A 144,179-nucleotide genomic window follows, 5' to 3' on the forward strand; every position below is an offset into this window, starting at 1 on the left:
GTAGCTATTTTGCCTTTATTGGCAGATCACTTGCTGCAACTGAAAAGATTCGATGTACGGTGGTCCTCAGATAGTCTCTTCGTCTTGATGTAGGAATTTTCTGTTTTAATACCTTCGTTTAACTACAGTCTTCTTTGCCCTCTCCCTCTCTTTAGTTCCACCATGTCCTCTAACACGTCCCTCATAATACAGTTCCTCCTCAGCCATGTCCCAACCAGTTCCTCTTCCTTCTCTTAATTACATCTAAAATTCTTTTCTCCCCTACTGCTATTATTTCTAACACCTCATTCGTTTTTCGTTCAACCCAGCTAATTCTCTCGTTTTTTCCTCCATGCCCTCATTTCGAAAACCTCCAATTTTTCATCGCTTTTGCGTAATGTTCATGTTTCTGCCCCATAGGATGCATATTGGAATCAGTAAAACTAAATCTCATTAATTATTTGGAAGTTTGTTCAATACTAAGATTAGCTAATCGTAGTTAAAAAGAAAAAAAAATCTTGTGCCTTTAGGGTGTAAATATAATTTTGCAATTCATGGTTTTAGGGGTAGCTTCCCCAGTTTGGGAGTTAGTGCAGTATTGGACCTGTTAATAATAATAATAATAATAATTATATATATACACTAACAGATCCAATACTCCACTGATATATATAAAAAGATTACGGAACGTTGTGATTTATCTTACAAGTAGTGAAGCATGGGTACCCGTTAAAAAAAATTCGACGCCTTTGTTGTACACTATCATCATACTTACGGGAAGGTAAACTATATTACATTTAGAAACATAAGGGGGCTCAGTGGTAGAGCGTTCACCTCTGGTGGTTGGGGTCTTGGGTTCAAACCCTGCTCCCGCCAAGTGAACCTTGTGGTGGACAAACACCGTGTGCGTGGGTTTTCTAGGGGTTCTCCCGTTTCCTCCCACTTTCTTCATTCCACCATTTCATTCATCTCTCATCATCACCGTCTCCTTTAGCCTAACCGGCATAACCGTGGGACGTAAAACTCAAAAATTTCATTTCAATTTTTTCATTTAGAAACATACATTGTATTTCCGTCACCATTGGCGCATTGTAGAATTTATTATCCTTTATATCCAGAGTAAAATTAACCTATGAAAAGCATAAGATTTCTTCAAAGCAAGACCAAGACCAAGGTTTCCAGTGCAAGACCAAGACCAAGACTGGATTTGCACCAAGACCACCCCGGTCTTGGTCTTGGTCTTGCATTTGCTCATCACTACTCAAGATAGTAGTACTTTGCTTTCTTTCTTGTTAAATAACATTATGTATAATTCTTGGTGAGCTTAGCCAGATTATGTGACACTTAGCTACTTTCTGAAGTTACTTGTTGGAAACATTGTCCACGGTGCTAACTGATGCATACAGCACTTGTTGCTTCCAACCAATGTTGCCAGATTGGGCTACAAGTAGCGGATTGGGCGATTCTTAAAGTGACTTCGCTACCAAATATCAATTTGGGCGGCACGCTACTTTTTAGGCTACTTTTAATTATCTGCAGGCTATAATTCTTATGAATACGCTACTTTTTTATTTTTATATATGAAATCACGAATTATTAGTTTTATATAATAAAATAAAATTTGTTTGTTGAGTATTCTATTCACAACGAATAACAGCTTTGCTAAAACTAAGATGTTCAATACTAGTTCAATTCTTGTTTTAGTACTTTTTAACCTCCAGATCTGACAACATTAAACTTTTGTTGAGTTTACGCTGTTATGGTATCACTGACCGTACTGCTCTCTGAGTTAAGAGTCTTCATCGCGACGAAATTAAAATACCGCTAATTTTACAGTAATTATGTGATATCTTCAAATAGATAGAAGACAATCGAAATGTGGAACAAGAGCGCCCTATTATTTTACATGAGAAACCGTTATCACGAATCACTTATCTGCTTTCGATTTCGAGCCATTTTGAAAATCGGCATTTATTTTCGCGTTTCTAAACAGCTGAAAACGGAAAGCTACTAGATGACTTGTGATAACGGTACCTCACGCAAAATAATATTGTCAAGGGCGCTCTTGTTCCATATTTCAATTATCTTTTATCTATTTGAAGATATCACATAATTACTGTAAAATTAGCGGTATTTTAATTTCGCCGGGATGAAGACTCTTAAGGCCTCAGTTATGCCGAGCTGTGTAAACATGAACATTGGAAATTTAATTTTGATACTGTATTGTCCATATTAACATAATGCGTAAATGGATTTACAGTAAATCTTCGAACCTTCATGGTTTCCAGATAAAGAATTTAGCAACTAAGCAAAGAAGTAAGGAATAACAGTGAACAAACATACTGTAATCGTTGTAAAATATATTTCAGAGCCCACAAAACTGACTTCAGCAAACATGTCCCCTTGAAAATCAGAAACGTCGCCCATTTTATACTACACACTGCCTGCCCAGTTCATCCGCACACTGCAGTTCTACTGCAATGATGTAGCATGGAGTTTGCCTTAACACACCACCGCCAATGATCCGAAATTGCGGTCGCCGCATGACCACTGTCAACCCACACATCTGACATCTGACATCTGACATTTTTATATTTGGGCTACAAATAGTTCAAATTCGGTATACTTTTGGTGCACAACCTCGCTACTTTTTAATCTTCAGATCTTGCAACACTGCGTTCCGACAATCAATAGACAGACAGCAGAAGAAAAGTGAGTGAAGTCTGGCTCAATCATACTCTGGAACAATTTCGGAGGTAAGTGTAATGTAATAATAGCTTTTGCATAGCTTTGATTTGATTTCAGTGTTCCTTTGCGCAGCGAGATGTGGATCTACAGCTTAATGTCGAATCCGAACCACATGAGTTTCTGCTGCGTAATAATAGCATATGGTACTTTGTTGCTCGAGGCTTACTTGAATCGATTTAAAGATTTCCTCAGGGGCGGATCCAGGGGGGGGGCGATCGGGGCCATCACCCCTGCCCCCAGAAGAGGAAACTTTCTTAATTTATATATAAACTAGCAGCGTTCACCCCGCTTCGCTGCGGTCACCCCGGAACGCAATAAACTTTGTTACTTAGATAATTTTTACTTTTTCGCTTTCAAGTGATATGATAAAAACCATAGAAGATTGCATTAAATGTTAACATTATATCGCCTGTCATTTATGTTAACCCGCCCCGCTTCGCTGCGGTCACCCGGGAAGTTTTCGCTTTCAAGTGATATGATAAAAACCATAGTAGATTGCAGTAAATGTTAACATTATATCGCCTGTCATTTATGTTAACCCGCCGAGTGACACGGTCATGCGGGTTGCATATAAATACGTTTATTTTTACCTATGATGAACTAACAAAGGATTTGTACGTTATGGACACTTGAATGGTCAATTATCTCAAGACACTGGTAATTAAAAATTAAAGTGATATGATAAAAACCATCTAGGGTCCAAATCCTAATAACCCCCCCAAAATAAAAGAAATTGGTTCAGCCGTATTAGCGTGATGAGGTAACAAAGGATTTGTGCGTTCTCTTTTATATATATAGATAAAAGCCATCACAGAGTTTGGAGCTCTTAAAAGTAACTCTAAGTAACAGTATTACAAACCCTCCTCCCCCAGAAGTTCGTCCTGGATCCACCCCTGGATTTCCTAGCTAAGTTAATTAAATACAAGTGAAGTGTTGTTATGTAAGAAAAAAAAAACTTGAATTAACCAGTGGTCGAAGTGAATCGGTGTGCGGTGGTATGCCATACCGTCTCTGGATTTTCCGTGAAGAAGGCATAGCACCTCTGTTTTTTCAGTGATCAAGACATACTGTCATTAGAGCGTAGATGCTAAATAGCTTTAATAAATCCGTTTTTATACACAGAAATTGACGAATAGCTTTGCACATGAAAAGATTTTATTTCTTATCTATATTATAAAATTGATAGTGACTATGTTTGTGACTCTTAATCTCTTGAACCGCCCGACCGATTTTAATCAAGTTTTCAACGCAGATGCGGTTCTGCCCTGGGAGTGTTTTAAGCTATTTACTTTGACGGTAGAACTTAGGGGAGGGTTAGGAGGGCGATATATATATATATAAAAAAATAAAACAATAACTCTTGAACCACCCGACCGATCTTGATCTAATTTTCAATGTGGATGAGGATCGAGACTGGCATGATTTTTATCATTTCACTTCGACGGAGAAACGTAGGGGGGGGGTTGGAGGGGAAAATATACAAAAATTAATGAATATAAAAATGGAAGTGACTATGTTCGTGAATTAATTACTTTTGAACCACCCAATCAATCTAAATACAATTTTCAACATATATGAAATTCAAACCTGGGAAGTTTTTTTATCATTTCATTTTGACAGTAGATCTTAGGGGAGGGAGAGAGGAGGAGGGGAAATATATGAAAATGAATAAAACTTAACTCTTGAACCAACAGACCGATCTCGATCAAACTTTCAATATAGAAGGTTCGGGCCTGGAATGTTTCCTTCACTTCAATTTTACAGTGCAACGAAAGGGGGGGGGAGGGGGGAGATATATGTCAAAAAAGTAAAAATAAAAGTGACTGTCTTTGTGACTTCATCACGTTTAAACCACCCGACCGATCTTAACCAAATTTTCAACATAGAGAAGGTTCAAACATGAGGTGGTTTTCATCATATTACTTTAACGGTAGATCTTACGGGAGGGGGGAGGAAGGGGCAAAAATCTATTAAAATAAATAAAACTTAATAACTCTTGAACCACCAGACCGATCTCGATCAAACTTTCAACATAGATAAGGTTTGGACCTGGAATGTTTTCTTCATTTCACTTTTACAGTGCAACGAACGGGAGGGGGAGGAGGAGATATAAGTAAAAAGAAAAATTAAAAGTGACTGTCTTTGTGACTTCATTACCCTTAAACCACCCGACCGATCTTTTACAAATATCAACATAGATGAGGTTTGAACCTGAGGTGGTTTTTATCATATCACTTTAACGGTAGAACTTAGGGGAGGGGGAAGGGGAGGGGAGAAAACTATAAAAATAAATAAAACTTAATAACTCTTGAACCACCAGACCTATCTTGATCAAACTTTCAACATAGATAAGGTTCGGGCCTAGGATATTTTCGTTATTTCATTTTACGGTGTAACATACGGGAGAGGGAGGGGGAGATATATGTAAAAAGAATAAAAATAAAAGTTACTGTCCTTTGACTTCATCACACTTTAACCACAGGATCGATCTTAATAAAATTTTCAATATGGATGAAGTTCGGACCTGGGGTGTTTTTATCATATTACTTTGACGGTAGAACTTATGGTAGGGGAAGGGGAGGGGAAAGATATATAAAAATAAATAAAACTTAATTACTCTTGAACCACCCAACCGATCTCTATCAAATTTTCAACATAGATGACGTTCATGCGTGGGATAATCTTTATCATTTAACATTGACGGCGCAACGTAGGGGAGTAGGAAGAGGAGGAAGCGGAGATATATATGTAAAAAATAAAAAAAAAAAAATAAAAATGAAAGTGATTGTCTATGTGACTGTACTCTTGAATCACCTGACCAATCTCGATCAAATTTTCAACATAGATGAGGTTTGGGCCTGGGATGATGTTCATCTATTCACTTTGACGATAGAACTTACGGGAGGAGATAGGAGGGGGAAATGTATAAAAAATAAAATTTAATAGCTCTTGAACCACCGGACCGATCTCCGTTCGAACATGAGATGATTTTTGTCATATCACTTTGACGATGTAACTTAAAGGAGGAGAAAAACATTTACAAATGATCGAAAGTAACCGATATTAGTGTCGAATGTATAGTTTATGTGGTCGCTAAGATAAACAGTGACAGTTCTGATGCTATTTAAATTTAAATTAAGCTCGGCAAAAATTGTGGGAGTGGGATATATTGCCGTGACCCGCAACATGGGAAGGAGAGGGGATATATAAAAATCATCGAAAATGACCAATATCAAAAAGAGCGCTTTAGTAATAGTAAAAAGTGACTGACTAACGAAACATATTACTGTTTTTTTTCTTAATTTAACCCAGCGAAGCGGGTAATTAATGCTAGTGTAGAAATAATTTCTAAGTTGACAAAACCGACATTTTTGTTATCTTTTTCCTACCTTTTGTTTATAAAATGAGGTGTCTTCAAAGAAGTTGATCTATTACAATTTGATTTGCCATATTGAATTGTTTCTTTCTTATGTATGATGTGTCTTCTTGTCTTAATACATATAAATGTCGTGTTTTGAGCATGGGCTGATCTTCCGGGGGTTTGGAATATCCCTTAGTCGCGTGGGGATCCGGCAGGTTACTCGCAGGAAATTTTTAATATAAAAACTCGGTTTTTGGACATTTTCGTGAATAATTCTCCATAATGCAAACTAAGGGGATATTTTTCATTGTATATTTTCAGAGAGTTTTTGGCGGGGAATCAAAGTCTCTCCATGTCCCTCTCGTAACTACAGAGAAACTATCCAATGGCTTTGAGTCAGTATGTAAACCGAAATAAAATTTTTTAGGCAACATACCCTCGCTGCATCTCAGCATTTAGACAGACGGTATGTCGAGTGAAAATCGAAACAAAACATACCGCCTCTGCTTTTTTTCCACTTCGAACACTAGAATTAACATATGATCTTCTGTTACAATTCACCTCGTATGCTGTTGTTAGGTGGTAATGACCTGAGTAACATGGCAAGAAATAAAAATATAACTTAGGTTTACATGGATTTACGTTGTTTCATATACCGGTACGTAAACGACTTCTGACTCCTGCCTAAACGTTTGTCTTTTTTGTTTCTTTCAAAAACGCATGAATTGCTGCCACTTCTGTTGTAAGTTTTATCTTACATTTTGCCATCTATATTCCTCTTCCTTTTAATTCAGTAAAACAGGAGTTCGAGGCAAGATGGCGTCAGTGGACTATTTCGAACTAGCATTTCGTGCAATTGTTTTATTTAATACAAGTGATATTTTAGATTCATTTTCCTTTGTACTCAATTTTTATCATGTGTAGACATAGGTGGTGTCAGGCCAGTAGCCAACCGAAAAATGTAGGGGGGCCCGGCTGAAGTTAGGGGGGGCGATCCAACCATATTATAGTTCAACACCATATTATAGTTAATTTGCAAGCCTACCGTGAACATTTTGGGGGGGTGTCCCCCTAGACACCCACTGGATACGGGCCTACGTGGTGTCAACGTATTTATTATCTGCAACTTAATTACATTGTAACATACGGTATATCATTTAGGATAGGTGGATTCGGGTTACCAGTTGTACCGTGCCGTGACTAATATTTTGTGCAATATAATATAATAGAATTTTTCAGTTTTGGGACAGTAATAGTGCAATAACTAACTCGAGTACTGTAATATTAAAACCACAGAATGGTCAATGAATAAATCAATGAAAGCAGTAGACAGGGCAATGACACAAAATATGACGCCGAATATTTTAGTGGATGTGTCGAGAAAAAAAATAGTTGAAACCAATAGTGATACAGATTTTACCCGGGAAGATCTTTTAGTGCTGCTAAAACACCGACAATCCACTTGGAGCACGATCTAACGAATGTCCGGGGGTGAATCTTCCTCCCGTACTAACCCCGAAATCATGACTTGATTGTAACATTGGTGCAGATTTGGAATACGACTGCCATTATAACATTACTGCATATAATCTGCCTTTTTGTTGGTTTAATTAAGTTGTTGCGTCCGTTTACACCAACGATGCTATGTAACACGTGGAACTACAGTTTTTAGGAGGATTTCGAACTATCGAGGTGCGTTTATTTTTATTATTATTATTATTATTAATGTTCTTCCATTGGGAAACGAAGCTGAGAACATTGCATCAGTGGCACAAGCTTAAATCACATTAGATCAAAATAGAAAGAGCTGTATCCTGCATTTTGAATAGATCGACTCTACTTTCAAAAATTGCATTTTATATATATGTGACGTTTTATTCACTCTAAATCTAAGAATAACAACTTGAGATTTCTGCAGCAAGTAATACTCCATATGTGCGCCTAAGTGCATATAATATTTTTAGTGTGCGCATAATCAAATGCAAGATGTATTGAAAAATGTAAATCAGTGAAGTTCAAAGGGCGCACTTAAAGCAATGAAATAAGATAGATACTTGGAACAACATTTGTTCTTATGTGCGTCATATTTGCCCTCATGTGCGCTCAGTATCATTTTCTGTGCGCACATACTAACACATGAAAACGATGATAAAAGTGCACTCCATCAGGGAAGCGCCTAATGATATTTGAATTACGACTTCATATTTAGTTGTCAAGTAGAATTCTATATGCGCGCTTAAGTGCACATAAAATTTTCTGTGTGCGCACAAAATGACGCAATATATATGGTAATTCAAATGCACTTCAGTGTAGTTCAAGGCTCGCACTTAAATCAATAAGATAAAAACTGTGAATAAGATGAAACACCATTTGTTTCTGGAGCGTCATATGTGCCTTTATGTGTGCGCATTATCAACTTATGTGCGCACAATATTAACCCATGGAAAACGACTAAAGTGTGTACAATGTAACGCTTGAGTGCGACATTCAAATGTAGCCTGCTTACTTATGTACCAACTAATATTCCATACGTGCGCATATCGGAAGGAAGAAAACACACCTACAAAGATATTCAGAAAATTCATGACACGCGTAGCAAGTTGAGAGTTGTAGAGCAAGAAGTAATTGCTTGATGTATGCATCATTATATAAGTTTGTAACTAAAACATATTGCATTGAACAGTCACCTACATATTAGTTGTGGGTTAGATATAAGAAGTAGTGTGTCTAACTCAGAACTACTTATCGAGCCGACGGTAACTAAAGTGTAACTGAATTGAATAGCTTGCTTTACAGGAACCTTGTTGGGTGGTAATTTGTCTTGAAATTAATGCCTTGAAGGTGATTGATGAAAGTGTATTGATCGATACATAACATTCAAGATACAGGAAAGGAATGCAAAGTTTTACATTATAGAGAATCGCGTGTAAAATAGTAAAAAGTGTCAATTTAAATTCAACTAAAAATAACTTGCAACTACTGTATATTCAATAGTGCATAGAACGTATGCCATTTATCTTTGCTTTTACGCAATAATATGAGGATATTGAGTAATGAAATGTAAAGTTGGTTGAATTTCTGGAATAAAGTTGTATGATTCCAAAATAGTAATAATTATACAGATTTCTAGTTCTGTGAAGTCTTTAACATCATCATGCCGCACATGAAATAATAATGAAGCACCATAGTTATAGTATCTTCAGGATTACTGTTAAATATACTATATATTAATAATAAATTTACAGTTATTTCAGAGAAACTTCTAGGCATTTACGAATTACCTTTAAGATACAACTTTCACCTTTAACGTGCAAATTGAACATTGCAATACCTGATAATATCTTAATTACTTTGGTAGTTATTCTTAATGATCATGTAGTGTTTCTTTCGACTTATTGCTAACCTAAAATATATACAGGGTGATGGGTTATTGCATGCAAAAAATTTGATTGTGAGTAGCTCAGCTTTAAATGAACTACTTATAGACCTTGGAAACGTATTTTATATTTAACTTAATAATAGTGAAAGGTACAACACTCTCTAGTAAAAACACTGTACAAGAAGAAACGTTTCAATACTATAACAGTATCTTCATCAGACGTAATCACAGTTATAAAAATATACAAAACTTAACACCTATATATACAGTCGTGGAAGATAACCTAAACTACTGCCAGCCAACCACTTATTACTTTCCATAAATATATGCATTTTGTGTCCTGTCACTAGCTAATCACTTTTCATTTCAAATTAATAAGTTTGAGTCTTACCATCACTTATTCTTGTTATTCAAATAAACAATCCTTTCACCTGTCAGTCATTTCAGAAAAATATAAAGAAAAAATTGGAAATGAAAAGTGGTTGGCTGGTGTCAGGACACAAAATGCACATTTTTATGGAAAGTGATGCCTGATTGGCTGGCAGTAGTTGAGGTTATCTTCCACGACTGTATATATAGGTGTTAAGTTTTTGTATATTTTTATAAATGTGTTTACATCTGATGAAGATACTGTTATAGTATTGAAACATTACTTCTTACACAGTATTTTTCTAGAAAGTGTTGTACCTTTTCATTATTATTGAGTTAAATACGAGTAGCTCAGGTTGAAGCAAGAAAATGCTTCGTTGAAGAAAATTAGAAACGTGCATAATTTCAGACGTAGAGACGCTCAGAGATATTGCAGAATCATCTCAAATTATAATTGGAGAAATAATTACGTAATCAATGTCAGCTTAGCAAATCACATTTGAAGTATGACCCAATACATCTATTTGAGAGGTATGAAATATAAGTTTCATTGTAAGGGAATTCAGATAGTTTAATTGAGGAAGGATAGAAATTCGTACGACGTTTCAGTTTTTAATTATAAACGTTGGTTAAGCAAAAACAAGGAATACTACTTCGACTGTGATTTCCCCAACCGATACTAATCACGTCATTTTGGGATAAATGACGTCATTTGTGACATTGTCGCCGTAACGTTGGTGATATGTCATTTTGAAGCTCCTGGGCTACCCACACTCAAATTTTTGCACGCGTTAATATTTCACCTAGTATTATTTTTTAAAACTATACTTTAAAGGAAAATACAGTAGCAAATTATATTGGTTATTTGCAAACGTTACACGATAAAAAGAAATTTATCATATTGCGTAAACAATTGCATGAACGTTAACTTCCTTGTTTTCATTTACACACTTTTTATTGTCCCTTAAATCATCATATAACTCCCATGTATTACTCAGACGGTGACAGTATGCTACATAGTGACCCACACCAACTGCACCTCCAATGAACACTACAGCTCCTCGTAAATAAAACACCTAATTCTCCAATGATAATGACTTCGGAATACGGTTAAGTCTAGTGCTATATTGTAGCTCCTTCACAAGATCTGAACCATCGACAAGTTCAATAAGTATATGAGGAGCGTATTTTCAAAACTCGATAGAGCACAAAACATCATTTTTACAGGAATTGCATTTTTATTATTATTGTACATAACCTTTCATTTAAGAAACGTAATTGTAGGTAATAGTAGTTTTTAACCTGGGACAAGTACAGACAACGTGAATCTCCTAGAAAATACAAATATTTGTCATAGAATTGGCTACGTAAAAAGTGCAGGTTTTTTCAAAACTTGATAGAGTACATGGACAGGAATTTGCTACTAGTATTATTGTTTTATAGTGTTATATTGTTATATTACTATTGTAATTTTAGTTTTATATTGCCATGATATATTATTTATTTAGTTTTGATTAGTATTTTGTTTTATTGAGTTAGTTTTGTGTACACTATAAAGGGTTACTTCTACATAGTTACACGAATGAAAAAGTAATAGACATTATGGAAAATTTCAAAAAGTAACACCAGGATGTAAGAATACAAAGCGTTTACAATAATTAATAATGAAACATACATTTACGTTGTAGTTAGCAGTCTCTGAGAGCATCTTCATAAAATCCTCTTGCTTCTTCCGGCATTTCGAAAAAGTGTAAGAGTTCCTTTACGTCCTTCTTCTTCTCCTCACTGGACACCATGTTCATTTTCTGTAGGCATGAGGATCCTAGCATTTCTCTGTGGCATGTTTTAGTTCCTGATCTGAAAACAGAAACCTCCACAGGTAACCCAATGTAAGTGTACTACACACTTACACTATCAGTACATTCTTACTGTAGGACATGACATGTTGCATTACTATGTGAAATGGCCACTTTGCTTTCAGAATCTTCCGAGAAATTTCCTTCAGTGTTTTAATTTGCCAGTTCCTGTTAAGAACTTTGTTCAGGAACTTTGACAACTCCAGGAGATTGTAGGATTCGGTAGTAGTCAGCTATGTGCTGTAGTTTTGAGAAATTGCTGTGCATGAGCTCTATCTAGTTTTGACAAAACGCTCATGATTCAGCATACTATACACACGATACATATCGAGATTTGCCAATTCTGATTTCACAGCTCGATTGGTAGCATAAAAAGCATACCTATCCCATATATACCTCCGATTCTCAAAATTTGTGCTCTATCGAGTTTTTTAAAAAAACGCTCGTCATATGATAGCCAGCAAGAGAAGCCTTAGAACATTTAGTGCCGTTGCAAAATCCTGATGGTTAGAGGGAAGCAAACTGGGCCCCATCTTTTTTCGCTTGATTCTTGTAGTATGTGACGAGACAAACACGATGGTACCAAAATTATCGAAATTGCACCACGGGAACATGGGTAATTTGGGTAATTTTGGAGTTTTATATGTAAAATGAAGGGGAGGAAGCAAACTGGGCCCCATCTTCTATCGCTTGATTCTTGTAGCATGTAACAAGACAAATACGATGATACCAAAATTATCGAAATTGCACCACTGGAACATGGGTAATTTGGGTAATTTTTGAGTTTTATATGTAAAATGAAGGGGAGGGAACAAAGTGGGCCCCGTCGTTTTTCGCTTGATTCTTGTAGTATGTGACGAGACAAAGACGATGGTACCAAAATTATCGAAATTGCACCATGAGAATATGGGTAATTTGGGCAATTTTGGAGTTATGTATGTAAAATGAAAGGGAGGGAGCAAACTGGGCCCTGTCTTTTATCGCTTGATTCTTGTAGTATTTGACGAGAGAAACACGATGATTCAGATTATAGAATACAGAATATTGGTAACAAAACAGGTGTCATCATTATCACAATATCATTGTAACTGTCTACTCCTAATTTATTCTTAAGTTCTATAAGCTCGTAATTTATTCCAATGCATTACTCATCAACAAAAACTTCACAATGTCGTCGAAATCTTTCGTTTAAAATTAATTTCTTTACAAACTAAAATGGAGTTCACGAATCTGAAATAGTTTGTGTTAATAGAAACATTGCATTTCGTGAAAGTGAATGAGGAGAACACTGAAGTGCGAAAAGAATTGGCATGTCTACCTAGTAAGATTGAGATCTTCCTCTTGCCTGAATGACTGGGTGGCTCTTCTCGGCAAGGATTTTGTCAGCTGTCAAGAGAGCTACTAACGATGCTAGATACACCTAATGAATGGTAAGTAACGAAGGGCTTTAGTTTGAGAGTAATCTATCCTATACGGGAATAGACTATTAGATTCCACATATTCTCAGAGAAGTTCGAATGGATTAGTGATTACTCTTGTGGACAAGTGCTCTCGAACGCTCTTACGTTAATTATAATTTACGCTTTCGTGTTGTAAGGGAATAAGAGGAGTGCATCTTCACCCAGAATATTTTGTGTAGAATAGGGAGAAAAGGTCTTTTCCGCTATCGCAAGATTTTTATTGTTTGTCGCAATAATCGATGTGAACAATTATGGAAAACCGGCTCAGGACCACAAACCGGGACTGTCGTCCCAAATAGCTTCTGGAAGGAGACTTCTTAATTCCTCGTGCAAAGGCTTAAGAGAACCGACAAGAATAGGCGCCTAATGTCCAAATCCATAAGTTCGCGTTGTGGGAACTTTTAGTACCCAAGCAACTGCTTGGCGAACGAACATGGGTGGGCTGCTTACTAACCCGCATTAGCAGACAACGTGTGAGTCAGTATCTGCACCCTTCCTTTCTTTACACGTGATTGTACAAGTAAGGACCCAGCCTCAGACTACCTCATTGCCCGGAGGACGAAACGCAGCTGACAACAGCAGTGAGTCAGGGGATCAAAATGCCCGGATTTTGATTGTAGAGTACCAGGACACCGATGCGGCAACTCTAAAGGACCTATACGTGGCGAGTCTGAACTGTCAGTCACTAGCAGAAGAAAACAAATTAGAAGAATTGCAGAATGAATTCAAGAGGATAAAGTGGGACATTATAGGACTATTAGAAATGTGTTGGAAGAATGAAGAACAGTTCGAACTACGTCAGGGCACACGTTCTACTATAAAGGAACAGAAAATGGAAAACCGACAGGCGTTCATTTTATAATTAATAAAGACATGAAGACACGAATCACAGAAATTGAAGGAATTTCAGATAGAATCGCACGAGTAGTAATAAAGATAAACAAGCGAAACACTATGGAAGTTACACAGGTATATGATCCAAGAACGTCACATCCGGGAAAGAAGCTCGATGATCTATACGATGAGATGCAGAATATTTTGGATAGTAGCAATCGCATTACAAAGTTGTGATTGGAGACCTCAATGTGAAAGTAGGAACTAAGCAGAGCAGTGACACGAAAGTGGGAAACTTTGGATTTGGCAAACGAAACAAGAGAGAAGTTAGTGGAATTTTCAGAAGGCAACAGACTGTTCGTTTCCAATGCATTTTTCAAGATGCTCCAGAGGAAGTGGGTATGGAAAGGCCCAAATGGAACTAAAAACGAAATAGACTACGTATTATGGAATAACAGAGAAATTCTGCAAGACTTGTCTGTTCTGAACACTTTCAAAATCTTACGGACGTGACTGTAACACGAAATAAGAAGGAAATTATAAAAATGTTTGAAAGTTTTTACAGAGAATTATACTACTCCGAAGAAGTACTAGGAAATAAATATTTAGAAGGAAACAGTGTAGATGTTTCAGGCGTAATGAAAGAAGTGAATAAGGGATTAAGAACGGAAAGTCACAAGGAGAAGATCGCCTCACAGCAGAAATGTTGAAATGGGGAGGTGAAAAGGTGAAGGAGGAACTTGCCAAATTATTCTCAATGCACCTGAGGAAGAGAGATATACCAACAAGTTGAGATAATGCTGTTATCATTTTGTTGTTCAAGAAAGGGGACAAAGAACGCGTCGAAAAGTACAGGTCAATTAGTTTACTGTCAGATCTATACAATATGTTCACCAAAGTCATTTTAAATCGTATAGAACAAGACTTAGATTTTAATCAGGGAAGGGAACAAGCCGGATTTCGTCGTAGATTTAGCACAATAGGCCACATATAGACATTAAATGAAGTTATGGAAGGGACTAATGAATATGAGCTTGCACTATGACTGGGATTATAGATTTTGAAAAAGCTTTCAATTTCCTTGGCAGCAGTACTTAAATCACTTGAACATCAGGACATCGAAAGTGCATACATCAAGCTACTGCGAAACATTTAGTCGACTGCTACATCTGTCATTAGACTACATGAAGAAAGCGAAAAATTTAGTTGAAAAGAGTGTAAGACAAGGAGATTCAATTTCTCCAAAACTGTTTTTTGCGGTCCTGGAGCAAGTGTTCCAAAATTTTTAACTGGGATGAAGCTGGAATAAAAAAATTAAATATCTTAATCAGCTATGATTTGCTGATGATATAATCCTGTTTGCTTCAAGTGCAGAACTAGAAACCAGAATGGGAGAGCTGTGTAATGAGAGTTCGAAAATTGGCCTTGAAGGAAATAAAGATTAACAGAGAGACAATTGGCATAGGTGATGAATATGCTTATACATAGGGCAGCTCAAATCTTCGAATGACAAGTTAAGTGATGAAATAAATTCAAGGTGTAAAATGGCATTGAACTCGTTTGGAAGACTACACTTTATTTTTAAAAACTAATTACAAATGTGTCTCAAGCGTAAAGTTTATAATCAACGTGTCTTACCCGTCACGGCTGTGAAGCTTGGACGTTGAATGCACAAACGATTCAAAGATTAAGAGTTACGCAAAGAGCAATGGAGAGATGCATGCTCGGAATAACCAGGAGACACAGGAAAACTAATGAATGGATTCGCGCAGAAACGAATATAGAGGATGTAATCAAGACTGCGAAGAAGACGAAGTGGAGATGGACCGGTCACGTAGCTAGACGAACAAATGGCAGATGGACTAAAAATGTACCACATAGGATTCCTAGGGAAAAGAAACGACCGAGACGATGTCGAAACACGAGATGGGTAGACGAAATCAAGCGTTTTTCAGGAGCTACATGGATGAGGATAGCAGGAGACCGAGACTTGTGGAAAAAAAAGTGGGAAACCTTTATCCAGCAGGGGATAAAAAACGACTGAAGATTATATATAGCGGCCCAAAAGTAGGTATAGAGTCGTAGTATTGCCATAACTTCTTGTTTGTAACTTCTTTTCTCTTTGTCTTTTTGGATATCTTCGATAGTTCTGTCGTAATGTGTGTCGCAGCCTTTTCGGTAGGTTTGAAGAACATAGAAATGTTCAATGAAGACATTTCGAACATTTGCGCGCCTGAAGATTGTAATTAAGATTTAGATGCCACTGCTTCACGCACGCGTGCGATGTTCTCGGGTGTACGGACTGTTTTCTTACGTGAGTGTGTTTTGTCATCTATATTACTACTTGTGCACAACTGTGTAAGCCACCTACGTATTGTTTTCCCTGATGGTACTTTTCCTCTTCCTTGCTGGTCACCAAATACACGTATGAATACTCGCTGCACGACCACGATTGACTTACGCGTTATAAATTCTTCTACACAAAACATGTAACCAACCATGTAACCAGAAACTATGTAACAACGCTGGTCTAAGATCTGTATTGCTATTTATATAAAGTATTACAAGTTCCCATCATTTGAACAAATTGTTATTAGTAGTAATATTTTTTATTTATTTTATCTTCCATTTCCTTTTTGATGTTTCTCTTTCTTCGACAAGCAAACATAGCTGAAACAACTATTTTCATAAAGAAAGTAAAAGATTATAACGAAGATAATAAATAAGTAGCTAAGATAATAATAAAATCTATATGATTACTGTATTGTTGACAAATAACAACAATTAAAATACAAGTAATTTTATTCTTGAAACTTAATAGTTACACAAAACCACAAATTAACTGCAAGATTTCAACAAAAATATCGATCTAATAGTTTCTTGATCCAGGTTGCTATTCAGGCACTACCTCTGTCTACATGTATTGGAAATCTATGGCTACAGCACATTCTCTTAATCGCAGAATGAACAAATCATCTTGATGGAAAATTTTCATGATCTCGTCATTACAAGTAATTTGTTTCCAGTAGATAGAAAGACCAGGATCCAGCCAACCAGGTACAACCACTAATAAAAAACTGCAAATCAGGATAAAATTGAAATATACACCCATCCAGTCGCATCTATTTATGGTAATGTTTTAAACTCATCTTTGGTTCCAGATCTGCTCACGCAACACAATTTCAGGAAACTTCTGTGCATCGCCTCTACTGGATCAGATCAAAGTATATAACTATCAGATGCACTAGCTGGGTTAACCATAATGTATCCAGAACAACTTGTATACAAAATCGGAATTTCAAAACTTGTAACCATGGATTTTTTGAAGGTCCACAATAAATCCTTAGAGACTAATCACAATAGGCCATCTTGGCTAAGATCTGCTTATGCAGCTCACAAGAAAATGTCATTGACAGGCAAAATTTCAAGATTTCCATCTCGTAGTTGAATTGCAGTACGAGTACCAATCCAATCGAGTACCAATTCCAAATCCTTCATGACGACACACATATCTTCGGCAGTCAATGTTTGTCATAATCTGTGAAGTCATTTGTAGAGTTGTCTCATCCGGGGTTGTCACACTGCAGATGATGTGTGCCGGCAGCCAGCTGATTACTCCGTAGTTCGTACTAAAATTTCAGTCCGAAGACTAGACGCCAAATGGGAATTCTGCATAGTTCCTCAGCCCAATCGGGGAGAAAGATATGCAACTTCAAAATATTGGAGTATCCGTAGTATGACTCCGCTCTGCGACGAAACACTAAGGGTACCACACTATTTTTTATATGGAACTACGGGACCGTTGGTCTGCTTTCGCCGGCATATAGCTAGCGAGTGATGTTTGTACGTAATGAGGCCTTTTATAGGTAATAAACGCGGACCAAAATGAAAACACTTAGATAACTGATTGTTTAATTTGTAACGATAGGAACAGCAACTACGGTTCGAAAAAGAATTGTTACGTAAAGGACAATACTACGCGCTTATTTGTTGTGAACTCGCCTTCCATTGTTTCCTGAATACAGTATTTTATAATTTTTTTTACATTCGTTTTCAAGTATCTACTTTTAGAAAAGTGAACAGGAATTATATAGAGAGCTATGAGAAAAGAAATATAATGCGTTGACTTAATGTAACTTTCCTGGGTCAAGGATTATGTGAGTGCTAAAATATTTAAATCTTATAGCTTCAAGGAGAGATGGTTCATTAATTTCAAATCAAACCAATTGGCTCAAACAACCTGATACGCTAAAATTGAACTAACTTCTAAATACGGTATCACAGGGAGACGCTTTAATAAATATGCTCTACCCGTACTCTGTGGTATTCCCGTCGCTTCAAACGCAATATTTCGATCGATTTCTGCAAAATTTAAAAAACATGGTAAGTATTGGAAACTTTGTTTTTTTAAGGAAGAGGGACTTGGAGAAAGAATACATGACCAAAAAATTTAGATTATTTCGTTGTATTTTTATCAGTCAATCATGAATCCACCTTTTTAATTGAAATATGCCGTAATTTTAAAATGTCACAAGAACCATACATATGCCAAGCAAGTCAAACTAATGTTAATTATATCAATTATTGTTTCCATTTTATTGAGGTATAAACAAACAAGTATTACTCACACAGAGTGAACATTGAAATATTTCTTTCGGACATTTTACAAGTGTTCAATTTGCAATCCAAGTACTCCGTGACACCTAATATATAATGAAGACCCTGCAAAACTGCACCCCCCTTGATGTTGTAATGATTTGAAATAGGGGCGTCATTTGGGGAGAGCAGGGTCAATTACCTTCATGAGTTTAAGACGCACATGCTTTAAATTGTATACTAATAAAAAAAAATCATGGAACTCTTATGTTTGTTACCTTATACATCGTATAATGTAACATGGCCCGGAAGTTTTGGGCAACCAGTGTATATATGAATTCTATATTTATTAAAATTTTATTTTAATATATATAATTAAATCAATGACTCGATTTGAAGTAGGTCGCGAAATTTGCGTTAAGTTCCTTGAACTACTGATTTTAGTATATTTAGAGGGAAATATATGGTAATATATTTACATTGAATAATTATTTGTATATTTAGCTAAAATATAATATTATTTTAGGAAATAAGGTAATTTCTATTGACTATAAACAAATCATGTCATCACATTTTGTTACGAAATGAAAAAAAAAACCTTATTACAAAACACTATACGACACACGTACTACTTTCCATGGCTGTGTGCATACTAATTTTCTTTCTTTTGTATTTTCTCTTAGTCAAGGTTGTGTAAAGTGGGACTGGCACAGAGGATTTATACCAGTAGGGTGACCTCTTGTATAAGCTCAGACCTATTCACATTTTCTTCCACAACAATAAATCATTTTCTTGACATTAAAGAAAATACCTATTAGAAAATTCAAATCAAAATTTACACTTAACCTAATCCCTAGCCTAACTATCTAAAACTAACTTAACCTAACACATAGAAAATTCACTTTGTCAGACATATTCATAGAATAGTATGCACAGCCGGTTCCAAGGACGTACAGAACATTTTTCAGTCAGCTTTCCAATTCTTTAAATAAAAAAAAAAAATCTGCATAAGGTTTCAAAACTGAACTTTTGTTTTGCTAATTAAGGGAATTTCCAAAACACAAAACGGATATTTCACTGTTAAAGAGCATCTCCCATTATCAATAGCTATGCCAGCACCCTTGTTATCAATGTGAGCCGAAACTTTGTATATATTTTGTCTCATCGTATTCAAACTACAGTGAAGGTAAGCACAAACCAGAGAATGGATTAATTTAGTAATATAGCAGTACGGAAAAATAATAAATAAAAAAAAAATATATACGAGATTACATATTCAAGATATAATTTTGGGGTGAAATGTATGTACTCGAAAGTATACACATTTCATGGACTGTTGGTAACAAACGTCCACACTGAAAACTCCAAAAGAACAATCCTCCCCCCCCCCTCCATTGAACGAGTGATTTATGTTACATCGTTGAGTCTGTATAATGTACAACTTAGGGAAAACTACGCAGCGTTTAGAACATTTTATAAGGCATCACAACACCAATAACATAACACATTTTTCAATCCGAAAGAGGTTCGAAATTTAGCAGGTTAGTATGGCCGAAAACAACAATAATTTTGATGCTATCGTCTATAACTTACTTGATATGTTCCATGGAAAAACTAATAAATACTTCCCTCCTACGTCTGATGGTTGTTGTTATTCTTGAAGCAATATTCTACACCACCGCCTCTTACCGAGCGATTACATGGTGTTTTCCAAAAAATATTGAAGTTCTCCTTCGAAACCGGGCAATTGAACTGTACCAACACAATGGCTTACGTCAGCCACTCACACCCTGACGTATGAATTTTGCTCTCACAACTGTAGCTTCATCGTCCATTGAGCACAGCAAAACACTCTCTGTATACACAGACTGCCCAAAGACATCAAAGGTATCAATTATTTAGTGTCGTAACCTTTAAATACTTCTCTTTTCACGTTTTTTTTTTATGGACTGAGATTATCGTACGTCCATCACTAAACACCGCTTCTGGAAAAGACCAAGACAATGGGAAGAAGATCCCTAATTGGAGGTTCATTGTGACGTAACTATACGATGATAGGAGTTTCTCTCAAGATCAAAGGAGCCGAAAAATCTCAACCACAACTGTGATTGCAGAAGATCCAATCACAGATAATTTAAATTAAACAAAGGGATGCTTCAAGAAGCTACTATGGCTGACTTTACAAATGAAAAATTTTGAAGAAGATTTTTGAAATAAAAAATTGTGAATTCTTTTGAAGATCCCCTAAGCCAAAATATGAATGAAAATTGATTGGAAAGGATTAAAAACGACCAGAAATTACCTTATTTCCTAAAATAATATTATATTTTAGCTAAATATACAAATAATTATTCAATGTAAATATATTACCATATATTTCCCTCTAAATATACTAAAATCAGTAGTTCAAGGAACTTAACGCAAATTTCGCGACCTACTTCAAATCGAGTCATTGATTTAATTATATATATTAAAATAAAATTTTAATAAATATAGAATTCATATATACACTGGTTGCCCAAAACTTCCGGGCCATGTTACATTATACGATGTATAAGGTAACATCCTCCGGGAGCTTCGGAAAAAAAAATCTAACTTAGAAGTTCTAAGTTAAGCTCCTTTTTTTTTTTTTAACCTAACATTTTAATCATAAAATACACTAATGCAATGCAATCAATATAAGAAATGTTTTGAAGATTTTCCAGAGACCTTAAACCTAACAAAGAATTTATAACTACACTAAGTGAAAGAAAAGAAAATTGGACACAAAAATAGACACAAAAACAAACAAAAATTTACCTTTATCTAAATTTAACCTACGATTCTCTTTCTTTTTTCTTTACGACTATGTTTTGTTTCTGTTCAACCTCCCAACAGCTCTCTCCTCTTTTCTTCAGAGCATCGAAATAATTTTAGGTTGTCGAAACTCTGAGTGCCAATATTCTCTCCTTTTAGACTTTGTAGTCTAGCTGAGTTTCTAGTTAAAGCGGAAACAATGTATGGTCCTACATAGGTGTCCATAAACTTGGCAAATACTTTCTTTGGTATGGATGATACGTGATGTGTTTTAACCATTACCAATGAGCCTTCAGTAATGGTGTCCTGATGTTTACGCTGTTTTCGTTCCTTCTTGGGCACAGTTGCTGGACTAGATATGACGAGCTTCTTGTCTTCACTGACAGGAAGTGATTCTTTTGGCCAAATGAAATTCTCTTTAAAACTCTTGGACGCAGAGTAGCATAGGAAACGCTCTGCCGGTGTGCATCCAAGTGCATCACACCAGGAATGGTTACACAAATCTTGGGCGGCTTTTAGAAAGGTACTCCATTTGGATTGATTCTCGCTACAATAGAGGCGGAGAATGCGGTGGAGGTCACGATGTCTGCGTTCGATAATGCCATGGGAGGAAGGATGGTATGGCGTGGTAAGTATGTGTTTGATTCGATGTTTTTGACAAAATTCTCGCCAGACGCGCGACAAGAATTGCGGACCTTGGTCACTCACCAAATACTTAGGATAAGGTAGTTGATAGTAATATCTTTTCTCGAGGACAGCCACAATCTCCCTCGTGTGAGCCGTCCTAAGGGGGAAGAAACACACGAAGCGACTGTAGACGTCCAAGATAGACAAGATATACTTATAACCCTGACTCCTAGGAAGGGGCCCGACCAGGTCGAGGCATTGTTTCTCGAAGGAAGCAGAGGCCTCAACATGGCAGGGTTCCTTTCTGATCACCCTGTACGAGTACTTAGTTCGTGCACAAGGAAGGCATTCTTGAATATACTTAGTAAAAGTCGCACGCATACCTTTCCAGTGAAACATGGCCTTAGCGAACGACAAACATCGCTTCACACCAAAATGGCCTTTGTTGTGAATTGCCGAAACCATATTTTCCACCAAGCTGGCAGGAATGACCAGCAGCCAAACAGAATTTTGAGAATTTCTAATATAAACTAAATGATTCTCCACACGTATCCTGTCATTGTCTCGAGAATCCCTCCAAATGGCGTGTAGCTTTCTACAATACGGATCTTTCCGCTGTTCTCGCCTCAGTTCCGCGACATCCAAGAGGTCAGCGTCCTCCGCGGTCAAAAAATTTATAAAATGATCCTCTTCTGCCTCAGGAATTTCTGGAGGATAACGGCTCAATAGGTCAGCGATTTCATTATCAGAGCCCTTGATGTGAACAAATTGTAAATCGAAACGTTGCAGTTTGAGCAAAAGACGAGTAGTTCGAGCATCGAGATTTCTCAAACTGAAAGCATACGTGACTGCAGCATTGTCACAATGGACCGTAGTCCGTCGGCCCAAAATGAAGTAGGAGAACTTCTCGCAAAGGAAAAGAACAGCTGCCAACTCCAACTGGAAAACTGACAAGGAGGCCTCATGCGGTTTTATTCGCCGACTCGCGTACGCAATAACCTCCGGGTCATCCTGTCCCGGGGGAAATTGTGCCACGTAGCCAGCCAATGACTCCGCAGAGGCATCACTGAACAGATGAAAATCCAAATTGAAATCAGGTTGAGCAAGAGCAGGAGGACTACTTAGAAGTTCTTTTAGATGATCGAACTTTTCTAATAACTCCGAAGAGTATTCTATCTTCCGGTCCTTCTTAAGAAGATCGTAAAACGGAGCAGTTAAACCTGCGAAGTTTGGAAAATGTCGCTTTCGCCATCCCACGAGACCAAGAAATCTCCGTAGAGCCTTCTTAGTTCGCGGAAGGGGAAAGTGACGGATGGCCTCATTACTTTTAGGATTTATTTTTACAGAAGATCCTGAAACAAGATGACCAAGAAAAGGAATTTCGAATTTGAAGAAATTGCATTTCCGAAAATTGAGAGAAAGATTAGCCGAACGAAGAGTGTTGAAGACCTTTTCTAAATGCTGGAAATGTTCGTCTATGGAAGATGAAAAACAAAGTACGTCGTCCAGGTAAACTATAAGAAAATTTTTGAAGGTTTCTAATCCAAAGAAGGTGTGCATGACAGACTGGAAAACCGCTGGTGATGATTTCAAACCCATTGTTAAACGAGTCATTTGATACTGACGTCCTTTGTAAACAAAACTAACATATTTGTAAGAGTCTGGATGGATCGGGACACTATGATATGATTGCGTACAGTCCAACGAGGTGAAGATGGTTGCACCACTGACTCGCGCGATTAGATCGGAGATCGGCTCGACCTGAATCTTTGGTGTAATCACACGCTCATTGATACCACGCAAATCAATCACGGGCCTTAGCTCTCCAGACGCCTTACGCACAATATGTACAGGGCATCTGTAAGGTGAAGGACCTTCAACAATAATCCCAAGTTTTACCCACTTATCTAAGACCTCCTCAAACTCTTTTTGAAGATGAATGGGTACAGGATACAACTTTCCTACCACCGGGAGGTCGTCGGAAAGCTGTATTCTATACGGCTCGACCTTTATGATACGGGGATTCTCTGTGAAGAGACACCTGAATCGAACTAATAATGAGAATAACCTCTCCTGAGAATCCGAATCGAGATCGGTTCTCTGAGAAACAAAGTTCCGAAGTTCCTCCTTCGTGACCGATGGCTGAAATAACGAGTCGTCCTCTTTATCTGAAGTTAATTCGGCGACAGTAACCTGGCAACAATGCTGCTGTTCCATGTCAATAGAGATGGTCTGTCCCGAGTCTGATTGAAGCAAAATTTCTTTAGACTTACAATTTAGAGAAAGGTTATACCGAACGAAAAATGGAAATCCTAAAATACAATGTGCTTTTAATTTCTGGACAACATAGACTGGGACTTCAAACACACAACCTTGGATAGTGAAGTTTAAGATCTGGAAACCTTTAACTTGGAATGATTCGTCTCCTGCAAAACCTTTTAAAGAGATATTAGTTTTCGGTCGAAGTTTGGCAGAAGGATAGATCTCTTTTATTCGCCTCCAAGCATCTCCCGAGAGCAAATTCGTATCCGCTCCAGAATCTAGGATACAGACCAAAGATAACTCTCCTACCGAACAAGTTAGAGTGGGTGAGGGATAGGATAAAAGAACACCTTTTTCCGCACTGGAGTCACACTCCCTCTCGTCTATCACGAAACGAACCGAGAACAGAGGCGTGCTCGATTTGTTTCCCCGAATTCCGGAAGTTACCAAAACATCTAATTTTGAATTTTGAGGTTCGAAATTAACTTCTGGACAGGTTGATGCCAAACAGAAATTTTGATGTTCCGTTACCGAACCTTCTTCCTTTTGGGGAGTCGAGGAATTCATATCGCAGTCCACAGTCTCCCCTAATGAGGGCTGCGACATGCATTTCCCGAACTATTCCCATTCGCTTCAGATGACTGCGCCATCGGCGGCATGAACGTCGTATACGGTGAAGGCCAACCAGTGGACATAGCCATGTTCACCGCTGGGGAAGGAGTGGATGTGGGAGCTGCCACTCCTCCTCCAGGAGGCAAATTCGGCATGTACCCCGGATAGGCTTGCGCTCCCGGTATATGGTTCGAACTCGGCGCGCACTGTTGGGATGCACCTCGATGACATCCAAAGTTCATTGCTCCCGATTGGTAGTTAGGGTTGGAAACATATGGAGCATTCTGGTTTCCGTTCCCCCAGTTTTGCCTTCGGTTGTTGAACCAGGGTCTTCTGGCCTGAAAATTTCTTCTGCGACCTCGGTTCCCCAAGAATCGATTGCCATTTCCATTTCCCTTGGCATCACCATTCTTCTTTCCTTCGTCCTCCTCCGTCTGCGACGAAGTGTCTTTAGTCTGTTGTGACTTTCCGTTCTTTTCCGTCTTTTTCCCTATCTTGGCCTGCCGAATGTGCAGACGCTTGAATTTCTTATCTGTCACTGGTTCCACAGGTTCCGGATGACCTTCTATTTCGGCTATCTTAACAATCAGATGCTGAATATTCTTGGGCTCCACGGCTCGCAACAACTTAGCATCTCCAGCCGGCAGACAATCTAGAACTATTTCAATGAGTTCCGTCTCGTCTGGATGTTGTGCCACAGCATAATATTCAGCTATGACCTTCCAGGCAAAGTCAGTTAGCCGGTTATACTTGGACCGGTCAAATTTCATTCCTTGGATGAATTTCTTCTGCAGGCGTTCCATCCTGGCCGAGAAATAGTGCTCCTTAAATAGACGCACAAAGTCCGCATAACTGCTGATGTCTTTGCAGACCGTTTGGTACCAAGTCTTGGCCCCAGCCGACAAACAACACGGTACCAAAACCATGCGTTCGTATTCCGACGCAGAGATTATCTTAAACGCCTGTTCTAAGTTTTCAAGAAAAGACCTGGCCAAACCATATTCTCCTGCGAAGTTTGGTAAGTGATTTAGCTCCGACAGCCTTAAATTTAACGCTCTATTCCCAGAACATCCCTCATATCTGCCGGGATTCAGGGGAGAGTTGCAGCCAATCACAGGGCTCTTTGCATTATTATAATTTTGTCCAAAATTCGAGTAAGAGTTATAATTTGGTCCAAAAGGTAAGTTGCTTGGCATCGATACCACTGTGTGACTACATACTCCCTCCGGAATTCCAACAAACGAAGGAGTCCTATCCGCAACAGTACTGGACACTACATGACTTAAGCTACATACATTGGAAGTCGAGACCGAAGCCTGAGACCACGTCAATAAAGGATTTAAAGCCCTAGAGGCAACCTGACCACTCATGATATCCCCACAGGCGGGACTGGAATTGTTCGTGACCAACGAATGCGAATTTAAGTCAAACGGCCAGACATTCTTAGTGTGAACGTTGGTCGGCTGACAGACAGAGACTGTCACCGTTGGGACAGTACGAGTCTCCCCAACCGAAGAGACTGGTACATCCACTCGGGTGTCAGAGTCTGTTCCGTCAGAGTCAACCCCTTCACAACCAACAAAGTCACGTGACCGCTTGCGACCGACGCGACCTGGTTTACTTTGCTCCCGATCCTTCACCAAAGTTTGGATCTTAGCCTCGAGTACGTCATAAGTTTTCTGGGTGCTCGACTCGAGATGCGATAGTTCTTTGGCGAGCTGATCACATCTGCGATTTTGTTTTTCTACTGACAACCGGAGATTCTCCTCGACGGTGTCTACCCGCGTTGTTATCGTATCCTGAAATTCCCCCACCGAAGTGTACAAATCGCGAACTTCGTTACGGAGGTCCGATACGTCCTTGTTTACATTTTCAACCTTTTCGTTTACTATCTGCACCATTTCTGATTTCAAAGTATCGAATTTTTCATGAATAATTTGGAAATTACTTTTACACATGTCGAATTTTTGGTTCATGACACAATCAACCTTTTCAAATTTTTGATCCAAAGTTAGAGTCAGAGTTCGACTGAAGCGTTCTAGCATTTCCGCGAGGTCTACTACGGGTGCAGTTGAACCTGCAGTTCCGGTACTATCTCCAGCATCGTGCAAACTTTTCTCTCCAGTGACGTGCGTCGTGGTGTCCCGTTCATTTCCACTTTCCTGTGACTTTGGTAGCGATCGCACAGTCAGCTGTTTGGCCACACAAGTTTTACAAAACCAGGGCTCACTACACTTATTTAATTCTTCTACTTGTTCATCGGTTATACTATAGCACTGTGCATGCACCCATCCAGAGCAACCGTCACAATAAACACTAAAGCCCTGTATTTCTTCCCTACAACATACATATTCATCCGGGCTACGGGATTCAGTACTTGACCTGCTACCAGCAGACATCTCCATTTCATATAAATTGTTTTCCCCAAGTTACACATATACAAACTCAAGAGTGACTACACATCGTTCAAGGAGTCGTTTGTCACAACAGTTCCCCATTATATTACACTGCTCTTTCAATATGATTCACTTAGCACTCACGAAAGGTTGAAATAACAGATCCTGGCTGTGGAACGCCAATTTTACAAAAAAAAAAAAAAAATTAGTAAAATAAATGAATAAAATGTAAAACAAAATGAAAAAAAAATAAATAAAATGATGATGTTGTGTTGATATTGTGTTTCTGTATGACGTTCACTTTCCTTAAGACTATGGTTGCGTGAATGTGTCACTGATTGCTGAACGCGAACCCACCGGGCCCAGACGGGCAAGCTGTCAACACTCACTAACCCATCCACTACACCAATCATCTCCGGAAAGTAGAACTCAAATCGTCCCAAAATGTGAAGTTTTCTAAGCCTCCCTCATTCTCACTCGCAGTCCAGTATCCCGATCCGCAGGTCATAGCCTGCATCCCATCAAGAGATAAGGTTACAAACCACAACCCGACAGAACAAGATACTGACCCAAGAGTGAAACTGACGGTGAATGCTTCGAAAATCTAAATGTTTGTGTTTACTAACCCAGATAAAAAAAAATTCTCGAATCAAATCTAAATCGCGCAACGGGATGGAATTTCAAAAAAACTGAATGCCAAAGTGAATTTAGTTGATCTTATTAACGGAGTGAAATTTTCTGGCAGGTCTGTGATTCCAACCCCGGTCACACTAAGTGAAATCAATTCTGTACACTTTCAAGACGCTATGATTTACTTTCGTTACACTGTTCACGTACTGCTTTAAACACTTTACTTCCTGAGTACTAACAATACTATTGAAGTTACTTTACTACATATATTTAAGTGATTTAGCTTTGCACTGGATAATGAAAGATTTTGTTTCGACTCGCATACTTTATTACACTAACTTCTTATATGATAAGAAATGACAGGAGAATACATATTTAAAAAAAAAAATCGCAAAGGTTGGAAATTGAGGAAAATTCCTGACATAGCAGAATGAATAAGCTTGTTTGGATACAAATTAATTAGAATGACATTTTCTCTCCACATCTCGTGGGTAACCTTCATGTGTTTTAATTTCTATTGACTATAAACAAATCATGTCATCACATTTTGTTACGAAATGAAAAAAAAAACCTTATTACAAAACACTATACGACACACGTACTACTTTCCATGGCTGTGTGCATACTAATTTTCTTTCTTTTGTATTTTCTCTTAGTCAAGGTTGTGTAAAGTGGGACTGGCACAGAGGATTTATACCAGTAGGGTGACCTCTTGTATAAGCTCAGACCTATTCACATTTTCTTCCACAACAATAAATCATTTTCTTGACATTAAAGAAAATACCTATTAGAAAATTCAAATCAAAATTTACACTTAACCTAATCCCTAGCCTAACTATCTAAAACTAACTTAACCTAACACATAGAAAATTCACTTTGTCAGACATATTCATAGAATAGTATGCACAGCCGGTTCCAAGGACGTACAGAACATTTTTCAGTCAGCTTTCCAATTCTTTAAATAAAAAAAAAAATCTGCATAAGGTTTCAAAACTGAACTTTTGTTTTGCTAATTAAGGGAATTTCCAAAACACAAAACGGATATTTCACTGTTAAAGAGCATCTCCCATTATCAATAGCTATGCCAGCACCCTTGTTATCAATGTGAGCCGAAACTTTGTATATATTTTGTCTCATCGTATTCAAACTACAGTGAAGGTAAGCACAAACCAGAGAATGGATTAATTTAGTAATATAGCAGTACGGAAAAATAATAAATAAAAAAAAATATATACGAGATTACATATTCAAGATATAATTTTGGGGTGAAATGTATGTACTCGAAAGTATACACATTTCATGGACTGTTGGTAACAAACGTCCACACTGAAAACTCCAAAAGAACAATCCTCCCCCCCCCCCTCCATTGAACGAGTGATTTATGTTACATCGTTGAGTCTGTATAATGTACAACTTAGGGAAAACTACGCAGCGTTTAGAACATTTTATAAGGCATCACAACACCAATAACATAACACATTTTTCAATCCGAAAGAGGTTCGAAATTTAGCAGGTTAGTATGGCCGAAAACAACAATAATTTTGATGCTATCGTCTATAACTTACTTGATATGTTCCATGGAAAAACTAATAAATACTTCCCTCCTACGTCTGATGGTTGTTGTTATTCTTGAAGCAATATTCTACACCACCGCCTCTTACCGAGCGATTACATGGTGTTTTCCAAAAAATATTGAAGTTCTCCTTCGAAACCGGGCAATTGAACTGTACCAACACAATGGCTTACGTCAGCCACTCACACCCTGACGTATGAATTTTGCTCTCACAACTGTAGCTTCATCGTCCATTGAGCACAGCAAAACACTCTCTGTATACACAGACTGCCCAAAGACATCAAAGGTATCAATTATTTAGTGTCGTAACCTTTAAATACTTCTCTTTTCACGTTTTTTTTTTATGGACTGAGATTATCGTACGTCCATCACTAAACACCGCTTCTGGAAAAGACCAAGACAATGGGAAGAAGATCCCTAATTGGAGGTTCATTGTGACGTAACTATACGATGATAGGAGTTTCTCTCAAGATCAAAGGAGCCGAAAAATCTCAACCACAACTGTGATTGCAGAAGATCCAATCACAGATAATTTAAATTAAACAAAGGGATGCTTCAAGAAGCTACTATGGCTGACTTTACAAATGAAAAATTTTGAAGAAGATTTTTGAAATAAAAAATTGTGAATTCTTTTGAAGATCCCCTAAGCCAAAATATGAATGAAAATTGATTGGAAAGGATTAAAAACGACCAGAAATTACCTTATTTCCTAAAATAATATTATATTTTAGCTAAATATACAAATAATTATTCAATGTAAATATATTACCATATATTTCCCTCTAAATATACTAAAATCAGTAGTTCAAGGAACTTAACGCAAATTTCGCGACCTACTTCAAATCGAGTCATTGATTTAATTATATATATTAAAATAAAATTTTAATAAATATAGAATTCATATATACACTGGTTGCCCAAAACTTCCGGGCCATGTTACATTATACGATGTATAAGGTAACATGTTGGTGGACAGTCTTACTCCCTTTCCCAACAAAATCTGAAATGTCGATACGGGTTTGAAAGTATGTCGAGAAAATCTAATCATCAAGAAATATTATGATTATTATTAATAATAATACATAATAAAGGAATATAATAAAGCCGAAATACAGTAGTACAATGTTTTCAATGTAGAGTATTTGTTTTACTTGTAATGTATGGCTCAAGACTACTTAAGGTCTGGTACAAAGTATCCCTCGTCCTATTCTAGCTTATGTAAGTTTTCTTGGACGGTTTGTCGAATAGCAGTAACATTGGGTATATGTATTTTCCTGGGGTTCTCTCTTTTGCTCCACCTCTTCAGAATTCACTTTCGTTTATTATCCATACTCTTATTCACGTATGAGATACTGAACTTAGTATTGTTTTCTATCGTTTTCATTTCTAAGTTGCTTTATTTGGTTACTTCGTAAAGGAAGAACAAACTTATAAAATATGTGCTTTTTGCGAACTGTGCTTCAAGTTTTTCCGTAGTTTAAATGATGACAGGCACCTACATTTCCAGCTATAGAGAATAATGCGTAGTCCCTAACAGTGCGAGAAGAGCTGTCCAGAGTAGGAAGATGCTTATGCTCGTCGCTTTCCGAACAAGGATTACCGTCGAATCAAGACATCGTAATGGTAGTACTAAGAAGTATCTATAGTAGTTCAGCTACATTGTGCAACAGAGAAATCCTGCGACAGACACTATTGATTCTATGAGACAGACACTATTGTGTCAACCGAACCTACTCCTGTCATTTAAAAGAGTAACTCTTTTGCGTAAGAAATAGCAAAATTTATAGAACCAAGCAAAGTATATGAGTCTCATATAGCCGTTATCGAACAAGACATTTTTCGCGCCAGAAGTGACCACTTTACCACGGAGTCACTATGCTTTCTATACTAGAGGAACTATAGAGCAAAATAAAGAAAACAAAGTTAGAATGCACCAAATAGTAAGAAGAGAGTGAACGATAAAGAGCAAGCAAGCAGAATATGCGATGTACAGTGATTATTTGGAATATTAGGTTGCCAAAGACAAATTGTCTTTGAAACAAAGCTGGTATCATACTGTGAAAACGAAAAGAAACGCATTACTGTGTAGAAAGGTGAAATTACCAGATCTTATTCAGAGAAAGTAAACAAGTAAACAAAATCTATATGTCTTCTGAACTGCTGTCCAGAAAATTCTTTAAAGTGGGAGTTTGTAATATACTAGTGCAGTAGAAAATGCATTTTAGATACTTAGTTAATACGAATAATATCTCTGACCCTTACTTTTGGTATTTGCCTATCATTTAATTCAGGGATGCAATAAAATTTTACTCGCGCAATCAAAAAACTACTAGCTCTCATTCCACAATAGAAATCATTTACTTACCTTCGGTATGATATTAAATACTCGCCCTCACCGATGAACAACTCGCCTCGGGCAAGTGGACGAGCGGTTATTTGCATCCCTCATTTAATTAATTGTGACATTTAAACAAAAAGTAAGTGCCCAAGTATGAATATTCTGTAGATTTTCGTAGGATGTTCAGACTTTTTAGGATGAAAATCTGGGAGCCGTGAACATGCGCCAAGACAACAACACTCAATAATTTATTAGGGTATCTTTCAGAGCAAATAATAGTTAAGGATATTTTTCAACTCTACGACATCTCGTAAAACTATATAGCTTTAATAGCACTCGAATATGATAGCAGTATTTTTTTCAGCAACTTAAGTACTAATTGAGTAGTGGTTAGCCTGTGAAAGACACGTAGCACATTTACAACTCACAAGGATATATATTGGTCTAGATAAACGGAAAATGCATTCAGCAGACATTTAAAAGTACAAATTAATTTTAGAAGATAAAGGCGACAGAATCTTTATTATGCAATTTCATCATTTTAACTTCACTTTCGAGTCAAATAACTCTCTACACTGACGGATCTAGTGAGAAGATGGAGAGGGCAATCCCTCGAAAGCTTTCATTTTGATTTTTAGACATTTCTGTTCCTAATTATTATAGCATATCATAATTAGTTACTGCAAATCATATACATTATTTGTTGAATTTTTAATTATAACTTTCTAACAATATTGTAAGGTTCCATGTGTGTAAGATGCTACGTGTTTCACTAAATGCTTGCTGTAAACATACTTCAGACGACAGCCACGAAGAAGAGATCATGAACACGATCACCAAGTGACGAAGATTCAAGCAGTCAGCAACATTTCTTGCAAAAGAAGACGGAGTACCGCAGAAGACATCGATTTCCATCGATTGATCACCCACCACTCTCTAAGACGCCTGGTCGTTGAGTAGTACCTATTCTACACTCACAAAGACACCTCGTCATTGATAGTTCCCTTTCCCCTCTCTGACTCCTGGTCATTGAGAGTTCTCCTTCCCTTCTCTAAGACGCCTGGTCATTGAGAGTTCCCATTCTCCTCTCTAAGACACCTGGTCATTGAGAGGCACCTATCTAATACGCCCTAAGACGCATGGTCATTGATTTTCTAATTTACCAACAAATTACCAAGTTATTTAAAGGAACTTATACTTGTTTGTAATATTTATTGCTATTGTATACAAGAGGAAACTTTTCTAATAAAAGGCGATAAGAAAGTCCAGTCTCCTGTGAAAATATTTTAGCTGTAAAATCTTTACAATATGTAATACCAATATTTTATTATGTTTTGGTGGAAGAGAACCAACAATCACGCTACTAGTAAAAAGTAGCCACCATTGTACAAATTTCTAATTGCATTTTTTTTTAATTGGCTAGGTAATTTGAGGATACTGAATCCAATGAAACTATTTTTAAACCTAAACATTCATGGGATGCATAGAACAAAGATCTCAAATTTGGGACAAATAAATGTCATATAAATATTCCAACTTTGAAGTAATATTTCTCGTGACTCCATGGACGGATATGTTTGAAAATTATTCCTTTGAATTCAGCAGTCTTAAATTAGTATTAAAATGCTATTAAAAATGTCTGAACCGTAGGCAATTTTACTACACTGAGAAAAAAAGGACTAGTATTTCCGTGTCGTATTTACGCGGGTGCGCTCCTTAAGTAATGTAAGTTCATGTATAAAAGTACAGCAGGTGGGAACACCATGCCAAGTCTAGAGTTCGGCGTCGAACTAGACTCGCTGTGATTGGATAATTTTATTCGCATGATTGATTTCGTGTTAAAAACTATTACTCTCGTAAGATAAGGAGTCACAGATTTAGAAAGAACCAAGAGAGGACACTCGTAGGATGGTAGTAACAACATTATATACCTAAGTTACCACCGTCGGAATGGGAACGGCGTGAATTCTAGATTTGAAATGGTGGTCCTACAATACAAAATTTTCGCTGGACTTTGGTGTAGATCGTACTACTGATGAAACAACATTACTTAATGTGGTGACGCGCGTAATCTGGTAAAAACAGCATTTACATGCCGACTGGATTATGCATTTTTCTCCGTGTGTTAGTGTACCTCAAAGATCACAAATTTGAGGTTACTTTTCACTTGATCTCGTGAATGGATAGGCTTTAAAATACTTTCATGGGATTCAGCATCCTCTAACTAGCATAAAAGTGCAATTAGACATTTTTCTAAGCGTAGGCACTTTTCTACTGACACAAGCAGTAGTTGAAAGACTCCAACTTTGAGATAATTTTTCTCGTGAAATCCATCAATTTGATCTCAAGATATGAAGCATCAAAAATCAGTTTCCCGTGTATCATATGGCACCTTTGTAGTGTGCAATCCAACTGTACCTGCAGGTTGGTTGCATACCATTTAAAACAAACTCATTCACGAGGTGTACGTGTGACACTTGAACTGATTCTGACTAAATATCAGTTAAACAAAATTGAATCTCTGATACCTAGTTTCCCCCATCTGCTGTGAAATACCAACATTGGAGAAACATCACTCTGTTACTTAGTCATTGACATGAGACAGAAATTACTATCTACATTAAAATTCGAATCACTACTTGGGCTTTTATCAGAGAATCTGTACTCCGACTGGAATTGAGCCCAGGGACATGCGCGCAAAAATCATACTCTAAAAACGATATAGTTGGAACAACCAGAAGTACGATTGAATGCAAAAATATGACTGCAGCAATACTTATAGCTGGGAGGAAAATATTATGGTAAAAAAATATAGGTGGATCAACAAAATGTATTGCTGTCGCAGTCAATTTGATAATGGTAACAACTGTGTCAATTATGGTACTTGTAATTATAAAACTGCCACATACTTCGAAATACCATCACAAAATTTATAGCGTCTGTTCCAACGATATAAGATATGTTGTAAGCATACTCAAAATACTAAGGTGGTTGGTGTAACGTCTGTACATCAGGGTTGCCAAATTCGAGGTTCGCAATGATGCTGATGCGAAACACTAGCTTAGTATCAGTTTCACTTTAATGTGTGCCTGTTATTGCTTCCAACGAATTATATGACGTATTTCGAGCAAGTAGAAACAAAGTTACATCACTCTAAAAACGGTATAGTTAGAACAACCAGAAGTATGAAGTATATATAATTCGTGGCAACCCTGAAGTGCAGACGTTACACCAACTACCTTAGTATTATTTTCAGTATGCTTACAATATATCTTTTTATCGTTGAAACAGCCACTATAAATTTTGTGATGGTCTTGGTATTTCCAAGTATGTGGCAGTTTTATAATTACAAGTATATCATAATTGACACAGGTTTTATTATCATAAAAATGGCTGCGACAGAAATACATTTTGTTGATCCAGCTATATTTTTAACTATATAATATTATCCTCCCAGCTATAAGTATTGCTTGAGCCATATTGTTGCATTCAATCATACTTCTATTGTACCAACTATACCGTTCTTAGAGTGTGCATGTTAGTTAGCCACTGACCCACGAACAGTCACAATGAAGCTCAAAAAAAAAAAAAAAAAAAAGGAAACCGAAATAGATAAAAGGGACTTGAAATAGAAATTGATTAGGGCATTTTTGAGAAGAAATTGTCTTACTAGGAACGTGATGTAATACTTGTTAGACGGTAAAAAGAAAAAGTACGGCCCATGCAATAAGCTTTTTCGTTCAAATTTCTTAAGCTAAATCATATTATGCTGCAATTATTACTGAAATATTTATTTCGGAAATACAAACAAAATTATGAAGCTTTGCGGAACATTTCGTCCGAAGAAAACTTACCCCAACAAGTAAGATTTTTCATGGGAAATGGCTCATAATATATATTAAGATTACTAGCAGCGTTCACCCCGCTTCGCTGCGGTCACCCCGGAACGCAATAAACTTTGTTACTTAGATAATTTTTACTTTTTCGCTTTCAAGTGATATGATAAAAACCATAGAAGATTGCAGTAAATCTTAACATTATATCGCCTGTCATTTATGTTAACCCGCCCCGCTTCGCTGCGGTCATCCCGGTGCTGGCATATTGTAAAAGTGTCTGTAAAAATAAGCAAATCAATTAAAAAATTTTAAACAGAAGATTCAAGCTATTTTCCGCTGTATATCGCCTGTCATTTATGTTAACCCGCCGAGTGACACGGTCATGCGGGTTGCATATAAATACGTTTATTTTTACCTATGATGAACTAATAACAAAGGATTTGTACGTTATAGACCCTTGAATGGTCAATTATCTCAAGACACTGGTAATTAAAAATTAAAGTGATATGATAAAAACCATCTAGGGTCCAAATCCTAATAACCCCCCAAAAATAAAAGAAATTGGTTCAGCCGTATTAGCGTGATGAGGGAACAAAGGATTTTGTACGTTCTCTTTTATATATAAGATTTCAGGAAATCATAAAAAATGAATAAATAACTACTCAAGAATAAGCTATCCCTTGTGGATATTTTCATGAGAACTGATTTACATTACATTACAGGGTTCTTAGTGAAATGTTTATCAAATATGAACAAAATCGCTTCAAGTTTCTGAAAAAATCGTCGAAAACAGAAATTCATCTCCAAGAGTGAACTATCCCCGCGCGCATGAATAAAATACTTTCCTTCTGATTGTGAGTGGACCAGTGCTTACGTCACTGTAAGCTTAGATTGACCACTTTTTTTCTTAGTAAACTCATGATATACCTATTATAATCTGGGTTCTGGCTGCCTTTCCCCCAGTTTTTACCCTCTAGATCCGCCACTATTGTGTAGTTATATTTTTTTATTCATTTAGCAATATGAATTCGATCGTCGTTTTTTTTTTTTTTTTTTTTTTTTTTGCAAGCTTCTCAGAATGGAAAGGCTTCGAAGACAGGAAGAAAACAAAGAACATTGATAGCTCAATAAATGAATCTGAACAAGATTAACAGATGCCTTTCAATGTAGAATAAATGGGAAACTTTAATGGTATAGATTTATTCATATTCGATACTCGGCGACAATAAATATAAAGAGCAATAAATAGGATTATTGACTCTTGTGTTTTTGGAGTCCCTCAAGTTATGAATTTAATGTTTCGTAATATTATTTGTGAACTGAAATAATTTTTCCTATTAAAATTGATATAGTTACAATTAATTCGTTCTAGTCACAGAAACATGGTACTGTATGTATGTTCTATACTATTAAGTGTTTTCCTGCGGGTGCTGAGAATGAAAATAGCTTACATATATTCAACAATTAATTTTGTATTATTTGCACGAGATATAACAATATTATTGTAAACTGTAAGTTATTTATTGTGTAAGTAAATAAAAGGAGATTGAGAAGTTACACATAATATAACAGAAATATGAATGACATTACAATTTGTCTTGTATCTACATCGTAGCTTCGCAGAAGAGAATGAAAATTGACCCACTATTAATTGAAAACTAAAGTTTCTGTACCGGAAATTCCTCATAAAAAGAAGTCCTTTCTATCAAATTCATCACTGTAAGGAAGTCTTTTAAATGAAAAGAAAATCATTTCACATAGCGTTACTCCTTTCTAACTAGAAATGATTACGATTATAATATCCAGCGTTCCTTGACGAAGTAGAAGGATCCCAACAACCCTGCACTCACTGCTATAAGCAGCCTTGGCTTCTTCTTTTGGGTCTTTTCCACCACCGCGCAATTTCTAACGACTGATTCTCCATCAGTTTCTATTTCTCTGTTTATAGAAGTGTGAGTCACTGAATAGTCTTCCAGGCCTTCGCAATTGTCTCTAAAATGATTACTGAACGCCACTGAAGCTAACAGACTACACACTTTAAACACTACACTTCGTCCGCTGGAAGAATTGTATGAAAGGAGAGAACTGACACCAAGCGCTACAGACGTCCAATGGTATCTATCTCCAGTAAATATAATGACGCAAATCAGGTTTCTGGGTTGCACCATTCCTATGTGATACCTATAGTGGGTAATACCCAATTCACTTGATATTTATTATTATGTCCTTTTTGGACTAACATTCCTTGTAAGAGAACTACAAGGACATACTTCGATGACGACAATTCGAGAAATATTGCTCTATGTAATATTAATTTATTTCAATCATCATCCAAATACATAAAAGACTTAAATATAAAATTTGTTAAAAATTAAATATTTCTATATTATGTTACGTAAAAATATAAAGTAAAATGCGTCAGTAGTAGGCCCCCCCGTTGGCGCGAATGACTCATCCTCACTCTCTTTTATGACCGGGGTGAAAGGTCAATGACCTGGCCCGGGGTCAATGACCTAGGGGTACCTAGGACCACCCCCTCTAAATTTTGGCAGGGGTACCATGGCCCACCCCCTAAATTTTGGCAGGGGTACCTAGGACCACCCCCCTTAAATTTTGGAAATTGCCAAATCTAAAAATTTGGTATGGTAGCCTAGGACCATAGTATGTACCTCTATCAGTATTGGGTGTCTATGTCGTTCCCTTTCAGGGGTAAAAAATTGCCAAAAATTAAAATTTCGGGTTTTTTTAACCTAATTTATCCCATTGACGAGGTGTTATTACCCTATATAGTTATATGGGCGTATACAGGGGTCCATTACCTTTCATAAGACATGGGTATATTAATGCACCCCTTTAAAAATTTGGGAGAGGTACCTTGGCCCACCCCTTCATTTTTAGAAATTGCCCAATTTAAACATTTGGTATAATAGTATAGAACCCTAGTATGTATCACTATAAATTTGGGTGGTCTACCTTGTTCCCTTTCATGGGTACAAAATTACCAAATTTTAGTACAACCACGTGTTTGGTCTTTTCACCTAATTTATCACCTTTGATGAGGTGTTATTATCTTATATCGTTATATGGGCGTATACAGGGGTTCATTACCTTTCATAAAACATGTGTATATTGGTGCACCCCTTGAAAAATTTGGGAGGGGTACCTTGGCCCACCCCTTAAATTTTGGAAATTGCCCAATTTAAACATTTGGTATAATAGTATAGAACCCTATTATGTATCACTATAAATTTGGGTGGTCCACCTCGTTCCCTTTCATGGGTACACAATTGCCAAATTTAGTACAACCACGTGTTTGGTCTTTTGACCTAATTTATCACCTTTGATGAGGTGTTATTATCTTATATCGTTATATGGGCGTATACAGGGGTTCATTACCTTTCATAAGACATAGATATATTAATGCACTCCTTGAAAAATTTGGGAGGGGTACCTTGGACCACCCTTTAATTTTGGAAATTGCCCAATTTAAACATTTGGTATAATAGTATAGGACCCTAATATATATTACTATAACCTCGTTCCCTTTTAGGGGTACAAAATTGCCAAAATATAAACGTAAGCAATACGTTGTACCACGTGTTTCGTTTTTTTACCTAATTTATTCCATTGGATGAGGTCCTATTACCTTATATGTTATATGGTCACATATGGGGATTCATTTCCTATCATAAGACATAGGTACATTTGTGCACCCGGGAGGGGTACTTTGACCCACCCCTTTAATTTTGGAAATTGTCCCTTTTATATGTTTGGTATTATAGTATAGGACCCTAATATAAATTACTATAAATTTTGGTGGTTCACCTCGTTTCCTTTCATGGGTAGGAAATTGCCAAATTTTAGTACAACCACGTGTTTGGTTTTGGCTCAATTTATCCCCTTGGATGAGGTCCTATTACCTTATATGGTTATATGGTCATGTATATATTGGTCCATTTCCTATTTTAAGACATGGGTACATTGATGTACTCTTTAAATTTTTGGAAGGGGTACCATGGCCAACCCCGGTAAATTTTGGAAATTTTCCAATTTGAGCATTCGGTATCATAGTACATGCCTCAACATGTATCATGATAAATTTGGGTGGTCCATCTTGTCCCCTTTCATGGGTAAAAATTGCTAAAATATAAACATAAGCAATATGTTGTACCATGTGTTTGTTTTTTGGCCCAATTTCTCCCCTTTGATGAGGTTCTATTACCTTATATGGTTATATTGTCATGTATATGGGTTCATTTCCTATCATAAGACATGGGTACATTGACGCACCCTTTAAAAATTTGGGAGGGGTATCTTGGCTCATCCACTCGGTTTTAGAAATTTTTAATATAAGCATTTGATATCATAGTACAGGACTTCAATATGTACCACTATAAATTTCGATGGTCCACATCGTTCCCTTTCATGGGTAAAGAACTACCAAAAATCAAATTTCGGAAGTTATTGACCCCTATTTAGCACGTTATATGGTTTATTACCTTTATATATTTATGTTCCCTTTTAAATTTGGGAATTATCAAATAACAAAATTCGGTAAACGTTTTCTAGGACCCATTGGTATTCCTCTTATGACCAAATATTCAAAATTTAAAGGTTATTGACCGGCTTTATTATTGAATAAGTACAGGATTTATTACTTTTTCATAAGACACAGGTGTATTTGTGTACCAATCTTAAATTTTGGGAGGGGGTACATTTCTTATTGTCATATCAATAATTGGTAATTGTTCTTAAAATTGGATAGTATCTCATTCATTGGGTAAATCATTGTCAAATATGAGTATGATCACGTGATCAGTTATTAACCTATGATGGGATTAGGAGTCCAGAACATTGGTACATTGAAACTTTGTAGGATAATTTGAGAATGCGTCATTGGTTTTGATTATTCCCGCCAAATATAAAAGTAAGCAAGACGTTGTACCACGTGATTGTCCTTGATGGGGTAGTGTACAGGGATTCATTTCCTTTGTTGTGGTACTTCTTAAGTTTGAGTACACACACTTTTAGAAAACAGTTGGTTCTACTCAGGTAAACAATTGACGGACATTATTGACCTTATTGAACATATAATGATATGATTAATTCTAAGACTTAGGTATATCAAGAGAAGTATTCTTTAAATTTGGGAATGGTGATAAACAGAATTTTAACATAAGGCGCGAAATTTGAAACAATACATTGAACTTTAGTCACAGCTCATAGTCTAAGATCATTGGTGGTGATTGATTTGAAATCTGATAGCTAACCTTATTGAATCTTATGACTCATAGACGAAAGGCAATACATGCTACAACAGTTTGAAATTTAATCATAAGGTGATGTAATCTGACACTAGCAAAGTTATTGTTAATGCAATTTGATTGGCTGATCACTATCTTTCCTGCAATCTGATTGGTTGATCACTATCTTTCGTGCAATCTGATTGGTTGATGATTTTCAAATCTTTGCTGCATTCAGTTTTAAGTTTTGTTTAACATTTAAAAATCTTGGTTTCGTTCAACATTTTACACTCACTGATAAATATGATCAAAACCGTTTATTTGTTAATCGAATAGTTAAAAACCGGATAAAGTTTGACGGTCAACCGTGAAACGTAAAATTTTTTGAAACTTTTTGTTTGAAAATTCTTGCTTTCAAATTTTTGTTTGAATTTTTTGTTTCAGAATTTTATTTGAAATTTTTTCTGACAACTTTTGTTTCAAAATTTTTTGTTTAAAAATTTTTCGTTTGAAATTTTAAAAAAATTTTCGTTTCAAAATTTTGTTTAAAATTTTTTGTTTGAAATTTTTTTCGTTTCAAAATTTTGTTTGAATTTTTTTCGTTTGAAATTTTTTTGTTTGAATTTTTTTCGTTTCTAAGTTTTATAGTTTCAAAAATTTTCAAACTTTTGTTTCAAAGATTTTTGTTTCGAAATTTTTGTTTGAAATTTTTGTTTCAAGGTTTGATTTGACACTTTTAAAAGTTTGTGCACTCATTAGTAAAGAACCACCAAAATTTATAGTAATTTATATTAGGGTCCTATACTATAATACCAAACATATAAAAGGGACAATTTCCAAAATTAAAGGGGTGGGTCAAAGTACCCCTCCCGGGTGCACAAATGTACCTATGTCTTATGATAGGAAATGAATCCCCATATGTGACCATATAACATATAAGGTAATAGGACCTCATCCAATGGAATAAATTAGGTAAAAAACGAAACACGTGGTACAACGTATTGCTTACGTTTATATTTTGGCAATTTTGTACCCCTAAAAGGGAACGAGGTTATAGTAATATATATTAGGGTCCTATACTATTATACCAAATGTTTAAATTGGGCAATTTCCAAAATTAAAGGGTGGTCCAAGGTACCCCTCCCAAATTTTTCAAGGAGTGCATTAATATATCTATGTCTTATGAAAGGAAATGAACCCCTGTATACGCCCATATAACGATATAATATAATAACACCTCATCAAAGGTGATAAATTAGGTCAAAAGACCAAACACGTGGTTGTACTAAATTTGGCAATTGTGTACCCATGAAAGGGAACGAGGTGGACCACCCAAATTTATAGTGATACATAATAGGGTTCTATACTATTATACCAAATGTTTAAATTGGGCAATTTCCAAAATTTAAAGGGGTGGGCCAAGGTACCCCTCCCAAATTTTTCAAGGGGTGCACCAATATACACATGTTTTATGAAAGGTAATGAACCCCTGTATACGCCCATATAACGATATAGGATAATAACACCTCATCAAACGCGATAAATTAGGTGAAAAGACCAAACACGTGATTGTACTAAAATTTGGTAATTTTGTACCCATGAAAGGGAACAAGGTGGACCACCCAAATTTATAGTGATACATACTAGGGTTCTATACTATTATACCAAATGTTTAAATTGGGCAATTTCTAAAAATGAAGGGGTGGGCCAAGGTACCTCTCCCAAATTTTTAAAGGGGTGCATTAATATACCCATGTCTTATGAAAGGTAATGGACCAATGTATACGCCCATATAACCATATAGGGTAATAACACCTCATCAAAGGGGATAAATTAGGTCAAAAGACCAAACACGTGGTTGTACTAAAATTTGGTAATTTTGTACCCATGAAAGGGAACAAGGTGGACCACCCAAATTTATAGTGATACATACTAGGGTTCTATACTATTATACCAAATGTTTAAATTGGGCAATTTCTAAAAATGAAGGGGTGGGCCAAGGTACCTCTCCCAAATTTTTAAAGGGGTGCATTAATATACCCATGTCTTATGAAAGGTAATGGACCCCTGTATACGCCCATATAACCATATAGGGTAATAACACCTCATCAAAGGGGATAACTTAGGTCGAAACCAAACACGTGGTACAACGTATTACTTACGTTTATATTTTGGCAATTGTGTACCCCCTAGAAGGGAACGAGGTGGACCACCCAAATTTATCATAATACATATTAGGGTCCTGTACTATAATACCCAATGTTTAAATTGGTGAATTCCCAAAATTTAGGTGGTGGGCCAAGGTACCCCTCCCAAATTTTTCAAGGGTGCATTAATATACCCATGTCTTATGAAAGGGAATGGACCCCTGTATACGCCCATATAACTATATAGGGTAATAACACCTCATCAAAGGGGATAAATTAGGTTAAAAACCCCCGAAATTTGAATTTTTGGCAATTTTTTACCCCTGAAAGGGAACGACATAGACACCCAATACTGATAGAGGTACACACTACGGTCCTAGGCTACCATACCAAATTTTTAGATTTGGCAATTTCCAAAATTTAAGGGGGGTGGTCCTAGGTACCCCTGCCAAAATTTAGGGGTGGGCCATGGTACCCCTGCCAAAATTTAGAGGGGGTGGTCCTAGGTACCCCTAGGTCATTGACCCCGGGCCAGGTCATTGACCTTTCACCCCGGTCATAAAAGAGAGTGAGGATGAGTCATTCGCACCAACGGGGGGGCCTACTACTGCGTCCATAGTTTCATATACGATATTGTTGAACAGTAGATATTACATTATTATTAAAGAGAATATAAAAAATGCGGCTGTATACTTTGAATTCACATTTTACATTCGTCGAATATTTCAAAACTATGGCAACCAACGACCGTTTGGGGTAGGTACAAAGACCATTTACACATATTTATCTACTTAATTCAACATTATACATTTTACTTCAATATCACATGTATATTCAACACGTATTTATATCTCAACATACATATACTCTATTATCATTTAATCTTTCAAATCAATGACCCCGATTCATAAAATTCTAAGGTTGCAACACTTCATATAAGAAAAATCGGTCTATATAACAAAATTCGACTAATTAACCGCGCATAATGATAAACATTTCTATTATCAAACAATTTTCAAAATAATGCACCTTTAAAATGCAAGGCAGGCACGTAAACACAGAAATTATACATATATATGACTCTAAAAGTGTTAATAATACTTATGGGTCAAAACATTTACATAACATTCACTTCTATGTTAATCAACGGAAACAAAATTAGAAATAATGAATAGTACAAGGGAGAATTTCAAATGGAAAATGATAAAAAAGACGAAAGCAAAAATTGAATCGTATACTGAATTATCGCTCGCTATCACGATGGGTCAAATTGTGATGGAAAATGGTCCCTTAATATTTGACATTAACAAATACCTCCACGAATCGTGTCTCGGGACATCTCTGTTGGAAAATTAGGTTGGTCAGGGGGAGGTTGAAAAAGTTTTTAAAAATCTTAGAGAAGAGAAAATAGAAGTTTAGCTAGAGAAGAAAACAACGGCGCGCCAAAGGAAAATACACTAGTACACTAAATACTACAAAGATAAGTGGTCGAATTTTGACATATGACAACCCACAGCCAAATATACTTTTATATGCCGAAACAGGTGACCTACTAAATGCGTGGCCCAACGGGAAAGCCAAGTAGCAAGTCTGTGTCTTGTAAATAAGAACTTCACAAGTTATTTCTTGTGAAATTATTATCTAGTAGCCGTCTCCAGCCCAAACCAACAAGGGAAAAAGAAGGAAGGAGGGGCAAGGCGACATTGCCCTAAATTTTGAAATTTCTAAAACAATAAAAAGTAATATCCTACCTCTCAGAAAACTCATAGGAATTACAAGTAAAGTATGGAAAACTAGAATAAAGTCGATAAAATAGAGAAAATTATAACTAGGATTTGCCAAAATTAAAAGAAAAACAATAAAATAAACTTAGTAATAGCAAGTTGTTTGTCAAATCTTACTAGTGGCTCGCAATTTGCAAGATTCGCTACATCTTGAGAGGTCCTTTAATTTCAATCACAACCTTGTGTAAAAACTGAGGAAAATGAAAATATTTAAGGGCTGGATATCGACACTTTGGTACGGAAATAACGAGATTCTACTGTAATAAATTTATTAGGTTATTCAATCCTATCCACTTCGTTGCCTCTGCGAACCGTAATGAACTTGGCTCAATCAGGTGACGTGGAAAAAAGTTCAAAGTTGTAGAGTACTATTATAAGTGTAAAACTGGACGCATATAATTAAACTGTACTAAGTGGAGAAACTGTTATTCTGTTTTGTAGTCACATGGAAATTGTTCGAAATCATTTGCCACATAAACACTACTCATGTCATCCGATCAGAATAAACAGTTAGTATTTACAGTTATTAGTGAATGCCAAGCCACGAAGTGAAAACATGACCCATCGTTTTCACATAAGACCCTTCCTCACACAAAATTCTGACGTAATGGTGAGTTCACGAAACATTATATATATATCAATACTTTCTGGCAAAAATTACAACTGGGCTCATATATTCATAGGTGTCCTATCATTTACTTACACTCGCTATATATATTATCATTATTATTATTCGTTTATTCTTATTCACGTTCTATAACATAAACTCCTTTTTAGACACCCAATTCCTTCATTTTGCCTAAGACTGTTCAAAGCAGTCTCATTCTATATATATTGAAATCAACTATTCACTACATAAACTATCGTATACTGATCAATACGCGAGAATCTAACTCTTAATTCTTCCTACATACATATTTGCACTTCACGGCTTCATATTAACTATATATATGGTGAAAATTTAATATGAGAACTAAATGCATTTATATTCTGAAAATGACAAGAGTGAGGTCTTTCATAGAACGTGACTAAGAGAGAGAATTTAAAACTGCAGTCTGACGACAGAATAGTGTTATGTATGCAAACTTCGGTTTAAGAATAAGCGCGAAGTTATTTTTTATCAATTATTTAATTACTAGACTAGATAACTTATTGTGGTTTCCAGAACAGTTACTTGGTAATGTAATTCGTCTACGCATGTATTCATATGGAGCAGAACTACTATATATGCATCAATAACACTAGCCTGCAATGGAAAAAGTGTTTAGAAATAGTAAGTGATTCTTATAGATTTCAGGGTGCTGATTTCAACGGAATAATCGAAAATGCTCTATCACCTAAGGTTTCTTCATAAATGCACATCTTGCCATATGCTTTGGCTCTTTCTCTGAACGCTCTGTAGAGGGCATATTAAATACGTCTCGCTAGATGTGGGAAGACTAATGATACTTTAGCTTCAAATTTACAAAGTAATTGTATAGGAAGGAAACAATATACTACCTAGCAATTAAATTTACTTTCCTTAAGTAAAATTCTCTTTCTTAACTAAATTTGTTAAACAGACACCTTTCTTTATTTTATTAAACTTTGTGAAATTGTAATAGCAAAGAAAGACATTTCTTATAGCATTGTCAGTTAATTTCTTTGTAAGTATACCTTTGCTAAACGTAAATTGACTTAGCTTTGAATGTAAACGCTATATGGTGCGCGTTTTTAATTCTCCATAGTGTTTGTGAAATGGTGTAATTGACCCCAAGGGGTTGTCGGAACTCACTAGATTTGTATTATTTCATTTGTGGAAAATATGCAGTGAAGAAATATTAGCATAACATAAACTTTGTTCAGAAAGTTATTCTCTTATTTTGGTGTAAACTAGGTGACAAAGATAAAACCTGGGCTCCCCTATGCATGTGTGAAAGACCTTTGAAAGTGGTGGGAAAGAACAAGACAGTCTTTTTGTTTCGGTGAGCCTATGTTCTAGAGAGAACTCCGAAGTCATACCGATGACCTATTTCTGTTCGTGCAACATACAAGGGTTCAACAACAACAACAACAAAGCGCATTGTCTATCCAAATCTACCTTCAGCAAGACGCCCCGTTTTGCACTGCTCAGAAATACATATGCCAACTCGTGCACAAACATTAGAAGACACCAACATAAGTTCTGAAGTTGATGATGATCAGGATACAGATTAGTTTGAAGCTATTGCAGGAAACAATGGGCTATTTTTGATGATTTAGTTAGAGATTTGAGTCTTACAAAGGAATGGGTTCTCGACTGAAGAAAAACATCTTTTAGCACCAGGTACTTCTTTTTCTTGGTTTTGAAGAAGAGAAAGATATCTCACGCCTTACTTTTGTCAAGAAGAAAGTCTAGTATAATTTTCCAATGTCGATGGATTAATGGAGGAGCTAAATATACAATATGGGGTTAAGGACTCGGGATTGTTCATCGAGTCCTTGAAACGTTCATTAAAGCAGTGTTGCTACACAATGGTAGTAGATACACCAAAGTTGGAGTTTCTCACTCTGTGTTACTATAAGAAAATTACGAAAATCTATCTGTAATCCTCTCAAAACTTACGGCTGGTCAATATGCAGTGATTTAAAAATTATTTTCATAATTCTAGGAATCAGGCAGATTAGACCAAATATCCGTGTTTTCTCCGCGAATAAGATATCAGGAATAGAGCTCATCACTTGGCCATCTCAAACATTCCTACAGTCTGGAGGTAAAAATGTAATGCGGGAAAGCTTAGTTGATCCTAGTAAAATCCTGTTTCTGACACTTCATATTAAACTTGCTGGCATGAAACAGCTCGTAAAAGCTGTCAAAAGGGGGAGAGTGTTTACGTTACTTGACTGAAAAATTTCCAGAACTTTTAGTAGCTAAATTGAAAGAGGGTGTATTTATTGGTCCTGACATCAGAAAACTAATGAAAGATAAGGAGTTCGATGTTATGATGACCGCACCTGAGCAAGAGACTTGGAAATCGTTTGAAGAAGTAATTCACAAACTTCCTGGTAATTTTAAGGATCCTAACTTCAAGCCTATTGTAGAAAACAGGTTAGTAAAATCCAAAGATTTGGGATGCTCAATGAGTTTAAAACTGCTTCCTTAATAAACATTTAGATTACTTCCCAGTAATATGTATCAAACAGGGAGAGCAATTCTATCAAAGTATTAAGGGTACGGGAGCGAACGTGCCCGGAAAGATAGAAAGTCAACATGCTAGCGATTACTGTTGGATGCTGCAGAGAGACCTTCCACAACCAACCCACAAAGGAAAATGCCGAAGACGGTGTTTTCATGCAAAGGGGCAACATGAGGACCTGTAAACATATTTGTTCGTTTTAATTAAAAACAGAAAGGTTAACTTTTCATAAATTACGTTGATAAAGTAAGAATATATAAGGTGTTTTCTTTGCAGGTATGACTCTTTTATACAGAAACCTTACGTGATACAGAAATATGAATGTTATTTTTGGAATCAGGGTACCAAAATGCATAAAGATTAGCAATTATATTTTAAATACTTTTTAGTGACCTTAATTTTGCAGGCTAGTGTAATCACAAAAGAAGGGTAATTTTTGACTTTTCTAGAAGCTTTGGAGGAACAAAACACTAGCGGGAATAATTCTTCACTTAACGCTAGATGGCATGGCAGCATGAAAACAAACTTTGTACTACTAAACACGCTTTGTACTGTACGAAAACCTGACTATGCGTCGTATACCATGAGATAATGGTACGGAATTACTATAAATTTTCATCATTGATCAATATACTTATTCCGACGAACCAAACGAGATGAATAATCAATGAGCAACAACACACTGTCCTTAAATAAATAAATCATGCTTTCACATACATTACTCCTGTTTTCTACATACTAAATTATACATACATGCTAACACATTTCACTAAACATATTAATTACGAAGTATAATCTGAACCAATCACTAATATTACCCCATTGTAAACCGGCTCGGGAACTCAAAAGGAAGGGAATAATCAAAACTGAATGGCCCTTCTATCAAACTAATTCATTTTTCCAATTACAAAGTTATATCAATGCCCCAAGAGGGACATATTAAAACTATTAACGAAAAGGAAGATGGGTCCCTTTCCTGAAGGGAAAAGAACCCCCACGAAAATTACTCAACCCATTTCCGTTTGAAGCTTTTGTCAATTTAAGAATAAATGAGAGTCCCTATGCTAATTTACACTGACATAATGAAATTTAACTACAAGCAAGGGCGCCGAACCTGGGGGCACGGTCCTCCCCAAAGCTCACGTAGGCCCCTATTTTATTTATGAATATGCAATATTTGGCATAATTTGAATGCAATTTGTCTTAAAATTCTTATATATATATACCTTCTACATCTGAATGCCCCCCCAAATTTACTGAGAAATCGGCGACATTGACTACAAGGAAGCCTACAAGTACAGTCAGTTAAAAAATCACATAAACTACGTATAATACATACATACATATTATATATATATATATATATATATATATATATATATATATATATATATATATATATATATATTTAAACACATTTTCCTGGCCACAACAAAATGAATTATTTAATAATTATACGATTTTTGTTACAGTTTCAAGGACCTAACTATATATATATGATAAATGATATATAGATAAATGAAAATGCTAACTAACGGCTGAGGAAGATATAAGATTTGCTGTCATCTGTCTTTTCTCCATGTCTGATGAAGAGGACGTTAGGTCCTTGAAACTGTAACAAAAATCGTATAATTATTAAATAATTCATTTTGTTCTGGTCAGAAAAATGTGTTTTAAAATGTTATTGTGATTATCCAGAACCATGGAGTATATTTAATATATATATATATATATATATATATATATATATATATATATATATATATATATATATATATATATATATATATAGATAGATAGATAGATAGATAGATAGATAGATAGATAGGTATAGATATAGATATATGGACAGGTTGCCGCAATCCTAATCTGAGCATTTGGAGGGTGAAGGAAGTTTTAAAGGAAAGCATTAATCTTCAAAAACTTCGTTTCGAGAGATCACAAACCAATATTAATCCTGTCCATAACTATCAATGTTCACCAACATGGCGTCTGCTGAGCTGAATTCCATATTTCACGGATTTTCTGACTGTTTTCAGATGAAATTCCACTAAATTGAGACTCTCACAAGCTTCCTCACTATTTATTCCTTAATTGAAACTAATTTTACCTTTTAATGCGGCTTTTCTAAAAAAAAAAAAAAAAAAAGTTTCACGAATGGAAAGAGACATGGTCTTGCTCGAAGCTCTTTCCAAGTAGAACAACGGAATACGCGCCATAATACTAAGGCGTCAGAAATAGTTCCCAATCAGAGCAAAGAATTTTGGCGGCGGAAAATACAAAGCGAATGAAAAATACTAAAAACTGGTTGAAACCGGATTTTGGGAGGAAGCCTAGTTAAACTTCAACAAGTATTCGAAATATTAACAAGATAACTCGATTTAATAGGAACAAACAAGATTCCAATCCTAACATCTGTCTTCATTATCCGAAGTTAAATAGTTTTCAAAATTTCCTAAAATTCACGCAAATCCTAACCCTAATCCGAGACTTATAGATCGACTCAAATCGTGAATTCAAATCCTCAATGCAATTTCAAAATCCAATTATGCTGATGATAAATCTGCAACTTGACAATTTTTAGTTTCCAAACTCTCGCAAAACATAACCCAAAAAATCCCAAGAATTTCAATTAATTGTAATTCAGTTAATATAACTATTAGTCTGTTCATTTATATAGATACTCTATAATTTTTAATAATCAGAATCACAAACTTTATCGCTAATCGCATCAGCTTGCAACTAATGATACGAACACTATGTTCCGCTCGATCGGATTAATCATCCTCTTACTAACAGATAGTAATTACTGCTATCATAGCAATCTTAAACTCTCCTCTTCGCAAACCTTCGTAAAAATTCTGTACCCAAATCAGCAACTGACAATTCATCAGCTAGTATTTTACTTTTAGAAAGCAAGGCAATGAAATTCAAAAATAACTGGTACGGTAAAAATATAGAAATGAAACAACTGAATCGGCAAAAATACATGAAAAACTTTCTTTCTGAGGAATTGGATTATTCAGACACAAATATACTCAATTTAACATCAAATGATCAGATCGGAATTTTAGTTGGGAGGGATCGAAATTTTAATTTCCTACTTTGGTCAAAATATCAACGCTAACGAAAAAAAGCAATAACTGAATTAATCAAATTAATTATCCAACTCCTAGCTTCCTCTCATACGCACTCATCTACTACCCTCACCAAAGGTTAGGGTAGTAGATGAATCTTAGGACGACAAGTGGGTGATACATAAGTACCCCCAAGATAATTAATCCCTCACGTTTCAAACCTCAACTCTTATTGGTTCATGAGAAATAGCGCAAATTCGAAAAAGTGGGATTAATTTATTTCTCAAGAATGGCTCGATCGATTTTGTTCAAACTTGGATGTATGTATATGTGTATACAAGGGCTTTCTCTGAAAAAATTAAAGCTTCCCCTACCATTTCTACCCTCAAAAAAATTCGATTCAATATTTTGAGCCCGTTTTGACCTATGATGGTCTGCGAGCACATTATGAAAGAAATAATTTTAGATATCCTTTAACCCTACAATCACATATTTTTCGCGGGTACTCCATGGTCAAAATTAGGAAAAGCCAATCATACCACACCTGAAAGGGGGCAATTGCAAAACGAACAGCCATTGATGTAGCTTTAACATATTTGCTACGTGAATGAATGAGAAATCATACCTGAAGTGCCAAATTCACTGAGCCCCCATTTGATGGTCTGTGGCGACCCCATCCCTAGTATGAGAGAGAGTAAAACTGTTGGTAATTAACAATTTATTTGGGAATGAACACCCTTATCACTTTAAGACAAACACGAAACAATGAATCTTTGTGGTTGTGTGAATTTGTCTCGAAAAAAGGAATACCAACAGCCAGAAGCGTGGGTTGCAAGAGCCCCAATCTACATGAGAATTGTACTTTTATATTAGTAAATTAGTAGTCAATGGATTAAAATATAGACCCTGTAAAACTTATATTGAGAACAAAGGTTATGAAGTTTCTATGCTTGCATTTAAAGGCAAAAAATTACAATGGTCCACTGCAGAAACAAATGATACAGGTTTGTTACAAGAATTCGTTGGGCAATTGAAACTACACATGGAATTCTGAAAGAAAAGTATCGTCTCTTAGATGAAATATTTGACAATGAAATGATAGCTAGTATCGGCCCGTAATATAGAATTGCTAGTTTTCTACACAATAAATTCTCCATACGTGTGACACCAGATGAAAACCACTCCGCAATCACCGCAATCATGAAATCTGCGAAAACTTCAGGAAACGAAAACACCTTTGCAGCCTTTATTGAACATAAGAAATTGCGAAAAGAGAAATTCCGTTTACATCTATTTCTTCACAGGATCTTGAAGAATTTCCTTGAATGACCAGAAAATATATGAAAGCAGTGGTGGATCTGGCCGGGGGGACCCAAGCGCTTCCTGTTTTTCGAGTGACGAAAATAATTGAACCTATTATTTATATAGTTTTTGAAGTTTATGGTAAACTAATGATATACCTTCATAATCAGGGTTATGGCTGTCCCCCACTTTTTACCTTCTAGATCCGTCACTGTTTGAAGGATTGTTTTGTGGATCCTTCCAATATAAACAGGTAATATGTTATTTGGCTGAAATGTTGGATGAAAGAGATAATATTAATATGCAGCATGTTAAAGACAACAAAAAGATATTGAAAACGACATTGCATTCAAGACATACAAATGCTTAATCTAAAACCAAATACAGAAGGTTACAGAAATGTAATTAGGTATTGTTGCGACTGTGCAAATGGATTGCCAACAGTTGGCTCTTGGTCCCATGTTGCAGCCATTATTTATTACCTTAGTTATGAAAGATACTTGTCGAGGATTCCCAAACCTGCCTAAATATTGAGCAATATATTCGATTACGATATTTGTGTGGTCATAATTGAAAGCAGTGACAAGGATTGACGTACGTACTACAATGTTCCCTTCATCCTTACTTGTTTCACACATTGAAATACCTGTACTTCTTACGTGTAACTTACTTTCCGTTTGCATTTTATTTTCTTTATTTCTTGGATGAAAATACATTTTATTCAAATGTTTCCGTTTTCCACTACTCTACTTCTTATTCCCATCCCCCCTCTCAGGACCTGTAGAAGATACTACAGCAAAGGTTGCATCACATTATGGTGTTGATGGTTATTCTCTTTCCAGCTGAGGTTATTTCACTTTGATTATACACTATAGGTATAAGTAACATTGATTTTTTATATGAGCACTCACACTGAAGCTTCAGAATCCTCAAATGGGATATTTACGGGAGTTTAATGGCAATTTTCACTTCATATTCATATTCAGGCTGATTGATTCATATGAAATAAACATCAATATTAACAGTTTCAGTTTGGCTCAAAAAAAGGATGGAGACTACACAGTCCATCAAATGGGGCCTCAGTGAGTTTGGTGCTTTTCAGGTGTGATTTCTCATTCATTTAAGTAGTAAATATGCTAAAGTTACATCAATAGCTGTTCGTTTTGCAACTGCCCCCTTTCAGGTGTGATATGGTCGGTTTTGGCTAATTTTGACCATGGCGTACTCGTGATACAATTTTGGAAAACATATATGTAATTGTAGGGCTAAAGCGACATCTAAAACTATTTTTTTACAATTATGCTCGCAGACTATCACAGATCAAAAGGGGCTCAAAATATTGAATCGAATTATTTTGAGGGTGGAAATGGTCAGGGGGAGCTGTTAATTTTTTCAGAGAAAACCTTTGTATACATATATGCATACATCCAAGTTTGAAGAAAATCGATCGAGCCATTTTTGAGAAATAAACTAATCCCACTTTTTGGATTTTACGCAATTTCTCATGGACCAATGAGAGTTGAGGTTTGAAACGTCTCACGGCTCAGGTTTCCCGGCCAGAAGGCAGAGAAACATGAGATACTACACGTTAAACTTTGTCTAGGGATATAGGGATCACGATATACCCATCTAGTTGTACCCTACATTTCTATCGTAGAAAGGATGGGTTTAGGAAAGAAAGAACTCTCTTCTTCATTTAACAATATACAATTTATTAAATTAAAATAAAGATAACAAGAAAAGAGAAGGAAGGAAACAGAGTAGTTTGCAAAACTCAGAATACATGTGTAACAGCGGAGTGCTGAGACAAAATTTTCAAATGCTTTGACAAAATATAGCAACTTAGCTGTTTCAAATTTCAAGTTTAAGTAATTACACAATAAAGGGACTTTACAAATTACAATGTCAAATATTAATTGCAATCATTTCCACTCAAGCTAGTCATAACCTTTACTATAGAATTTAAGTTATTCTAGCATTTGAAAGATAATGAATTTTTGTTGAGAGTTCTCCACTAGTACTTTGCCATATTGAATATGTTCCAAGGCTGCCTGCCACCAAAAGGTTACTTAAAACAGAAACATATTTACCTGAAAAATGATGTTAGGCTTCGTGCAATGTGTTGACACTTGATGAACACTACACTGTCAATCGCACTGAACTCATTCAAAGTCTGACTGATTCGGTCATTTTATCATGCCGACTCCGTCACTGTTGACGCATGTGGTGGTGTGATGTTCTGGATTTTACCAGAAATCAGGATGAGTCTCTTCTTCACTTGTCCATGTGAGGAAGGAAGAAAGATAGTACGAGAGCCATACGCAATTGCTTATCCGGAATCTGTTTTCTTCAACAATCAAAATACGTAAGTGATTGTCTAAGCAGGGAGAGAGAGAAGTCGGATATTCGGGAGATGGTATCTCACTTGATCAGAAGCATCACATCACTCCTACCTGAAACTTTATGTTATCATCCTACTGAAATTTCCTGAATTGTGGCATCACTTGATTTATATCGAGCCAATATCCTGTTTTTTTTTTATTTTTTTTAACTAGGTCACGTATGCATTGGTCGTGCAACATAACCTTCAGCTGTTTTTGTTTGCGGTTTCTTGACTAGTCATCCGATGCCTTTGCGTCAGGAAGAAAACGAACTGTTTACATAACTTCCAGGTTTGGATGAAACGAATGTATTGTCATCCAACCGTTTTCTCTCTATTTACTCTCTTCTTGAATCCCTCTCTCCTTGAGGTAAATTAGAAAATATAAAGGAAATGACAATCAACCATAAAGATTGTTGTTCCTATAAGCAATACATGTGTAAAACAACGAAAGTAATGATAAAAGTTTGTTTCCAATAAAGTGAACGAGAATAGAACCAAGGACCTAGGAGTAGGTAGAATGGTCACGAAAATATAGCCCGTGAAAAACGTGAGATGATATATCTTGGGGGTACCTACATACCACCCACTTGTCGTTCCAAGATTCATCTGGGGCCATTTCACTATACTTATCCATCCATGCCCTTTGTTACTTTTCCTGAAGGACTTAGCTCTCTGCTTGCCCCACCAACAGTACGGCACTATGTAGACAATATATAACAATTCAGTATTAAATGAGAGATTATGCTTGTATATTTTGTACAAAAATGTTTCTGGAGATACTGGACTTTCATATATGATGGACTTGTCTCATATATGATGTGAAAGAAACATTATCTCAATCTCGATCAAGAATGGACACAGTCTGACTCTTAATCCTTCATATTGTAAAATTCCGCTATGAAGGAGTAGGTAGAGCTTACTGGTGTAAAATAATATGTCCGGAATATTTTCCCACTACCGGTTGTATTACAAAATACAGTACAAACAGTATTCTTCAAGAATAGTCCAATAATGTAATTTCTCTAATGCAAGGGTCACCCGAAGAGGAAAGGAAAAGCCTAGAGTTTCGAAGGAAACTAGAGGTTTTGTGTTGGGTATCTCCTAGAGCTCCAGGCAAGCTAAAGGAGGGGTGACCAATCGCAAACTGATAACTGTCCATGGAATACTCTCCGTTATATAGGCGGTGGCGCTGCTATTGCCTCGTCGTCATGTGAGTGTAGATGAGGTTTTTATATTTTGTCTGCTACTTGTAGTACTTCAACGTAAAATGTAGTAAAGTGCACGAGGTTGTTGTTGTTATGTTTTGTAAACACGATCAAATGTTGGGTGTTTATAAACACAAGCACGTGGTACATTACAATATTATGTAAGTGTGCAATATATTTATTTTATATTTATTTGTGTCTTCCATTATATGTATTTGTACCTGTGTGTATGTACTGCACAAGTAAGGCATACAGTATTAGTAAAATAATATCTATTACTTTTTCAGTATATTACCGCTTAAGATGTCACATTCTTCGAGATCTACAAAATCTGATTCTTCTTCTTTGAGAAGCAATGACTTCGGTATTATCCCCGACAACGATAACACCCCAAGAAAGGCAACAGTATACTTATTCAAAAGGACATTCAAAGTAGGATCAAGTACTATAGGATGTTCTACATCAAAAGGTAGTGCACCGATTGGTCCACTATCTCATTGGGCTCTGGTATTCCATTTCGGCGATGATGTTTGGAGAACAGTAGAGGGTATGTTTATTATTATTATTATTATTATTATTATTATTATTATTATTATTATTATTATTATTATTATTATTATTATTATTATTATTATTATTAATATTATTAGTATTAGTAGTAGTAATAGTAGTAGTAGTAGTAGTAGTAGTAGTAGCATTATTATCACTGTTCTTTACTTCGGAAAAATTATGCTGTAGCGTAAAGATTATCTGGTGACACTGCTACTCACTATTAATATTGTCGTAGTCTTAATAATAGATTTTATTTAGAATTAAATATAATTTTCATTTTAGTGGTATAAGTTTACGAAACACCAGAAAATACAGAACTAAGTTCACTTGTGAATAATTGTATGTGAAGAATTGAATCGTGTTGTAAACACTCTATTAGATAATAACGTCTGTGAAGTCGTTTTATGCACTTCACTTATATAACGAATGAGCTCATTACGGAAATCTAGCACAGACATAGTTCTTACTTCCTATATTCCGAAATTTGTTCTGGAACACCTGGAACCCAGACTCAGAAAAGTTTTCACACTCCATGTGTCTTACGTCATGTCCACCAGCTTTTAGATTATCAGCCTAATATGTAATTTTAAAGGTGGTGTGCAGTGGTATTCAGAATTCAGACGTTGCTCGATCTGTTGGTTATCATCGTGTACACAACTTACGTTTAATATTCTGTGTTTAACAGACTTAGTTTTAAACTATAGCAAAAATAAACTGGTCTTTTTTATATGTGAAACAGTATTTGTGGAACGTTCATCACCACCAATACAGTGGGTGATAAGCGTAGTTTACAAGGAACTAGTAAGACAGTACCAAGCCATCGTTACTTTGTCTCCCCAATAGTTAACGGCCACCATTCAAGAGTATATCAGAATTGGATCTGAACTATAATCTATAGCACAAATTGGAATGTGCATCATCATCAGGATTTATCAGGTATTTGGTAAAGGAATTTGTTTATAGTAGACTTAATTCAATGCATAAGACTATTTAATAGCAGGCACTTAAATTTACACTCCAAATTAAACTCTATTAAAAGTTTTGTTTAATTTGAGATTTCATTGTTTTACCTCTTGCTAAACGAACCCAAATTAGAATCCTAGAAATAGTATAAAGGATGAGTCACGACAAGGGCCATTTTCTGCCTGGCAAGAGATTGCTATGAAAGTTTATATCTGTAATCTACACGATATTCCGCTTCAAATGTCGTTTAGATTATGCTGAGATCATTTCTGGTTATCCCTGTATAGTGTCCGGAAATTACCCCTCACTCCAACCTTCGAAAAGTCTTGCTGGATGCGTAATAAACGAATGTGTGTGGAAAGCGTCAATATGACCGGAAAATTCGTAATAATATTTTGTTCTGCTGATAAAGGTACCTAAAGTAACCAGATTGCACGACCACAGGTGTATTTGTTACACTGTGAGAGCAATTTGTTTAGGAAAAAGCGTGTTCGGTGAACCTTTATTTTGCCATCGACATTCGTTCTGGGAGTTGTAGTAACAATAGAACGGACACTCAGGAGAACACCAAAAATATGCCAAACTGTAGTCTGATGTGATAATTGAGCATACCACAAACTCACTTTGCTCTGGAAATCCGCTATGTATATAAAAAAAAAACTTTGTACTTTAAGTCGCATGTATGATACGAATCCACAGTGAAGCAAAAACAAAATCAATTGTGCAAGTAATAAACTATCAAAGGAAAATATTGCAAGAGCGTCTCCATGTGAACCATAACGCCGCTTTGTTATTCTCTTCTACTCGTGTTGTTTGGGAGGAGGGAGACATTCTTACTGATACGCGTACAACGTTGTATTATAAACATCGCAAAACAGAGTACGTTCGACAAATGGGCAGTTGCTGTTGTTAAGAACATTGTGGCGTGAAAATGTTACTTCACGTGTGTCCACGAGATAAATAACAGAGTGTGTTGAACACACTTAAATGCCGTTGTGATCGGTTAGTCTTGGTCCAAACCAACACTCAAAAAGGAAGAAAGGAATAATGGCAGATAATGTCAGTATGTTGTATACGAATATAGCTTAGTGTGTGTTAGAGTGTAACGATATAGTGTTAATAGTGTAAATAGCAATTACGTTGTTCATTTCTTTTTGTATAGATTACTAGTCAACAAAAGGCTCTCTTCGAAGACAGTCTGTGTTTGAGTGTAAAAGTGTGGATAGTAGAACTAGCCCTTAACATTTGTCATGTAAGGTGTGTCGACGTAATACTATTAGAGAGAATGCCTATAAAATCGAAGACAGTAAAATGTGTACAGTGCAGTAAACATTTGAAGAACGCGAAACTAAGGAAACATGTTTCCCAAATATGTATAACGGGATGTGGAACGAAAGAATTCATGTGCCTTCGCTGTTACAAAGAGATACCAAAGATACCCAAAACGACCGATGCCGACTGCTACAATCTGACAGGTTTAAAGTCTGCCCAAGTCAATGCGCTGTTTGTTTACGTCAGAGACGAAATACGCAATACCCAAAACGGCTCTTGGTTAAACTGAGAACAGGAATGTCGTTGGGAGTCATTGGAACTCCTCGGGACTACAAAGCCACAATGCTTATGAGCAATTCACACAGACAGGAAAGCTCTAATGACGTGTTTTGTTCCCTTATATCTCATATTCAAACATATGATACGAGATGACTTCATTCCAGAGCAGACCAGACCAGACCGTTGGCCAAACACATCATGGCGGATGAAAAAGATGTGGCAGTTATTGTGGTTGATGGAAAGTATAGCGAGAAGAGCTTGAACTATGCGTTTCAGAGGCTCTCGTTTATTATGCACAAACATCGTCCTATTGTCAAACCTATGATGATCCTCGCCAGTGACGTATATGTGCTCTCTGTATTGGGTCCTTACTGCGCTAAAGATTTCGATGCAGCGATTACGGACAAAATACTACATGTTGATGTTGAAGAGATGCGTGCCTTGTTAAAAGAAGACGATGTATTCGTCGTAGACCGGGGTTTTAGAGACTCACCGTAGCTAGTAGAAGACCTCGGATTCCATACTGAAATGCCGTGTTTCCTTCCAGAAGCGCAGAAGCAACGACAACAATGGAAGACAACCAAGTTTGTGTGGTAACAAAAATAAAATAGGTTGTCCAATCCGCCAATTCCAGATGGAAGGCTATGGAACACATTATGATTAATAACCAAATTCCATTTATTGGGGACTATGTACGAATTGTTTGCACGGTTTGCAATACATTTCAGCACCCACTCATACTTGACGCCTCCCACGACGAGTACATTGCACGAAGGATGAGGGCTCTTCTTCACAATGAAAACGATCTCCAAACAACGGTAAAGAGAAAGATTGGGATCGCGAGGGCAACAAAATAAAATAGGCTCCGATGGATGCTGCAGATCTCCCGAACATTCCTGTATTATCCGAAGAGATGCTGCGTGAACTAACTCTCGGCATATACCAGCTTTTAACGAGCAAAAAGCTATACTGGGGAGCATGTGAACACTAGAGACGCCTATGAATTTTTCTTAATCAGCAAGATGGTGATGTCATTCGTGTTAAAATCCAGTGTCATCACATAGGTTCCTGCACCAACACTCCCTGGATAAAGTACGATGTTGCAGATATCCTGGGATGATACTGCCAGTGCAAGACAGGTGCCAGGAAGATAGGTTACTGTGCTCACGTAGCTTCGGTCTTGTGATACCTTGGGTTTCGCAGGCACGAACCAACAGCGTTCCATGAATATGCATGAGGAATACGTCGAAGATACACAGAGTAAGGTGGATGATGACTGGACTGACGATTCAGAAGACGATTAAACATTCTTGAGAACGATATTTAACCCCGATGTCTTCATATATTTTCCTTTGATAGTTTATTGTTTGCACAATTAATTTTGTTGTTGCTTCCCTGTGGATTCATATTATACATGTGAGTTAAAGTTTTATTTTATACATAGCGGATTTCCAGAACGTAGTGAGTTTATAGTATGTTCAAGTAGACATATTTGACTACAGTTTGGCATATTTTTGGTGTTGTTTTGAGTGTCCGCTCTATTGTTACTACAACTCCCAAAACGAATCTTGGTAGCGAAATACAGGTTCACCGAACACGCTTTTTCCTAAATAAATTGCTCTCATAGTGTAGCAAATACATCTGTGGTCTTACTATTTGGTTATTTTATGTGCTTTTAGCAGTGGAACAAAATATTATTAAGAATTTTTCCGTCATGTTGACGCTTTCCAAGGAAATTCGTTTATTACCTGCCTACCAAGACTTTTCGAAGCTTGAAGTGAGGGGTAACTTCCGGACGCTCTACACGGATAACCGGAAATGATCTCAGCATAATCTAAACGACCTTTGACGCGGAATATCGTGTAGAATACTGGTATAAACTTTCATAGCAATCCGTTTCTAGGCAGAAAATGGTCCTTATCATGACCCATCCTTTCACATTTCAACGTGGCGGAGACTTGGGTTTCTTAATTCCGACTTTATAGAGTATTCTTAAGCGTTTGGATAGCTCTCGCCAATATTTCAACAGCTGGAGAAGACCGTGAGGCTTACGAATTTGTGTATCAATCTCAAGACACTTTAAACATAGAATTAGAGATATTTTTAAACCCAAACCCTCCTACCTTTGATTGGTGACTTAAATAATTTTAAGGCGATATAGAATTTTAAGTCCGGTGCAGTGGCGTAGCAGCTGTCCCCACAACCCCTACAGTGCAGGGGGCCGAGGTATAGGTTGCCCCGAAGTCTTGCGATTAATAAAGATTTAAAGAAGTAGAACTTCAACCCTACTTCCACTAAATAATTCCACTTGCAAATGTTTGTGTGTACATCGTGATTTCCAAACCACAAAGACTTGTCGGTTTCGGAAAAAAAAATCATCAACAAGTACGCTGAACTTTAGTTCAGTTTCGTAGCAGAAGAATGTTCTTTTGTTCCTCCCTCTCCGAGATTTTGACCTTTGGGACCCCCAACTGACTGTCGGTTCGCTTTATGTACACATGTATTGCTAGAATCTGAGAAGTTTGCTAGGCTGGGAATCCAGAGATGAGCAGTAAGTTTCCCTACCCCTTCAACTTAATGGTTGTCATTCGTGGGTCGCTAAGTTATTTTGAGGAGGGTCACCAGTGACAGGCAGAAGAAAACTAAAAACATTATTCCGTGTCCCGCATCCTCAGCTAAAACTAGCGAACAATACCTAGGATGAGTCAGGGAGTTTCAAAATGGAATGAAAAGGGGTAATATGTTGACCATGTGACATGCATTTCATAACCAGAAGCCTTGCTTGTTGGTAGGACGTCAAGCAAATACAAGCAGCAAAGTGGTAGTTGTGTGTGATATTGTGTTGAAGTGAATTGCATTACAGTGTTACTTCTAGTGGTGAGTGTGATATCTGATGTGTGACTTTTTTTTTAATCATAGGCTGTGATTTCCCCCTTTGTAGTACCTCTCCCCACCAAATTGCTATATCAAGTAAACGTGTGTATCCAACGGAGCGACAAAAAGAAAAAAAAACGAAACAAAGGGATGCTTTTTTTGAAAAGCATCCCTGAAATTTCTTCACATTTTTCCGTGATCAGAGAAAATGAACAACGTATTTCACGAGAAACTTTACAAGATGAAAAATCTGAAAGTGTTTGTGAATTCGAGGTGTCTGCAAATATGGAATATGAACCCGTGGAAAGTGAGCATAGTGTTTCTTCCCCTTCGGATAACAAACTTACTGAAATCAACACTAGTTCCCCCTTCCCCTCCACTTCTCAATCTAATGTTGACCATACTGCTGAAGCATTAGATTTCTCTCATAAATATCTAACAGATTGAGGTAATTTTAATTTCTAAATCCCAGCAAACTTAAAAAGGGCATTTTGAGTTATGGCCCCTGCAAACCATCCGGCCCTTTTATTAGAGACGAGAAAAATAGATGTTTCTCTTCCGATTATTATTTTCAAAATACGCAACACGGCAAAACTCCACGACAATAGTTATGTTATTTGAAAAAACTGAACTGCTCATATTTGTGAGCCCTGTTGGCTCTTGGCTGACAAGAAAGCAACTCACTTTCACTCAGTATGGATTGAAGGAATAAGTGACTGGCAAGGACTAGCGAAAAAAAAATTAAAGAGCACGAACGAGCTCAATATCATTTGCAAGCTTGTATTACTTACACGACATGAAAAAATAATAGTACAGTGAGAGAGAGTTTAGTATCTGAAATGGAAGACGAGATAAATTATTTTCGGGAATTATTGAGGAGAATAATCGACGTCACACTCACTTTGGCAATGTGTAATATTGCCTTTAGGGGTGAACCTAACAGTGGTAATTTTCTTGCGGTAGTTGAACTTTTGAGTAAATACGACTCATTTTGTATCGGTTAATAAATGATAAAACAAAGAGCAAAAATACATACATAAGTACCGAAATACAAAATGAAATTATTCAAATGTTGTCAACGCAAATAGAGAAACAAATAATCGGAGAAATACAGGACGCTTATTTCTTTTCTTTGATTTTGGATACTACTCAAGATATTTCAAAACACGACCAATTAAGCTTCATTTTTCGATACGTCCTAATAAAGAAGGATATAAACGACAGCCCCGTAGAACTCATTATACATGAAAGTTTCTTGGGATTTTTGAAGGTATTGGACGGAAGTGCACAACGATTAGTAAATACAATTTTACAATTCATTGTAGAAAAGGCAATTTCAATAAGACAGCGCAGGGGGCAGGGCTACAACGGGAAAAAAGTGATGAACGGAGTGTATTCGGGAGTGCAAGAGCGCATCAAAAGCCTTGAGCCTTCAGCCAGTTATGTATATTGTGCTGCTCACAACTTGAATCTAGTGCTGAGAGACGCAGCTAATATTTCGCAGATAACATCCTTTTATAATATTCTTGAAAAACTTTATGCATTTTTTAGTTCCAGTATTAAAAGATGGCAACTTCTAGAAAATAATAATAAAGCCACGACTCTTAAAAGACTATGTCCATCAAGGTGGGGTTCAGCTTACGACGCGTTATTAGCTGCCCGTTTTCCTTATGGAGAAATTCTGAAGGCTTTAAGCAACACAATTGTGACATTAAACAAATCAGAGGAACGCGACGATGCAATTTCCTTAAGAAAACACATGGAATACTACGAGTTTGTAGTTCAAGTGGTAGTACAACATAAAGTTTTGGAAACGACAACTATCGTATCGAAAAAAATGCAGTCACCAGATGAAGATGTACAAGCTGTAACAAACTTATTGGGTGAGGCACTTATTTCACTTAAAGAATTGAGAAATTCTTTTGAGAAAGTGAAGAAAGAGTCCGATGAAATGGCACAAATGTAGGGGATCGAATGCCGTTTCACAAGTAAACGTCCAAGTAGAGCAAAAAAGTTTCTTGACGAATTATGTGAGGATGAAAGGCTAAGTAATTCAGAAGACTATTTCAGAATTAATGTTTTCTATGGTTATTTGGATACTGTATTGAGTCAATTACAGGCCAGGTTTGAAAGCATGATGAACATCACTGAAAAATTTGAGTGTTTGCAACCCAGTGTTCTCGTGAACAGTAGTAACAAGGAACTCCATTTAAAGGCGGTAGACTTGTAGTGAGCTATCCGAATGATATTTCTTCAGAATTCCCTCATCAGTTACTTATGACCCGTAGTGTACTTAGAAATGATATCAAATGCTTAAAAGTGGGAACAGTGAAAGATTTTGCGAAATTGATCCTTATTAAAAATCATGTGATTATTTCCAGTATTCCTGAGGTCTCTGTGGCGTTGAAATTCTTTTTAACTCTTCCTGTGACAGTGGCTTCAGCAGAACGATCTTTTTCAAAACTAAAATTAGTTAAGAACCATGTGCGCAGTTCGATGATGCAGGAACGTTTGTCATCTCTTAGTATGATAAGCATCGAAGTTGAAAGAGCACGCAAGTTAAATATGCATGCTTATTATTATTACAGCTGGAGTAGACCAGAGTATGTTTGATAGGTAGTTTCTCTTCGAAATTCGATTTCGAACTTGCCTATCAAATAACAGATGTAAGTACGTTCATGCGATGCAATGAACGATAAAATTCGTCAGTATCACTTCAAGTGTTTCTCTTAGATTTATCGGTTTATTTTCTTACCAACATATCTTTAAGAAAACTCACTATTGGATGGAATTTCCCAGTCTTCTCCTATTCAAATAAATCACTGGTTACACATATTGCAATAGGAGAATATAGTTTACTAACAAGGTGAAACGTCTTGTAAAGATAAATATTGTTTCACTAATTTGTCACTGTTCTAAATAATATAATGTTTCTCTACGTTTTATATTCATTAATAATATGAACTTAAGTTGAATAGTTTAGAAATAATTCAAGAAATATTTCCAGAATTTCTGTCTAATTAAATTATTGGGTAGAATATATTAATTTATTTCTAGCCGGGTAAGCCAGGGAAATTCCTCTTTTCTAGCTTTCCCTTCCCTGACACTAACTTACTACATTCCCAGGCTGGAAAGAATGTTTTCCACCCCTCGAGAAATTATCCTATATAATACTCCTCATAAACGTTATAATCTGTTACATTAGCTTAGATGTAAATAGTTTCTCTAAACAAACTAAGGTTATCGTTTGAATCTCAACTAATATATAGCCAACATATATATATATATATATATATATATATATATATATATATATATATATATATATATATATATATAATAAAAAGTATCAAATATTAAATGATTTGTACAGTACTGATTAAAATATTAACCATTAGTTACGGACCGGATCTCCCCTCCCCCTCTAGAAACTTCTCAGTTAATTTGTCCCTCTGCAAAATTCCCGAATAAAACACTGAGCATACATGACATATTCTGTAAGAATTCTTCAATGTAATTGTTCGCGATTTGTCTTCATTGTACATGATGGGATCTACCATTCAAAGCCCAAGGTGCGTTTAATATGAGACCGATGTTTACGTCATGAGTGAGGACGTCGGTTTCGTAGCGGGGGTCGTGGAATTGTGACTTCCCTAGATTTCTCACAAAACTCCTGGAGTTGCTGATTCAAAAATATTAGATCTGTAATGAACGTTCCAGTGTGGTCAATTATGTAGTGCGGCGTTTCCCAATTTTTTTTCGACTGCGGAGACCTTTTTCAAACAAACTTTTCTTGTGGAGTCCCAAGAGTATTTAGTTTTATCTGTCTATATTATCCCTTTAAAAAAAACTATTATATTTATTATGAATAAAATATGAATGGATTCTTTTATCTTCATTACAAACAATAGTACAAAATAAGAAATAATATTATTTTTATTTCATACTGAAATCCACTTATTAGAAATCATATTATTTTAGTAACGTTATTACAAACAATCGTATATCAGAGAAAATAATTTTGCTTGATAGAAGTCGTCTCGTTCTACCGCAAGAGGAAGAAATCAACTCATTTTTTGTCATTTTATATTGTTTATCAGCCAACAATTATCCTTTTCGTCACTGCTGCTGATGGAGGCCCTGAAAATCACTCGTGGGGCCCATGGGACCTGTGGATCACAGCTTGGAATGTCGTAGTAAATGTAGATTACAGTTTTAGGTTCAAGTAAATATTTACCGGTATATTTTTCCACACACTATTGTTATCTTTTGGCCAAGTAATAGAAATATCGGTTAGGTACTCGTAAATAAGCTCCAATAGTTGTCAACCCTAACCTCCATAGAAAGAAACCAGGGAGTAAGCATAAATTATGTGTTTATTTCGCAGGTGAGATAATTTTTTTTTTTATGGATTCTGTTATTGATGAGTTACTGTTTGCCATAAACTGACAAAACTCTCCCATGACATTTTCACTATACTAATGTATTCATTTTCATATGTGAATGATCTTGCTTCTCTGCACTATAAAAAATTACAGCTCCTTGGATAACATTAATTGACGTGTGTAAGTTAATCTTGTATACGTGATAGCTTAATCAATTCTTTTACTCCAGATCTCTAATTTATAGATTTACATACACCCCTTTCAATTGCTAGGAAAATAAAGTAACTACCCTGCCGATGCTCTTTGGACTTACTGTCCCCGGTTACTAAGTTAGATAAATAGGCAAGGATCTGCCTTTACTACCAGGATTATTACTTTAAAAATATCTTGTCCTTTGTTGTAGACGAACTTTGTTTGTAGAAAAAGTACTGTTCGACTATTTCATTCATCAATGATACGAATAAGGAGAACGAATTCAGCTAATCTACTGACATCTGTGGACGCGTCTGATTAAATCCCCATTCGCAGACAGAAATTGTTTCATGTACCTGCGATCTAATTGCTTTTAGGCATGTCCTTAACATACCTGCTCTGGCGTTAATCAACCAAGAGAAATTTCTACTCGCTATACTTATTTTAAGTATTTTGTTTTCTTCCAGCTCTGCCTTCGTTAAATTATCTAAACTTAAAACAAGCAACTTGTCGCGACATTCTTGAGGTTACCACGTGGCATCCTTGAGTATCGCGACGCCCACTTTGAATACTCATGCTCTAAGTTATTATTAGTTTATAGTGGGTGAAGAAAGAAGAATATTGACTTTGATAACAAAAAGGAAAGGGAAATTGTTTAGGGTAATGTGTCAGAAATTACTTTGTAAGAAATACCATATCAGGGTAAATTTATGGAAGGAGCAACAGGGGATGAAGAAGGTGTCAGCTCCTGGACGATATCAAGATCGAACATTTTTATGCCTTAACAAAAACTAAGGCTGCATATAGAAATGAATGAAGGACGATTACTTTGCTGTAAGAACCTGCCAAGAGCACTAATGATAATGATGCTAAACTTATATTTGGAACAATTATTATTATGTTATTATTATTTAGAAAAAGGCAAATTAAACTCTCGTTAGAATTAAAAGAAGGAATTTATAGATATACTAGCAGTGTGAACTTAGAGTGTATTGCTTCTACCAATATAATTACCATTAAAAATCAACCTTTCAAGCGATTAATATTAAACATTTTATTTAAAGTTAACATTTACTGTTTGGTCTACCTCTATATCATAAAATATGTACCGTAACTCTAAATATTAGAAACATTGTTTCTGTTCAGATTATTTAGTTCATTACTTTCCTTTTTGCTACTTATTAAACATATCGCACTCCACCAATGGCGGTGAAGCCGCCCCGAAGAACCCATGGCGTCTGGGCTGGACCTCAATGGGCCCCATTCAAAGCAAGCTCGAATAACACATGGACTCTTGATTCGCTTTTGCGAGGGGGGGGGGGAGCGAAACCGTTTTTGCCGCCACTGCACGCCATCCAAAGTAACTCGATGTCTTACGAGATTACAGCGAAGCATAGTAAGTCCTGATTCCTCCTCAAATAACTCTATGTTCTCCGAAGCTGAGACCGCATCTGTGAAAGCGAGAAAAAAGAAACATGGACCATTGGGAGGAAGATGTAGGCAATACTAAGAGACTGAGAGTGTGTCGCGCAGAGCTTTATTTGCATCACCTGCATTGATGTTATTCTATATATCTTGTATCTTTCTCGGAATTGCAGTTTGCAGGCTATTTAGAATTCTGAGGAAAAGAACTCTAATCTTCAAAGAACTTAAAAACTCCTATTTAACTTCAAGTATAGGCTCACATTTTTCAAAATGTAACTAACTTGTCACTCAATTATATAAAAATAAAATTGACCAAGAGACAGACAAGAAATACGTTTCTCAAATAAGAGTAATTATATTACAAAGAAATCTTTCAGGCAAATTTGGAATTCTTTACCTGGAGTTTTTAATGGTTAAATAATACTTGCAATAGAAAAAGAGTTTGTTAACACTTGAATTGATTATTTCTTCTATACCTTCTATTCAGTTATAAGTAACCAACAATTTAGCCACTTCTGAGCTGGGGTTCAAATATTCGAGTGGAAGAACCTGGCTCAATCTGGCACCGCTATAGCTTTGCCACTAATAGGCATCTAACACATTTCAAAAGTGGGGACACTAAGTCGGTAAATGGAAGGCTATAATAATAATAATAATAATAATAATAATAATAATAATAATAATAATAATAATAATAATAATAATAATAATAATAATAATAATTCTTGTCATTTGGTTTGAGGATAAGCATAGCTAAAATGTTTATTTTGTTTGGGGCTACAGCAACTGTGGTTTCTGTTCGTATAAATTTTAAGAGAAGACTGTGCTCCCTACTCGAGAAGAAAGACGATAGATGAAACAGGAAAGCCCATGAAAATCTGTCAGTATGCATCTCAAATTCAAGACTGAACCAAAAACCACACGTATATTAACACAAACATATAACAGATCAAAGTTTTTCACATGGAAAGAAGATACTGTTGTTGTTAGTACCATAAAGGCTTCGCTGTAATCGTAGTATCACAGGCTTAGAAGACTCAGTTAAACTTTTTTAAATCAAAATTTCTAGACTAATTTGTTAAAGTACGTGTAACAAACAATAATTGTGTGCAATATGCATCGTCTAGAAACTAATTATTACAGAGGTAGTATCCCCTGAAAGATTGATTTTTACGATATTGTCTACTGCCGCAAAAGTGGAGGGGAAAAAGACATGTTTGTCCCCCGTCTAGTGTAATAGTAAATTGATGAGAAGAGTTAGTGGCATGGATCGCGGAGCGTTGAAGCTATATTTTTTCAATGTCCGTAGACCGAATGCAAGGGAAGTGACTATGGACATCGGTCCTGTAACAGCCTGTTGCGTTGAATATCAGTTTGATGAAAGGTGGACAGTTTTGAGCATCTGTAGCCTGATTGTAATTTCCAAGGACGTCATGAACGCTAGCAACGGTTCTAGTACAAAATAATCTGTGCCAAAACATTGAAATTTGTTTTCCAATGATTGGAAAGGTCTATTAGACGGATGAGTCCTCTTCCACCTTATTTTCTAGAACAGGTCGTATTCATTGGCGCCGACCTGTCAGAACTATTGTGACGGGGGGTCGGATCACTTAAATGAATGAGCCACTCATTTTCTTTTTAATAATAATAGTATATTATAATAATTATTAGTAGTAGTAGTAATAGTAGTAGGGATCACTCTACTTTAGTTTGCCAACATTTTGCTTACGACTTAGAGAGCCGCTTCTGGCCCGGACAATTTCAACAGAATCTCCTCTTTGGTTTTTATCTCTAAGTATTATTGTCCTTTTTGGAACTTCAAAATTTTGAGTGGGAGCTGTATTATGCTTTTTTGTCAGCCTGGGACCTAAATTCGAAGCCGCGACTTTTAAAATTTTACGTAGTTTTGTTATGCACTTAAGTCATTTTTCTTTTAATTATGAACCACAAAATACACATAAATACATAGTATGGGTCTCACAACACAATAAAGATATTCACAAATTAAATGGTTTTCTCCACTTGTTGACTTCTTTAAAGTTAAGATTACTACTTTAATGTTGAATTTTGTTTTAATTCTTACTGGTTTTATACAGGTTGTTTATCACCTGTGTGCTTAGTTTCTCTCTCGTGCATTCGATTTTCACCCGATGTCCAGTGTACACTGACTTAGCAACGCTCATGAAATACTCACCTAATTTCTGGTCTGGCCTCTGTGGCCCCTCGCCATTCGGAGCGCACGACACGACATGGAACTGAGTTTACAAGTTTCTGGCTACTTCCAGAGGCAGTTGACACTCCACTGTTCGCAGAGCGGCAGACAATTGCGGCATGTTCGGTAGTCGAGGATCCAATGCACGGAACCTGAGTTCAACGGCATTCCAGATATGCAGATATGCTCGATGGGGTTTATATTAGGATTCTGAAGAGACCAGTTAAGTCGTTGGACCTTCCCTATATACTTACTCTTCGAACCATTCACTGACGACATTAGAGCGATGTGGCGGCCTTTCCACAGCCACTTTTCACAATGTTTCACACACAACTTGAGCCGTCACAAAGCCCTTCAGAGGGCAGGAACACACGTGGTGTCCACCCGTGAATCAGTTACTTTCTGCCCCACATGTTTTCTTAAGTCCTTGTATATTAATTTTGAACTCTTGTTTACACAAAACGTAATAGAATTAGACTTCCTGTATTTTTTCCGAAACACGTAATGAACATTCATGAACTTCCTTTGTTCAACGCTTTGTTCCATCAACCGACAAAAATATTGTATATCTGCTGTACAGAGAATACAATACAGCACAGAATGAAATTCTATATAAGTATATGCAAAGCAGTAACTTCGGTAAAATAATAATAACAATTAATTTCTTAAAATGGAACACTGGTTGCGGAATACTGGACTAGAGGAAGGGATTTTGAGAACTAAATATCGTACAGATCAATGTTGCTCAAAATTCGTGTTAATGACCTCGAATGGTTCACAATTTTGATTAAATAACATATTGGTATAATTGTCATATATAGTAAGTTCATTATTGAAACTCCTTTTAAGAAAAAAATGGTAATAATTCTTACTCAATTTAGCATACCTGCTGTGTTTTGCCATCTCTGATTTGTTCTCCCTCTCCCAAGCGTTTATGATGCAGCAGTCTTAAGTTCCACAAAGTTGATGGTCTAAATAAAACATTTCAAATTCTTATTTAAAGTTAAGTTCATGTTGTGTACAATTCATAGTGAACATTAAAGGAGAAAATAAATAATAAATTAGATCCTGTTAAAATTAGATCCAAAGTTATTTCGAAAGCTTTGCTTGCACATCCTTAAAGGAGCAGTTCGACTTAGAAATGCATTTTTTACAATTTATTTCCACTTGTAGAGTTGAAAATTCTAAAAGGAATGGTGTTTGTTTGATCGCGATACGTTCAGTCGTTAGCGAGTAACAGAGGAAGAAAGATTTTGTTATGACGTCATAGGTGGGCAAGGCGCGAGAGAAGGTTTACATACTACACAGTGCCAGGCATTTCGTTTGTGAGGTGCGGTGGCACGTTCTAAGTGCGGTTTCCTTTTCCAGAACTGATTGCAAAGACTTACAAATATCATCTGCAAGTAGAAAATGATATCTGATGGTGGGCTGTACAAACGTTTTTATAATATTATAAAACGTATCCTATAAAGCATGAGTTCAGCGTTTCAAAAAAAAAAAAAAACCCAATATGTAAATAGATGGCGGACGAGATTGCTGCAACACCTAAGTACCTTTTCTTTAATCATTCTTCCGATTCCCAAACATAAGTATGTTCATTTTCACGTTTTGTTGCAATTTTTAACGCTGACCCTATAATTTTGTGCTTCAAGGTATGTACAGGAGCGTAACATATGAGGCAAAAATGAAATAACATCTGTAAAGTTTGCCAGAATACGAAAAACACTTCACCGGTTAAATTTCTTTTATTCTCATAGCTGTCCGCTTCTCATCACCCGTTTCATCATCATTGTCACATGATACAGAGAAATTAAACGATGGATCAATGTCTTGAGGAACAGTCATCGTCACTGATTCCTTCTACAAGCCGGTATATTTCACTCCCTAATTCACATTGTATAGCTTATTTCTAAAGCAGTATCTTCAGAATCATGAGTGACATCGTCTTTATTACCCTCTAATGCCTCGTCTTGACTACAACCATCAATTGCGTCTTGTACGATATTTGTACGTTGGTAACTGGACATAGATCGGTGCTTGTTTAATGGCTCGGATTTTAAACCTTTCAATAATATACTTGGTACAGCATTCTTTCTCAGTTTGCGTGTAAATAATTCTGGCATTTGCCAGAAGTGGATTTAGACGGTAAAAACTCAGGGGGGGGGGGGAGTCAGAACCCAGACTATGATATGTATATCATGTTTACTAAAAACTTTCAAAAATATCTAAATAATAGCTTAAATCAAATTTGTCACTCAAAAACTGGGGGGACCTAGGCATTAACTGGGGGGGCCTAGGCATTAGATCCGCCACTGGCATTAACTTTTCTTTCAGTAAACTTGACTTCTCGAAGGCAGGTTCTTCAAGATGTTTGGAACACGAGTGATTTTATTTGGTACATTTTTTCCCATTGATTTTCTTGGGCCATAATTTATATCGATCTGGTGATTTCTCACGACTTAGAAACGTAAGAAAAGATACTTTACGTCCTCAGCTTCAATTGCATAAGAATTACAATCGAAAACACAGCAGGTGTTAGGCATTTCTACTTCACTTCACAGTCACAGCACGCGCTGTACTAACACGTGTTTTCTACTTCACACTAGTGTTTCTTTCAGAAAAAAAAATCATTATTTTTACACAGTACTATTATATTTATTATATTATAGACGTATTATTTTGGTCTCCTCCGGGGGAATCTCTCAGAGCTCCGGGAGACAGTGCCACCCTAAAAACATGTCTAGAAGAAACACTGTTTCGCACAACAATCGTAATTTCTGCTCTCTCTCTCTTTCTACTCTTTTTTTTATACTAATGCTATAGGAAAAACAACTAACAAAAACTTCCCTCAAAAATTCAACAGAGCAAGACTGCTAACAAATCCAAAACACAATCTATTAAATCCAATGCACTATTAAATGTTTATCAGCTGCGTACAAGGGAGTGGTTGCTGACTCACATTGAGTTTCTCGCGCCCCACCAATGACGTCACCATTTACGATTCATCAAAAACAAATAAATGCCTTTAGAAGCTGAACGAGACGGCCTATCAAGATATTAAAAAATACGGGTCTCTTATTTTTTGTTTATCTTTCTATTGCACCAAACTTGTTTTTAACTCGAACTGCTCCTTTAAGATTGGGGGATCAGCCCCCACATCAGTAACATTAGGTACTTGTGCACCCGCAAGCCCCTGGAGTCGGCGCCTATGGCCATATTTATGCATGAGAGATTCTCAATGGAACTTAACGCTTCGAAGGTCTCGTCGCTACCAAAAACATGGCAGCGGCTTTGTGAAGTTATGGGCCACAATTTCCTGTTATTCTATTAGCCTTTGATTATGTTCACAGGATGCATTATTACTAGTGATTACGTTTATATTTTAGGTTACCACTTGCGTACTATGTTCCTTATATTTACGGCGATGATGCAGTTTTCCAAGATGGTAATGCACTACTTCACACAGCCAGGTATGAAGGCGGGGTTTCATTATCATCGAGATTAATTCCACTGTCCAGTCCAATTTGTACCCTTCAATATTATTGAATACCTATGGTTAGTTCTGGAGTTTAAACTTCGGAACAAATATCCTCCCTCATCCTCACTGACAGAATTGAATTTTGTGCTGCATGAGAACATTTTCTTCACGTTCTTCCATTGTTTTGATAACCATATGATGTAGATATGTTAAACTACAGCATTAACATTTGGTGTGTTTATTGCTAAGAAACTAGTTTTTTTTTTTTTTTTTAAGTTCATCTGCTTAATATGTTCCTCTACTTGATAGACACTTTCTATCTAAATGTACTTTTAATATGTTATTCATGTAGTTTTTTTTTTATTTTTATAGCTGCTGACGATGGGAATGGTATATTGCTTCCACACTATATCTTGCGTCGTCCATCTGAAGAAGGGACGTATGAAGAAATGGGAACTGTAGAGGAAATATCTCCAGCAACGCTGCGATCTCTTGTTGTGAACAATGAGTTAAACGGGAAACAATATAGTGAAGTCTCTACTAACTGTCAGGAATGGGTAAAAAAATTAGCCAGTTTTCCGACAGACATTAAAGAAAAGATAGATAGTCACTTCACATCAAGTCAATTTGTGGCGACCGCAGGGGTCGCGGTTGTAACTGGAATAGCTCTTCTAGCTCTTCTATGGAAATTATTCTCAAGGGAATCACCTAGAAGAAACAGATCCCAGAGAGAATGAGAATTGCAATGAACATCTAGTAACAGTTGATCTGAATTAACCCATAATTTTCTTAATATCTGTCGCTGCAATCGATTTTCAACCGTTTTGTAATTATCAAATTTCGAATAAAATAAATTTCACATGTTCTTATAAGATTGAGTTTATGTGTTTACATGCATAGGTTATAAATACGAAATCGTTGTTTTAAGCATATGCAAAATTAAGATACATATCAAATCCAAGTTATAATAGCCTTGCATGTTCTTTAGACATATTGTAACATCCATCAGTACATTACTCTAATATTGGGCCTTACATAACTGAAAATTACGTACGATTTGTATTTTATAATTCACGTTTCATTATTTATAATTATCAAAATATATTAAAATATAATTCAACCTGGGCCATTAAGCATACATCTGTACCAGAATCAAAATAGGAAGGATAATAAGTTTAAATACTTGTTAGAATTATTTTTGTAAACACCAGCAAAGACTCATTTTAAATAAAAGCATTCATTAAACTGTGCATGTTCCATTGATATTAATTTGCTCTGACTATATGTGCAATAATAAGCAGTATTCTATAGAAGAAAACTGGTTTTTGAGGATTTTGTCGTTACTATGAATTTAAAGTCATTGAATTAAAAATTCAAAATTAAATCTTTGTTTACCAAGACTCTTCCATTCTATCAAAATACTAATAATTTAAATACGTAGTAAAATATTGTGCAATGCTCGAAAATATAGTCATTTTACTCAGTAGAAGGAGCGACTAAAACAAGAAAAAAAAAAGCCAGATAAAACATGTTAGTTGTCTTTGCCATGCTTTCAAAATTTCAACTTCTTCTGCCAGTAGAAGAAATTTGAATTCTAATGTTAAAACTGTTAAAACGTTATATTTAGTTCTAACTTAATTTTAAAGAAATCTCTAAGCCAAAAATAAGCTAGTCAAATAAAGACATGATTAACAAATTGACGTAACCGGAAAATGGGAAAGATTGAATAATTTTAACAGTACACGAATTTTGCAACAAATTATATTGATATAAAATTTACAATGTAGGAAACATTAAACACGGGATTCCTACATGCTCTAATCTTTAACGATCGTATTGGAACGTGGTTCTCATTTACGTTGTAATTTAAACTGAATGTCCTTCCTCTAACATTTTAGTAAACCTCAGGCCTGGCCTTCAAAGAACTTATCACTAGAGAAGAAGCATTTATACTAAAACTGAATATTTTGTGTACAGTAATGTAGAAATATATATTTTAGTCGCCATCAGTAGAGTTAATATTTCAATACTCTAGTTCCATAATTCAGTGTTTGTTCAACTAAACGCCGAACTTCTAAAAGATGGCGAAAATGCTAATATTTGTCACTTGTCCATATATTTCTTTCCAAATACTCCCACCGGTTCTGCACACACAAAATCGGTTGGAAAAGAAAGTTCCCAACGTTTCTTCCAAGTAGCTGGAACTGTAGCTTTGGAATGGTAAGGGAGGGGGTTATCAGTGATTTCTTCCATGATATGAAAACTACGTCATTGACGGCAGTGGCGTAACTAAAGGTTTGGGGGCCTCCCCGGAGACAGCGTGGAGAGGGGCCCGTTCTCTACGTCCAACTTCACGATTTTGCGGGCTCCTGATGGCTTGAGGCTCTCCCGCAATGCGGGGTCTGCGTGGCCTCTATTTACGCCACTGATTGACGGTTTATTTCGATTTAGAAAATGTGAGGAGATCAGCCAGTGCTAAATAAGGGCTATAGTTCGTTTCTAGAATAACAAGTGTCCGGTCTTTGGCAAATATGTAGAACAACTAGTGAGGAATTGGTATGTGCCTTATCGTGATGAACCAACTACGACTTGTTCTGTCATATCTATAGTTTCTGATGACGTACCGCTTTTCGTAATAATTCCCTGACATAAATTGAAATATTGCATTCGCTGTGGATGAAAGTAATATAAATTCTAAATAGAGTTCCTATCAATTAAAGAACATGACCATTATTACTTTAATATGTCATTTACTCATACGTAGTATCTGGACCATGGTGAGTACTTTACGATTCACTGTGAAAATTAGATCTTCGATTTCATATTGGATCCTTATACCCGTGTTTTATCATCAGTATTCACAGCTGTAAGAAATTTGGGTCTGCACTCTCAGCAGATCAAGTATCTAACTTCAAGGACAGTTTTTGATCAATATTATTTAGCGCAATTCTTTATTAACACACCCGCCTAATTACACTAGCGCAAAAGTATTGATTTTTGGTACCCAATATTCACGATAATCAAAATGTGCAAGTGCAATTATACTTTGATTAACATTGTTTAGCGCAACAGTAATTAACACAACTGTCTAATTATTCTGGAGCAAAAACATTTGCAGCCCATAACCTTATACAGAAAAAGATCAAAGCCAACATGGCATTTTGGCCGTATTTCAAAAATGGTATTTTAATCGTTTATTGGTAGATCTCAAATTCAAGAGATGTATTTTCGTTTGTCATTTCCATTTAACAGCTTTCCATTTCATTTTGTCGTGAGTAGAACTATCTTTATAATGCACTTTGTAAGTAGCAGTGTAACAAACATCTATCACATAAATATTTTCATGCTCTCCATTTCGTTGACTACTAACTAATCTGCTTAGATTTTTAATCCAACAGTAATGTGTTTTATTTTCTTGTTTCTCATATAATAAATTTACATGGTTTTCTTTTTTGTTCTGTGTATGATACAATATGTACAACATATATGTACTTTTGTCATATGTATAAATGTTAATGGATATATTGAATACTCTTTCGAGTTTTGGAATATCACTTAATTTTACAGAAAAATCAATATTCTATTTTCTCTCTAAGTCTTTCATTAGTTTCTTTCTTTTTGATACTCGCTTCTTATGATAATTATGAATGGTATAAAGCTCTATGTATTGAGTATAAGAAGAATTTTTCATCTTTATTTTGTGTATTAATTACAGCTTTTTTTTCTTTTTAATTTCATGAGGTGGTTCTATGTATGATGGTCCTAAATGTGGCGCATATTTATTAAGTGATAATTCACTTGATGCATACTTCACTTATTATAAAAAATTTTATTTAAAATTTCATTCTTTCATGTTCTTTTAGTTGTTCTTCGTCTTTGTCTTCTTAGTCTTCGCCTTCTTCATCTACTTACTTATTTACATTTATATTTAGGTTTTCACTATCTTCTTCACTTACAGTATCATCTTGTTTTTCCATTTTGTAACTTACAGATTTATAGAAAAAATTCAGTTGCATCATTAAAATCAATGCCATCATAAAGCGTGCCAGTTATATCAATTTCTTTGTGATACATGTTAAAGCTTTTCCTGCTTAATGGACAGTTATTAAAACACAACCAGTATCTCAAACATTTCTTGATTGCATATGGTTTTAACTTTATAAATACCGTTACGAAGACAAATAGAACAACTTATATTATCGACTAGTTCTATTTCATCATAGAATCCATTATTAAGTCTAAATTTAAAATCAGAAGAGAGTTTTGCTATCTTACAATTTCATGCCAATCTACTTGATACCAAAACTCTAGAATTAAATTGTGTGTGTGTGTGTGTGTCTGTGTGAACGTTTACACGAGCACAGCAACCATGACGACATCTTAGTTCTATTGGTTGCATACATTTTTCTAGGTGCAAGTCAATGCATTTATTTATGAAATTATTTAGGTATATATATTTTTTTAAGCTTTAGTTGACTTTTGCAATGGCTTTTCACTATTTGCACAATTACATAGTGCCTCACTGAGAAAAAATATTGTATGTGGCGTACGTAAAATCGTATGTTACATTTGTAAATCCTGTATTTTTTGGACTTAACGTACAGCGAACTTATAACTGAAAACGCATGTTTTATAATACTTTCTGCATAAGTGTTCCATCTGTACGTACTTTCCGTATGAAACAATATAGGCGGTCAGGATCTCACATACAAATGGACGTATAAACATATAGCTGACGAAGTTAACATACATATATGTGTGTAATACAAGGAAGTCTGTTAGATATCAGACATTCTGCAACGGCATGATGTATCATCTAAGGGCAGTGCCTATGTAGCATATGGATAACGTATTCTCCGTACTGATTTCTGTAGCAAGCAAGATGATTCCGTATATTTGTACAATATCCCGCTGTCCGGAGAACGGATTTTTCTCAGTGCACAATTATAAATTTTGTATTCTAATTATTTTCAACAAAAAGAAGTTAATAAAATTTAATTTATGTTTGTTTGAAAGAATGTCTAACACATTGTCACTTTATTGACCTACTTGCAAATATTCCATGTAGAATAATTATCGTATTTACACAACAAATTTCAACTAAATAAATGAACTTTGGGATATAAGCATTTTATGTATCCATATCACGGGTAAAAGTGGATCTCAAAAGGTAAGACGCGACATGACGCGACGCGATGGCGTCCCCCTGCATATCTTTGCCCATTGGAATTTTTTAGGAAGTGGGCGGACGCCGTACATATTTTTGGGAGGTTGGAGTAAGACATCCTCCCGTGTTCCCCCTCACTTTTATACCTGATCCATATCACTTTCTCAGTTGAAATTTAAGTGATTTATATTGTCATTAGCAATTTCGGGAACTTTTAAACTTCTACTTCTCACCCCTACTCTCGACAATCAACTGCAAGCAACTCTTGTAACTGTCCTTTTGCTTCCCCGGAACGCTATTGAAAAACATCAGAACTCTCTTCTAAAGTATACTTTTTTCAATGACAAACCTGTCTGTTATTGTTCATAGACACTAGTTTTGGTGGAACTATGTCAAAGCTACGTTTTCTTTAATTACTCACTTAATTTGAAATGTCATGTCATACTACTATAATTACAATAAACAGTACTTAATTTGGATCATTTTACCTAGGTAGTATATGACTTACTGTATATGCATCTTTCTATCAAGACACGGTGCGTTTATCTTTTCGCCAAAGAATGAACCATGCTGTGTTGCCCTCTATGAGCATAGGATAAACTGTACACGTGTCTGCATATTGCAAAATTTTACCAATTCCACATTGTTTCTATGACATATTTCTATTAATGTCTGATCGCCCGGCGTAGATAAGATTTTCATTTAGGGTGGACTCTGGATAAGATTATCAAGGTGTCTTTTATATTATTATTTTTTTTCAGCAATGTTCTAACGCTTCACTCCTACTATGCAAAAGGTGCATCCCCACTTGAGACAAAGGTTCCAGCCTACAGTATCTAAAGTCATTTATTTAGGTTCTAGCAGCGAGTTTTTGTCCAACTTACAAATTGTTCATTCCGAATATAGTAAATCGTACAGCATATTTTTTCTTGAGAAATGTCTGCTAGAATCATTTGCGGAATTGTGCATGCGTTACGGAGTTTTCCCGTTTTCGATAGACAACTTCGTACTTTCTTTCTGTTGGGTACGTTGGCGACTACGTAATACATGTACTATAGTAATCGTCTGACTACGTCTGAACCATCCACTTCTTCAACGAAGTAAGAAAACAACTTGTTATCCTGCTCGGACGACGAATAGGTGATTGACCACTTCATCACTTTAATATGGAAAACTACTTATATATTTTTACTTATATATTTCCATTTACTTATATATTTTACTTATATTTTTCTATTTACTTAATATATGTTTCCATTTACTTATATATTTTTGATATTTGTGTTAGGGGTATGAGGCTTAGTGTATGGAATGAGGCTTGAGTAATACATTAGGGTGGAAAGTATTTTAGTATTAGAACTGTACTAGAAAAAGCGAGAGACGGAAGAAGAACTGAGAATGGTTGCTATGTAGTTATGAAGATATCAAGTTAGTTGATTATGGAATTTAGAGAGATATCACGTTAGTTGTTATTTCGGAGCTTGTTGCGGAATAATGTTGTAAAGTGATAAAGAGAGTTAGGTGAGAGAAAAGAGATATAATTACTCAAGAGATGTGATTGTATTCAGAGAATATGTTATTGTAGAAGTGTGAAATAAAGAGTATTGTGAAAAGTACATATTGTTGTATATGAGCAGTGAACAGGAATGTCAGAAGCTTTAAAGGAGTTCTATTTTAGGCAAGAGTTTACCTGAACAGATTCTATTAGAAATAACTTAACAATTTGATAATTTAATTGATGTCACTTTTTATAGCTGACGGTAGGAAACGTCTTTCTGGGTGCCAATATAAGAGACGGCGTTCTGGAAAATAACTTGTTAGTGATAAAATACTGCTATTATCTTTAGAAAATTTTCTGACTATTTCTCAACATAAAAATGAGTTAAAAGAATTACACTTAAATGAAGAACTCACTCAGGAAACACAATTCAGAGCGAGCACACTCTGTTAGACAGTAACACACTTTCATCTTTACATCTTTCTGAAGACACAAGTTGTGACGAAAATGTTCTTAAGGTTCTTCAAAATGAAGATGATTCAAAAGAATTATATTTAAATGAACAACTCACTGAGTCAGGAAATATAATTCAGAGCGAGTGCTCTCTGTTAGACAGCAATACATCTTTGTCTTCAAATTTTTCTATAGATACAATGAATGACGATCTCGGCACAAAAGCGAGCACAAATATCGCATAGTGATGTCGTTATAAATCAAGATCCAGCGAATTGACCTCGTCATATAAATGATTTTATTAGAACCATCCTAGTCAAAAGAGGTCCTACAGAGCAATTATCCAAGATTGACAACTGCTCCAGAGATAATTTCAACCGTCGGTTCATAGGTAACTGTTACAAGTACACATTATGTAATGGTGAAACTCAGGCCCGTGCTGGCCCACCGGGACACCGGGACATGTCCCGGTGCACCCTCCGGAACATTACATTATAAATGAAGGTACAAGTTTCTTTTATAATAATTTCTTCCAGTTGTTATTGGTAAAGAAGCCGTGAAGTGTACAGTGCGCCCTTTAGGTGAGGCGCCCTTGCGAAACCACATCAAAGGTAAACTGTTTTATTTATTCTTCTGTATACCACAGTTCTGTACAGTAAATACATTGGTAAAGAACCCGTGAAGGGTACAGTGCACCCTACGCACAGGGCGCCCTGCGAAACATCACAATATAGATAAGTGGTTTTAGTTGTTCTTCTGTATCAGTTCCATATAGTAAATTCATATAGTGGCTGTTCGTAAAGAACTTGTGAAGGGTACAGTGGGCTCTTATAAAAGGCAGCCTGCGATTTTTAAAATTTTTCTGCATACCAATTTTGTACCATACTATATACATTATACATTATACAATATTAGTAGCTCACAGAGCGTTAGTAATTCTTCTCAGACGTATGAATCGAAGATCGATTCTGAATTCTGAGTTGAGTATGCAGCTTACTTTTTTTTTTTTTTTTTTTGTTAAGGTTACAGGGTTAGGGATTGGTACTTTAAACTTTATTCATCTATTTTCATTTCAAAAGGTATGCTGGTAGAGTGTCTCCTAACCCTAGCCATTAGAGGGTTACGCCCTCTCTTTGGCACAGAATTGACGACACTGATGGGTTTTTAACATATAAGATGGTCTAAGTGCAGTTTTATAAATGAATAGTGCTAAAAGTAACAATAAACAAAACAATAAGTGAGTGAATAAATTTAAATGTGCAGATAAGTAAACAAAATACATATATAATTATAGAATTGGTGCAGGTAGAAAACAGAATGGAACTTTGGCATGAAAGCAGTGCGTTGAATTGTTATGAAATAAACATGATAGTATAAAATGAAATGCAGTGCGTACACGCCACAATCACAAACATAGTGTTAGATACACGAATGCATGTTAGTTCTTCTGTCTCGGGGCGACTCGAGACTGATGGAAACACGGGGAAAGCCCAAAGTTAGTAGTGAATTGAGACATAGTGCTAAAATGGAAACAAATGATGAAGATGATCTGGTATAAGATATATATGAAATATGTCGTGGTCTTCAGCTGTAGGATATATAGATTTTAGGTATAGCGTGAGGAGAACGTTTAACGATGTATGCAGATATTTATGCGGTGCATCAGTTTCAGCATCAGCTTGTAAAGTATCTAGGAGTAATGGGTGGGAGACCGGTAGGCGAGAGAGTATATGTTTCAAACGGAGGTCTGCAAGATGTTGAATAAGGTGAGGAAAGTTGATGTGTTCGTATGTCATGAAGTTCGGGTATGGTAATTTTATGCGGTACGCAAGTCTAATAGCATGGCGTTCTAGTATCGATAATCGGTCGTAAAACTTTGTTGGAGCATTGCACCAAGCAATATGGCCAAATGTTAAAATGGGCCTGAGGAACATTTTGTATGTGTTGATTAAGAGAGGTGCGTTTAAACCCCAAGTAGTTCCTGTTAGACGCCGTAGAAGATTGAGCCGCAAAGTGGTCTTTTGTGTTATTTTCTCTAAGTGAGCTTTCCAATTTAATTTAGAGTCGAAAACAACCCCGAGATATGTAGCTGTAGGTGTTGGTCGAAGTGGATGGCCTTGTAGAGATATATTAAGGTTGCGAGGGTTTCGTTGAACCTTGGAGCGGCGTTTAGGAGGTAGAAATACCAGTGCTTGTGTTTTGGCGGCATTTAAAGTTAGTCGCCAAGTGGTGCACCATTGCATAAAATTATTTAGAGTTGATTGCAAGGTTATGTTGATCTGTTGCATGGTCTTGCCCAGAGCTAAGAATGCCGTATCATCTGCATATTGAAATAAGTACACATTCTGTGTAGGTGGTGGTATATCGGAGGCGTACAGTATATAGAGAAGTGGGCTGAGTGCAGAACCCTGAGGAACTCCGGAGTATGGAAAAATAGGACGGGAGATGGCTGATCCTATGTAAACATATCCGATTCTATTAGTTAAGAAGGTATATATAAAACGTAAGTAACTGATCGGAAGGTTAAGTTTCTGCAACTTTCGTATGAGCCCATAGTGCCAAACTTTGTCAAATGCTTTTTCCAGATCCATTAAGACGAGACATGATGGGAGACCTTTGTTATATTGATTGGTGATAATTGTCGAAAGACGAAGTAACTGGTCATTAATAGAAAATGAGGGTCGAAAGCCTGCTTGATGTGTAGGTAATAAGTTATGTTCTTGGATATATATATGAAGCCTTTGTACCAGGACTTTTTCGAACAGTTTACTAAAGACTGATGTGAGCTGGATAGGGCGATAAGACGTTACATCATGTGCCGGTTTATGAGGTTTGAGAAACGTGCAGATTTTGGATACTTTCCAATCGACAGGATAAAAGCCGGTACGGAGAATAAAGTTGAATACTGCAACAAGTAACGTAAGCAAAGAAATCGGAGCCTCTTTCAGTAGTCGGTAGGAAATATGATCAATGCCTGGTGCAGTATTTCGTTTCCTATGGAGAGCACGTTGAAGTTCGTGATTAGTGATTGGTGATGTAAGAGGGGCTTCCTCATCGATTGTGTGTAAAAGTGACGGCTGTAGAGCAGGAATAGTCAGCTTACTTCGATACACTTCATCTTTCATAGTTCCCCACAAGAAGAAGTTCATGAGGGTAAGGATTGGGGATTGGGGAGGGAACTCAATGGGCCCTCTTCGTCCAATCCAATATCAAATGTGCATCTGCCATTTTTTTATTTCACTAACAGTGCTGATAATATTGACATCTGTTGAGCGAAAGACCGTTCTACAACATAATTTAACTGAAAACAATTGATAATGCTGACATCTGTTGGGTGAAACACCATACTACAACATAATTAAATATCAGAACAATTGTCAAGGGCTGTATCCAGATACAGAATGACAAAGAGTGTGATGTAATGTATAGTATACATTACATGCATGTATTTTTCTGGCGGACTCTGTATATGCATTCTGTCTAACATTAAAATTTCTTGGACTGCATTACGTCGAATTATCCAAATAAGAGATTCAAAAATTCGATTTGCCAGGGATTTTTCGAGAGTCCGTTATACATATATTGTATCACCGTGTAAAGAAGCTAATGATCCTATACAAATGCTAGTAATATAATGACACGGTTTATTGTTTGGTTGTTTATTCAAGTACAAATACATTGTGTGTTACAACACAGATAATGATAATGTTTTCTGCAGAACGTAAAAGATGTTTTGGTACAAAACTAACATTCTTCTTAAATTTTGAAATTGAATGGAAACAAAAGTAGCTATGGCCTGTGATTATTTATTAATAGGTTATGCTTGAAAGACTACGGAATGTTTTGCAGCAGATTAGACATAATTATGCAATTGATCCTCCTCACAGGGAAGAATCAACACAGCGTTTACGTCAGCAAGGCAAACATTTCATGTACTTTATTGTATCTCATTTTCACATCCACTAGAGCATGAAGATGTGATGTTAGTATATACTAGTTAAACGACATTAAGTATATTTTAGTATAATACACCTACACACACGTTATAATTATATACATACATGTGAAACTTCTTGCATCTTCTTGATAATTAATTAAACATACGTACCCAAGGCCGTCTGCAGGAAACATACGTAGGGTATACCCAAGGCCGTAGGGAATATACTGCAATCTGTAGTTTCCGTATACTGTACATATAAAATGTACGGAAAGCAGGATTGTACCTAAATTGTTAAAATTTTGGTGGGAGTTGGGATCAAATCGAAGGGTGCACGCGCCAGAGGCGCGGTTTCTATCACTTATCCACAGTGGGTCACAAAGAAGGGAGTAAAGTAGAGAAGGCTAAGTTTATATTCGTCGAGAGATAGAATAAGGAAAAGATTCAAGGCATTTCTGTGCTTGAAAGTGAAGTTAATCGTGTCCAAAACGCCAGTAGCACGTGACACAGACGACAAAAGATCACTCGACATCAAGTCAGGGCCGGCGCTAGCAGTTTTGCCGCCCTGGGCGGTGCTTTCACATGCCGCTCATTTAATCCGCAAACCTTATTTTGACAAAACATTCAAGTGTCTCGAAAGAGTAAGATGCTGGATTTAAAAACATATATGAAATGGAAAAGTCAACAAAACAATTAAATATTTCTCTCGAACACTTACGTAATAAAATAAACGACTCCATACATGACACAATATTCAGTATGCTCGATTGCGCTGTATATCTGTGATATACAGCAGCGCATACAGAAAATAAAATTTAAAAAATATGCTTTAATCACGACTAAGAATTTTAATTTTTAAGCTTATTTTATATCAAAAGGTGTTTCCAATATATTATAGAGCATGAAGATAATCTAGTGAATCAGATATTATAGCAAAGCTAACGTAAGTGATTAGCCTAAGCCTTATAAGGTACTAAAACACAATATACATAAACTTAACATACCTCAATTGAAAGAAAGCTTTCTTGCTTTTATATGAGCAAATTCCATTACCACATTCACGTAGTCCAATGTTTCAGCCAATTCGGATTCTATTGATATCGCTAGACCACTCAAACGTGTTTCAGACATGGAAGAACATAAATAGCTTTTTAATAAGCTTAAGTTTCGAAAAACTTATTTCTCCATTTGCCACTGTGGTAAGGTTAACAAAATCCTAAGTGCAACACTGACATTGGGAGGAAAGTCATGTTCCTTGATTAATTTTAAAGTCTCTTTTGGTGAACTTTTATAGTGGATAACATTTATAGTCCATTTATAGATCCATTTATAGTGGATAACATTTTCAGTTTGTCTTTCAAATCACTGAGGTTAATATATTTCGATTCTTCGTGTGTTAAAATGCTGGCAATTTTTTCAGACAAAAGCAGGGCCGTTACTTGTGAAGCCCCTCCAGGGAAGCTCCCCATCGTTCGAGGGGGGTCCACTTTAACCGAACATGAAATTATAAATGAAGCAACAAACAGTAAACTACATTACATAAACAAAACAGCACACAAAAGATAAACAAAACGAAAATGAGTCATGGGTTCATTTCACTAAAAAATGTAAAACTATTAAGTGTCTAGAAATATACTAATATTTATTCGTATGCCTTTGATATCTGTCAATATTGTCCCCTTAATTTGTCATGTGAGGAACGAGACCAGGGGCATAATTAACGGTCCCACAGACCTTGCCGTGTGGGAAGGTCCACAGGTTACGGGGGCCCATAAAGAGTAAGAGAAAGATCGAAAGAGGGAGCCCAAAATTTGGAAAACAATTTTTTCTAGGGGACCCAAATACACGTATTAATTCTTGCCCCCCCCCCTCCCAGAAAAAATCTAAGTTACAGCACTAGACAAAATTTCAGGTGGCATATCTTTAAGATTACTTATATGAGCTATATCGTAAAGAAAATCGAAGTACTCGCTGTGATGTTTAAGTTGCTTAAAACTTTTACTTAAAGGTAACACAATCATTTCTAGAAGTTGGTAATAAAAGTCGATCTCATATCTTGGTGTGGATCTTCAATAGTTTCCTTCTGTGTCTCGTACTGAAACTGTCTCTTCTTTCGACTTCAAGCTTGCACTGTATTACCTATACGTGGATCACACATATCTAATGCCGATGCCAAGTCCATCGCTTCAACTAAGTAAGACCGCTCTTTAGTCTTATCGAAAGCTCCATCCACCTTCTTTGCCACTCAAGGTGAATAGGAGACCTATCATGACTAGCCAAAGCTTCAGAAATGCGGCTCCAATTGTTATAGCCATCAACTATGAAGGATATTTTATTTGTGGAAAATAATTTGCAACAAGAACAAAAAACAGCATTCTTACTTTCTGAATAAACTAACCACTTTCAGAACACAGTTTCACCAGGCCCGTGCTGGGACAGTAATGAGGGTGGTGGACAAGTCTACCAAAAGGGCGCCCATACAAAAGTGAATACGTATATACAGATGGTGATCAGAAAAATGGAAACACCTGAACTATATTGCAACTTGCCAGATTAATATGGTGTCGGGCCACCTTTCGCCTTCAGAACAGCCTTGATGCGACGTGGGATGGAGGCAGAGAGGTCGTGAATGATAGCAAGTGGAATTTTACACCATTCCTCGTGCAGGGCATCGGCCAGTTCTGTGAGAGAGGATGGAGGTGGAAATCGTCGCCGGAGTCGTGTTTCCCAGACGGACCACAGATGTTCAATTATGTTGAGATCTGGGGATTGGGCGGGCCAGGGGAGGTGTTGAACTTCATCCCGATGTTCTTCAAACCACGCTGCAACAACACCAGCTGTATGAATGGGTGCATTATCATCCTGGAAGATGGCGAAATTGTAAGGAAACAACATCCGGATCATAGGATGCAAGTGGTCTCCTAATATTACGCCATAATCGTTGCCAGTGATTCGTCCGCTAAGTGTGACCACAGGACCCAATGAAAACCATGATATGGCGGCCCCAAGCATCACCGAGCCGCCGCCATGTTTCACAGTTGGACGGATACACTGCAGATCATAAGGTTCTTTGGGCGTTCTCCACACATAAACACGGCCCGTGGTTGGGAATAGGGTGAAGGATGACTCATCCGACCACATCACACGTGTCCAGTCCTCAACGGTCCAAGTTGCATGGTCGTAGCACCATTTGCGGCGTGCGAAAGCGTTATGGTCCCTGATGAGTGGTTTGGCCTGTGCAACACGACCCCGTAAGTTCATGTCATGTAATTCGCGGCGGACCGTGATTGTCGAAACAGCGTGGGGGAGGTGCTGATCGAGTTCCTCCGTCACTTGTACCGCAGTGGCACGACGGTTCTGCGTAACAATGTGCTTTAATACCCGGCGTGACCTGTCACTCATGAGTTTCTTCCGCCCATTGTTCCGCTTCCCCGATGTGGTTTTTCTACGGCCACTTCACTATCTTCGAATGTACATTATTAGAATCTACGAGTAAGAATAAAGACATTCCCTTTTACCCGATTTCGATCCGACGTTTTGTTCTCGAGTATGGCTGCTTTTACATATACAGATGGTGATCAGAAAAATGGAAACACCTGTAGTTGGCAACACGTCAGATGTATGGGTTGGCAGTGGTGTCTGTCGTGGCGCCCGCAGCGCCGGACCGCTGGTGGTGGCGTGTTAGGTCGGTCTTCATACTACGTCAGGCGCAGTGGAACAGCAGTATACAGTGGCTGCAGCAGACGGAGGTAGTGTAAAATGGGAGCCCTCTCAAATTTTCAAAGAGGGCAAATGGTTGGTGCGCGGTTATGTGGAGTGAGTGTGACGGCAGTGGCTACTGTGTTAGTTGTGTCGCATGGGACAGTGTCGAAGGTGATGACGGCCTACACAACACACGGAAAAACCACATCGGGGAAGCGGAACAATGGGCGGAAGAAACTCATGAGTGACAGGTCACGCCGGGTATTAAAGCACATTGTCACGCAGAACCGTCGTGCCACTGCGGTACAAGTGACGGAGGAACTCGATCAGCACCTCCCCCACGCTGTTTCGACAATCACGGTCCGCCGCGAATTACATGACATGAACTTACGGGGTCGTGTTGCACAGGCCAAACCACTCATCAGGGACCATAACGCTTTCGCACGCCGCAAATGGTGCTACGACCATGCAACTTGGACCGTTGAGGACTGGACACGTGTGATGTGGTCGGATGAGTCATCCTTCACCCTATTCCCAACCACGGGCCGTGTTTATGTGTGGAGAACGCCCAAAGAACCTTATGATCTGCAGTGTATCCGTCCAACTGTGAAACATGGCGGCGGCTCGGTGATGCTTGGGGCCGCCATATCATGGTTTTCATTGGGTCCTGTGGTCACACTTAGCGGACGAATCACTGGCAACGATTATGGCGTAATATTAGGAGACCACTTGCATCCTATGATCCGGATGTTGTTTCCTTACAATTTCGCCATCTTCCAGGATGATAATGCACCCATTCATACAGCTGGTGTTGTTGCAGCGTGGTTTGAAGAACATCGGGATGAAGTTCAACACCTCCCCTGGCCCGCCCAATCCCCAGATCTCAACATAATTGAACATCTGTGGTCCGTCTGGGAAACACGACTCCGGCGACGATTTCCACCTCCATCCTCTCTCACAGAACTGGCCGATGCCCTGCACGAGGAATGGTGTAAAATTCCACTTGCTATCATTCACGACCTCTCTGCCTCCATCCCACGTCGCATCAAGGCTGTTCTGAAGGCGAAAGGTGGCCCGACACCATATTAATCTGGCAAGTTGCAATATAGTTCAGGTGTTTCCATTTTTCTGATCACCATCTGTATATACGTATTCACTTTTGTATGGGCGCCCTTTTGGTAGACTTGTCCACCACCCTCATTACTGTCCCAGCACGGGCCTGGTGAAACTGTGTTCTGAAAGTGGTTAGTTTATTCAGAAAGTAAGAATGCTGTTTTTTGTTCTTGTTGCAAATTATTTTCCACAAATAAAATATCCTTCATAGTTGATGGCTATAACAATTGGCGCCGCATTTCTGAAGCTTTGGCTAGTCATGATAGGTCTCCTATTCACCTTGAGTGGCAAAGAAGGTGGATGGAGCTTTCAATAAGACTAAAGAGCGGTCTTACTTAGTTGAAGCGATGGACTTGGCATCGGCATTAGATATGTGTGATCCACGTATAGGTAATACAGTGCAAGCTTGAAGTCGAAAGAAGAGACAGTTTCAGTACGAGACACAGAAGGAAACTATTGAAGATCCACACCAAGATATGAGATCGACTTTTATTACCAACTTCTAGAAATGATTGTGTTACCTTTAAGTAAAAGTTTTAAGCAACTTAAACATCACAGCGAGTACTTCGATTTTCTTTACGATATAGCTCATATAAGTAATCTTAAAGATATGCCACCTGAAATTTTGTCTAGTGCTGTAACTTAGATTTTTTCTGGGAGGGGGGGGGCAAGAATTAATACGTGTATTTGGGTCCCCTAGAAAAAATTGTTTTCCAAATTTTGGGCTCCCTCTATCGATCTTTCTCTTACTCTTTATGGGCCCCCGTAACCTGTGGACCTTCCCACACGGCAAGGTCTGTGGGACCGTTAATTATGCCCCTGGTCTCGTTCCTCACATGACAAATTAAGGGGACAATATTGACAGATATCAAAGGCATACGAATAAATATTAGTATATTTCTAGACACTTAATAGTTTTACATTTTTTAGTGAAATGAACCCATGACTCATTTTCGTTTTGTTTATCTTTTGTGTGCTGTTTTGTTTATGTAATGTAGTTTACTGTTTGTTGCTTCATTTATAATTTCATGTTCGGTTAAAGTGGACCCCCCTCGAACGATGGGGAGCTTCCCTGGAGGGGCTTCACAAGTAACGGCCCTGCTTTTGTCTGAAAAAATTGCCAGCATTTTAACACACGAAGAATCGAAATATATTAACCTCAGTGATTTGAAAGACAAACTGAAAATGTTATCCACTATAAATGGATCTATAAATGGACTATAAATGTTATCCACTATAAAAGTTCACCAAAAGAGACTTTAAAATTAATCAAGGAACATGACTTTCCTCCCAATGTCAGTGTTGCACTTAGGATTTTGTTAACCTTACCACAGTGGCAAATGGAGAAATAAGTTTTTCGAAACTTAAGCTTATTAAAAAGCTATTTATGTTCTTCCATGTCTGAAACACGTTTGAGTGGTCTAGCGATATCAATAGAATCCGAATTGGCTGAAACATTGGACTACGCGAATGTGGTAATGGAATTTGCTCATATAAAAGCAAGAAAGCTTTCTTTCAATTGAGGTATGTTAAGTTTATGTATATTGTGTTTTAGTACCTTATAAGGCTTAGGCTAATCACTTACGTTAGCTTTGCTATAATATCTGATTCACTAGATTATCTTCATGCTCTATAATATATTGGAAACACCTTTTGATATAAAATAAGCTTAAAAATTAAAATTCTTAGTCGTGATTAAAGCATATTTTTTAAATTTTATTTTCTGTATGCGCTGCTGTATATCACAGATATACAGCGCAATCGAGCATACTGAATATTGTGTCATGTATGGAGTCGTTTATTTTATTACGTAAGTGTTCGAGAGAAATATTTAATTGTTTTGTTGACTTTTCCATTTCATATATGTTTTTAAATCCAGCATCTTACTCTTTCGAGACACTTGAATGTTTTGTCAAAATAAGGTTTGCGGATTAAATGAGCGGCATGTGAAAGCACCGCCCAGGGCGGCAAAACTGCTAGCGCCGGCCCTGACTTGATGTCGAGTGATCTTTTGTCGTCTGTGTCACGTGCTACTGGCGTTTTGGACACGATTAACTTCACTTTCAAGCACAGAAATGCCTTGAATCTTTTCCTTATTCTATCTCTCGACGAATATAAACTTAGCCTTCTCTACTTTACTCCCTTCTTTGTGACCCACTGTGGATAAGTGATAGAAACCGCGCCTCTGGCGCGTGCACCCTTCGATTTGATCCCAACTCCCACCAAAATTTTAACAATTTAGGTACAATCCTGCTTTCCGTACATTTTATATGTACAGTATACGGAAACTACAGATTGCAGTATATTCCCTACGGCCTTGGGTATACCCTACGTATGTTTCCTGCAGACGGCCTTGGGTACGTATGTTTAATTAATTATCAAGAAGATGCAAGAAGTTTCACATGTATGTATATAATTATAACGTGTGTGTAGGTGTATTATACTAAAATATACTTAATGTCGTTTAACTAGTATATACTAACATCACATCTTCATGCTCTAGTGGATGTGAAAATGAGATACAATAAAGTACATGAAATGTTTGCCTTGCTGACGTAAACGCTGTGTTGATTCTTCCCTGTGAGGAGGATCAATTGCATAATTATGTCTAATCTGCTGCAAAACATTCCGTAGTCTTTCAAGCATAACCTATTAATAAATAATCACAGGCCATAGCTACTTTTGTTTCCATTCAATTTCAAAATTTAAGAAGAATGTTAGTTTTGTACCAAAACATCTTTTACGTTCTGCAGAAAACATTATCATTATCTGTGTTGTAACACACAATGTATTTGTACTTGAATAAACAACCAAACAATAAACCGTGTCATTATATTACTAGCATTTGTATAGGATCATTAGCTTCTTTACACGGTGATACAATATATGTATAACGGACTCTCGAAAAATCCCTGGCAAATCGAATTTTTGAATCTCTTATTTGGATAATTCGACGTAATGCAGTCCAAGAAATTTTAATGTTAGACAGAATGCATATACAGAGTCCGCCAGAAAAATACATGCATGTAATGTATACTATACATTACATCACACTCTTTGTCATTCTGTATCTGGATACAGCCCTTGACAATTGTTCTGATATTTAATTATGTTGTAGTATGGTGTTTCACCCAACAGATGTCAGCATTATCAATTGTTTTCAGTTAAATTATGTTGTAGAACGGTCTTTCGCTCAACAGATGTCAATATTATCAGCACTGTTAGTGAAATAAAAAAATGGCAGATGCACATTTGATATTGGATTGGACGAAGAGGGCCCATTGAGTTCCCTCCCCAATCCCCAATCCTTACCCTCATGAACTTCTTCTTGTGGGGAACTATGAAAGATGAAGTGTATCGGAGTAAGCTGCATACTCAACTCAGAATTCAGAATCGATCTTCGATTCATACGTCTGAGAAGAATTACTAACGCTCTGTGAGCTACTAATATTACTTTTGTTTACTCAGGGAGGATTGTTCTGCTACAGACAATCGACATCCCCTTGAAGTCCGTATTGTTGACTCAAGTGGGAGCCCGTGGCCATCACCACCTATTCTTTTCATCATCTTTTTTGTGGAGGGTCAGTGATCACACTGACCGACATCTCCGCGAGGACGTATTGCTGCCTCAAGTGAGAGCCACAGTGGGCCTCCCCTAGCACCTCATTTCATTGCATTTCCTCTCATCTTCATTGTCAGAGTCGTCTAACATCTCAAGGGATGGCATCAGGTGGCCATCCGGGACTACCACCGCAACCTCCGGGTCCGTCTCTAGAACCTACCTCGGTGGGCAAGGGAGCCGACCGCAAGCAGAAAGCATCATCTCAATGCAAGAATACCGGTAGATCCCGCTCTCGCACTCCCGACAAAACTAACAGCACTTCTCATCAGCCGCCATTTAAACGCCATCACACTGTTAGTGACTCCGAACAGTCTATTAGTTCAATGAATCTAGACGACGACAAAGAATTCCCATCTCTTCAGGATACCTCCAAACCATGTCTCTATTCATTTTTACTGACCAATTTTGACACCAAGTTTGACAATACAAAACTAGCCTTCCAACAACTGGTAAAATATCTGCCACGCGCTTCTGTAGCACAGATAGTTCGCACTCGTAACGGAATAATTTTCAAATCTTACGATTCTACTTTTTTAACTACTGTGAGAAATAAGTGCAGCTTTGAAATCTTTGGTAAGCACGCCAGTATGAAGCGCCTGGAACCCAAGGCATTTCGACAAGCACCGCCACCACGTAAAACCCCGGCTCTCTCAGTTGTCATTAGAGGGGTTGACCCTTCTCTAACCGACGACGAGGTCATGGAAGAACTTACTCTTGAGGGACACTCCATTCTAAAATGCATTCGTATTAAAAACGATCAAGGAGCTACCTACATGGTACGAATATTAACCAACTCTCAAACTACTATTGATGACCTTCTCACTCATGGTGCCCTCATCTATAAAAAGAAACATCGAGTAGAGCCATCGAAATCGCCACCACCTTTACCATTGAGGTGTGAGCGCTGCCAAGCATACAATTCACATCCAACATCGAAATGCACCCAGCCAAGCAAGTGTGGATACTGCAGCGGAAACCACGAAACAAAAGCTTGCACTAACCTGACGAAGCCACCTCAATGCTCTACGTGCCCGGAACAACACCCAACATATAGCTATCGCTGCAAAGCACGGCCAACGGCTGAACCTTTAAATCCGGAGCTCACTGTTCCGTTGCGACCCGTCCTACCAGAAGTTCAACAACATGTAGCACCACAACCTCTTGAAGAAGCAATTTCCGTACAGCAACTCCTTTCATTCTTTACCATCGCTTTGCAGAACATTCACCCGTTTCTACGTCAGCATATCCTCCAGGTGGTCAATCATGCAGCCCGCATTATATTTAAATATTCTTTTCAAGCTACTTACTCTGGCCCTCATGTTTATTTTCACGCCACCCCTCTTGAGGAATTACATGTCTCCTCCGCCACTTCCAACACTACTGCTGCACCTTAATCATGGGTATTTCTTTACTGTTTCTTAATATTCGATCACTTGCTTCCCAGTACACTCTCTTCGAACAGCTACTTCTAGAAGAAACTATTCAGGCTTTCCTTCTGAACGAAACTCTCCTTACTCCATCTATGACGTTCAGGATACCTCGCTATACCCTACTCCGTTCAGATTCTACCATCGCAGCACGCCGAGCAAACGGGGGAGTGGCCATTGGCTTCCATCCTTCGATTAGTCACCGTCAATATCATCCTGCATTGATTAATGTTCCAGAGTATCTCATTACTACGTTGTACTTCCACTCTCTTTACGTTACCATAGCTACCATATATGTACGCCCTGGACACCCCATCCCACGCTCATTCTTTCTTTACATCTCCAATAACTTTAAATATTATATCATAATGGCCGACATCAATATTCACAGCCGTCCAGATAATCAGAAGCAAAGCTTCCTTGACTTCATTACTACTCATACCACCGGCCATGTTTTTGATATACCTAAAGCAACCAGACCCATCACAAATACCACACCTGACGTAGTTATTTCTTCTAGCAATCTCTTCCAGCGCTGCACTCTCGAAGTTCTCGATTCTATAGGTAGTGATCACCTTCCCATAAAACTTCATATCGATCAACCGCAGGCTCCTACTCTTCGTTTGCTCCCTGAACCTCGTCGTGTTCCACGATTTGATCAAGCCAAGTGGGATGACTATCGCACTACTATTGCTGAAGATTTGGTTACCATCGAGCCTCCTGCTACCGAAGATGATCTCTACGCACGGGTCTCTGAAATCACTCATTCCATTCATCACGCTTCTGACCTTCATATACCCACAACTGAAATATCCAGGTACCAACCACGTTTACCGCCAAACTACCTACCTCTCATACATCGTTCTCGCGAATTCTTTCGCGAATATCAGCGCACTGGTAACCTAGAAGCTCTTCGTCATCATCGCCAACTTCAGCGCACTGTGCGTAACTACGTCAAGGCACATAAACTTCGCAACTGGGTGAAGACGTGTAACAACTTAGCTGAAACTTCACACCCTACTAAGTATTGGAAGCGATTTCATATGTTAACTGGGAAGCTTACTCGCACACCATATCCGCTGTTAGTAAATAACCAACCATTACACACAGACGAAGAGAAAGCGAACGCCTTTGCAGACCACCTGCAGACTACCTTCACCCCATTCCCATCTGATTTTGTTCAAAAACATCCTACTGATCGCTTGAACTTATCATCTCCATATCTACAACCCAGTGCAGCACACATTCTTCCAGACGACAATCCTCTCACAGCTCCAATTTCTACATCTGATATCGCCACCGTCGTAAACCGCAAGCACAACACAGCTCCTGGTATCGACCACATAACTTATCGTCATATCAAAGAGGCTCCTTATTGTCTTCTTCTGCTTCTTTCATATATATATTCTTTTATTCTTCGGACTGGCTACATCCCCTGTGACTGGAAGACTTCTTCCACTCTCACGTTTCTTAAGCCCAACAAACCTCCAGATTCTGTTGCTTCTTACCGTCCAATACAATTAACCTCCGTATTTAGCAAAATTCTTGAGCGCATCATTGTCATCAGACTACATCACCATCTTTCTCAATATAATCTCTTGCCTGTACACCAAGCTGATTTCAGACCTAATTTCAGCATCAATGATCAATTGCTCAGACTTCTCAACCTAATCACAAATCATTATAACACTGCTCGGCCTTCATGCCTCATTCTTTTTGACCTAGAGAAGGCTTTTGATAAAGTGTGGCATTTAGCCCTCATGTTCAAACTTCACCGTTTTAGGCTTCCACTCTGCTACCTCCGTTTCATTTTCCATTTTCTTTCTAACCGCCTATCTTATGTTACCATCAATAGTTCCTCATCACATCCGATCTTTATCCATTCTGGTGTACCTCAAGGCTCCGCTCTCTCGCCTCTTCTATACCTTCTGTTTGTAGCTGATATGCCAACCCTTCCTCCCAATGTTCATACTTTTCAATATGCAGATGATACTGCCTTTCTTTGCACGGCCAGAACTATTCAACAAATCAATTCTGCTCTCCGCCTAGCAATAGATTCTTTCCTCCGATGGTGTACTCAGTGGCGCCTTCATATTAACTCGACTAAGACCCAAGCTATCGTTTTCATACCACCTCGAAAACGTTCTCGGGTTCAGAAAAACCCCGATCTACTTAATCTAGAGGTTCACGGCACACGAATATCACCTACTAAACAGGTTACCTATCTTGGTATCATAATCGATCATCACTTAACTTGGCGGCCCCATCTTCAAGCAATCATTCGTAAAGCGTATGCTCGGCTCAATTTACTAAAACGTCTAGTTGGTACCACATGGGGATTGCAACCCACTACAATCCTTAATACGTATAAGGTATTCTTACGTCCAGTTCTAACTTATGGTCATCCCGCTTGGGTTGCTGCACTACCTTTTTTCTATCAGAAGTTACAAGTTCTTGAAAGGCACGCATTTCGTCTGGCTTATAGAATCAAGCTTCCCAGTCCGACACAGGAGCTTTACGACCGTATCTCTTTTCCTACCATTCTCCGTCATCTTATCAGTTGCGACTAAAGTTCATCACAAACCGGTTTCAGCAACGTCATCCATTACTTCTAGATACTATGGATGCCGACCGCCACTATGATTTAGGATATCGATTTTCTACTTGCCCTCTATCCCTACTCTTCTCTTTATATCTCAAAACCATTCCACCAGACCATCCAGATCATTTTGTCGCTTCAGCTTATTCTTCTGATCACCTTCCTTTTCATATATCACCTACATATGCTGCACCGTAACCTATTGTGCTAACAGGGCTCCACTTGTCTACATTACTGTCCAGAGCAGCCCCTGGACAAGAAGATAATCTGCATTCGTCTCACTAACATATCCTTGTGTTGTCCTGTCATATGCACTTCATTGTCATTTTTTTTTCCTGTCCTCATGATTATGAACAAAGTTCATAATGTCCAATGAAATTGAATAAAATGCAATAAAAGCAGTAAACTGAAATTATGATCTAAATAAAATAAATGATTCTTTCCGCTTACTCTTACTTCCCATAGACCACCTCCAATATCCTTCCTTCCCCAGTCTCTGCACTCCTCACCCCGGATAGAGGGCGTAACCCTCGCAAGGGAGCTAGCCTTCGGCTAGCACTAAAAAAAAAGTAAGCTGCAACATACTTTCCAGAGGTTTGCATCTGAAGCGCCACCTACTTAGAACGGTGACGATTTTTGAAAACCTTCCTACTCCTGATCCTGGGCTTTTCTCCGCGTTTTTTCAGGACACTGTTCATCAGACTTATCTCAGCCAAGGGTGTACAGTGTCACTGCATTAATAGGGGAACTGCCTTACCTGGACTACTATCCAAACGGGTAGTCCAACCTTGCTAACATCTCATCTCATCACATCACATCATATACACAGCATTTGGGCATCTGCCCACCGGATAGACTTCACTATGGCGGATTCTGGCACGAAACCTGGTAAACGAACTAGCGGACGACATACGAATCTACCTACTGTTGTCGATGGACCATTTGTTTGTCCCACGAAGGTGGGGCCACGGAAGGGATCATCAAAGACACAAACGAATGTTTCTGGCTCTCGCCAACGGAAAGATTCTCAAACTTCTTGTGCATCTGTCGAATCTTCTACATCAGTCCGATCCAGGTCGCCTCAATCAAAGGCCAGCTATGCTGCCCGAGTTCAAAACTCACCGCCGAAGAAAAAGCATCATACTGAATACCCGACCAATGACGCCATGGATATAGGACCACCAGCAGATTCTACTCCTCCATCTGTTCAGTCATCTTTTTCCATCCTTCTCCGCAATTACGACACGAAGTTCTCAAATGAGAAATTTGTTGCACTCCAGCTAAGGAAGTATCTTCCTCGTGCTGCCATCAGGGAAATTGTGCACACAAGAAATGGTTATATCTTTAAAACGTCTGACCCTGATCTATACACGACGATTCGAAACAAAGTGCCTATCGATACTTTCGGAGCACAAGCCGAAATCACCAATCTCACTAATTCGACACGCAAGCAACCCCCTCCACCACGGAGACCCTCTCTTCTTTCTGTAGTCATCCGAGGTGTCGACCCGTCTTACACAGACGAGGAAGTTCATGATGAACTAAAACTCGAAGGCTACACTATTTCTAAAGTACTCCGAATTCGCAACGATCGTGGGCCCACCTTCATGGTTCGCATCCTCACACCCCATCAAGAGACAATCGATGATTTGCTTGCACATGGAGCTTTCATATATAATCGTAAACATAGAGTCGAACCATCGCGTTCAATGGCACCCTTATCAGTTCGATGCGAACGCTGCCAAGAATATAATACGCATAATACAGCTGATTGTAAGAATGACTTCAAATGCGGTTACTGTGAAGGACCACACTCAACTCGTTTATGCACTAATTTGCACCAACCGGCGAAATGTTCTACATGTCCGGACAGCCACCCTACTTATAGCTATAAATGTAAAGCAAAACCGGACCCAACGCCGCAACATCCGGAACTGGTTGTACCCTTGCGTACCACATCTCTTGTTACCATCCCTCCGCCCACAGTAGATACCCCTGTCACAATAAATCAACTCCTTACTTTTCTTACTCTTTCACTGCAAAATATCCATCCTTTCATCCGGCCACACATCTTACAGCAAATCACCCTTGCAGCCAAAGCAACATTTCATATTCACTTCACAGCAACATACTCTGGAAACTCAGTGCATTTTCATGCATCCCCAACAACTCAAACCGGTTAAATTTAATTTCATCATGGCTCTAAACTTTCTTTATTTGAACATCCGATCCTTTACTAAAAACAAACCTTTGTTTCAAACTCTGCTACTCGAGGAACATATAACAGTTTTCCTCTTAAACGAAACATTCTTAAAAAAGCAACTCCATGTCGCTTACCAGGATATACCATTTTACGTGCAGACAATCTACAGCGCGCTAATGGGGGCGTAGCGGTTGGTTTCTCCCCTTACTTGCCTTACCGTCAGTTCTATTGTACTCATACACCATTACCCGAATATATAATTACCACTGTATATTTCAAATCTATTACACTAGTTAACAAAGGTTTTGTTACGTAAAAGGAAATACCTGTTCTTAAAGGAACTTTTTGCGCTGAATTCGAATATGCACTCGGTTTTTCTCCATCACGTACGATTTTCCCGTAATAGAGGGATTTTCGGGAAAATCCCTCAAAAATTTTTCTTTTCGTTTATTTTGCACCCCCAAGATCTTGTCCCCTTGCATATACTAACATAGAAATTATACCTAAGTATACTTTGATTCATATTTAACAAACCCTCCAAGTTTCGTAATAATCGCTTTATTCTTTCTAGAGAAATAAATATGTTTGTATGTATACTGTGTGTACTGTTTATTGCACCTTATAGTAATGCTTTCAGATCTCTTAAGTTGAGGTAAAACGTTTTGCTTTATTACCACAAACACATATATAAAATATGATACAATATAATTTACAAGTGTGACAATTTACAATAAACAATAATACAAATGTACCAAAAGGTCATGAAAAGACAATCAAAAATATCACAATATATGAAACTTCCATTGGGTTACAAAAACGTACACTACTTCCTTCTTTTGTAAGAAATGTTGCATTCTCTAACAAGACCCCAACAATAGTCCCCCATCATTGAAGGATCCCATCGTCCCTGGTACCTTTTCTCCATTGCCATTATATCTTGGTGGAATCTTTCCCCCTGTTCGTCGCTGAGAGCACCTAGGTTAGCAGGAAAGAAGCTGAGGTGGGAGTGCAAAAAGTGGATTTTTAAAGACATCCTACAACCCAACTCTTTGTATTTCTTTATCATGTCCTGTACGATTTCTTTGTAACTCTCAGCTTTGTTATTGCCCAGAAAGTTGCGCACAACACACTTAAATGCTGTCCAGGCAGCTAGCTCAGCACTGTTTAACTTGCTGTCAAAGCTATCATCAAGCATTAATTTCCTAATTTGGGGACCAATAAACACTCCCGCTAAAATCTTAGCATCACTCAAGTTAGGGAACTTATCTCGCAAATACTTGAAACCTTCACCAGATGTGTCCATGGCTTTAACAAAGTTTTTCATAAGTCCTAACTTGATATGAAGTGGCGGTAGTAATATCTTATTAGGATCTACCAAAGGAGCGTATTTGACGTTGCATTCTCCAGGTACGTAATTCACTCTAGGTTCCCATTCCTTCACTTCATAATGTTTGTCATCAGCTTCTTTCTTTCTTTTGCATTCTGTTACATTTGATAACAAATATTGATAACCATTTCATGAACAAAACGAAAAAAACTTGGAGAATTGTATATATATGTATTAAGATCTACATATACTGTACGTTTAAAAAAATATACGTTGGAAGTACATTCTATTTTTATACACGTTTCTAATTTACAGAGAGCAATACAAGTGTGTTGTTGACTATTGTAAATATTCATTTTTATGTCTGTGTTTGTAGTAATAAAGCAAATCGTTTTTACCCCAACTCAGGAGATCTGAAAGCATTACTATCAGGTGCAATAAACAGTGCACACAGTATACATACAAATATATTTATTTCTCTAGAAAGAACAAAGCGATTTTTAGGGTTTATTAAATATAAATCAAGGTATACTTAGGTATAATTTCTATGTTACTATATGTAAGGGGACAGGAGCTAGGGGAATAAAATATCTGAAAAAGGGAAATTTTTGAGGAAATTTCCCGAAAATCCCTCTGTTACGGGAAAACTGTACGTGATGGAGAGAAACCGAGTGCATATTCGAATTCAGCGCAAAAAGTTCCTTTAAGATCAGGTGATTTTTCTCATGTAACAAAACAAAAAGTTTAAATTTGTTAACTAGTGTTATCATTACCATAGCAACCATCTACATCCGGCCTGGCCATCCTCTCCCAATACAATTTGTACAACATATTTCAAACACCTATAGCCACTATATCATCATGGCAGATTTTAATATGCACAGTCGCTCAGATCACGATCGTACCAATTTCGCAGCTTTTATCACCACACACACCACTGGAACCATTCGTCAGTTACCAAAACCCACTCGGCCAATCTCTGACACAACACCAGACATCGTTATTACGTCTAGCAATCTAATAACTCATAGCACTATTTCCGTACTTGATACCCTGGGAAGTGACCATGCTCCTGTTAAACTCTCAATAAATCTGCACTCTTCTGCTTCCCCTCGTCCTCAATTGCCTTCACGCATCTGTTTTCGCTTTGATAAAGCTAACTGAAACTCCTATCGCTCTTATCTTACTAAACGCACTCAACATCTTTCATCGCCCACTTCCGAAGACGACCTCTACAGCACTGTCGATACACTCACTTCTACTATACAGAAAGCTAGCACTCTTTACATTCCTACCACCAAAAATATTCCATATCAACCTCGACTGCCACCACATTACCTGACTATGATCACACGTTCTCGCCAACTTTATCGAGATTACATTCGCACACGAAATCCTGATGCCTTACACCATCATCAACAATTGCAGAGAACTGTGCACAACTACATCAAGGCCTATAAACTTCGGTGTTGGGTGAAAACTTGTAATAATCTTTCTACCACCAGTCATCCTACCAAATTTTGGAAAAAGTTCAACGGTTTATGCGGCAAGTTCACAAAAACTCCTTACCCCATTCTGATCGGCAACTCCGCAGCTCACACAGATACGGAGAAAGCAAATGCCTTTGCAGATCATCTGCAGAACATTTTCACACCACCACCACCTGTAATGACACCCCATGTTGCAGACAAAGCTAGCACTTCTCCATTCTTGCAACCCAATACCATGCATGAACTCAGTGTCGATCAACATGTTATTGCACCCATCACTGTCCAGGAGGTCACAGATACCATCAAATGTAAACGGAACACAGCGCCAGGCTTCGATAATATCACCTATCGTCAGATCAGGGAGTGTCCCCCTACACTACTCATACTCATCGCCAATCTCTTCACCTTTATACTCCGTACAGGCTACTTTCCTATGCCTTGGAAAACATCTAAAACACTTATGTTTCCAAAACCACATAAGCCTCCTCATGAGATCTATTCCTATAGGCCAATCCAACTCACAAGCACATTCAGTAAAATCCTTGAACGCATTCTCGTGAAACGCCTACATATCTACCTCAACACAAGAAATATCATTCCTCTCACTCAAGCAGGTTTCCGTCCTTCTTTCTCTATAAACGATCAACTCTTACGACTCACAAGCCTTATCACCACACACTATAACAGAGTGAAACCATCATGTCTCGTACTATTCGATCTCGAGAAAGCGTTCGACAAAGTGTGGCATCTCGGACTTATTCATAAACTAATCAGGCTCCAACTTCCTACAACATACATCCGGCTTATCTTTACTTTCTCTCAGGTCGTCTTACTTATGTTGCCATCAACGAACATCTCTCTCATCCCATATTCTTACTATCCGGAGTTCCACAGGGTTCTGCCCTCTCCCCGCTGTTGTACATTCTGTTTGTTGCTGACATGCCACGTCTCCCCGAACAAGTCTATTCTTTCCAGTACGCAGATGATACTGCCTTTCTCGCCCTAGGAACATCCATCCAGCATATAAATAATATCCTGCAAACAGCCATCACAGATTTCAGCTTTTGGTGCCGGAAGTGGAAACTCACCATCAACGCTACAAAAACACAGGCTATCATCTTTCTACCGCCAAAGAAAACAACTAAGGTTCGCCGCAATCGCCGTTGCCTATCTCTTCACGTGGACCAGGTTCCACTACGGGCTTTTAAGGCAGTCACCTACCTAGGCATCACATTCGACACAGACCTTACCTGGACGCAACATCTTAAAACAGTTGTGACCAAAGCGCATAACCGTCTGAACTTACTTAAACGTCTCGTAGGAACGACATGGGGTCTCAAATCACACACAGTCTTAAACACCTATAAAGTATTTCTCCGTCCTAGTCTCACCTATGGTTTCACAGCTTGGATTGCAGCATCGGACAGATTCTACAACAAACTTCTTATTCTCGAACGTCATGCTCTCCGCATTGCATTTCGCATAAAATTACCTAGCCCCACACAAGACTTGTATCAACGCACTACTTTTCCTACCTTGCAATACCATCTTGAGTCCCTTCGACTCTCCTACATACGACGCCAATTCCAAACCCAACATCCACTACTTTTCGATACAATGCACTACATAGCTCTACATCCCACACCCACACGGTATCTTCACACGTCAATATCTCTTCTATTTACATTATACCATTACACGCTTCCTCCTGATGATCCCTCACTCTTGCTTCTGAACGATTACGTCACTCATGTTCATTTACCTCTTATTTTTCCATCATTTCATGCACAGTAATTTTCTCATACTAACTTGGGTTCATCATGTCTCTCATCATAGCCTAGAGTCCCCCTAGGCAAGAAGATAACTGCATTCGTCCACTAATATGTTCCTATGTGTTGTCCTGTGCTTGCACCTCATCTCATACTTCATCCTCATTAATTATATTACTTTACTACTGCGTTATTATCACCTAGTTTCTATTCTCCTGATTATGTTTATTGTATATGTTACCTAAATAGTGTTCCTCATGTATTGTACTGTAGATCTATGTTCAGATTCATTTTTCATAACAGCTATGTATGTATGTTTATGTTGTCTATATGTATTTGTCTCTTTCTTCACCTAATGTTAAGGAACGCAAAGTTCCTTAAGTCCATTCCTACTATGGAAGAAATTCAATAAAGCACTTAGACCAACCAGAGATTCACAATCCTCAATCCCTTCACATCACTTCCCTAAAAGAGGGCGTAACCCTCTCAAAGGTAGCTAGCCTCAGCTAGCAAAAAAAAAAAAAAGAAGTAAGCTGCGCATGCTTGAGAACCTTCGCCAGAAGATTACAGAGGCATGTGCATCGATCTCCATTGATACATTGACTGCTGTAGCTGCAGCGACCTCTCGTCGTTCTGTTAGGTATTTGTTCTACAGTTTGAACGGCCAACATTTTGAACATCTAATGTAAACATATGCTTACTTGAAGGTTTGTAACACATGTTTGAATAATAATTAAATGTAATTAAGAAATATATATATATATATATTACAGTGTAGAGACTTTTATTGTGAGTTTGTATCATTGTCATTATATTTGCATAACGTTTCTCTTTTGTTTTTAAAAAACAGTTTTGTGTGTGTGTGAGTGTCAGCAAGTTGAGCACCAAGAGATCCATACAAGACGGTCCTCCGGAATTCGTACAAAAAAAAATGCAATATAACAGTAAGTTGTAAGTGTTAGCAGTTGTTGTGTAGTTAGGGCAAATAAACATGTATTCATTTATCACTATTAAGTTTTTGTGAACATTTATTCATCAAAAGACATATCATTGGTCAACTCCGACCGGATCACAGTGAACTAGCGTGTGATATAAACTGTGAATGTGTATGTGAACAATTGTTACATTGCTCTTTGTTTAGTTCTGTTCATGTGCGCAGTCACATTTATTAATTCTTCTGGAAACTATGTGAATAGACATAAGTGAGAACACGTTCATCAGTGTGGACTTGTGTTTATTAGTTAGTGGGGACTTACAATATTTTTCAAGATGGAGGACTCAGACAGAAGCAAGTTAGTGAAACAACGTGGTGTGTGCAAAAGTCAACTGACAAGAATTCAAAACTACGTAAGTAATATTAATTCAACAACTACAATTAGTCAGGTGAAAGTACGTAAGACTGCAATGATTGAGTTGTATAAAAAGTTCGATGAAGTACAATCACAGTTAGAAATAAATTACAAACAAGTAGAGGACGATGCATATAGGGAGGAGTTTGAAACCAGTTACTATGATGTATTAGCGCAACTAGAGGATTTTATTATTCAGCGTAGCCAGGAATCTCATTCAAACAATTCCTCGAAAAATGAGAATCAGGTGTCAAATGATCAATTAAAATTGCCTCGTGTTGAATTGCCATCATTTGAAGGACGATACGAAAATTGGCTTTCATTTTCAGACAATTTTAAAGTTATGATTCATAATAACGATAACGTGTCAGTGTTGCAAAAGTTCCATTACCTGAGAAGTGCATTGAGGGGGGAGGCGTATGATTTAATAGCGAATCTGCAAGTTACAGAAGCTAATTATAAAATTGCATGGCAATTATTGAAAGACAGGTATGAGAATAAGCGTTTGATTGCAGCTACTCATGTCCGCAATTTGTTACATATTAAATGTATCACAAAGGAAACTACATCAGAATTAAGAGAATTTATTAATACAGCTACTAGTAACTTGAATGCATTACGAGCTTTAGATTTGCAGACACCACTAGAAGAGGTTTTGTTAGTTCAACATTTCGTTTCTCAATTAGACAGTAACACTAGGCGTGCGTGGGAGTTACAAATCACAGATCATTCTTTCCCTCCCTTATCAGAGTTCTTTGCTTTCTTGGAACGTAGGTGTCAAGCATTTGAAACTATAAAAAATACACCATCGCAGGAAATAGTGTCAAGGTCAAGGGGCGATAAAAATAGACAGAGTGCTGAACCGAAACAAAAAGAAAAAACAACCAAATCATACGTGACAACAACTTTTGTAAACAAAACCTAATACATCAGTTGTTTAAATGTCCTGCATTTTTAAACGCTGAAGCAAAAGAAAGACAAGACTATGTTCGAGATAATTTATTGTGTTTCAACTGTCTCAAAAAAGAATGTAAAGTAAAGACGTGCAGATCAGGTGGCTGTAAACGCTGTTCCAAAAGGCATAATACCTTGCTGCATTATGATGTAATGTCAAAAGCAGATGAGAAATCCAGTGTTGCTAATTCACAATCAAGAAATTTTTCGAGTCATTCTAATACGAATAGGGAAAATATAACACAAGGTTCTTTTTGCATTTTCAAGGGAAAACCAAATGTTACTGTTATGTTATCTACTGCTATAGTAAATGTACGAGATGCAAATGGTAAATTACATCCATGTAGAGATATTAGATTCTGCCAGTCAAAGTAATTTTGTAACTGAAGATTTAGTTCAAAGGTTGCGTCTACCTAAAAATAAACACCGAGTTCCAATTCAAGGTATTAATAGTGTGATTAGTGAAACAAAGCATTGTGTAGATGTACATATAGAATCAAGAATTCGTGAATTTGCAATTGATGTAAACTGTTTAGTTTTGCTCAAAATAACCGATAACATTCCAAGTAGGCCAATAGATCATGCTGACTGGAACTTGCCGACAGACATAGTGTATGCAGATCCTAACTTTCACCAACCAGATACTATTGACATTCTGTTAGGCGCGGAAGTGTTTTTGGACATTTTGCGATCACATAAACTAACTAGACCAGGGAATTATCCAGTAGTACAAGAGACTGAATTTGGGTACATTTTGGCGGGTAAAGTTCCTACAACAAGAGATTCTAGTATACCACAAGTGTCATTTTTTGTGCAAGAAAGTAACCTTGATAGACAGTTACAGACATTTTGGGAGCTCGAAACTATACATTCAACAGTCATGACTCAAGAAGAAAGGCAATGTGAACGACACTTTGAGGAAAACACTACCAGAGATAGCAGTGGTCGATTCGTTGTACGTCTGCCAATTAAGCCAAATCATAAACCATTAGGAGAGTCATATAATTTAGCTCTTCGTAGATTTTACCAGCTAGAAAGACGGTTGCAGCAGTGTCCAAAAATTAACGAGCAGTACTATAACTTTATGAGGGGATATGAAGAATTAGATCATATGAAACCAGTGAAAGAAAAACATAGGGAAATTCACTTACCGTTTGAATTAGAGTCCGAGTCATGTGTTTCAACGTTGGGTTTATCGTGGAATCCTGCATCAGATAAGCTTCTCATCACCAACAAGTCAGTTAAAGAATGTCTCACGACCAACATACCAACCAAACGTCAAGTGACTTCGACCATAGCAAAAATATTTGATCCTTTAGGACTTATAAGCCCTGTAGTTACTCCGTTCAAGATTTTCTTACAACAAATGTGGATCCATAAGATCAATTGGAATGATCAAATACCATCAGAGCTCTATCAGCAATGGTTAGACCTGTGTCATCATCTTCCAAGTGTTAACGAAATACAAATTGATAGATGTGTAGTATTGAAGAATTATGTTCATGTCGAGATACATGGGTTTGCTGACAGCAGTCAACTTGCTTACGGCTGTTGCATTTATGTTAAAACTGTGGACATTTCAGGCAAAACTACTGTTAAACTTTTGGGTTCTAAATCGAGAATAGCTCCTATTAAAAAGGTAACGTTACCAAGACTTGAACTTTGTGCGGCAGTACTTTTGAGCAGGCTGTATCGGAAAATAATTCCGATATTAAACATTTCAGTGAATAGTACTTACTTCTGGACCGATTCAAAAATAGTGCTTGCATGGATATCATCTCCAACTGCCAGATGGAAGGAGTTCGTGGCAAACAGGGTTGCAGAGATACAGGAGATCACATCAGTCAACCAGTGGCATCATGTGTCGTCAATGGACAATCCAGCCGACATTATTACACGGGGAATGGATCCAAAACAGTTGAAGGAAACAGATATTTGGTGGCATGGACCCGCATGGCTTGAATCATCTGCATGGCCCGAAATAATCAGAAATGGTAGACGAAGATGTTCCAGAAGAAAGGAAAGTAACGAGCATATCTTTAGTCAGTTATGAAGGTGACATAAGCTTTCTGGAAAAATTTTCATCATTGTGGAAACTATTGCGAGTTATTTGTTTGTGTCGTCGTTTTATTTACAATTGTAAAAATCACAACGAGAAGAAAGTAGGAACTATTTCCACTACTGAAATTAGTGATACTTTACAACAATGCATTAAGCTAATCCAGCAGGTTAGTTATTCGCAAGAATTCAAGGACTTAGCTTCATCAGGCAAAGTTTCATCCCAAAGTGAACTTAAATCTTTGTATCCATTTATAGATAATGAACAGTTGCTACGAGTGGGAGGACGGCTAAAAAACTCCGACTTACCGTATGATAGCCGACATCAGATCATCTTACCACCTAAAGAGCATCTCACCAAATTGGTAATTGAAGCGGAACATAGAAGATTGTTACATGCTGGACCGCAGTTATTGATTTCATCATTGAGGCAAAAATATTGGATCCCACGAGCTAAACAAGTCGTTCGATCTATCATTCATCAGTGTCTAGTTTGTTTTAAATTGAAAGCGTCAGCCTCAGAACAACTCATGGGTCAATTATCATCAGCACGAGTACAGCCAGCTCGAGCTTTTATTCACGTAGGGGTGGATTTCGCCGGTCCCCTAATGATTAAGCAAGGAACTAGATCTCGTAAAGTGACAAAGGCGTATGTTGCAATATTCGTGTGCTTAGCAACCAAAGCGATTCATATGGAGTTAGTGAGTGATTTGAGTAGCCAAGCATTTTTAGCAGCTCTTCGAAGATTTGTATCCAGAAGAGGCAAATTTTCGAACATCTATAGTGACAACGGAACCAATTTCATTGGAGCTCAGCGAGAACTTAAGGAGCTTCAACAACTACTCAGTTCACAACAATTTCAAAACTCAATTCAAGATGTTGCAGTGCAAGAAGGATTTACATGGCATTTCATTCCACCCAGAGCAAGTCATTTTGCAGGCATTTGGGAAAGTGCAGTGAAGTCATTAAAGTTTCATTTAAGAAGGATAGTAGGTTGCACGATTTTGACATTTGAAGAACTCAACACAGTTATAACACAAATAGAAGCCTGTTTGAATTCAAGACCAATAACCGTTCAATCCAATGATCCCGATGATCCTTCATTTTTGTCGCCAGGACATTTCCTTATTGGTGAGCCTTTGATGAGCATTCCTGAACCAGATCTAGTGGACATTCCAACCAACCGATTATCAAGATGGAATCACCTTCAGAAGATGAAGCAGCATTTTTGGAAAAGATGGTCTCAGGATTATCTACATGAACTACAGCAGAGAAGAAAATGGACAACAAAACAAACTAATATTTCTATTGGAGATGTGGTTCTAATCAAAGAAGACAATTCTCCTCCATTGTCATGGAAATTAGGTGTTATTTAACAAGTGTTTCCGGGAAAAGATGGACTAGTGAGAGTAGTGAGTGTAAAGTGTAAGACAGGGACTGTTAAAAGACCGATTACTAAAATTGTACCTTTACCAAAAAATGATCATGTGGATTGTGTGTAAGTTGATTGACTTGGTTCAATCAAGAGAGGGGAGAATGTAGAGACTTTTATTGTGAGTTTGTATCATTGTCATTATATTTGCATAACGTTTCTCTTTTGTTTAAAAAAAACAGTTTTGTGTGTGTGTGAGTGTCAGCAAGTTGAGCACCAAGAGATCCATACAAGACGGTCCTCCGGAATTCGTACAAAAAAAAATGCAATATAACAGTAAGTTGTAAGTGTTAGCAGTTGTTGTGTAGTTAGGGCAAATAAACATGTATTCGTTTATCACAATTAAGTTTTTGTGAACATTTATTCATCAAAAGACAAACCAACAGTGAATACATTATTCTGCCGGACTCTGTAGAAGAATACGGTTTCAAATAGTTTTCAGTCATGCAGAGGCAGCCGTAGCGAAGAGTGGTTCGAAAACAATCCACGTGGTGGTGATAAAGAAGATGAAGACAAGATGGACTATGAAGTAAAGAAACATTGTGTGCCAAGTTCAAGTGAAGCTTTCGAAATCGTTGAAAATTTTAAGATTTATTGAATTTTAAATTAAATTAAGTAGTTCAGTTTAACGTCCTGCAATTATACTCTATAGGCTAAGGGAGACGGATGATTAAGGCAAGTGAATGATAATGGAAGAATTGGTGGAATGAGATTGTAGGTGAAACAGGAATATCCCGAAGGAACAAACTTACACAATTGTGTCCACCATAAACTGGCAAGAGATTGAACCAGGGACTCCATTCACGAGAGATAAGCGTTCTAACACTGAGCCACCGTACCCAATATTAAATTTAAAACAAATGCATGATACCTAATAACGTATTTCAATCAATAAATGAAATTGAAGATTTTGTTGAGTGTGTAAAAACAACCAAATCAAATCAAACGAAGGTGACGAACTTCTTTAAGTGAGTACAGATAATTAAGGTAAGTCCTGCTGAATATGGTTTTGTGTTAATTCAGTGTATGTGGTACTGTATTTAAGTATGTTTTCCGTAGTACACGTGACTTGATTTATGTGCGAGTAAATTTCGTTTCTTTGTTTGCTGTATTGTATCACGTAAATAATGTGCTCTCTAAGATACAGTATAAACTCTACTGTGTATTATTTTTTCATTGTAGATAAGTAGATTTGTTCTCCTGATTTTATATATTTAACAATGAGTATTTTTGGATAATTCGAACTTGTTTGCTATCCCTTTGGAGTTCGAATTAAAAAGACTCTGCTGTTTGTATATGAAATAAGAGAAATATTTCCCTGACAAGAAAAAAACTCTTCTACTGCAAAAGAGGGAAATTCCCATCATTCTCTGTTTGATTTGAATCCTTATGTTACATAATCAATTTGGTCGGAACTTACGTGGTTAGGATCCCACTTTAAGCTGTAGGCCCATGTCTCATATAGCAAAGGTGCAGAAAGAAACGCTAAAATCCAATCCAATCCAAAGCACTGCATTTGATTGTTTTCCACACATTATACGTCGAGGAAAATCTATATTCATTTAAGCCTAAGATACTGAATTTCATTTTAAAATAATTTTAACGCTAACAAAATACATCTTCAGAAGAGTTTCAATAATAATAATAATAATAATAATAATAATAATAATAATAATAATAATAATAATAATAATAATAATAATAATAATAATAATAATAATGCGGTTTTTTACATTTCAGTTAAATACCAGATTGCCCACTACATGAAGTAGAGTATTAATATGAGCTTGTCTTGGGAGTTTTAGCCTCGTCGACCTTTCCGAGTAGGCGTGGGATTTAGTCGAGTCGAAATATCGAAAAAGGTCAAACTAATTTCTACAAAAATTATTTTAGGTTTAAAATGTAATTTAGACCCTCCTATTTAACATGTTAAAAATTTACATCCATACGGCCGCGACAAATATGTGTTTCAGGCGCCATTTTGAAAAATGGCGGCAAAATTTGAAAATAGAGAAAACCACTATATGAGATATCAAATTACGTTGAAATTGTATGCTAAACACGTATATGATATTGAATTTTGAAACAAAAATATGTTTGAGGATTTGGAGACCAATAACTCTTCAGAAATAGCCTAAAATGACATTTACTTGAACGATCAAAATTAAAATGTTACTTGTATTTGCTTTGCATTCTAATTTCTGATGTTTTATATCTTTTCAGGTGATGAGATGCAGGTTAGACTGCAAAGGAAGCACGATGGAAGTAGATGAAGAAAATTGCTTTCTGTGCTCTGACATCCTTGGAGATAGTTCTAATTGTGTCACACTAACAGCGAAAGGCTTGATAGGAATAATCAATGTCAGCAAATAGCGGGAAGATAAACTCCATGAACTTTTGAATCCTATGCCCACTGGTGTGGTCCAAGTGCACAGTGATTGTCGACGTGTGTACGTTAACCCTCTCAAAATCAAAAGTGATCTAAAATTAAAGAAATCACAGGTAGCTAGCTATTCCTTCGAGCAGCTCAAGAATGCTTCGTGGAAGTGCGCAATCATTTAATTTCAAAGAAAATTGTTTGTCTTGTGGTAACTTCATTACTGACAAAGAAAAGAAGAATAAATTAGTCTTTCCTGTTCGTACATTTCAATTTCTTGACTCGATTGTTAAAGCATGCAATACTAGAAGTGATCTCTGGGCTGCAAAGGTACATGCTAGAATACTATCAGTCAGTGATTTACCCGCTGCAGAAGCTATCTTCCATCAAGTGGGCAGTGTTAATTTTAGAAAAAGAGATCCCATTTCTGTGAAGTACAGACATGAAAAAAAAAATCAAGAAATGCCTACTTCCGTAGGTCGTCCTATCGATGCGATCAGGCAAGAAGCTTTTGTAAAAACGTGTGAGTGGTTAGAAGAAAACAACGAAGAGCCAACATCAATCAGTGACGTTGTGGAAAAGATGCGTGAATTTTTGCCAGAGGGGAGTGAGCCTTACAGTTCCCCATATTTACAGAAAAAAACTGCAAGAACGGTTTGAGAACAACATTATAATTTCATACACAGAAGGAAGTCCAACTATGATAACATTTGGAAAAAGTGTAGCACTTATAATTTTAGACTATCACAAACAAAAAAGAATGTGATCCTAATACAGAAAAGTTCAGACTAATTGAATCTGATGCAAAAATAATTAAAACGGAAATCAATTTGTTGAATAAAAGCTTGGACTTTTATCCTAGTGCAGGAGATATTGCATCCGTTGAAGAAAACCGATTATTACCAGCTGTTTTAGATACTTTTTGGGTGTTCTCATAGCTGACAAAGGAAGTGATGTAAAAAAGATTGCAATTGGTCAAGCTGTAATGCAAACTTCCAGACCTCGTTCTCTCATATGCCCAATTCCTCTTGGTATTGGTGTGCAGATTCACTGGGATTTTGATCTCGTTTACTAGTTGATGTATACTACAACTTTACAGACTTGGATTCAGCGTATCTCATGACGAAGTGCAGAGATACTTACAGTCCTCAGTAATGGATGAAACTAATGGCAGTGTGACTGTATCAGGTCACTTTTCTCAATGGGTTGCAGATAATGTAGACCATAACGAAATTACAATAGATGGCCATAACACTTTTCATGGGATGGGAGTAATAATGCGCACAGGTGGAGCATTTACTAAGTCTTCCTTGTTGCTAACTGATAAGGTAAAACGGCTAAAACACCGCGTGTTGGTGAATGAAATCGCAAAAATTGCAAAGATACTCCTTCACTTCAATCCCCTATTGCAACAACCATGAATAAGCTGAAATTTGAGCATTTATTTTACGGGCCAATTCAAACAAATTTGCTAGATGTTTTGTGGAAAGTAAATTATTTAAAGAACCACGACAAGCATGGCTGGGATATATGCAAACTGTTGTTGTAGGTGAACATTCTGGTGTAACAGCAACTTCTTTCCTACCAATGATTGACCTCAATCCAACATCTCATAGTTTTGTCTATACTACATTGAAGTTTGTACGTGCTGAAGCAAAACGACTGAATGTGACAACTCTTATTGTAACCTTTGATCAGTCCTTGTGGATAAAAGCAATGGAAGTAATCAATGCTGACCAGAATGGTGAGTTTGATAATTTGGTGATTCGGCTTGGCGGATTTCACATACTTATATCTTTTCTTGGGTGAGTCGATGGGTGGATCTGGGATTGAAGAATTTTTACAAACGGTCTACGCTGAAAATATAGTGCTTCATATGTTAACTGGGAAAGCCTACTCACGTACTCTTCGAGGACATTACTTGATTTCTTCAGCTGTAACTGATATTAAAATACAGCCTATCAGTTGAAGAAAATGTTAATTCACATTCGGAGGAGTTGTCTTCAAACAGTGATACGGTCGAATGTATGGGAGAGGAGATAGATGATCAACCACTGAATGTAGATATCTTTATGGAGCTTTATGATGGGTGTTTAGAGGTGATATTAAAGTAGAGAAAGTAACTTTACATCCAGATCTCATTAAACTTGCGTCACTGATAGAAAAGAGAAAGAACATATTCATGTCACAGAGTCGCACTGCAAAACTTTGGATTTTGTATTTAAAAATGGTTGAAATTTTGAAGACATTTATTTGGGCAGAACGAACAGAAAATTTCGAAATGCACTTACTTGCCGTTGAACATATGCTCCCTTATTTTGCAAGCTCAGGTCACAATAATTACGCGAAGTGTGCAAGAATATACCTGCAACAAATGCGAAAACTAAAAATAAAGAATCCAGAAGTGTACGCAATGCTAAATGATGGTTATTTTGCTGTACGAAGACATGACCAAAAGTGGTCGGGCGTCTCGACTGATATGTGTATTGAAGAAACCCTTATGAGGTGTACCAAAAGTCGTTCAGGTATTACACATGGGGGAAGTATGACTAAGAGCCAATGAGCCATATGGATCTTGAGTCATTCAAAATGCAGTGAAATAACATATGCAACGAGTTTAATTACCAAAGTTTCTCGTATCGGTAGCACGCAGCATATTGACTTATCTGACGCCAGAATGGCAAGGGACTTTCAAGATATGAAGAACGTACTGCAGTTTTTTATGTCCCATAATCCATTCAGTACTGGTTTGAGTGGTCTATGGAATATTTTCAATGGACTTACAGATAGTGAGAACAAAGTTACCGCAGAAAAAGTTGACGTTATCGGAAGAAATATACAAGACAAGCTTACTGACAAGCATTTCAAAAATGCCACTTTGCTGAAATCAGACAAAGCAGTTATCATGAAAGTATTGAAAAAAGGAATTGTAATTGATAATGAAGCTCACCATATTGATGCACGCCTTCTGACACAAAGAATGCTCGTTTGTCTCAACTTGGGAACTCTGCCTGAAGATGCAAGGGAATACTTAAAGTATGAACTAGCCATCTTACCAACATCATTATTTGATCATAATACACAACTAATGAGAAAAACTGATAAATCGTCTTTAGCAAGAACACTACTATCCATATCTTAAAGATAGGCCCCTGACTGGTGCTGCCGTGACGTTCAGTCAAAACTGATATTGCATTGTCGTACATCGTTGGAATTGCTGGAATGTTGTCTTTTCAATACTTAAGACATACAAATTTTCTTTGTACTATGCAGTGAGAAAAAATAAAAATTAATGAAAAAGTGCGTATTTTTCATACTTTTTTGGTAGTTGGATCTTTCCAGACGAAAATCCACCCACGAAAATGAAGCGACCGCGAAGTGTTGGGAAGAAGATGGTCGCAACTTTCTTCTTCAAATCTGGCCATGTTGCAACTGTTCCACTTGAAAAATGAAGGACTCTTACTGTTCAATGGTGTACCACTGATCAGTAACAGTCCTTTATTCTTCAAGTGGAACAGTGAAACAGTGGTACACCACTGTTTGTCTTACAAAAGTGTTCCAGAAACTTCGGAAACGGCGTCCAAGAACTGGATTGCGTGGGATCCTGCTTCATCATGACAACGCGTCCGCACACACGGCCAACAGCACTATTCAGTTTTTAGAATCTACGGAGGTCAAACTTATAACTCATCCGCCGTACAGCCCAAACCTGGCCGCATGCGATTTTTTTTTCTGTTCCCCAGGATCAAAGATCGCATGCGTGGGAAGAGATTTTGCAGCCCTGAAGAAGCTGTAGTGGCTTACGAGAATTAACTTTCAACACTTGAAGAAAAAGATTGGCAACACTGCTTCCAATAGGGGTTTTCGAGGATGCAAAAGTGTGTACAGTGTAATGGTGAATACTTTGAGAAAATGTAAGTGTTAAATTGATTTTAAGTATGTAAGTTATTTTACATCTCAAAACTTTCGTAGTGACCCTCGTATACGACAATCATTTTGGACATGAGTGTACCTATACTCTGGCAACATGTGTGACTATCATTCCTAATTACTCAATAATACTAAAGACAAGTAGCCCATTTCCCGCTGACGTTGCGTTTTCGCAACACTTCGTTTTTCTTTTATTATGTGCTTCAAAACCAACAATGTATTTAATATTGTTCGCAAACTGAAAGTTATAATTGTTAATTTTTGATTGTTAGTTTATATAAACTCATGTTTGATAACAGTTTCAGTTTTCTCTAAATGCATAAGTTTGAAACCTGACAAGAGCATGAGTTTATTTGTTGATCTAGCAACACTGCATTACACGTCTTGACCTGATCCGGTGTCAGACGACCCGCTCGGGAGAGTAATACTCCCGGAAGTACGTTTTTTCACGCGCTACTCTAGCCAGCTGTTTTACGCGCTATCCTAGTCAGTTGTTTTAAGTCGGTCACAAAATCTATATCATTTAGTACAAGTGGAACAAAATGAGCCTTATATCATGGAGTACAAGGGCAACAAAACGAGCCCTGCGGGTCTTCTAACCCGTTCCTACCACTACTACTACTTATTTGCACAAAAGTAAGTAAATCACATTTTTGAGTATTATTTTCGTATTATTTTAATTTAAAAAGTGTTATAAAAATGTTTTAAAAATGTAAAAAAAAAAAACTTTCCTCGGGCCGGGTTTGAACTCACGCCAAAAGAGATTTTCGTTACTAGCATATAGTGCTAGCCCACTCGGCCCGAGGACCGACAACAACAATTGTCTGAATTCTGCTATTTGAATGCAACGTGGCAAGGCATAGATAACGCCAACCAATCAGAACTGTGTTTTTCGTTCCTACTTCCGGGAGCATTACTCTCCTGAGCTAGTCCTGGTGTCAGAGTATCACAAAGGAGTTACTAGAAGGCAACGTGTGCACAAAGTTTACTTTCCATTGTTTGCTGGGTGTTTACGTCCATTGATTGTTTAGTGTTGCGTTTCCGCAACGTCAGCGGAAAGGGAGTACTGAAGTACATAAAAGCAACCATCACTGATATTTTTATATTTCTGGATTTCGGTTTGCCAGTGGTTATTTTTCTTATTATGCTGATTCAAGCTGTGACAATGGCTCAACGTCATACTTTTCTAACATTCGACAGTTTATTATCTTTTCTCAGACTCTCCTGAACCTGCAGAAATATGTGATGAAGAAGAAGGGGATAGTGAGGGTGATTGTGACATGAACGATGATTATTTTTCGCTTGACGTGTCAGGTCTGCTTCAGACAGACGACAGACGACATGGATGGAACTCGACCTTCTACGTCAAATAATAACCCCAAACCTCGTTCATCGTGTGCTAACAAGAGGAAAAGAAAAACTTGTGCAGCACTAGTTTTCAAGTGGGCGAAACAGAATGTTCATTATTCCACTCATCCTGTAAATCGAGAGCAGCAGTGTGTCTCAAATATGCAAGAGCAACTAATTGACAATAGTAGCCTCGAACTTTTCACCTTGTTTTTTGCTAAAGAAATCTATGATCTTTTGGAAGAATAAAGCAATTTATATGCAACGCAAAACAATAGACATGAATTTAGAGCAACTGAGGAGATGATGAACGGATTCATTGGTTTTCTGCTACTTACTGGGTACCATTCACTTCCACAAGCAGAAATGTACTGGTCCTGGGACAATGATGTGTCAGTTGCTCTTGTACGACAAGCTATGAATGGGAACACATATAGAAAAATAAAAAAAACGACCTGCACTTAGCCCGCAACACTCAGATGGACAAAACGGATAAACTGTACAAAGTTCGGAAGTACCTGCAATTTCTGAATAGCAAGTTTAGTCGCTTCGATATATTTCGGCATAACCTAAGCATAGATGAGCAAATGATTCCATACGGTGGAAGGAACTCCGCTAAGATGTTCATGAAAGGTAAACTCGTAAAGTTTGGATAAAAATGTTGGTGTCTGACTTCACATGAAGGATACCTCTATGATTTTGAAATATACGTCGGAAAGGACAATGATACCGGTCTTGAAGAAAACACAAATCTTAAGTTAGGAGGAAGTATAGTGCTGAATTTACTCAAAGTTGCTGACAAGGCTAGTGCTCACCGTATACTTTTCGACATTTTTTCTCATCCTTGAATCTTCTAACTGAAATGAAGAAGTTGGGTCTATAAGCTATCGGCACGATTAGAGAAAACAGGACTGGAACATGCCCCTTACGGCCCTCGAAATTCTTAGCAAAGCAAGAAAGAAGTACTATGAATTAGTGATTTGAGGAAGATAAGGAAATACTCGTTGTTCGATGGAATGATAATTTCATCGTGACGGTCGCTACTAACTGTAGCAACGTTTGAACCAATTTCAAATGTGGGACGATATTCTCCAATGAAGAGAACTAAAATAACAGTACCACAGACAAACGTCATCAAAGATTATAATACTAACATGGGGAGAGTCGATCTACTTGATAATATGGTGTCGAATTATCGAACCAAAGTCCGAGTCAAGAAATGGTGGTGGCCAATTTTTGTGAACTTCATAGACGTATCTGTGGTAAATGTGTGGAAATTGTGGCAGCTTGTACATCCCGAAAATAAAAAATCACTTCTCCAATTTCGCAGGGAATTACACGCGATCTTCTGAACATTGCTCTTGCAGCTTCTGGACGACAGAGTGATAGACCTCCAGATTTGCCGCTCAGACAGGTGTTAGAAATACAACTCAAAAGATTCATCATCTGAGAAAATTTGAAAAGGGTCAGCGACGTAAGTGTAGGAAATGTCAGTCAGACTGTATTTTTTGCCTTACTTGTGCTGTGCCATTACATACAAAATGTTCAAAGGCATTTCACAAGTTATAAAATGAATCAATATTGCATTCGCTTGCTAAAATATAAATTTGTGTTGTTCTAAACACATATTTTGCTGTAATTAGAAGTTATATTTTATGCCATGACAAGTTATATTATTTTATATTATTCCTATAAAATAGTCATTTTGGTGTTGTATTGGGTGTAGAACGGTTGGAATAAAAGTTTCTTTCTAGTATTGTGACAGAAAGTAAAAAAATAAAGCAAAAACATACGGAACTGCAAATGTTAAAGTACCACTTTCACGCTAACGTTGCGAAAACGCAACGGCTTAAAAATCAGTGAAGATATCGAGGTAGGACAAAATAATGTTTTTAATGTATATTGTAAGGATCCCCACGTCGCAGTACTATGCAATAGCCATGCGTAATACACGTGTTAATATTAAACACAAACAAGCAGACGACGGTCCTGAAGAGGAGTCACCCACCGTCGCCAACAGTCGGAAGGACGAGGATAACCGAAGGAAGCTGACAATACAGGATGAAAGAGAGCTGCACGCCTCGACCAACATCAATCTACCCAGGTTGATCGAACCACCTAAAACCCCTCTCACGACGCTTGGTCACCGAGAGGTACCCATCCTTAAGCCCATGACGCTTGGTCACCGGGTTCCTTTCCTATTTCTCACGACGCCTGGTCACTGAGAGAGAGACACCCCTAATCTAGACCTCTCTCACGACGCTTGGTCACCGAGAGAACCTCACCTGCAAAACCCACGACGCTCGGTCACCGGGTTCCTATCTTAATCTTATCCAAGTAGATATTAGAGGAATTACTTGTTATAATTGTGTCTATAAGAAGACTTTTATAATAAAAAGGTGAAGGGAAAGTCCAAATCCCGAGTATATTTAACTGCTCTACCCCAAAAATTTTACAATATATAGGAGCTTGATAATCCAAAATGTGCAAAATCTTCAAATTCTGTACATTGAAAATAAAAGCGGCGAAAAATGGGTTAAAAGAATGTAAACTGTTTCCAATATACTATTGCAAAAAGTGCGCGCCTTCGAGAAGAGATGTTGTCTACTCCGTACACATACTATGGCTTGGTCTATACCCTCACCTGCGTCACAGCGAGGTTCCGCCCATCACACAATTTTTTTCCCTTCGTTCAGCTAAGACTGCGCTACTTTTCCTTATACGTACTTTGGCTAATAAGGGCTCGGGCTCGGTATCCTCAATGAGGCTGGTGCTCACTAACTTCATCGGGATCAAGATCGCTAATAAGAGCTCTTGCTCGATTATCTTAATGTGGCTGGTGCTCACTGACTTCATTGGGATCAAGGTCGCTAATAAGGGCTCGGGCTCGGTATCCTCAATAGCGCTGGTGCGCACTAACTTTATTAGGATCAAGGTGGCTAAAAAGAGCTCGGACTCAATATCTTCAATGAGGCTTGTTCTCACTAACTTCATTGGGATCAAGGTCGCTAGTAAGGACTCGAGCTCGGTATCCTCAATGAGATTCGTAAACTCACGTACTTGCACTCATTATTTCCATTGCTAATCGCTCTATCTCGATGGATTATAGAATTCCAGCAGCGAGGCTATATGAGACGTGGTGCTACAGCTTAATGTGCAACCAGAACCACATGAGCATCAACTTGAAATAAAAATCTAGTCTCCCGCACCAAGAATATGTGCATCGCTCGGACTTGAGTTCTGGCTAGCTATCAACTCAAAGGGGTTCATGAATTTTGCCATGTCTGGCTCATGTAGTATTCTGAAAAGGACTCATAAGATAATAAGTTTAATAATGCCTGTGACTTTTTGATCTTTAGAGAACAAAAAATAAAATAGAATAAAAAATAAAGGTAACTAGTACTTTCTCTTTTATTAGCAATCCTTTCTGCTTATATTGCAGAATGCAATACATTCTGAATGTTTTCTCTTCAAACAATCACAAACTTACTGATGATACATGTTTTGTAATTTGTCCTTTGTGTCTTTGATAGTCATAGCAAATGAACACAAAGAAGTTGCTCGTTATTTAAGAGTCTACAGATTTATATATAAACTTACTTCTGTTTCTGCAACACAAGATAAGCGTAGCGAAAAAACAGGATGTTCTTGATTGTACACGAGAATAACTCTAGTTACAGGGTCGCCAGCAATTGGAAGTTATTTCAATGTTAAATCTCTGTTGCAACAAATATTTGGCTTACAAATACAGAGACCCTTCTGTGTAGGTAGAATGCTACAGTAATGAGGATTGATTGGTTGAAATTATCACCCTTTTTCAGTAACAACAGATAGCATCCGAACCACTGTTGGTATCTGTATAGAAAACAAGTACCGACAGCATACACATAAGAAGCATATGTATTAGCCAGTTCAAAGAAAAGGACACTACATATAGGTATAACGCATTCCGAGTAGGAAAGGTTAACTAAACGAAGGTTTGGCTGGTTCGGAGTTTAAAATCTTCTTTGAGCATTAGGCTGAGCAAGACGTGGTCCGAGAACTCAAAGTAAAATCCGAAGTACGTGAGATCCCATTGTGTATCGAGTTCAAGTCTCTCATCCTAATTCTTGTACTCTAACCTTGTAGCTGCTTGAGCGCCCTAAAGAAAGGTTTATATCCCAAGAAAAATCCTTACTATGTGAACTCGGAACGATTGAGACAATCACGTGATTGTGATTTATATACCTACCAAAATCGGAAATTCATACAATACTCACTCTTTTCAAAATACACGGTGATTATGTAAAAGAGCAGTTCAGCAATAAGGACATTCACTTTGCCTTACCTTTTATATATATATATATCTCACGCAAAATCAAATCAATATGCCCATAAAGTGGTTAAGCTAGAACGAATGACTTATTCTTAAAATTACTCGCAACTAAATATTTAACAAATTAGTGCTTACTGCTTACTAGCAAATTCTAGCGAAATGCTTAAGAGAAACGATTGAATAAAAAGTACGGACCACCGCACTAAATTTTTATGTTGCAGTTATTAATGTAATATTTTCTTTTAAAATATGATCCAAATTATAAGATGTTCTCGGAGAACTTCGTCTAAGAAAATCACCCTTAAAATTTAAATTCTCTCTTGTAGATTTTTCCATAAGAAGTTACTTCTGTCATATGTTAGGGGTTATTGGTGAAATGTTTATTTTTATAAAGAAGCTTGAATCGTAGTTTACAAAACTTTAAAAAAAAATCACCCCAAGAGCTAACTAGTCGTATGGAAGTGGTTTGTGTAACATTATACGCATATTAATGAAATATTTGTCTATGAAATATCAACAAAATTGCCTGAGTCATTTCTGAGAATGTAGTCTGCAAAACTTAAAGCCAAGACTAAACTACCCCTCATAGATTTTTCAAGACAAATGAGTTATATTATCAGATTATTAATTAATTATTTAATTACGAAAGGTGATCAAAATCGCTTGAGTCGCTTTTGATAGAATCGTCCGAAAAGATAAACTCACCCCAAGAATAAGCTATTCCTCGTACATTTTTTCAGGAGAATTGAGTTATACCATATTGTTAGATTATTAATGGAATATTTACTTATGGACTAGGTATGAACAAAATTGCGTGAGTCGTTTAAAAAAAAAAAATTCATGTAAAAGAACTCGCCCCAAGGATAAACTCCCACTCGTACACTTTCACAGAATAAATGAGTTATGCGATGCTGTCAGATTATTAATAAAATATTGATTTGTAAAATATGAACAAAATCGCCTACATTTCTACCAGATCCGTTTATAATAGAGAAACATAGTCGCAGATATCGCGTATTCTTTCTTGGTGTACTGAATCCATAGAAAAATGTGTCTCCCGACCTATTACTGTCTTTTTCACTGTGGTGGATCATTTTTGAAAGAAACCGGCAACTGACATATTTTCATAACTTTCAGTTTGAGCAGAGGGATAAAAGGTTGCGATGAATCTTGTTATTTGGACGTTGGATCTATATTGAAAAAACAATTTCTTGCTTTCTCTTTACCCTTTTTGGCTCTATGAAGATAAAGATTAATATTTAATCCAGAAGTGATAGTCAATTTCTAACAGAGAAATAAAGTTGGACATTGAGCGTATTTTTGCGATACTAAATCCATTAAAAAAAAAGCTATTACCGTTAATTTTTGCTACGGCAATCAGTTTAAAACTGAAAACCCATTTCGGTAGTCTTCCATTTGTGGTAAGAGAAACATTCCCCACCATTTTTTTAAAATCCATTTTTAAGAGGGAGACATTTTCTATCTATCTCTATATAAATAAAACATAAGTGTAACGATGTTTGTTCATGAATTCCCTATAGATCGCTGGACATATGTTGATGATTTCTAGTCCATGAGTTCAGCCTTTCCTAAATTATCTTTCACCCTTCATTCTAGCTCTTATCTTTCATTTTGACTTGAAATAAGAAGGAGTTGGAAAGGAATGATATGCTGAAATAATTGCGAACGACCACATTAGTGTCCGATCCTTAGATTTCTGGGTCGCTGAATCAATGGTAACGTTGCTGGTAAGTCCAAATTCGTCTCCACTGGCATGGGGCATGAGAGGTTGGATGGGATACTTTTCATGAGTGTATTTTTATCGTGCGAGGAACGGGCATTTAAGCGAGTCCATATATAAATAGTAAAAACTGTTATTGCCTTCCATTGGTTTTCTCCTAGAATAAGAGTATCGCTAATCTTCCCATCGACCTCTAAAACTATATCTACTTCGCTCTAATATTGGTCGTTTTCGATAATTTTTCGCTTCCTTCTCAGCTCTGTTTATTCCCCATGCTGGCAATATGATGAAAATCTAATCCAAGTCATGGTGCAATAACGTACCAAAAGCAATTAAATTCGGTGCAGCGATTTAGGAGCAGTTGGTCATCAAACATTCTTACATCTCATTTTTATTTATATTGAAAATAAACCTTCCCTTCTAAAAAGTAAAATTTCCAACACCGCTCTTTACATTTCCCAAAATTTCTTCTTATTCTACGAGCTTATGAGATACTCAATATTTCGCATAAATTATGACCCATTGCGCTTCCTTTTAGGATATGCATTTTGGAAAAAAAAATGGTAAAAACTCAGATCGAGGTAGTTGATACTATGTCCAAAAATTCACTGCAAATAGTTTAGTCGTTTTCCTGTGATTTGACCACAATCAAAATGACTTAAAAAAAAATAGTCTAGCTGAAATGTTCTTTTGTCGCACGGGAAGAATAAGGTTTATGGGAAACAGGGACGGATTTAGCGGGGGTGCAAAGGTGCACATGCACCCCTCTTCATTGTAAATATACACTACCTAAAGCGAGAAGCTAAGAGTGAGTTTTGCAAAATCAACAGTTTAAGCAAATTTTCTGAAAGTTGAAGGAAAAGAATTCATCGAGAGCAAACACTTAGCATTTCCAAAGGAATTCTTCATTCCCATCATAAATGCCTAAAGGCACTTAAAAAACTCAAATTTAATTCAAATGTATTGGTAGTAATTGGTGCAGCCCCCCCCCCTCGAAGAATCCTGGATCCGGCCCTGATGGGGAATATTTGAACGTAAAGGAATCAGTGAAACAAATAATGAAGAGCATCGCCCTTTTGGCTTTGTCGCCCATTTATATTCTCAAACCAGCATACATGCACGGCAAGAATAGATTTATGCAATTGTATGCATAATTTAATATGATAAGATTCTTGAGAGACCAAACGTTGATAAGTTTCATTGGTCAGTACCTAGTGTGTAATGTAGTACAGAAACTCTCATTCGTTTTTTATACAACAGACTAGCTGAAAGTCCAGTTCTTAGCACAAGGAGTATAGGGTTATGGAAAACAGTATTTGAACTCCCTTCCCTTAGGATAGCATTCCAATGAAAGCGTAATTGTAGAAAACACATTAAGATACTATATTTTGAAATACATAAATTTCGAACCGTCCTACCCTTTCATGATACGCTCATTAACTAAACTGTGACATGATAAATAAAACTTTGAAGTAGGCACTATGTTCCAAGCTTCATTTCAAATTGGTAAGCAGGTTTCCGTGATGTGATAAATTCCAATGTGGCAAAAAATATATAAATTCCAGTTCTCTCTTGAAAACCGGAGTTTTAGAAAATATTCGGTGAAATGTCTGCTTATTTATGATGAGGAGTTTATATACAGGATTTCATCTTCCTAACTTAAAGACCCGTGAGATACTCTATTTCTCATAATAACTCTGAACGCATAATTCCCTTACGATACCGGTACGCCCTTTAGTCAGAGACAATTGAAACCTAACTCTAGGTATGCATTAACCAGAGATGGAGTGGGTCGGTGGGTCGTGGGTCAACAGCATGTAACCCACTGCGACCCACCACCCATCATGACCTACTGCGACCCACCGACTCAGTCTGACCTACCGACCCACTCTGCTCACTGCATTGTAGACAGTATCTTCTGAAAACTGGTAAATTTGTCTTCGTTTTACTTTCAAGACCTTCATTTCCCTTCCTTTTCCGTTTGTTTCTGTCTACTTACCTGAGGTGAGTATATCTAACCAAGTGAAAAAAGAACTTCAGGCACTTTTGGATATTGATATTTGTAATTGTAATAATAGCAATAGGGCTTATACTACTACTTGGCTTTCGAGACCTGTGAGTTTCTAGAGGAGCTAACTACTGGAAAAAATACATTTTTGAATCACTGTAATATATAAATTATTATATAAAAAATTGAATGTAACTATGTGTGCCTGATCATCACGGTCAAATTGCAAAGTCAAATGAAATTACTTTTGGTATATAGTAGGCCTTAATCCAAACTGGGATGTTATATTGCTTTCATTATAATACATAATATCCTAAGGAGGTAGTGAGGATCCAAATTTTTGCGAAAAAAATGAGTATCTCGCAAGCCGTTAAACTTACGGAGCTGAAATTCAGTATATTAACTCTTTATTGAAAATAAACAGAATGTGTCCTACCATTTTTTAAAATTCTCCTTTATGGAGGGGAGCCTTTCTATATATGGAAAATTGGTAGTGAGTTGGTTTGTAAAAATGATCGATATTAATTAAGAAAAAAAAATCAGAAACAAAAAATACAGTGCTTTGCTTCATATATCCATTGCTTTCTATTATAATAATTGCTGAAGCTTATGTTTATTATATGGGGCGCTTACAGCACAGGGCAATCAACCCATAAAGTTGTGAGAAAAATAGGCATAAAATTTGTACTGTAAGCTTAATTACACGGAAATTTTAAGTTTGGATAGTACGCATAATTATATCGAAACTTTTACTCTTTTTTTTTTCCTTTACATTGGTTTGATTTGGGACTTTCAAATTTCATCATTTTTTCTACTGAAAAGTATCGACAATTCATCTAAGAAAATAATTATACTATGATAATTTAATTGAAATTCATCTTAATTTGGCTCATGGCAAACAGCAGTGTGGTAATTGAAGGGGAAGAAGGAGAGAAATTCCCATTCACCTCTGAACACTTTCCAGGAACCTCTTTCCCTTTCGCTTTCTAGAGGGGGGAAGAAACTTGGTAATGGCATCAAACCTTCATGTATAATTACAAAAATTAAATTTATAAATAAATAAGAAATCATCAGTTTATCAGGCTTTAATTGATAATTTATCCACAAGATTCCCTATCGAAGGTGTGGTAGATGAAGTTTCTGTTCTCCATGAGTCGACATTGCCAACTGACATGGACGATATGGAAAAGATGTTGTATGGTGATAGAGAGATGATACTTCTTGCTGAGTATTTCAAAACTGACCAAGACAAATCGTTATCAGACTTAAGTCTAACAAGCAGATTATCGATGAGGAGTTGCAGAAATCGGGTAGAAGTATTATCAATTTTCACGACAGAGTGCGAACGGGGATTTTCCCTTATGAATTTACATATGGCTGATATTAGAAATAGACTAAGTGCTCAAACATTGTGTAACTTGTTGTTCATCAATGTTAATGGCCCATCGCTAGACAAGCTCAAAGTAGACGAGCTAGTTATATCTTGACTAAAGGACGGACATCATTCCGCTGCGAATGATTTACCACGAAAAAGTTCTGGAGGCCAACTGGAAAGAAACTCGCTTTCAGATTTGTTTTAAGGTGGAAAATTACGAGTTATAGAAAATGTATATTTGTATTAGTAATGGCTTATTTGTGTTATTCAACTTTATACCTAATTTTTAATAAGTCTCTTCTTTGCTTTAGATAAACTGCTTTGAATAAATATTCATAATAATTGCAATTATGCATATTTGTAACTTAAATTTAACGTGGTGTTTTAGTGATTACACAAATTACAATTATGAGCATACTTTATGGAGATGCTCTCACAGTGGGTACCCGAGCACCTTTAAACACTATGAAAAACTGATTTTTCAAGTCTTTTGTGAGAAAAATACTGTGAACTGAGAAACCATAATCTTTTCTATATTGTACAGGGGTATTTTCCCGTGAATAGAAGTTTCTTTTGGAATGTGTTGAGAAATTAACACTTGCAAGAATACTCTCTTAGTACAAGTATATTTTAGGCACGCACTAATTTCCCCTACCTCGAAGTGCTTCAATTTCCTCACCGATAAACACTTTACCATTTGATATTGTAAAGGTCAGATCCACCGTTATTGTAACAGAGTGCTGCTTGAGCGTTTGACTTGAAATTCAAACTCCGATTAGTAACAATTTCACAGTCTTGTTTTATTACAAGTGTAAACTCTTTAGTCAATACAGAAGAGGCCGTGGATCGTGTTCAGAGTTGATGACGATGCATTTTGGTGAGTGAGAGTAGATCAAAGTGGAATGAGAGTGGTTCATGGTGGCTGGTGGCTCAGAGTGAGTCATGTTGAGTGGTGGGTCAGTGGGTCGTGGGTCAAGTTTTCATTGACCCACGCCAACTCTGGCACTAACAGTAGGTATGTCCCAAAGCTATTAGGCGTATTCGTCTAATGCAATCATAAACAACAGACAATTTTGCTTTCAATACGGTGAGGGGTAGATAGAAAATGTCCCTAAATGGGAACTTTGGGGACTCATGTGGTTCTTTATTTGGAACATAACATGTGATTCTCCTTTACCTCCTTTAGCAACGTGTTTCGAAAAGTTACTTACTTATTCATTGCTTTGCTAACAAAAGGAACTTTCTATACAAATTTCACATTTCTAGACATATTTATATGCCTTGGGCGTCTATGAGTGAGTACCTTTTATTGTTTTATATAACAGTACCGATTGCTCCCTTTTTCTCTTTCAGGACTAAGATTTTGAAAAACTCTTAAATACGTATTCCCTTATTATTATTTAAGAGTATATATACCAATTTATGATTTTTAATATACTATAGTAATTATTTACATAATTATAATTATAATTATTATTATTATTGGCAAATGAATTACAGGATGATAGGTTTATTAATTGAATGCTGCAAAATGACCCTAAGTTCGGATCAACGAACCCACTAATGACCTCCCTACAGGCAGTTGAATCTAGGAGCATGCGCACATACAGCATGGGCTTCAAATTGCCACAGATACATGCATTTTCGTGTCGATTTCGTTAGGAATATTGGTCACTGACATTTCGAATGTTTGAAACCTTTCAAGTAATATCAATACTAAAATGCTCATTGATATCCAAGATTCGGATCGTTACCCAATATATTTAAGAAAAAGATATATCCCTAATGCATGGTGTTTATAGTTTCCTAACAAATATACAGTATATAATATATGACAAAACCTGTCCTTTCCTCCCTTTGCGCTTCAGCTTGAGTACTTTATGTAATGTTCTCAGGCAGAATATGTTTTTAAATATGGTTTAGAAAACTACTTGTGCCTTAAAACACGTTTCAGTTCTTGGTCTTCTGTTCATCTGTGTTCGTAGTTTGTGCCTAGTTTGTGTGCTGTGCAAGGGAGAGATGGGAGAGAAATTCAAGTGTCACACTCGAGCAGTGTTGCTAAGAGTAGATTTACTATTCTCAGCAGATATGCTTAAACCAAAAAGAAAATATATATTTCTTCGAGTGTACATCTTCTCTCTTGATCCTCTATTCAAACCGGAAGTGGCAGATATCAACCACTTCCTATTTTAACGTTTACCGCTATATGGTAAAAACATTCGTAGATTATGAGAATCGGTTTTCTGTAATTAATTAAGCTTTCCCAAGAATATATTCCATTTCCACTGTAATCTCTCTAACAGGAAGTGGTAGAAATCTACTACCACTTCCGGTTTCAATATTAATTGAGAAAATATCACGCCATACAAAACAAACTCCTTCGCGTGGTGTACACGTAGCACTGCTACTTGTTTTACTAAGGAATTCCATGTTTTAGTTTCGCAAAAGGTGAAGATTTTAACAAATTGTACAGGTGAGTTATATATTGCATGCTATATAATCAATCTACTCAGGTCAACACGTTTCTTTTCATTCAACAAATAAAGCTACATACTCGTATTAGTGTGTACAGGGTGTTTCAAAACAACGCCGACAACGTTTGAGAGGTGATTCCTGACACCAAGATAAGAAGAAAAGTATAGAGCAACCTGGGTGCACAAATGCTTACTTTCGGAGTTATAGGCTTCCAAAAACATGAAAAAATGAACTTTAAATTTACGTAACTCCACAACTATGGGATCTACCGTAGTCGGGTCAAGACTTCACTTAGGAACTGGTATGTTCCCTATCCAAATATCCATGTTTCAGAATCCTGCGGTACTTCCGCAACACATTTTATAGAGGTAGTTAGTGAGTACTTAAAATTATATCCCCGTAGACAAACTCCCTCTAGAAAAATTGAAGAATAAATAAAACTTAATAACTCCTGAACCACTAGAACCGCTCTTGATCAAATTTTCAGCATAGATGAGGTTCAGGCCTGGGATCGTTTTTATGATTTAAATTTGATGGAGCAACGTAGGGGAGGAGAAGGAGGTGGAGATATATAAAAATCAATTTATATAAGACTGAAAGTGACTATTTTTGTAAGTTAATAACTCTTGAACTATCCGACCGATCTCAATCAAATTTTCAACATACATGACTTTAGGGGCAGGGATTACTTTAAGTTATTCACTTTGACGATGCAACGTAGGGCAGCGGAAGGGGAGAGAAATTTAAAAATGATCAAAAATGACCGATATTAGTGTTGAATCAATAGTTTTCGGGGTCGATGAGAGAAACAGTGACACTTCTGATGCTGTTGCAATGCACGTTCAGCCCTGATAGTTGGGGGAAGGATATAACGTAGGGGAGGGGGATAAACATTTAAAAATGATCGAAAATGACTAATATAAGTGTCAAATCCATAGTTTGAAGAGTAGCTGAGATTAACAGTGACAATTCTGTGCCGAAGCACGGAGAAGGGGGAGGGGAAGCTATATATAATAATGATCGAAAATGACCAATATTAGTGTCTGATCAATAGTTTTCGGCATCATTCAGATAAACAGTGACATTTCCGATCCGGTGTAAATCCAAAATTAGCCCCGCCACCTGGGGGAGGGGGGGAAAGATATATATATAGCTATAAAAATGATCGAAAATGGCCACTATCAGTGTCGAATTTATAGTTTTCTGGATCTCTTAGATGAACAGGGATACTTTCGATAAATCCAATTTTAAACCCGAAACTTGGGGGAGGGGGAGGAAGATATATTTAAAAATAATCTAAAATGACCGATATTAGTGCTGAATACACTGCTCTGATGAGCGGTGACACTTCTCATGCCATGGCCCGCGACATGGTGGAGGGAGAAATATATATATATATATATATATATATATATAGATAGATAGATAGATAGATAGATAGATAGATAGATAGATAGATAGATAGATAGATATAGATATAGATATAGATATATAGATATAGATAGATATAAGGTCAAAAATGACCGATATTAGTGTTGAATCTATAGTTCTTGCGTTGGCCGAGATGAACAGTGACACTTCTGATGCTGTTTAAATCCATTTTCAGCCCCGACACTTGGGGGATGAGGAGGGTGACATACATTAAAATGATCGAAAATGAGCAATATCAATGTACATTTAAATTATTTATTTCAACCCAGCGAAGCAGGCCGCGGTGGCTCAGAGGTAGAGCGTTTACCTCAGGTACTTGGGGTCCCGGGTTCGATCCCAGCCCCCGCCAAGTGAACTTTGTGGGTTTTCTCGGGGTTCTCCCGTTTCCTTCCACTTTCGTCATTCCACCATTTCATTCATTACTCATCATCACCGTCTCCTTTAGCCTAACCGCCATAACCGTTGGACGTAAAACTCAAAGATCAACCCAGCGAAGCGGGGAATGTATGCTAGTAAATAAATGAAATTCGAATGTGGCATGTGTGTTTCCATCAAGTAGATAGAAACTCGCTGCCACAATACCACGGACCAACATTTAGGCCTGTCCTTCCATCTGTCTGTCACTCCCACGATAAATCTTCCACAATAATCGCGACTTTAATGTAACTTGCCATTTGCCTTCCCCCAATCTTTGGAAATAAGCATACTCGTTGGCTCTGTTAAGAATAAAGAGGTAAAATCCACTTTATGTTGGAATTGTGCATATACGTACATAAAGTGATAAAAAAATATCAACTCTATCCTACCAAAAGATTATTCAAATTTGATGTAATATAATGTATATTTTATATATGGCTTTTGAATAATCACGATTGAGATTGAAGTCAATGAAGGATAAGTGGGTAAAAGAGAATAAAAGTTACCCAATTTATATTTTTTGCTATTAAAATGAAATGATAATTAAAATTAATCTTCTCTAATAATTTTCGATAAAATTAGTCGAGTTTGGTATCGTTGGAGTTGGGAATCGGGCAGAAACAACTAAATAACGCATTAAAAAAAATACGTTTTGCGATCATTTAATAAAAATCATCTGTTTTTTATTGAGTACCGGGCGTGTTTTGTTTGAATATTAGAAACTTACTCTTGTTGTTGTTGAAATTAGTCAAAGAGAAAGGATTAATTCACTTCATTTTATAAAAGTAAATTAACTGTAATCTTTCTACATATTTCAGGGTTTTTGTGAAACATTGCTTATTATCTCTGATTTCCAGATGGTTCTTAGTATTCTACTGTTGTTTGACATCGCATCGATGTCTTGTTTGACATCAAGGCCTAGGGAATGGAGCCATCCCCAATTTTTAGGACATGCTTCAAGATAGTTATCACAGGCTCCTTTAGGATTTTAATTTTGGGTATATCCGCCCCCCTCACTTATGTAAACATATACACGTTTGATTGACAGTAGAAAATTATTTTTACAGTAGTGGCTGATGCTATTTGTTAGTTATCTACCATTAATTTAAATAATGGAAAATATATTTACTCTTTATTGTATCTTTTAGCTGATATATATATATATATATATATATATATATATATATATATATATATATATATATATATATATATATATATATATATATATATATATATATATATTAAACTTTGGGGTAGGCCCGTGGCAACGCGGCCTAACCGCTAAAGCCGCCACTGGTAATTATCATGAAGGTAAACAAGAACCTCTGATTGTATATGAAAGAAGGGTATTTTGTTAGAAGTGTTGTTTGGGATCAAACTGATGATAACAGCACTGAGGGAAGTAATTATATTGTAGATAAAAATCAAACTTCTTCACTTTAAATTAAGGGAAGAAATTTATATAACGTTAGGTAAGTTTTCTCCTTTTAACTTGAAGAGAACTAATTTTAACTTTTTCTTCTTTTAACTTCTTTTAACTTCCGGTGGTTCCTGAGGGATGTCACATCGGTAAAAAAATTTAATTTATCGTTGCAATTTAAGAAGGCAAGGAAGAAAGCTTATTTAATGTAGGTCTACTAATTCTTGTAGGCCTATACAGATTCGTAGAGCTATATGAAGCTTTCTTTTCTTAGTTTGTAGCGATAACATTTCTAATGCCTTGTATTTACCAATTGAGTTCCCTCAGAAAGAGAAAGCAACAGCATAAACTTTGGCACTCAAGTCACACAACGCGACTTACCAGAGAATCAACGGGAAGTTCCCGTTTGTGCCAGACAAGAAACTACAGCAGCAGCGTTGCAACTACTCGCAAATTATTGTAGTGTTTATCCAATTCCCTGAATATTGTCCGAATTGAGAATTAATATTTTTACGGCCTTTGTTGTACTTTGTAAGCTAAATAAAATTGCTGTTAAAGGCATACGAATGATGACAGAAGAACAGGCGAAAGCAGAAAGTGAGACAAAATAGACTAAGCCTTTCGAAAAGCGATCTCCCTGCTGTTGCTGATCTAGAGTGTTTGGTTCATGGGGTCCTGAGCTACATTCCCGGTGGGATAATGTTGAAATATTTGCACTGACCTACGGTGGTTTGGATTCCATCTTAAAACTATAGGTCCACGTCTCATGTAGCTTCGGTGCTGAAAGGGATTCTGAAGTCTAATCCAGTGGTTCCCAAATTAGAAGACTCAGTACCTGTAACCAGGGGGTAAAAGTAAGGGGGGACGCGGGGGGACGTCCTACCCCCACTTCCAAAAATATCTATGGTGTTCCCTGCTTCCTGCAAAATTACAAAGGGCAAAGATAGGTACGAGGGATGGCGTGACGTCATGCATCTCCCTACGTTTTCAGAGCCACTTTTACCCTTGCCTGGGACATGAGCAGAGAGCAAGAGGACATAAATTACTGGCAGAAATAAACTACGGTCGTAATTACAAGATTACGAATGTTGAAACAAAGCGGCGTTAAATTAAATACTATACAAACATATAATAACTATTCAGTAAGAACTATGTATGGTTTATTAAGAGCATAGCTAGTAAAAAAAAATAGAGCACTAATAATACGAAAGTTTTGGAGGGAATAAATTAAATTGGTGATATTATTATTATTGTTATTATTATTATTATTATTATTATTATTATTATTATTATTATTATTATTATTATTATTATTATTATTATTATTATTATTATTATTATTATTATTATTATTATTATTTGGGACCTGTAATGTATTTTGCATTGGATAACATTTATTTAATTATTCATATTGTTAATTTTTTTTGTAGTCGGTTGGTTGATAGAGTATCTATTATTAGCCTCGCGCTTTTAGACCTGTGTAGAGGGTAGCATGAGAGCGCTTGGGGACCTGTGTGGAGATTAGTGTGTGAGAGATAGTTTAGTGTGTATGATTAGCGAAAAAAGAAGTATGTCGTTGTACATGTGTGCGTGTTTAACTATGAAGGATATTTCAGTTTTCTGACTACATTTTAGTGTTTATTTATTAAAAAAAAAAATATATGTAACTACTTATTTCATATACCCTAAATAAATACTCTATAAAGCGATAAACGTCGTTTGTAGTTGTACATTATTAATTTGCAAACTATGCTATTCCTAAGTGTCTGAAGTCTTATAGAAAGGCTGAGTTCGTCCGTCTGTCTGTCTGTTGACATGTATCAGAACAAAGAACCTTAAAATTTATCGAGAAGCGCTTTTCTGAAATAAATTCAGCGTCCCAAGAAAGTGGAGCCCATCTTCTCCGATAACTCTCTATTGAAGTCGGAAGTGGTATAAATGAACCGTTTCCAATTTTAACCTTGATTGCCATATAAAGAAATGGTAACAGATGGCGATAAGCGTTTTTTTGCAATCGGTTCAGCGGTTCTAGAGAACATATTATCACCACCTGAAATGCTCTACTGAAACCAAATATGGTTAAAATTTACTAGTACTTCCGGTTTCAATACTGTTTTTGACGCAAATTCAACCGCCTAAGAATGAACTATGTCTCGACTCCGGACTCCCGACTTCGGACGACTCCAGCTATGACTCGTGTCTATGCTATAAATTTATGGAAACTGGAAATGGTGAAAATCGACGATGTTTCGATTACAGCATTGATTTTATAATGGATAAAACGGAAATGGTAAGCGGCAAGCATTTTTTAATTGAATTGAACCTGTGGCCGTATACACCAAAGATGAGCGCGATAGTCACCAAACCAGCGGCAGGGCTTGCTTTTGTTTCCGTGACTATTAGCAGGGCCGGCGCGACAGGGGGTCGAGGCGTGTCACCGCCCAGGGCGGCAAAATTTGGAAAAGAAAACAATACAGGGGCGGCAAAATTTAAGAAAGAAAATAATTAAGGGGCGGCATGTGAAAGTACAGCCCAGAGCGGCAAAACTTCTAGCGCCGGCCCTTTATTAGCTTAATCTATTTATACTTTAGGACTTACTTTTGTTTCCGTGATGATTCCACATGCGATTAGCTTCATCTATTTATTCTTTAAAGAGTGTATTCTCTTGCAAATTTAAAGAAAAATTCCAATATTTTATTTTCCCGGTTGCTTCCAAAGGGGTTCACAGTGGTTCAGTGATAAAGAGTGCACATCTCTGGTGCTAGGGTTCTCAGATTCAATTTCAGACCAAGAAAGTTTGTACGGGGGACAACATAGTGTCCATTAGTTCTCCTGTTTTCTTCTACTTTCTCATTTCATCAAATATTTAATTATCATTTCCTTCCATCAATCATCCGTTTTCTTTAGATTAAAGGGCATAAAAAGATCTTTAGACTTCAAACTACAAGTCTTATTTCGTTTCAGTCTTTCAGACCAGTGTTGAATATGTAATTTCTTAGAACACAATTAAACAGAAAATAGTGGGGGTAAAATACAGCATATTTCACCGACTCATTTAATTTCACAGTTTCAAAAAGCACATGATAAAAGTATACTATGTGCTGGCAACCCTACTTATCTTCTTGAGGGCAAAGTGTTGCCAATTCAGATATTTTGTGGCAAAATGTAGCCGTCGACATATGTTGCAGATGAGGAAACAATAGTATATAACCCTAGTTCAGCGTCAACTGTTAGCTGTAATTTTGACCAATTCTGCATTAATAATTGTTTAATTACAGCTTTTACAGTCGAAACCTCTTTGGAAATATAAATAGAAAGAAACTGAAGAGTAGCTTGTTACGTTTAGTGTTGCGCTATACCAATAGGGCAATCCAATTAAGTCAACATTACAGAAGTGATTAAAGATAAAAATAAAAAAAATCCAAGGGACTACTGGTCATAACCACCGACTCCAATAAAATGTTGGGGGAGTGATCATCAGTTACTGTGAAGTTCTATCTAATAATAAACAAATATTTTCCGCTAATGTATCCAAATATGAATGATTCCAACATTTCATGGACATTACAAAAACAATTCCTCCCTCATCTATACTTTAATATTATTTCAGTCTCTTTTAATAGCCTTATTTAAAACATTTAAGATCTAGTCTATAGGCTTGCACATGTTACCATTTACATGCCTGTGGATCTAAACGTTTTAGTAGCACATTTGGTAGTTCCTTCATTGCAGGCTTGCTCCAGGCTTGCCAATAATACATAACATAATGCTAGGCTTAAAATTCCTTTAAACTGACACATCTGTCACTTGGAAAAGCCATGAAACTTTAAGTCCAAAAAGGGAAATTAAGGGCAAACTTAGACTTACTGTAGACGTGCTTGCTTATTAAGTATCGACTTGTAAAATAGATGTAAGATTAAGAAAGGAAATCAATAAGTATAATATTATGTTAGTCTAGACTAAGTTGTACTTCAGTTGGCATTTTTGCATTCAGGTTCAGGTTTGAATAGCTAAGGAGAATTACTTCTTCATACTGAAGGCTTGACTGCGGATTTCGTTAGTAATTAATAAACTAAAACTCCGGAAGAACACGTTTCTTTGGAACGAAACACAAGGAGGTGATTATCACTTCGCTATTAACAACCCTCACTACTTACAAGCAAAATTTGAAAGTGGTAGCAGGAGCAAGAAAAGTGAAATTTCTAGTTTTACGATCTACGTGTGTGCCCTGTAGGTTAAAGGAGACGGATATGTATTGAAAATAAGTTATCATAATAATTGGTGGAATGAAAATGTGTGAAAAAGGGAGAGGCTTAAGAATACCTATGAAGACAATGTTGCCAATCACAGTGAGCTGGGATTGAATCAGGGACCCCTCACACCAGAGGAGAGCGGCGATCTACCATTTTGTCAACTATTATTGTCTCCCTCGTGCAATTTCATGAACTATTCAGTGAGGACACGAACTCAGAAACATCGAGAACAATTAAGTTACTCATGCTCTTCGGAGGGTCTGGAATTCCTGATGGAGTTCAGCACATGATTGTCAACCTAATGCCTCAGATCTTCGGACTGTACCACACGCTAAATGAGATACTATGCACCCTGTGTTAGGTTGATCGATGTGTTGTGAATAGATTCGTTTATTCCGAGAAACCTGGTTTAGATTGTGTTCATAGGTATTGGTATTATTATTATTATTATTATTATTATTATTATTATTATTATTATTATTATTATTATTATTATTATTATTATTATCATCTGGTTTTTAGTGCCTTTTTAAAAAATCAGTTCAGATTTTCTTAAAATATTTTATTTTCTGCTTTACAATGCGATTTTGAAGTCGAATAATTTGAAAGGAAGATTTTATTTTCTGCTTTTAATATGTTCACAGTGAGCGGTCAATCACAGAAAAAAGTGGATGATATTCTGACAAAAGTCGTGCAACCGACATATAAACAGTCATAACATCGCCAATGACCTAAACATCTACCATCTAACTGTGTTAAACCATTTGGAGAATGAAACCTACGAATATGTTCTTAATCCTTTGGTGATATGCAACCAATTTTGCTTTGTTGAATTTCCGGTTGCCGCATATTTGAGGATAATTTTATTTCACCAGGCGTTGCAAGAATAATTTGATTTTTAAAAATAAATAATCAATTATTATTTTTTAAAAAATATCTTATACATAAGAACGTTCCTTGGGAATAGCTTATTCGAGTGGTGTAAACTGCATCGAAGTATGACCGACGATTCTCAATATAATCCCGAACATACATACATACAAACATACAAGTCAAACTGGGAACCCCTACTTTTTTTTATTTAGGTCGGTTAAAAATAACATTTCTTGAGAGGAACCGTTGGAGGGAACGAATGTAGGGAAGACGCGTACGCTAACCGCTTAGCCACGAAGGAGCTTTACACACGAAAAGAACACTGCTCGTGTATATTTGAATGTTATATACTCGAACATCCTGTAATCATGGAAAAAAGAAAAAAACACACAGGAAAATTTGTCCCCCCTATCAATAAAAATTCTGGATGGCCTGCAGCTTCTGTTTGAACCTCAACCAATGCAATTATTGTTGCCCATGAGACGAGATTTGGGACTGTCTCGTCTCGAAAAGGCACCATAAAAGTACTTTTTCGTCTCGTAATCGTAAAGTAGCCTATATACAATAGAATAGAAACAATAGAATACAATAGAGAATATATATATATATATATATATATATATGTGTGTGTGTGTGTGTGTGTGTGTGTGTATGTGGGTGTGTTTCTATTATAAAAGATCTATCTAGTCTCATATATGATCAAGAAAATTCTGTCTCGTCTCGTCTCGTCTCATGGGAAACACTAGCCACAATGTATTAGCATTTTTGTGCTCTCCCACCAGGAATGGAATTCAGGACCACATACACCAAATGAGTAGTCACTAGACCAGAAGAGACGTTAATTAAGAAAAATAAATGTGCAGCTCATTAGTATTTTTTTAAAATAAATAGACAGGAAATATTTTTGTATAAACATTGGCATCTCACCTCCTCAACTGCGATCTGATTATGGTGATGGTGGTGGTGGTGGTGTACTAAAAGGGTCAGAGCACAAGGTTACGGCGTGTATTGTTAGCATCTCTTATCACTAAATGAATAAACAGTTTGATTGTGAATAGGGAAAATGTTCGATTTGATAATAACAGAGAGGATTTTGCACGTTTCAAGTGGTTACACTCAAGATAGTAGTACTTTGCTTTCTTTGTTGTTAATTAACATTATGTATAATTCTTGGTGAGCGTACCCAGATTATGACATTTAGGTACTTTCTGAAGTCAGTTGTTGGAAACACTGTTCACCGTGCTTACTGATGCATACTTGTTGCTTCCGACAATCAAGAGACAAAGAACAGAAGAAAAGTGAGTGAAGACTGACTCAATCAAACTCGGGAACAATTTCGGAGGTAAGTGTAAGGTAATAATAGCTTTTGCATGGGTTTGATTTGATTTCAGCGTCCCTTTCCGCAGCAAGATGTGGACCTACAGCTTTAACGTCGAATCCGAACCACATGAGTTCCTGCTGGGTAATAAATAATAGCATATGGTATCTACTTTGTTGCATGAGGTTTACTTGAACCGATTGAAAGATTTCCTAGCTAAGTTAATTAAATTACAAGTGAAGTGTTGTTATGTGAGAAAAAAAAAAACTTGAATTAACCAGTGGTCGAAGTGAGTCGGTATGCGGTGGTATGCCATATCGCCTCTGGATTTTCTGTGAAGAAGGCATACCGGTACCATCTCTGGTTTTTCAGTGATCAAGACATACCGTCACTAGAGAGAAGATGCTAAATAGCTTTAATAAATCCGTTTTTATACACAGAAATTGACGAATAGCTTTGCACGTAATAAGATTTTATTTCACAAAACCCTACATTTTTGTTACCGGTAGGGCCTATCTTTTTCCTACCTTTTGTTTATAAAATGAGGTGTCTTCAAAGAAATTCATCTATTACAATTTGATGTGCCATATTGAATTGTTTCTTTCTTATGTATGGTGTGTCTTTTTGTCTTAACATGTAAATGTCGTGTTTTGAGCATCCGGGCGGATCTTCCGGGGGGTTGGAATACCCAGAGGCGGACTGGGCCGCCCGTATACCCGGAAATTTCCGGGTGGGCCCTGCCCTCTGCAAAATTACTTAATATATTGCTGGATTAGTTATAGCTAATTCAAAACTATGTTCTCGTTCATAGTAACCAGTGGCGTAAGCAACGAGTACGCTGTACTAGCGAGGGGGGGGGGCACTAATGAAAGGGGCCCCTTGCTTAACCCGTAGGCTCTATTCTAGAAAAATCAATAAGACAAAAAGTCTAAAAAAATATACATGTACATTATCAACTCGAAAATGTAATCTCGTCCACAATTTATGTATTCAATGTGATGTGCAATTATTATTTATTTATTTATTTACTTCTTATTTAAAATGGCGGAGTTAAGGCATAACCTTTTCTTCCACTCAAATATTTACATTTTTCTTTTACAGTCGGAACTCATCATAGCTTTTTTTACGAGAATAAAAAGGATATACACACGTAGGTGTCGTTAAAGAAAATGAAATGAAATGAAATCTTTAGTTTTACGTCCCACGGTTATGCCGATTAGGCTAAAGGAGACGGTGATAATGAGAGATGAGTGAAATGGTGGAATGAAGAAAGTGGGAGGAAACGGGAGAACCCCGAGAATACCCACGAGCACGGTGTTTGTCCACCACAAAGTTCACTTGGCGGAGGCTGGGATCGAACCCGGGACCCCAAGCACCAGAGGTGAACGCTCTACCACTAGAGTTACAGGCATACAGAACAATACAAAGAAAATAAAACATGAAAAATGAAAATGAAACTTATTACATATAAAAATAAACACTAAAATAAACAAACGACAATGCTGGTAACATGTTAAACTATACAAAGAGAGAAACAAAAGAGAGAAAAGAGAAAAACGAACGACTGCATGGTAAAGCAAGGAATAGTTTTTTTTTTTTTTTTTTAAACTGAAGACCTTCATTAGAAAGATATTCTTTAGGGCGACGTTTAAAAGTCTACACTAAACCAGAGTTTCTGATGCTTCAAGGAGTGTCATTCCAAGCTTTGGTGGCAAATAGTGTGAAATATTTGGAAAACAAATTAGATTTGTGCGTTTGAACGGGCGAGTGTTGTATTTCCTTTAGAACGGGTATTTAGTGAGTGAGTATCGCCCAGAAATTTAAATAGAGGATAGATAAGTTACAAAGTTTGGAGCTGATTCTCCTACGATAAGGAAACCGTGTTAGACATGGAGTTGCTGGATGCGAGTGGTGGTGATAAATAATGGTCCCCTAAGCACAGCAGTGATGTCAGAAAAGGGGCCCGAACCCCCAGAAATCGGGCCCCGAAATTTGGAGCTTGGGTCCCTTCTATTCACCAATTAAATATATCGTTCTTGAACGTGGGAGATGGCAATCGGAAAATCATGGTCTCCTGAGCACAGCGGTGATGTCACCACAAATTGAGCCTGGGGACTGATGTCCACAGATATTTGGCGCCGAAAGTGTAGGTTTGGGTCTCTTCTATTCACGAATGAAGCGTGGAATTTTTGGACGTGGGTGGCTGCATTGGAAAGGGTTGGTTTCCCCTTAGCACACCGGTGGTGTCGTAAAGCTGGCCCGGGGCCGGAAGCCCAAGAAATCGGGCCCCAAAGCATATTCATGCCATATTTCCCATGCTTTTTGCACTCAAAAGTAAGTTTTCGTATTATCCTGCCTAAATGTTATTCAACAGAACATTACAAGACAATAGTGTGATGCTGAATGTCAGTAAGGAACAGCACAATATATTTGATATTGAACAGAAGGGACCTGAGTCCAAACATGTGGGGCCCGAATTTTTGGGCTTTAGGTCACGGGACCGATTTCCAACATCATCGCTGTGCTCAGGGGACCGGTTCTTTGCAGCGCCACAACTAGCATGTCCACCTCCATGTCTAACAAGGTTTTCTTACTGTAGGAGGATTTTCATGAAATATTCTTCATGTTTTCATCCAAGAGTAACAACGATATTACAAAGCTGTGGGCATTAACAGAGCATTAGATTGGGACAATTTCTTTTTATTGCATGTATAAAGTACACGAGAAATAGTGAACCCCATGGAAACGCACCACTCCTTTCTTGCAAATCTTAATTTTTTTAACTTGTGATTTTTAGTTTATTTTATTTTTTTACTTGTTTTCAAAACTCGAGTAGGAGGTCTCAATTGCTGATGTATAGTTTTTTTTGTTTTTTTTTTTAAGTTCGAGTCGGTAAAGAGGAAAGGGGATAGCAAGATGGGGTGTCTAATTCAAAATACCTAGCAATAGAGCACGAATATTGACGGGGAGGGCATTTACGAATATTGCGGGGGGTTGGGAGCACGCGATCTTAGTTACGCTACTAATAATAACATTAAAAATAATATAATTGAATTGTATTTACGCATGTGTTATGTAGAATAATGCATCATAGAGAAATGTATGGATATGGACAAGTCATATGGGTCTTTAATAAGAAGGACCCCAAGAAGGAGACAGGTCACGTAAAGATATTACAGTTAATCATTGTCGTAACTTGGGACCCGATTAAGGATGAGTTTTTTTGGTGTTTTCTTGACACTTCATTTCGCAGCGTTTAGCAATAAAGCATAATTTCACCCTTTCCAATCCCTAGAAAATACTGTTTCCATTTCCAAACATTGTTTTCTGTATACAAATATTTGATAACTCTTTCAGTTACTCAAATATCGTGTGAGCGAGCATTAAGTTATTTTAAATTAATTAAAACTTGTCTTGTACGCGCTCGTTTTCGTCAACTCATATTCTAGAATCATTTGTGCTTGTGGCCATTGAAAGAGATGTTCTGCAAAAAAAAAAAAAAAAAAAAAAATCTCTAATGATGAAATTATCAATGAAATTGCTAAATCTTCTTCTGTCTTTAGAAAAATGCTGCTGTAAAAGTTGGTTTGATAAATGAATTTCCTTACTCACGCATTTATAAGAATTACTGAACGCATCAAAATATGACTGACGAATGCGTTGTCACCTTTGTGTGGGTATGCGAATTTTTACATCAAAAGTTCGTGGTGTTCGTTCCGTTTTTCTTTCTTGATTTTGAGAGGATGATTCCTAACTGCCGTTAGTAGAAAAAATATTTTAGGCTGAAGTGCTAATATATGGTAGTAATGTTCCAATTTAATCACTTTTTAAGAAGTCAACAAGAAGTTATTTCTTATCAAACTCAGCGTGCTTTATCAGAAATGTTTTAAAAGCCTTTCTCCAAACTTTCCTGTGTTTTCAAAATGTTACTTCTTTTTTCTCACCTCCATAATTGGATGGTTACTGAATGTTCTTCATTACATATCAATAAACAAATCTACAAAAGTAGACTTGTTTTATGCGATAAAATTAACTTTATTATAATTTATTCACTCATTTGCATGTACCATTCATGAACATTAAATTTCTCCTAATTTTGAAGATGGAATCGTATCATATTCAGATCTCTTTCAATATAAACATTTGCTGCTCTGAAGGCACGATTCATTGCAAAAATTTTCATTGTGTAGAAAATAAAGAAAGTGGAATAATACTTGGCTATAGATACGCATGCACAACTTTACATTTCGTGTTGGCGGGGGTTTAGCCATCCAAGTCTCCAGCTAAGGATTCATTCCTAAAAGGGCAGTCCAGATTCCAGACCAACTCGGTATTCATCAAGGCTCTTAAGCATCATTCTCCGAGTGAGCCCTTGTACTCCCAGTCCACCTCTGGGAATATCCCTCAATCGAGTGGGGATCCGGCAGTTTTCTCACCGGAAATTGTTAATATAAAAGATATACTTTCAGTTGCAAAGTTCTTCAGAGTGATGAATGAAAGGAAGAAGAGTGAAGGAAAAGGAAACATATTTAGTAATGTAAATATTTTGAATAAAATGGAAAGTTCCAATATATATATATATATATATATTTAGTGGCTATTTTTCTTTTTCAGGAGTAGTTTGTTATTGGAAATGTCAAGATTCTTTTCAAGTACTGCGTCTGGTATTGATGAAGAATTCGATTATGAAGAACGAAAGGCGACAGTGTACTTATTTAAACGAGAAATAGAGCTAGGATGTAGTAGATCTAGAAGTACCACTGGATCACGAACTCCAGGAGGAGGAAATGTGCCATTTGGTCCTCTCTCTCATTGGGTACTAGTATTTCATTTCGTTGATGGTGCCTGGAGAACACTCGAAGGTAAGCATTATTGCTGTTACTGCTAGCGGCATAGACAAGGCAAGCCCTCAATTCAATTTTTTTATGCTTATAAAGGGTGTGTTTTTTTAAGAGGCGGAGAACTTTAAACTGGCAACACTGTTTTCTGTGACATTTAATATTACAGTTCTCGGCTGTTTTGAGGTTAGTTCGGTTTGGTAATTCATCATGAATAGACTCACACCGGAGTAACGTTTGCAAATTGTGAAAATAATTTGACAAACTCATCGGGAATTACGGGCATTTTACGGTGCTCATAATCGTCCATCAGAGCGATCAATTCGAGAAACTATGGATCGTTTTCGCAATACGTTTAGTCTAAATGATAATACGCAT

At 37.0% G+C, this 144,179-nt stretch overlaps 3 protein-coding genes across 3 annotated transcripts in view; all 3 read left to right on the forward strand.

Moving 5' to 3' along the window:
* The first annotated feature begins 2,631 nt into the window (after positions 1-2,631).
* LOC145669211 (uncharacterized) lies at positions 2,632-75,099 on the forward strand. Its single transcript, XM_081737538.1, has 3 exons — positions 2,632-2,735; positions 56,236-56,495; positions 73,953-75,099. Exons 2-3 carry the CDS (start codon positions 56,252-56,254, stop codon positions 74,315-74,317), a joined length of 609 nt encoding a protein of 202 aa, XP_081593664.1. The 5' UTR covers positions 2,632-2,735; positions 56,236-56,251; the 3' UTR covers positions 74,318-75,099.
* A 31,410-nt stretch (positions 75,100-106,509) lies between these two features.
* LOC145667636 (uncharacterized) lies at positions 106,510-109,624 on the forward strand. The gene is made up of 2 exons (XM_081735097.1): positions 106,510-108,214; positions 108,507-109,624. The coding sequence occupies exons 1-2, from the start codon at positions 106,510-106,512 to the stop codon at positions 109,622-109,624; spliced, it is 2,823 nt and encodes a 940-aa protein (XP_081591223.1).
* A 29,243-nt stretch (positions 109,625-138,867) lies between these two features.
* Positions 138,868-144,179, forward strand: part of LOC145668215 (uncharacterized) — a 19,415-nt gene continuing 14,103 nt past the window's right edge. Inside the window, exons 1-2 of the mRNA XM_081735865.1 lie at positions 138,868-138,987; positions 143,578-143,825. Coding sequence (XP_081591991.1) covers positions 143,597-143,825 — 229 coding nt within the window. The 5' untranslated portion in view covers positions 138,868-138,987; positions 143,578-143,596. The remainder of the gene's footprint in view (positions 138,988-143,577; positions 143,826-144,179) is intronic.

Source organism: Thermobia domestica, chromosome 13 (assembly GCF_964235325.1).
Source record: "Thermobia domestica chromosome 13, izTheDome1.hap1.1, whole genome shotgun sequence".
In the NCBI taxonomy this organism is placed as follows: Eukaryota; Metazoa; Arthropoda; class Insecta; order Zygentoma; family Lepismatidae; genus Thermobia; species Thermobia domestica.

What these genes read in the sequence shown, in the direction of transcription:
- LOC145669211 (XM_081737538.1), top strand. Translation starts at nt 56,252, where the DNA reads ATGTCACATTCTTCGAGATCTACAAAATCTGATTCTTCTTCTTTGAGA. An exon ending in TGTTTGGAGAACAGTAGAGG is followed by an intron (nt 56,496 to 73,952) that starts GTATGTTTATTA and finishes TTATTTTTATAG; the next exon opens with CTGCTGACGATGGGAATGGT.
- LOC145667636 (XM_081735097.1), top strand. Translation starts at nt 106,510, where the DNA reads ATGCAAATGGTAAATTACATCCATGTAGAGATATTAGATTCTGCCAGT. An exon ending in ATGTTCCAGAAGAAAGGAAA is followed by an intron (nt 108,215 to 108,506) that starts GTAACGAGCATA and finishes ATCCATTTATAG; the next exon opens with ATAATGAACAGTTGCTACGA.